The sequence below is a fragment of the Sarcophilus harrisii genome, chromosome 2, assembly GCF_902635505.1.
Source record: "Sarcophilus harrisii chromosome 2, mSarHar1.11, whole genome shotgun sequence".
NCBI classification, from domain to species: Eukaryota; Metazoa; Chordata; class Mammalia; order Dasyuromorphia; family Dasyuridae; genus Sarcophilus; species Sarcophilus harrisii.
This window is the reverse complement of record NC_045427.1, coordinates 638,597,697-638,741,875: the sequence shown is the minus strand read 5'-3', so window position 1 is coordinate 638,741,875 and position 144,179 is coordinate 638,597,697. Positions and strand designations below refer to the sequence as shown.

General features: G+C 36.1%; 1 long non-coding RNA gene across 2 annotated transcripts; it reads left to right on the top strand.

Moving 5' to 3' along the window:
- The first annotated feature begins 53,476 nt into the window (after window positions 1–53,476).
- Window positions 53,477–139,394, top strand: LOC116421988. 2 transcript variants are annotated; one of them, XR_004232593.1, is made up of 4 exons: window positions 53,477–53,697; window positions 61,204–61,272; window positions 133,166–133,251; window positions 138,980–139,394. It is a non-coding gene; the product is annotated as an uncharacterized LOC116421988 (long non-coding RNA). The 2 variants fall into 2 exon arrangements; XR_004232594.1 differs by lacking the exon at window positions 61,204–61,272.
- The last annotated feature ends 4,785 nt before the right edge of the window (window positions 139,395–144,179 follow it).

Below are 144,179 nucleotides of genomic sequence, written 5' to 3'. Positions count from 1 at the left end.
ACTGTTTCAGTCTCTGTATCCTCAGCTCCCAGGGCAGGCAATTAATAATAAGTATTTGTTGTTTTGAATAGAAGGTGATATGGTGAGGGTTAAGAATGCTGAGGTGGAGAGAACACAGATCTTGCTCTCAAGAGCCTTATAACCTAAAAGGGAAAGACAATGTATGCTTGCCAAGAAGATATTTTATGGAAAACTCACACAGAGCAAACGCTCACAAGGTGGTCAGAAAAAGCAATACAAGGACACTCTCAAGGTCTCTCTTAAGAACTTTAGAACTGATCTTGTGTTCATTTTGATGTTTGGTGCATGTAACATATATGTTTATAATAAACTATTAATGATAAAAAAAAGAACTTTAGAATTGATTGTATGACATGAGAGACACTAGCCCAGGACTTTCCAGCATGGCGTGTGCCTATCAGAGAAGGTGCTGTGCTCCATGATTAAAGCAGAATTGAATTAGCCCAAAAGAAAAATGGAATGCGCCAAGTTAGAGAATCTACCCCAAATGTCTATAGGGGCTATTTGTGCCCAACCTGTGGCAGAGCATTCCAAGCTTGAATCAGTCTGATCAGCCACAGTCAGATGCATTGTAATTTCACTCTAAGGTAATTTTGGTCCTCTGAGAATGAAGGAGAACCAATGATACAAGGGAGAGTAAAATAGTTTCAAAGGAGAAAATATTCCAAATCTCTCTTAATTCTTATACCTTCCCACTTTTAATTATTTTCTTGGCATCCTGCCTGTAGTTATTTACATATATTGGTTTGTTTGTCTCCTCCATTTGACTGTGAGCTCTTTGAAGGCAGATACTGTCTTTTGTCTTTAAACAAAAAAATCCCTAGTGCTCAGCACAGTCATAGTAGGAGTTTAATGAATGCTTATTGACTAAGGGGAGGCTGTAACAAAATGTAAGTAGAAATTGAGGAGGGAGAGATTGCTTTTTTCATGCCAGAGTCAGAATTAAAGGGAGAAAAGGATGCCAAGGAAATTTTAATTAATTTTTCAAAAGATATCCATTCATTCTTCTACCCATCCAATTACCCATCTATTGATCTATTTATCCAAGAATCCAAATATTTGTTGATTGATTTTTATGGAGTGTAGAAAGTAGTATGTTAAAGGAGATGGTGTATTTCACTGAAAATCAGATAATTCGGGTACAAATTTCTGCCTTTGATTCTTATGTGATATTTAAAATGTCATGTGATACTTGTAAGCTGTAGTACAAAGATATTGGACTATATGACCTCAAAGATAATGTCTAGCTTTTTATATAACATGATCTGTGATTATTGCTTTAGCTTCCTTTTGTGTTTAAGGGGAATAGTAGCAGTTGTTCTATAAGACAAAGATTCATTGCATGGAAAATATTCATATATATTTATACCATTAAAATAAATATAATATAATATAAAATATAAACATACTTATATTTTTAAAATAACTTTTAGAGTTTCAAGTAAACAGCGACAAGATAAGTGAATTTATGAAAGACATTGTGGCAGATATAAAAGTCAAAAAGTCATGATCCCTGCCCACAAGGGCTTTAGAATGTAGTCTGCAAAGCAAGACAAGCATCTGATAAATTGAATCCCGTACAGAAACAAAAGCCATGAGAGTTTTAGGCATCAGACATTGGGGATTCAGTCAGGCAAGGGTCTGGATGTCTAACTCCCAAGAACTGGCACAAAAGACAGTTGCAGAACAACTGTAGCAGACAATCAATGTTTCCTACTTGAAAAAAACAAAACCTAAAAACCTATTCCCCGGAACAGATCTTTATTTAGGTGGACACATTTTCCTGCTATTGGAGAGCTGTAACTAGTATCTTCAGAGTTCCAATACAAAATGTAAGTGCTGCGTTACAGGCAGTGTATTCTGGGGAAAAGTTCTAGTTTTCTAGGCAAAGTACCTGGATTTAAAGCCCAGCAAGCATATGGCATCATGGGGATTACTTTATCTGACTTTGCTCCAGTTTTCCTACCTGTAAATTAGAGTTATTGGCCCAAATCTCCTCCAGAGCTCCCTTCTTGCTCCAGATCTATAATTCTGGCTCTATCACTTATTATCTTAACAATTTCAGCTCTTTCAGCCTCAGTTTTCTCCTTAGCATAATAAGGGATTTAAACTAAATGAGGATCCTTTCTAGTTTTAAAACTTTGGAAGAAGGATCAATGAAATAGATATTTGTTAAATGTCTACTATGTCATCAGCTCTGTGCTAGGCACTGGATATAGGAAGGAAAAAGTGAGGCAGTTCCTGCCCGCCCCCCGAAAAAATAAATTCTATTAAAGGGATATAACAGAACCCATAAAAGTAACAATAGAATAGATATAAAATAACTATGAGAGGGAACAAGTACCTAGAGAAATGAGGCAAGATCTTTGAGGGAAATGGTGCTTGGGTTAATTCTTAGGATTAAATTTGGATATCTGAGAAATCATTAAGTCCAGTGGTTCTCAAACTTCTGTTCTCAGTATCTTCATACTATTTAAAATTATTGAGGATCTATCCAAATAGTTTTGGTTATATTGGGTCATATTTATGGATATTTAGCATATTAGAAATTAAAAACTTATTTTGAATTTGTAGACCCTTTGATAGGGTTTCAAAAACTTCCACACTTTGAGAACAACTGATCTAGTCACCAAATTTTATAAATGAGGAACTTGAGCACAGAACTGGCCATGATTACATAGCTAGGAAGTTTGTCAGAGGTATGATTTGAATTCAGGTTTCTCTTGGCTCCAAGTGCATTACTCCACCAAATACATTTGGATAGAGGCTGCACTTTGTTGAATAAAGTATTAGGTTAGAACCATTACAATAGCCAGTTCTCTACAGTCTGGGAAAGTTCTCAACTCTGTTCCTTACAACTTTGAGAGTCTGTTATTCAGAATAATAATATTCTATTATTATTTGGAGTCACAATACAGGATTTCAAAACTCAGAGTTTTTGCTTACTATTTGTGTGGCCTTGGAGAAATCATTTCTCGTATAGCTAGGGAGGGTAGGTATTATACTAGAAAACATACTGGAACTAGTCAGAACTATGAGTTCATACACTTGCCTCTGTACAAGCTAGCTACATGACATTTAAGGCATTTAAGTCCTCTTAACCTCAATTTCCGCAGCAATAAAATGGAGAAGATAATAATTTGCACCTAATAGCAATGATGGGAGAATGTGTACTATATAATAAATAATAAAGTATTATATGAATTATCATTATCACCATTCTACAGTCTGGCTGTCAATTTTCGCCATCTTCAAATGTAGTTATGGGACTAAATAATTGCTCAGCTTCCCTCTCTAAAGTTACGACCATAAGGAAATAGTTTGGATAGGACCTAGAGTCCATGAAAGAGAGACCACTGTCTAATTAGTTTGAAGAAAGAACCATGAAGGCCTTGAATGTCATGACCAGCAGATTGTACTTTATTTGTTAGGTAAAGAACCTCTGTAGCTTTTTAAATCAAAGATTAGAATAATGAGTTGCATATTTAAATTAGTTGGGCAGTAGAGTGAAGAATTATTGGAGAAATGATAGACTGGAGGCAGGAAGACCCATTAGGGATCTATTGGAGTAACTAGTATAAATGAAATAAGAGACTCAACAAGAGTACCTGAAGTTAGAATTGAAAGGAGAAAATGAATGCCATAGATATGGAAGATATAGACTCAAAAGTCACCGACAATTGATGGATTATGATTGGGAAAGAGAAGGGTCAAACATGATTTTCAATTATGAGCCTCAAAAATGTTTTGTGTCCTGAGTATAATCAGTCATTTATCATCTTTCTCCTTTCCCCTACTTTCCCCATAATATCAAGCTGTAAAAGTATATATTATAGATCACCTGGTCAATATAGGAAATGGACGAATTCATGATACTTGATCAAAGACAGATTATAGTGGAAATGGGGAACTTCAATTATATGTATTCAATTATCTGTTGGATGATTCATTCCGCTAAAAGCAGAGCATTTCACAAGTTCTCCGATTCAATTCCACATTTAAGTGTCCACTAGGGACAGTTATTGACAGTTTCATCTTCCTTCTAATAGCAGAAGAGACAAAGAGATTTGTTACTTTGGACCTAATTTTGCTCAAAAGAGAGAAGAGAAAAGCACCTTGTGAAAAAAGGCAATAGAGGAGGAATAGCATCAGTTCGAATTTTTGTAGGCTTTTAGCCTGATTTACATTCATTTTTCTTTCACTGGTAAAGCATTACAGCTGTGGTGACACCATATTAAAGAGCAAGAGTTTGAATTATGGGAAGGTTATATAGCATCTGTATCCAGTAATTCTGGGGAGTGCATCAATTGCTCACTCGAAAGCTGCTAGTAGGAAGCAGAGAAAAGAGAAAAAGTTGGTACCTATAGATTCTCTTGAGCTGAATTGACTATTTTAAAAGGAGAAAGGAAGAGAGAACAGATGGAGAACTTTTTTTTAAATAGTAAAGCAGTATCTTTGGGGGTTTATTTGTTCCCAGGTGGCTTCTCTTGTATGTTCATATTTGTGTTTTCCTAGGCAAGTGGTGTTTGCTAAATTTGCAGCACAGATTTGTCCAGATCTTGGGAACAGAAGTAGAAATGAGGGAATTTCACATTGATGAATTTGTGCCACAAGACTAGGAATATCCATGTTGCTGGACATACTTTCTGAGCCTACCTTTTCTGCAGAGATCAAACTATCCTGTCTTTTAAAAATGTTTTTTTTTAATGGCTGTCTAAATAGATCTTTTGTTACTCCTTAAATGGTCCAAATCAGTAGTTTATTGTTAGAAATGTTTGATGTTTTGTTACTGTAGAAGCATGAGAATCTGAGAAAATGGCTTCCTAACTGGAAACAGAAAGCCATTATTTATTTTAGCTATTTCTCATGACATGGAAGATGAACTTCCTTCAGGTGCTTAGCCGGTGGTGCCCAAGCATAACAGAGAAAGATGTAGAAATTAAAAAGGAAACTAATTCCTTTCCATTGCTTTGTCACAGCAAGCTAGAGGAAAGCTTTATTAACATTACTCAAGTTAATATATATACACACATTTTTCTTTCCTCAAGATCTATTACGGTAGTGGGTAGAATTGCTTATGGTGAGATTGAAGAAACAGGAAAAAAAATGGTCCAGGTTATTGTCCCTGCAAATGATATTCATGGAAGTCTTACTCAAAGCAGAAAGATTAACAATCAGTTTCCTCTGCTTCTACCATGAAGCTGCAGTTGATGAAATTAGAGCAGAGGATGAAAACATTTGCTGACTTTATTTTATGGTGTAGTCATTCCTCATTGTTCTGGGCTCTTTCAATATTGTGTGTTATTTCAGGTCATTTAGTTCATCTCAGTGCCATAACTGAGCCCATTTTACCAAAAAATGATGTTACCTAAGCTTTTTTTTTTTTTTAATAAAAGATTTTTTTATGGCAACTATGCATTTTGTTAGGGAAACTTCCTGTTTTCCCCTCCAGTGGTCCACTCTGGGCACTAGAGCATTTACACTCTCAGAGTAATTTTGCCAGTGGGACATAGTGGGAAGCCTGATGACTTTGACCTTAGAGAAACTAAATCTTTGGACTTCATTTTGATATTTTTGTCCTCTTGAGCAAGTCATTCAATGTCTTTCTCACTTTTCTCACTTCTAGAAGGAATGGAGTAGACAAAATGGTCCCCCAAATCCCTTCCATTTCATGATCTCAATTCTGTGTTTTTCCTCCAAGAAGTACTTCAGTCCTTATCCTTTCACTAGAAACTATTAAGGAGACTAAAGTCCCCAAATATGTAAATAACCAGCTCTTTCCAAATCAAGTATACAAAACCAAATCAAATAAAATCCCAGTCTCTGACACCAAGGAGCTTTTATATGTGTGTGTATGCATATGCACACGTGTATACATATTTAAAACTATATACACAATAAGGAAAAAACAAAATAGAAAAAGAAAAAGGAAATTAAAACAAAACAAACATTGTCATTTGCCCAGCAGAACACCAGAGATAATTCAAAATATATGATAATAAATTTCCATTTTAAGAAACCATATATAAAAATAGATGATGTATTCATAACTGTCTATTTTTTCTTTTATTGAGAAAGACTTCCCTGTTTAATAAAAACTGTTCAGACTGGAGAATAGTTTGGCTACAAAGGGGAGAGGTTAGACCAAATCTTAACAATATATACCTACAACAAGTGACTTGCCCTTGGATGTTGATTTTCTTTGGATGCAATGATCATCTCTATGTATGTGATTTTGAAATTTCTATATGCAGCCTCCATCTCTCTCCCAAGCCGTGGTCTTAAATCACGAGTTTACAGAATGTCTTACAGAATATCCCCATCTGGATGTTTTGTATATGTCTCAAACTCGAAAGAACCAACTGTTTCCTCCCAGGTACTAATATCTCCTTCCTAGATTCCCTATTTCTGTGCAGGACACCACTCTTCTCTTCACCAAGGTTTGCAGCCTGGTATCACTCAGAATTCCTGCCCTTTCTTTGCCTCCTCCATCCCCACTTACTTTTCAGGTCTTTCCACTTCAGTTTCCACAGTGTTTTACTTTACATATCTCATATCACATAGATCGTACCTTCCATACCTTTTGCAGAGATTATTTCTATATTTTCTGTATTGGCATCTTTGCTTAAAATTGTTCCCGGTTTCCTACCCATTTTCTGCCACCAATATGATATTCCCAAAGGGTAGGACTTAACGTTGATTTGACATGGAGTGGGAATAAAGAAGAGGGAATGTAAGTAATGACACCAGGATTTCAGGACAAGGTGTCTGGGAGGATGATGGTACTGTAAGTAGAAATAAGGAAGCTGGGAAGGATATAATTGAGGAGAAATTGGTAAACTCCATTTTAGATACACTGTGTTTGATGTGTAGATATCCTCAGAGCAACCAGAGGTGAAGAATGGATAGGACCATAGTTTTAGGGCTAGAAGAGACTTTAGTGTCATATTGACTAGATCTAGATATTAGATATTTAGCTTCAGTCTAATGTCCTCATTTTGTAGATGAGTAAACTGAGGCCCAGAGATAGTAAAGACTTCATCAAGCTTATACAAATATCAAGTGGAAGAAATATATCTACTATATTAGGCTACTTTTATAATCCAAATAGAAGTCATATTTAAACCCATGAAAGGGTTCAAAGGAAGAAGTACAGAAGGATAGACTCTAAAAAAGGTTGACATTTGGGGAAAGAAGGAAGATGACTTTGAAAAAGTCAGATATACAAGAGGAAAATCAGAAGAGAGAACTAGTCAAGAGGAGTTGGTCTTGAATGCATCAGAAAAACCAGATAGGATAGGGAATGAGAAAGGACTTTGACATTTATCCATGGTCATCAGCAACTGAAAAGACAGTTTCCATGGAGGAGGGAAAGTGTCTTGGTAGAGTATTTTGATCTTGAACAGATATTTATATTTCTGAGCAATGATGTGTATCCGGAGTTTAAGAGATGTTGGAGAAAAAGCTGAGATGAATTTAGGAAAATGTGTGGCTCTCTCATTGACCCTACATTGCTTCCAAATCAAAAGTACATTTTTTTTCAGCATCAGCATTTGGTGGGTAATACTAAAATGTCTACCTAGTATGAAACATCATGGGCTCTGAATAACCAAAACTGTGTGTAACCCAAAGGGCAACAGAGAGTCACAGTGTGGGTGTGGGATTTAAGTAACATATAGTCAGCAAAGGCAAGATTTGGATTCTCTGAGGGACAGCTGCCAGGCAGGTTGGGCCACACTATCTTTCAGTTTGCTAATTAAGAGAAGGCAAAAATGCTAAGTCATAATGGACTTTTTACATTTTCCACCCACTGTGAAAAGTCTATATTTCCACTCCTTATGCTGCCAGCACCAACTTCTTTTAATTCTCCCCGTATAGGAATATTGCCAGGTTGCCCTCTGAAGAATGATCCTGAGGTCAGCTTTTTATCTTGAAGAAAGGGAGACTGTCTTTTCATTAAACTAATGAGAAAATGTAACTACCATTTCCTCATTATGGTTGCCATCCCATACGGCTATGCCATTCAGATAGGCAGCCACAGAACAAGTTCTTCCTTGGACCTAGCTGACTTAAAAGATAAAATTTTATTTTAACCATCAAAATAGATGAAGAATCTCAAACTATTATTGTATGTGTGTATGTGTGCATACGGAATAGACAATGGTATAGCATTGTGATATCTGTAGCTATTGGTGAATAACATACACTTTGAAAATGCCAGCTGCTGTTATTATTATTATCATCATTATTACTATGCCACTTTTTGAAAATTATTTATTTCAACTAACAAGCATTTATTTCCTTCCTTTTACTTCCCCATTTTTCCTCAACTTGGGGACACAAAGAAAAAAATCTGCATTAAAAATATGAGTAGTCCAAGAAAAGAAATTTTGATGTTGGCTACGTCTAAAATATATCTTATTGTGCTCCCAAAGTTCATCCCGTTTCTGAAGGATGTCAGTACTATGCTTCATTTTTGGTCCCCTATATTATGCTTAATCATCGTGTTAATTAGAGTTCTTATGCTTTTCAAAGTTTGTTTTTACATTGTTGTTATACATATCAACTTTCATTGGAGCAAAGAGGGAATGGAGGTTGACAAACTTGGGTTCAAATCCTGACTTCCTTTTCCTTCCCCCATAACCTAGGAAAAATCACTTCTACTCTCTGAGACTCAGTCTCATTACTCATAATATGTGAGAACCTCAACTTGAAAAATTCTCAGATCACTTCCAACTCTCAATCTTGTGCCCTCTTGTACCAGCCATAGAATGAGGATTTATTTTTGGCCTTATAATTTTTTCTGGGTGAGGGACTCTCTTTGAGGCGCTATATGCAACCTTTTCCATTGTCATATGTTTTTCTGTTGATACCTATGCAGAGGAAAGAAAATTGCCCCACTGTGTCCTGGGGAATGGGTCTGTTCCTAGGTAGGGACTGTTGCTTTGGCAGCCTAGAACTTTTTTAACATCATGAAGTTTCAGAGCTGGGGGAGGCCCCAGAGACCATTTTGTCTAACTGCTTCATTTCTTAGGCATAGAAAGGCTAAGTAATTTTTCTGAGGCCATTTAGCTAGTGAGGAGGGCCAAGGGGAGAATCCAGGTCTGAAAATTTTTAGCTCCGTATTTTTTTCACTGGACTTCATTGCATCTTCAACACATTTCCTTTCCATTATGCTTAAGACCCATTTAATGGCTTACAAGAACCTGACCATCTCTGATGTTAGAATGTATTAGTAATGATATAAGAACAATAATAATTACAATTAATAAGGTTTGTTGTTTAGTCATTTTAGTCATGTTTGATTTTTTGTGATTCCATTGGGGTAAAATATACTGTTGTGGTCACCATTTGCTTCTCTGGCTTATTTTTAAAGATGAGGAAACTGAGGCAAATAGAGCTAAGTGATTTACTGAATTTTACAACTAGTAAATTTCTGAGACCAGATTGAAACTTAGGCCTTTCTGATTTCAGTCCTGGTGTTCTATCTATTTTGCCACCTCATTGCCCCTAATTATTAAGATAATATAATGGATATCTATGGGTTTGGAGTAAGAAAAACCTGGTTTCAAACCTTGTCTTAGATTACTATCAAAGTGAACCTGTACAATTTACTTTACCTCCTTTAGCCTCAGTTTCCTCATCTATGAAATGATGATGATAATAGCATTTATCTTAAAGTGTTATTGTGATGATCAAATGAGTTAAGGTGCTATGCCAACCATAAAGCACTTAAAAAAATACTAGCTATTAAATTGTCCCTTTTTGGTAGTCCTTCTGCCCTTCCTCCCTACAATGGAATGGGCATGTTGGAGTGCAGGACTGATCATCTTTCCTTGGTTATGGATAGGACCTTGCAGTGAATTTGGAAACAGAGGACAATGTTCAACTTCCTTTGGAATCCGTCATGTATTCTTAAAGAATACCTTGAACTGAGCCCTAAGAGACATGTAACATGGGTATATTTAAATAGAGATGAACGGGAATACTCTACCCTGTCTCTGTGGAGATTGGGGTTCCTTTATGTGGAGGATAGCAGAATATCTATAACTAGATGATCACTCTTTCATGATGATCATCTTTCTTCTACATGGCATTAGAAATATATCTTTCCATATGTGTGTCTATATTGTACACACATGTATATGTTGCATGTTGGAAATTTTTAGTCTAAAGATAAATCTTTTTGGTGCCTTAGGATAAAAACTTAATTTTTCTGTTCATTTTGAAGATGGGGGAATTAGTTCCATTCCAGACTAGTATAGTAACAATGTACTTAATGTCAAATCATTCAGTCTTCCTTCTACGAAATGCTTAATTCATAAGCATATTTATATTGATCAATTTTATTTTTGGAGGTCATTGATGAACCAGGGAATGTCTTGAGGTAGATGACCAGGATGTTGAAGGGTCTCAAGTCTGTTCCCGTGCAGATAAGTTAAAGGGACTGGGGATGTTTTTGTTTTCTGGTTCTGTATTGGGAGCCAAGGAGATATTGGATGTGAATTTCTGTCTCCAAAAGGGGCTCAGCAATGAAACTGAACCTTGTCCATGAGGAATCAAAAGCAAAAAGACTATGAGTAATCAGGATCTATGAGATATCTCTTTAAGCTTGAACTTACTTCTCATAGTTTTTGTATTTACTTGTGAGAGAAAATGTCATAGATTTGGGAGGGATGTTTTGTAGCAATTATTCTTACTCTAGCATCTTGATAAATAACCCTTTCTAGCGGTTGGTACAGTGCCTGGTACATAGAAGGCACTTAATGAGTATTTCTTGATTGATAGATAAAGCTACTTAAGGTTTGCTGTTTACAGGATTATCAAATGTTAATATTGGGGGAAGAGTGGTGGGCCTTAGCCAATCACATTTGAGAATTACGCTAAATTCTTCAAGGGTACTTACAAAGCTCTGAAGAGGAGATGTAGCATTGGTTTTAGACTCAAAACTCATCTGTGAGAGCAGGACTTGGAGTAAGGATCCTCACAGTTTATATGGTCTATACTGCTTACAAACATGTCCACTTCCCTTTCATCCTTTAAAAAAATCCCTTGACCTACCTTTAATCTGTTGTCCTATAGTTTTCCCCCCTTTCACAGTCAAATTCTTTCAAAATATATATAAACTCTGACTCTAAATATTTCAAACTAAAATTAAATTATGGCACAGTGAAGGAGGGGAATTGAAGAAGAACAAATTATGATCTGATTAAACTTCTAAACAATGGAAATTTCTCCATGTGCCTCAGGATTCAGTGATCCCCCCATTACTTCTGTTTAGTCATTCTTCATCCTATCTGACTCTTTGTGATCCCAATTGGGGTTTTATTGTCCATAGTTTGTCCATTTCCTTCTCCACCTCTTTCACAGATAAGGAAACTGAGATAAACTGAGTGAAGCGACTTGCCCAGGATCACACAGGTGTCTGAGGCCAGATTTAATGTCAGTTCTTCCTGACAGTCCAGGCCTGGAACTTTAATCACTGGGTCACTTACTTGCTTATCCCTTTCATTACTACTTCATTACTTTTTTTATGTAGAGGCTCTTGGATGACCCCTTATTATAGGGGAGATTTCATTAAAAAGTCTTAGGTCTCTTCATCCTTAAAGATTCTATGATTCTGAGGGACCCTCACTGAGCTTTTTGTCAGACAGATATGACACCATTGAGTCTACTCAGCCTCAATACACCAAAAGCCATGGCATAGGAACCTATTGGCCAAGGAAGAATGATTCTCATGCAACAACCCTTTTGAAATCATCAGAGGTGAAGAGATCAGTTGGATCATAAACTGCATAAATGTTGGGACCAAGTAAATAGCCCCATCTGAATCCTACATGACTAATTTTGAATAGACTTCTAAATGAGAGTTTATCATGCAATACTCCTGGAGTTTTATAGTACTCATATATATGATTGCAATTAAGAGATTGTTTGCAATGGTGAAAAGAATGCTGGCTCTGAAGTCAGAGAATCTGTTTTCAGGTTCTGCCTCTGACCCTTACAACTTGTGTGACTTTTGTCAAGTCACTTAACCTTTCCTCAATTTATCTGTAAAATCAAAGGCATTGGACCAGATGCGATTAGAATTCTTTTCCATGTATAGATCAATGATTTTGTGAACCCAATAGCCATAACTCATGCTTCCCAAATAACATGTTGATAGGGATCCATAAACACTTAGGTGAACTTGATGTGAGTTTCATTAAACCCTTCACTTCAAATCTTTTCAGTGGATTAGTAACTGGGACATGGTGCTTTCTCATTTTAATGGTTGGCTAAGAAATTGTGACACCCTTGAAAGCCACCTTTCATTCTACCCTCTGGCACTATATTCAGGCTGATGAGAAGGAAAGAAAGTAATAACACTTAGGAACTGTGCCCAGCCACTGTGGACTCAAACACATAAAAGAGACATTTACTTTTACAAAATGCAGATTAAGCCAAGTCCTTCCATAGCCTATAATGTGCTCTGAGAACCAATCTTTGCATTTCGGTTCAAGGCCTTGAACACCAGTGAATCTCATTCCCAGCAGCTAGAGTAGATGTCAAGAAAAGCCAGAGATTGATGCTTTAAAGTTTGACCTAGTGTAGAGACAGCACCAGAGAATAAACCTTTACTGCTAGAAACTCTGCGATGGATTGTACGCATTAAAAAGATCTTAAAATGATTAAACTGAAAAAAAAAATGCAACATCTGTACAAGGACTTCAGTGACAGGGTGATTTTTTTCCTCCTTTTCCTCTGTACTGTCTGTGGGTCATAAAGACACTTTAAATGGACACTTTAATTGGACATTAGTAAGGAAGGAAATAGTTCAAGGTTCTGTCTCATTTCAGATTCATGACCAAGGCTGAAACCCCAGAACTCAGGAGGAGATGATGTTTGATACAGTTGTTAACCTCTGGACAAGCCCTGATAGAGAGAGCTGCTCCTTCATTCATGCTACCCCCAGGGACTTGCTAAATTCTTTCAAAAGGAAGGAAGGAGTGTCCCAGGAATTATTGTGTTCTATGAGAGCTGAATCTCTCTGCTGGATTCAGCTAGGTTCACCACACACTGAGCCCGTGGGATATGGCTTTGAAATATTGGTTAGCATGTATTTGCTCTGCAAGCAAATATTCCAAAAATGGACTGTGCTGCTTCAAGAGCCATCCAATTGAAGACTTCATTGGAAGTCTTCAAGTACAGGATGATTAATTACTTAGCAAATATGGTATAGGCTTTCTTTAATACAGGAATATTAACTCTGTGTGTGTATTAGACACCCTTGGCAGTCTGACGAAACTTATGGGTCTTTTCTCCAAAAATGCTATTTTAATTATCATTTCAAACTCACAGAAGAAAATACACCAGAATTACAAAGGAAATGATATTAAGATAAAGTTATCCAACAGTTAGTTTTTGGATGACAAAATGAAAGCCATCTATACTCTTATGAAAAAATACACTAAATCACTATTGATTAGAGAAATGCAAATTAAAACAACACTGAGGTACCACCTCACACCTCTCAGATTGGCTAAGATGACAGGAAAAGATAATGCTAAATGTTGGACGGGATGTGGAAAAATTGGGACACTAATGCATTGTTGGTGGAGTTGTGAAATGATCCAACCATTCTGGAGAACAATCTGGAACTATGCCTAAAGGACTATAAAACTGTTATCCTTTGACCCAGCAGTGCCATTATTGAGTCTGTAGCCCAAGGAAATCATAAGGGAGGGAAAGGGACCCACATGCACAAAAATGTTTGTAGCAGCTCTTTTTGTGGTAACAAAGAGCCCATCAACTGGGGAGTGGCTGAATAAGTTGTAGTATGTGAAGATAACACAATATTATTCTATAAAAATGATGAACAGGCTGATTTTAGAAAGAACTGGAAAGATTTACATGAACTGAGGCTGAGTGAAACAAGCAGAACTAGGAATACATTGTACATAATAACAGCATGAATGTTTGATGATCGACTATGAAGGACTTGGTTCTTCTCCGTGGTTCAGTGATTCAAAGCTATCCCAATAGACTTTGGACAGAAAATGTCATCTGCAGCTGGAGAAAGAACTATAGAGATTGAGTATAAATCAACATATGCTATATTCACTTCTTTTTTTCTCTCCCATGGTTTTTCCCTTTTGTTCTGATTTTTCTCTCCCAACATGATTCATAAAACAATGTGAATTAACAAGAAATAATTTTTAAAAAGATATAGTTATTAATTTAAAAAAATTCCAGGTAAGGACTCTGATTAAGGTAATCTAGATAAGGGTTTTCAAATTTGTGGCTTATAAAACACTCAATTGCCCCAACCAGATTAAAATGTAACGAGGAAATGTTTAATAAAATAAATAAAAATACAAAATGAAAAAGGTAATGTTAAATTGGGGTTTTCTAAGGTAATGTGACTCATGGAGATTCATTTTTATTTAAATTTGACACCACTAGTCTAGATGACCTTTGGGGTTCCTTCGAAATCTCAAATTCTGAAATGCTGGGAGCAAGCTGTCTGCTCTTTGATCAATTGTGTTATATGAAAGGCACAAGAATGTCACTGTAAATGAAAAATGCCTGAAAAGTCATTCTTGAGAACCTACTCTGTGCCAAGATTAAAAAAAAAAAAAAAGGCCATTGGGACAAATCTGCAGACTGTCTGGTACTTTGCAGATCTCATGACTTCAGATAAAAATAAAGGCTGAGGTAGGCATGCCAGCATTTCAGAGAACAACAATGATAATTATCACAGCTGCCATTTTATAGTCCTCTTAGGCTTGCAGAGCTTTTGCACATATTGATTCTCATTTGATTCCTCTTCCTATTTTATAGATAAGATAATCAGTAGATTGGAAATTATGTCAGAAGCAGGATTTGCATTCAGGTCTTTGCTCCATTTCAAGTTCATCTTGATCAGAGATTTCTCTCTGGAGCACACCTGAGAGGTCATCTAGTGCCCCTCCCTTCATTTTTTTCAGAATAAGAAACTGAGTCTCAGAGCAGTTAAGTGGCTTGCCTAAGATAATATAATACATAGTAGAACTAGGACTAGAACCCTCTACCTCCTGTGACTTTCCAAAGTACCACACTGTTCATAACAAACTCCTCAGTTCCATTAACCACAGGACATTATTTCTTTCTGTTAGAGAAAAGACAGACAAAGCAGCATCTTCATTTAGAATGTACACATGCTTCTGAATGTATTTTGTATCACGACTTAAAAGTCTTTGAAAGTGGAACATTCTCCCTTGGAAAGTCTCAGAAAAAAAATGTAGTAAGTTTTATTATTTACAAAGAAATTCTGCCTTCTGGGGAAAAGAGCAATGAATACCACTGGTGAGTTAATTTTTTCATTGTATGACCAAAAGAAAAGTATTGAAATAAAAAATACCTAGTTCAAACACCAAGAGAGCTTGAAAAGAATCCAGCAGAAATGATTAGAATTTAAATAAGTTATTCTCAGTCATCTTGCAGAGACTGAAACCTAAGAGATTTTAAAAGACCCCATTAGGGGCATGTATGATTAGAAAAGGCAGTAGACTGAGTATGTCAGCAGGAATAGATACTAGACCAGAGATAGATAAATGATCACTATATTTGTTCTTTTGTGATGTTTTAATTAAATTTTAAAAAATTGCAAGCATCGATTTTTCTCTGCCTCACATTTCACTTCTTCCTAATGAAAAAAGAAAGAAAAACAAAATCCTTGGAACAAATATACATGATTATTCAAAACAAACCCCACATTGGCCAAGTCCAAAAATATATGGTCCGTTCTTCCAAATCTCAGATTTGTATTATCTGATTCAGGCTGTCAGGAGGTGAATAGTGTGCTTCCTCATCGGCCCTTTGGAGTCATGTTGGTTCTACAAGTATACATACACAAGGAATTCTCCAAAAATAGAGAAGCCAGTCAAGCAGTGCTATGTTTGTAGGGCCTAATTCAATTCAAGCCAATCAATGTTTAATATGTGGCAAGCACTATATCAAATGTGAGGACACAGAAAGAGAACAACACAAGAGAAAATAGTCTTGGCTCAGAAGGAGCTTACATTTTAGTGTAATTTAACATTGAAATTAAAACTATAGGATAGAACTTTAAAATTAAAAACAAAACATAAAAAAAACACCCTTTCACTGAAGTTCTTCATCACATTACCTCAGCCATTGCCACCATATCTACTATTCCATCTCTTGCCTTTGGGCTTTTGCACCAGCTGTTCTGATGCCTGGAATGCTTTCCTCCCTCACTTCCACCTTATGAAATTTGTTGGCTCCTGTCAAGGTTCTATCTCTCTCATGAAACCTTTTTCTGCTCTCCCTTCTTCCCTCACTAGTTGGTGATCTTTATTCAAATTACTTTGAATGTATTTCTTCTTTACTTGTGTATGTGTCATTTCTCCTCAATAGAATTTGTTTCTTTAGTCCAGAATAATCTGTTGCTATTGTTTTGTAGCCCAGTCAGGTCTCTGCTCCTCTCTTGGCCCTATTCCTGGCTCCCAGACTGAAAATTCCATGTTTCTCCTCGAAAATTCTCACTTTTTAATATCTAATTATTCCTGTGGTCTTCTCAAACTGAGATTTCTCTCTAAAAACCTGGTCCTCTTCTCCCACTAATGAGGGATATGGAAAAATACAATTCAGGAATGTAGGAAAGAAAGAGAAGAAAGAAAGAAGATAAGAAGTAAGAAGGAAAAAAAGGGAGAAACTGAGGGAAGGAGAAAAGAAAGGAAGGAGGGAGGGAATGAAAGAAAAAATGGAGAAGGAATGAAGCTGAAAAGAAAGGGGAGAAAGTTGGAAGCCTCCATTTTGTGGAGGGGCCCAGGCTGACCTTCATTTCCCCTTCCTCTCCTGTTCTTGATTTTTGGACTTCAGAATCCTGTCCCACATTTGGTACTGGTAGGGACTGTCTCTTTCTGCTTCTATTTATATCCCTAGTGCTTAGCACAGTGTCTGACAAATTAAGTGCTTAATAATTTCGTTTCCTTCTCTCATTTCCTTTCTCTCTTCCTTCCTTCCTTCCTTCCTTCCTTCCTTCCTTCCTTCCTTCCTTCCTTCCTTCCTTCCTTCCTTCCTTCCTTCCTTCCTTCCTTCATTTTTCCTTCATTTTTCCTTCCTTCCTTCCTTTCTCCTTTCCTCCCTTCTTTCCTTCCCTCCTTCCCTGCTTCCTTTTCCCCTCCCTCTCTTTGTAGTTACTTAAGAGCTGAGGTCAAAATATACAACTTCAAAATAAATCACTTTTCTTAGGGCTAAAGATTTGCTTTCCTATAAAATAGACTTAAACCTACTTAGACAAAATAAAAAGTGAAATTCTCTCTGACTTTAAATGAACTTAGGAGCTTTCAGTGGATGTCATTCCTCCCTGAATATGGGGCTGGCCCACCATAATTGCTCGATCCAGTCAAAAAGGAAGTAGTGAGTTCCATTATAGATGATATCCATAATAAAACTGATGCATGACTTGACTTCAGTTTTGGACTATTCCATTAGAGGACAGGGCAGTATTTTAAATCTAGGATGGAACCTACTTGAAAAATCATAATGTCTTCTCTTGAATTTCTACTGAGTTAGACTGTTTTCTGACATGTTTGGAAGGCATCTCTTCCAAACATTGTAATGCTACTTTGGCTTGGGTCCCAACCTTTGATTTCACTGGCATGCCCAATGCCTGGTTTGGAAGTCCTTGTTATTAAATATTTGAATATCTTCTGCAATTTGTAGTCATAAAAAGTTGCACTGAAGCTGTTGGTCACACAGCTAGGATGCATCTGAGATGATATTTGAACATGTTTTTGTGACTGCAAGGTTACTCTTTATCTACTATACTTTTCAAAATTCTGTTGGCTCTTGAATTTGGTTAGGCATAAAGTCATATCTGAATCACTAATTGTATTAATTTTTTTCTTGTTTTGTTTTCTTGTTTTCTTTGTTTCAGATGATTTTGAATCACATTCAAATAAAATGAGTTTCTTTTGAAAAATGCATTGAATCTTTGCCATTGTCCCAATCCCTCCTCTTGAGAGGGTATTGATCCTGATGATATTAATATCAGAATTTCATCATAATTTCCATCAAACTATCAGCAGGTTACAGAGGTGGGAAAGTGATAAATTTCCTAGGACTACAAATATAGAGATACAAAAGTAACTAGTCTAGCCATCTCACGGATAAAGAAACAGGCTTGGGGAAGTTAAATGACATGTTCAAAGTTGTAGGCAGGACCGAAGACCAAGGCCTCTGACAATATCGTTTTACGATTTATGAAATATGTATATTTCAGGAATAAAATAAAGGAACCAACCTGAGTCTGGGTTTGTCTATTAAATTTCCCTAAAAAATTTGTGTGGGCCTATCAGATTGGCTAAGATGACAGGAAAAGAATGATGAATGCTGGAGGGGATGTCGGAAAACTGGGATGTGGGAAAACACTAATACATTGTTGGTAGAATTGTGAATGAATCCAACTACTCTGGAAAACAATTTGGAACTATGCCCAAAGAGTTATCAAACTGTGTATACCCTTTGACCCAGCAGTGTTTCTATTGGGCTTATATCCCAAAGAGATCTTAAAAAAGGGAAAGGGACCCACATGTGCAAAAATGTTTGTGGCAGCCCTTTTAGTAGTGGCAAGGAACTGGAAACTGAGTGGATGCTTATCAAGTGGAGAATGGATGAATAAATTATGATATATGAATGTTATGAAATATTATTGTTTTGTAAGAAATAATCACCAACATGATTTCAGAGAAGCCTGGAAAAACTCACATGAACTGATGCTAAGTGAAATGAACAAAACCAGGAAATCATTGTACATGGCAACGAGAAGATTATATGATAATCAATTCTGATGGACATGATTCTTTCCAACAATGAGATGATTCAGGCCAGTTCTAAAGGTCTTGTGATGAAGAGATCCACCGGCACCCATAGAGAGGACTGTAGGAACTGAGTGTGGCTCACAACAAAGCATTTTCACTCTTTTTATTATTGTTTGCATTTTATTTTCTTTCTCATTTTTTTCCTGTTTGATTTTCCTTGTGCAACAAGATAATTTATAACTATGTATGCATACATTGGATTTAGCATATATTTCTACCATGTTTAACATATATTGGATTACTTGACATCTAGGGGAAGAGCTGGGGGAGAGAGGGAAAATTGGAACACAAAGTTTTTCAATTGTTAATGTTGACAAATTATCTACGCTTGTTTTGAAAATAAAAAACTTTAATTAAAAAAAGAATGGAGAATTCAGTCATTTTCCAGTCATTTTTGTATATTCAAATTAGTTACATTAGATACTTCCCTTCCCCTTCCTGTTCCCTGACCAGATAGCAGCTAGAACTAATAACCAATTGGGTTGACCTGTGGAAGAGGGCAGCCCTCAATAAACAGAACCAATGGGTACATAAATATGGTGGCAAAGCTCAGCTTTCTCAGGCATGTAATTGGAACCATGCTGATCAGCACCTAGAGAGTTGAGTTCACTGACTTCCATCTTCTCAATATATAAATTTGGAGAATCAGGGAGTGAGTAGAGTTCTGGGTTTGGAGTCAGGAAGCTCTGATTTTAAATCCTGCCTCCTATACTCATTAGCTAGGTGACTCTAGTCAAGTCATGTTATGCCTGTTGACCTTTGTTTTTTTTTCTGTATAAAATGAAGATAATAATAATATCTACCTTTCAGGTTTTGTGAAGATTAAATATCAAATAAGATACGATGTGTGAAGTGTTTAAAAATATACAGCTGGCTCCATTTAAAGAAATGTTTCCTTGCTCTTTAAAATGTTAGATTATTTTTTTTTCTGTAGCTGGATGCCTTCAGAAACTTTTGATTAAATGCTTTCATCCTAAGGTCCATAGACAACTGGCCAACATGTCATTTTGCATTGAGGCTCAGAACCAAGGTCACGTGTAGTAGTAGTGACCCATTTTTCATATTCTTGGTGATACTGGAGGAAGATAAAGGCAGAAGTGTGGCTCTCCTGCGATCTCTCCAGTCATGGAAGTCTGACCTTGGAAGTAAAGAGAATGAGCTTGAGGCAGCTGTATTTTCCTTTTCCAGAGATTTTCTGATCTATGGAGCCAGCCTGAGAAGTCAGTAGGCTTAGCAGTCCCAAATTTCATATAATTTATAACTGAGAAAAAAAAGAAAAGCCAATTAGTGCACTATATATAGACTGACCCTCACATTTGTACTGCCAGAAGAGCTGTTGCCCTGAAGTACAAGGAGACCTTTAATTCTGCAAACAGGTCTCTCCTTGACAATGGAGTCTTTTCAAGGTAATTGATTTGACAAAATAGCAACAAATTAGCCCCTTAGCTTTTTTTTAATTCAATATTTCTACAAATGACAAAGATATGTGCCCTGTTGCTGTAATGGTTTAACATATTAAGCGGGCTGCCAGAATTGAAACCTGGAAGACAATGGATTGTAAAAGAATGACATTAAATTTATGCAATTAATTTAAGTGCTAATGAAGGCCATTTGGGTTTGCTTCCAGACTTTGAGAATTGCCATGGCCTGGTGAATGGCACCTTTTTCTTTGGGAATCACTGATGCAGAGTCTAGGGTGAAGAAGAGACTTTCCATCTTTGTGGCCATGTTCCAGAGAGTTTCCCTGAAATAGGCTGCTCTTGGATAATTATTTCAAGTTTTGCATCACTAAGTGAACACCAAGGTCAATTTTCTCCTATCTCCTTGGCCAGATTGTGCTCACTGTCATTGCCCCCTTTCTTTAATCTTTCCTCTTTCTGACTGTCTCTCTTTCTCTCTCACAAGTTCCCTCTATCTTTTTCTGACTCTATCTCTCTAGATCTGTCTCTGCATTGGGAGCTGGGAGGACAGGTTGATGGGAGAGCATTCCCTGATGTCTTTTTGAGAGGGAGACAGCCAAATTGGGACACTGTGATGTTCTTTGTTTCTCTCTCGTAATTCTTTCTCTGTTAACAATAAAAATATCTGTCTCCTTCAATACTAAAAAGCTACACAAATAAATGCTCTCTCTCTTTTGACATTATCATCACCTTCAGCTATTGTCCTGTCTCTCCTTCTTTCCATAGTTAAACTCTTAGCCAAAGATGTCTATACTTTGTGTTCATTTTGTTTCACTTACTTTTTCATTCATTACTCCACCCTTTGCATTCATGGTTCTCATTTCATCACTGTCCACAGTTATCAGTGATTTTTTTAAATTTTCTAACTGAAAAGATTTTTCTTGACCTTTCTGCAGCAGTTGATGTTGTTGTCCATCCTCTGCTCTTAGATTCTCTCTTAGATCTTGATTTTTGCGATACTGATTTCTCTTGATTCTTCTGTCCATTCAGACCATACAGTTTCCTTTGTTGACTCATCATTCATATTTCTTCCTTTAACTGTGACTGTGCTCTCAAGCTTTGTCCTGGCCTCTCCTCTCCTCCTTTCCATTTCTTCTTTAGGTAGCTTCATCACTATACATGAGTTAGTTAATAATCACTATACATTCACAGATGATTTTTAGACACACCCCTACCTGCCTCTAGCCCATGTCTCTTGAACTCTAGTTTCACATAATTTAATTGCGTTTTTTTGGTATTTCCCATGAGACATCCCAGAGGCACCTCAGACTCAACAAGTCCCAAACAGAGGTCACCATATTCCTTCCAAAACTTCACTCTTATAATCAAGGGTAATACCACCTATTCAGTCATAAAAGCTTCATACTTTATGGTTATCATTAAATCTTCAGTCTCCCTTATCCCAAGACACAATTAATTGCTAAGTCTCATTTATTTTACCTCCATGACATTTGTTGAATTAATTTTTTTCTTTTCATCTCACACTACTACTGTCCTTTTGCAGATCTCTGGCATCAACTATTGTATTGATCCCCTAACTGGTTTCTCTGTCTCATTTCTCTTTACTTTTAGTTCATCCTCCTCTCCGTTGTCAAAGTGATTTTTTCCCTAAAGTTTTTCCTCTACCCAGTAAAATCCACTGGTTCTTTGTTACCTCCAGGGTTAGATATAAATTCGCCTATCAGTTTAAGTTCTTAACAATCTGACTCCAATTTACCTTTCTAGCCTCATTATGGCTCTAGAGTGCATGTGTATAAAGTGTTCATATATGTAACATCTGTGTATACCTATAATTAATTATCTTTGACAATTTAAATGACTTTCTTGTTTTTCTTAATATGGGCATCCCATTTTCTGATTCCCTGACTTTGCTCCATCTCTAGAATATACTCCTCTGAAAAAAAATAGACATCTATTAAGCACCCACTATATGCCATGCAATGTACTAAGTAATTTACAAATATTATCTCAGCAATTTGGAACTATGCTCAAAGGCTATAAAACTGTGCATACCCTTTTATCTGGCAGTCTCACTACTGGATCTGTAGCCTAAAGAGATCAGAAAAGATGGAAAAGGACACGCATGTGCAAAAATGTTTGTAACTGGAAATTGAGTGGATGCCCATCAATTGGAGAATGGCTGAATAAGTTATGGTATGTGAATGTAATGGAATATTATTGTTCTATAAGAAATGGTCAGCAGGATCATTTCAGAAAAGCCTGTAAGACTGGCTGAATAAAGTGAGCAGAACCAAAAGAACATTGTACATAGTAACAACAAGATTAAGTGATGATTAGCTGTGATGGACTTGGCTTTTCTCAACAATGCAGTGATTCAAGACAATTCCAATAAATTTGGGATGGAAAATGCCATTGGCCTCCAGAGAGAAAACTGTGGAGATTGGATGTGGATCAAAGCATGATATTTTTACCTTTTGTTTCCCCTTTCTCTATTTTTTCTTCTTATGGCTTTTTCCCTTTTGGTATATATTTGGGTCCAATATGAGAAGTGTAGAAATGTGTTTAAAAGAATCATACATATTTAACCTATATCAGGTTGTTTCCTATCCGGAGTGGGGGATAAAATTGGGAGGGAAAATTATGGAACACAAAGTCTTATAAAAGTGAATGTTGAAACAATCTTTACATATATTTAGAAAAAAATATTGAAAAAAATAAAAAAAGTGTTTTCTTATTTGATCTTCACTACATTCTTGAAATGCTATCATTATCCCCTTTTACAATTAAAGTACACAATATTTCAATAAGGACATGAAAGTAAAACTCTAATGGCAAAATTTATTTCATGTAATTTCGAAATGTTTGAAGAGCTGTTATAGAAGAGATTAGACCTGTTTTCCTGCAGCCTGAAGGAGAGAACCAAAAGAAATTGGTAGAATTTGAATATATTCTATTTATGCTAAATGTATAAGCATGTTATCCTCCAAGGCAGAATATAAGCTCTATAAGGGCAGAGATTATTTCTCTTTTGTCTTTGTATTTTCAGAACTTGGTACAATGTCCAGCACATAATTGGTGCATATATATATATATATATATATATATATATATATATATATATAGCTTGACAGGAAGTTACAAAGAACACATATAGACGTGATATAAGGAAAACCAACTAACCGGAGCCATCCCAAAGTGCAATGGGCTGTTTTGGCAGGTGGTATAAGGAAGCTGCACAAGCTTTTCAGGCAGAGGTTATACAGGCTAGTTAAAGGATTTTTGACCTGGTCCTGATTGAACAAGGCGGCTCCTGAAGTTCCTCCTGTTTCTGAGTTTCTGTGGTGCTCCAAATCAAAGTAAGGTTCCTGGTTTTCCTCATTTTTCTAGTGTTAAGCAGGGGGTCCCACACAAGCAACTGACTTCTCTATTGTCCCCTTTGATTTACAGGCATTGCTAATAAATTCCATGGAGATAATTATTCCACTACAGCTGTGTGAAGTCCTAATTTATGGCAATTACATGCTATTAGTCATTATGTACTTATTTCTTTGTGGTTTAGATTTTAACATTTGAAAAGGACAGTTATTACACAAAGTCAGGTTGCATTATGATAAACATATAAGGATCTGCAATAAATAGCATCTCTCAATTTTCTTCTTATAATGGTGTGATAGAGGCAAGTCACTAGTCAAATTGCCCACAATTTGGATTGACAGACTTTGTGTTATTCTGGCAAAAACATGGAATGAATTGGAAGTGAATCCTGCAGAACTTGGAGATTAATTTTATGTATTTCATTTTTAAATTACTGCTGATAAATATTTCTGTTCTTGCCTGTTTCAGACTGTGATCCTATGGATTGTCTTTCTGTTTTCATTTCAGCAGATAATTGCATGCCTGGGGATATTGTTCTTTTTATAGAGAGAAATTTCTTATATCAGATTTTAGGGCTTTCTGGAATTAACTCTTGGCTTTCTGTCTATGTGTCACGGGTGATCATTTCCTAATTTATGGTGGGTTTCAGAATGTCATGGAGTGCTCTCCACCCTATTTTTCTCACCTCCCTCCCCTACACTCACTTTCTCCAAATATCACTTTATATAAGCTTTCAAAAAAGTCACGGGTACTCTGAAATGAAAAATGCCCATGCTTTTCTACTAGAACTTATTGAGTTTCTATTAAGTGGAATGCTAATCTTTTAGGACATTAAAAATTAACTTTTATTTAAAAATATTTATATATGTATGTATGTATGTAAAGTATTTATCTATCTATGTACTTATAGAATTTATATGTAGGTAAACTAAAATGGAACCATTACCATCAAGTCTTATCTAATTAAGTTTCCAGAGATAAAGTGATTTGAACCACCAGAGGAGGGGAAAAGTATTAAGCTAGAATTTTACTAATTGGTGGAATGGGGACAAATGCAATTGATTGACTCTAAGCCCATGAAAACAATTCCAACAACTTCTCAAAGATGTTCCTTTTTATCCTACTGTGGATCTTACTTATTTGTAGCACTTAGCATCTGGTAGCATTTAATAAATGCTTATTGTCTATTTGAATGCATATTAGCTGCTCATGTTTTATATTGCTATTTTGTATTTTATAGGATATTTTTAGATATTCCTTTTTGAATCAGTTGCTAGTATTACTGTTTAAGATGACAATGCTAAGATAATTATAAATAGGTATACATATATTATATGCAACATATACTTTAACATATTCAACATGTATTGATCTACCTGCTATCTAGGGGAGGGGGCAGGGAGAAGGAAGGGAAAAGTTGGAAAAAAATGTTTTGCAAGGGTCAATGGTGAAAAATTACCCATGCATATGTCTTGTAAATAAAAAGCTACAAAAAAGATGACAATGCTATATTACATTGTATAACAATATGATAGAAAGAAATTTAATGAGATATAACTTAAAATATAGTATAATGTAACATCATGTATCATCATGTAATATATTATGTTGCTATAACAACATAATATACCCCCTGAGGAAAGGGAACAAGCATTTATTAAGCACCTATAATATACCAGCATTATGCTAATATTTCATCCCAACAAAATACATATAAACACATGTTACCAGCAGGATCTGAGGCTATATGGATGGTCTAGCAGTCAATAAATACAGAAATCTATTTTTTTCTTTCATTATTCAATACCTAAAGATTATTAGAAAGAAAACAAAAGAGGATCTTTTTAATGGAGTATTTGATAACATAGAAGACTTCAATGAACTATCTTAGAAGCAGTGCTTTAGACTTAGCAGACAAGGGCTAGCATCTTGCTTCTGGATGGATTTGTTTGTAACCAGGTGATATGTACTTAGCCTTTGTTTTTCCCATTCATAAAACAGGTTCATATTTTTCCTCTCTGTATTCCAGGATGATTAAGGGAAAAAAATTGAGAATCTTAAAGTAAGATAGAAATTCATTGCTGTTGTTGTTTCTAATTCTTTTCACCTTTTCATTTTCAAGGACTCGTTTGACTCCTGAAGTGCTTCTTGGGCTCTGACCTAAATCTCCATGGAGTCTCTGGTCTTCATGTTTCCACTGCATATAGGAATCCAGAAAGCAGGGAAGATGGAAGATGGTGAGATCTGGGGGCCACAGTATCCCTCCTGAAGGATCAAAATCCATTGTAAGTAAATGATCCATAACTGGCTTTTGCTAGTTATTGTTAATGATGATGATAATTTGGATGCTGAAAGAAGTTTAATGATAAATATCCAAAAAAAGGTTCTTTTCCACTACCCATGATTCCTCTCAACTTAACTTCAATCTAATATCCCTGGGCATCATTTTCTTTATAAAAAAAGACAAAAAACAAAGAAGGTTGGGATTGATGCTCTCTAAGATTCATTTCACTTTTATATATTTCTAACTTTCTTTTTGAAACTTAAATCTGATTTTATTTATATAAAAGTTTTATAAAATAATTTTTCATATTGTTCCTGGGTTTTTTGGAAGGTATACTCTAGGTATTTCATAATGTCAAGAGTTATTTTTTGAAAAAAATTTCCATAGCATTTTGTTTTTCCAAATACATGTAAAGATAGCTTTCAAATTCATTGATCCAAGACAAGTCCAACAGACTTGGGATGGAAAATTCTACCTGCATCTAGAGAGAGAATTGTAGATGGAGATTAAATGCAGATTGAAGCATATTATTTTCATCCTTTAAAAAAAATGGTTTTTTTGCTTGTGTTTTTTTCCCATCCTTTAATTTTCTTTAAAATAAAGACACAACTGTCATTATTAGAGTGAGCATGAGATGGCAGGGATAATTTTTTTTGTTTCTTCTCTCAGGTCAAGGCAAGGGCATACTAGACCATTAGCTCATAGGATGCCAGATATAGAGCTGCAAGAGACCTCAGACACCATCTACTCCAACCCTATAATTTTATAGATGAGGAAACCAATGCTCTCATAGCCGACAAGACTTGCTAAAAGGTCACACAGTGCTCTTTCTGCTGTCCCACAATGATGATGACCAAACTCTTTTAAAATGAACAGAGTGGATGGTTACTTTTCCTTTCTGTCAAATTTATGAATGATAGACATGAACCAGAAATAAAGGTACAGCTGCATATTTGATATATTCAAAGAAGCTGTGTATGTATTGGAGGGTGGGTATGTATGAATGCAACTTGTTATAGTACAAATGTCATTGATCTGCTCATTTTATTATTTGATTTTAGAGTATACGTAGTCAATAAACAGAAGCCTTGACCATGTCTATATAAAGCTATGATATGTGACTGAAATTTGAAAAATAATCATATAGAAATGAATAGAACATCTTTTCTCTGTGGTAACAATCCAGTTATTTGAAAGGAATCACATTTTGGTGTGGCAAAACAGCTGGTTGGTGGGTAAAATTAATGACCTTTCATATAGAGATTTTGGCTTTGTGTTGACATGTCATTTCTATTTGGTTTCTATTTGACTACATTATTTCACAGAATATCAGAGTTGGAGGAATCTCAAAGTAATCCAAGTTAACTTGCACAAGGCTCTTCTCTACAATACATCCAATAAGTGGTCATCCAGGGTCTGCTTGAAGACCTTCTTCCAAGTCATTCCATTCTACTTTTGATGGTTCTAATGATTACAAAGTATTTCTTATCTTAAACCAAAATATACTTCTCTGAAAGTCCATTTCTCTTAACTTTGCCCTTTGGGTGAAACAAAGTAAATCTAAATATTTGCCTATGAGAACAGCCATTTAAATCCTGGAATATGGCAATTGTATCATTACTAAGTCTTTCACCCCCCGCCCCAGGTTAAACCATCCTATGTTCCTTGATTCCATTTGCCAGAATCTTTAGTTTCTTTAATATCCTTGACCCCTTCTCTTCGTTAGCTTATCTTTCTCTCTAGCATTTATCAATATGTTTTTAAAATGTTTTTGTCCAGGAATGATCACAAGAGTCTACAGGTGGCCTGATCATACAGATACATTGGGCTTACTGCCTCCCTGGTCTTGGCTGCTCTGCCTCTTATTTGATCATGAAATGAATGTAAATATAGAGAAATGGGAGAGAATCTTTGGAGACACTGCCAAGGGAGGGAAAACAATTCTAGAAATCAAACTTGTGAATTTGGTGGGGGGAGTTATGCTTCCTCATATTTCAACAATGTAACAATGAGACTGAATGCTCCCTGTTGATAATGGCTAATTATTTTAATAAGAGTTTCTAAATTTTAATTTCTTTAACTGAAACAACTTTTATAATCTGAAAATGACCTTGACTTGAAAATGATCAGTTGAAGTCACTCTCTTCTCTCTGCCAATCTTTATCATAATATCCCAGATATAAAGCTACAAGGGAGGTAAGAAGTCACCTAGTCAAACCCCCTCATTTTACAGAAGAGAAAACTGAATTTCAGGGACACCAAATGATTTGACTAAGGTCATAAAGGTAGAAAATGTCAGAGGTAGAATTCAAAGTCAAATCCTCTGATTTTTTTTGAAGTATCACATAGTTCCTGATCCTTTAATTACAACCTCAATTGGATAAGCTGTGAATGAACGTGTAGTAGGTGCCAGACACTGTCAGGTGCTAGAAATAGATTAATAAAAGGAAAAGCAATACAGGCTCATGGAAGAGCTTACAATCTATTAGGGAGATGTGATATGTATGAATGCAGAAGTGTATTGATTATCCCACTCCACTTAAAAGTAATTACCTTTATCTGAGGAGAATACTTCTTAATGGAAAGAACCAATCATTGATAGGTATGAGAATGACTAAGACACTTTCCTAAATGGGACAGGAAGTCTGATATGACTCAGATTTGGCCAACTGGATCTTGTACAAAACTAGGGAGCTGGTTGAGAACCCACGCAATTCTAGTTTCTGGATACAGAGAAAAGAGAGAGACCAACGAAGAAGGAATTTCTTGTGGGGGGAGGTTGAAGAATCTCTTGGTGGAAGTCTCCTACTCCTAGTTGCACCCTAAGAACTTCAGGAAGTTGGAGGATTTTGGACTTCTTATCTTTCCACTATCTTTCCATCTTCTATTTCTTCTAGAAGCATCCCTGGGACATCTGAGGACAGTTTCTATATTGAAAGTCAAAGGAAGATTGGATTCAGATTCAGTGTTCTACAAAGTTTGTGGCAGAAAAAGTTCTACCAGACATAAGTGAGACATCTTGAAGGCTCAAATAAAAGGAATTCCAGGGGTTGGGATATACCCTTTTGCCATAGTTGCTTTTTATGTCTGAGTTCACTTTCTTCTAGCATTTGAATTCACATTTATGAAAGGATGTTGGGGGAGGGAACTTTTCTATCAATAGTTGTTTTTATATTGTCAGCCCTTCCCCCCCAAAAGCCACTCCAAGCCAAATTCTTTCTAAAAACTAATTGTCTGACTAAGTAACTGATATAATTGATAATCATGATGAGAAACATCTCAGTGGGGACTTCTGAAGGATATAGTGTTAGAAAACCTTTACTCCCTCAGACTTACCCCTAGAACCCCAAGGAGATGAGATAGCTATGATCTGGGAAGGGAAGGCACTGTACGCAACCTTTAACAACTATTTGGAGTTCCAGCTCAGCTGAAGTGGGAATAAGGATATTCTCACAAGGCTATGGGTTATATGTACACTGATAAGTAAACATCAAATAACTTGAAAAGAGTTTTAATAACTAGGAGAATCAGGAAAAGATCCTTATTGACTGTGGGACTTACAATAAGACTTGAAGGAAAATAAAGACCTGAAGGTGGGAAATGAGTGCCAAATTTGTAGAACTTGGATGAATTGTAAAATGCATGGAGAGGAATAATATGGAAGAAAGCTGGAAGAGTAGGCTTCAGCCAGATGTCAGGATCCAAAAGGTAGAAATTTTATGGGTAAAGTTAGCCTTGGAAACTTTGAATAATGAAATTCTTAAATTACAAAGATAAGTAGTTATTTTAAAGAGATAAAAGTGGAAGTTGTCTGAAATCACCAGTATGGATGCATAGAAGACTCACAAATCTCCCTACTTTATCTATCTATCTGTCTATCTATCTATCTATCTGCATGTCTATCTACCTGTCTATCCAACTATCTATTTATCACATCCATTCATCTATCTATCTACCTACCTACCTACCTACCTATATATATGTCTATCTACTTGTCTATCCAACTGTCTATTCATCTATCTACCTGTCTATAATCTATCCATCTATCTATGTATGTGTTTATCATTTTCTTAAAGGATAAAAGCAAGGGAATAGAAGATGGATATAAAATACCCAATGTGGTGTTTTAAAAAAAAACGTCAGGAGGGAAAAAACATAGAAGAAACTACACAGGAAGGTAAGAATAATAAAAGAGATTAAATCAAATCAGATCAACCAGAAGTTGGTAAGTACTTATTATATTCTAGGCCTTGGTCTCTAAATTAGATGCATTCAGATCTAGCTAGATGGCTGGACCCCCAATCACTAATGATTTGTCAAATTGGAAGGTGATCTTTAGTAGAGTGCCTCAGGACTCTTCTTGAGTCTCTTCTTTAATGTTTTACCTTTGACTTGGATAAAAATTTAGAGAAAGCCTTTCTAAGATGCCACAGAATTGCAAAGAAAGACTAAACAGAAAATGAAAATCATCTTGACAAGATAGAACACTTAGCCATTTCAAACAAGATGAAGTTTAGTAGAGATAAATATAAAGTCTTGTGCTGAGATTAAAAAAAAATCACCATAAGAAATATGAGTTAGGAGAGACACAGTTGGCTAGCTGGGTGATGAAAAAATGAGATTAGAATGTCCTGCTATCTCATTATCTATAAGCTAACAGTAAAAAGAACAGCAAATAGAATTCAAAATTAAATAGTAATTTAATATAGGGTTGAACTACACAGAGAGGAGCTCAGCAATGTCTGGCACATTTCTTGTTCATTATTTATTTGTATCTGACTTTTTGTGACCCCATGTGCTTTTCATCCATAGGTTTTCTTAGAGAAAGTGGTTCTTTAGGAGTTGTTTATTATTTCGTTTTCCAGTGTGCCCCCATCCTACAGATGAACTCAGGCAAACTGGTGCTAAATGAAGCAGTGTTTGAAGCCATATTTGAACTCAAATCTTTTTGACTCCAGACCTAATGCTCTATCTACTGCATTGCCTAGCTATCTCCGACTTGGCACATAGTAGGTGCTTAATAAGTGTTTATTGTTCCAGGAATAATGAGATGAGAGGTGATAGTCTGCTCTGGTCTGATTGTATGAGTCCTATCATGGTCAGTTCCAGGGATTGCAGATGAAGAAGAACATTGAGAAGTTAGAGAGATTACAGAGGAGGGTAGCCAGGATGATGAAGGCTCTCAAGTTAATATCATATGATAACTGATTGCAGGAAAAAAAGAAGAGATAGGAGTAGAATTTAGCTGCCTTTTGGCACCTGAGGTGTTTAAAAGTATTAGGCTTACTCTGCTTGACCCCAAAGGACAGAATAAGGAATAAGGGGTGAAAGTTGAAAACAAAACATTTATACTTGATGCACGGGGGGAAATGTGCCCTAATTACTAGAGCTTTTAAAATAGGAAATGGTCTGCCTCTGGAGACAGTAGGTTTTCCCTTATTGGGGCTAGATGATTATTGGACAGGTGTGTGTGTGTGTGTATGTGTGTGTGTGTGTGTGTGTGTGTGTGTGTGTGTATTTGTGTTGAGCTGAACTAAATAAATAGCTACTGAGTTTCTTGTTCACTCAAATTCAGTAGTTAGGTGATTGTAAAGAATTTTGTATTTTGTTCAAAGGTAATAGTGAATCACTTAAGTTTCTTAGGTAGACAGTGACATGGAATACTGGAGATGGTTTAATGAGATGGAAGATCAATTAAAAGGCTATTGCAATATTTCAGGTGAGACAAAATCATGACCTTGTGAAGATGGCAGTATTGCAAGTGAGAGAAAGGGAGGTAAAAGGCATCATAGTTATTGACAAGAATTGGCAACTCATTAGGAAAACATATGTAGAACTAATTCTATATGGGATCATCTTCAATTGCCATATTTAAGATTTTAAAATGCTTTACTCGTATTTAAATGTACAGATTTATTATGCATGTTGAAAATAAATGCTACATTTATAATGTTACTAAGGTTAATGGATTGCTTTAATTTCTCCTTTGCAAGGCTGTCACTTCAAAGTCATTTAGAATAACCACAAAGAAATCTGTAAATATTTCCAGGATATAAGTTTCCAAATTCTTTATGAAAGTCCTCTGCTGATTCCTTTTTATGACCAAGAGGGAATCATGAAAGAAAAGTCTTAACCAGCTGTTCTGTCACCTGAATTGGGAGAGCAAATACTCCAAGACATAACTGAGCAAAATCAGTTTAAAGGTTCAGAAAATACTCAGGGAGAAACTGTGCACCTTGTGATATATGACTGGTGGGTAGAACAAGGGACTCTCACTTCTGTTGGGGCAGAGATTGGACAATAATGCTTCTTGGGAAGGAAGAACAGAAATATATTAATTCATCGAAGAGCATTCAGGTTCAGAATATTCCTCATGCTCCATCAAAGAACTCTTGAGACCCCCTGGTAGCTTGAAAAGAGTTTTGAATTTGCAGTTATCTTTGGAACAGAGTTTGAACCCTGGCTCTTCCATTTTCTAACTATTTGACTTTGGGCAAAACCTGTATGACACAATTTCTTCCTCTGTTGAAATATGAGGGTGGGACCACGGGAACTCTGAGAAAAAATTCAGCTTGACTTCTAAGCTCTATATGGGAACTGTCAGTGTTAAAGGGGAATGTCTATAACCAGGGAGAAAATATTATGTCTCAAATATGAACTCACTGGGCAAACATATCTCTTTTACGATGAAATATCTTCAATGTTTTATCTTTTAATCTTATTAGATTGCCCAGGCTTCTTCTGGTCACATTGGCTACAGTTCATAAACTACCATTGGTCCTGATAGCCTCTTGATATTGGGACTGGGGATTAAGACTAAGGCTGGTTCCTTAATGTGTAGATTTATTAAGAACCAAACAATGGGTTATTTAAAATTTTCATGGCTCTTTTTGACCTTTGGAATGATTGAGGCCTTGAAATCTTAGTCCTCTTCCTTGTGGAACCATTTCAATGAGACGTGTCTTATCCTTAGAATAACCTTGCTAAATATTTGTTGAGTAGAAATGAATTTTGGCAGTATGTAATTCAAGCTCATACTGTGCAATAAAGAAATTCCAGTGTTTCTTTGCTACTTACTCGATCCCTCACAATTTAATTAAATTCAATTGCAAAGGGATTTATTAAGGAGAAAAAGAGAAAAAAAAATTCCTGTTATAAATATATTTAGATTCTACTGGGGAGAACAAAACTAGATAACAATAATTATATACAATGTAATGTACATAGCATAAATATGTTACAGTAAATATATAGAGTAAATATTTACAAACTTAAGCATAAAATGTATACAAAGTAAATATAAAGGAATTTTGTAGGGTATTCACAACTGAGAGAATCATAAAAGGTCAGTTACAATATATGGACTGAGTCTTTGGGGAAAGCTAGTGGTACTAAGAGGCGGAGGTAAGGGAGGACAATGCAGGAATGGGGGACATCTTGTGGAGAGTCATGGAAGTAGAAGATAGAATGTTGGGTTTCCCTGTTCTTCAGTTTATTCATTTGTGATGTGAGGGTAATAAGACTTTTGAATTAATGGAGATACTGTGAAGATAAATGGGGGGGTGATATCTTTTCAAGTGGTGTAATATAGAATAGAGCAGTATTTTTATTCGTAAAGTACATTGTTTGCAGATAGACAGTAGAATCTAATGTTAAACTGCATGTTCTGGAGAGCAGCCTTTACTTTATCTCTTGAAATGACAAAGGGATACCCAAGGCTGCCATCTCATCTGGTTCATAATCTAAACAATAATCCCCTCCATCACTTGCTACTTCTGAGAAATTCCAGCAATTGTAGTGTATCACCTCCCAGGGAAGTCCATTCTACTTTTGGAGATCTCCCATTGTGATATAGAGTGCTAGTTGTTATAATTATTATGTTGCTAGAAGTTTTTCTCATATCAATCTTGAATCTCTTTCTCTATGGTTTTGACCCACTACTCCTACTTATGAGCTGTGGGGCCCCAGAAGTATTGATCTCATCTCTCTTTCACATGACTGTCCTCAAATACTTGCAAAAGCAACAGTTTTCAGCCTCTTAAGGTCATTTTTGTTTCCCTTCTAAACGATCCACTTTCTTCAACTGCTCATCATCTGACATGAACTGGAGGCCTTTTTTACCAACTTGGTTGGTTTCTCCTGTTCCCAGTACATCTTATAAATGCCTTTTCTAAATTGCTGCCCCAGACTGAACCCAATAGTCCAGATATGATTTAACCAGGACAGGGTTCAGCAGGCCTACTGCCTTCTTATTATGGGATACTCTGCTTCTATTACTGTCTCTTAGGATCTCATGAGCTTGATACATGATCCACAATTTAATCAGGTTAGTGACTCCCTCAACTAAAATAAAATGATCAAGTTCAAAAACAAAACTGCCTTTTCTATATTTTTTTGTTTGTTCCATAAAAAAAAAAAAAACATTAAAAATTGATGCAATGTACTCACTCCCTACCAGAAAAAGGATGGGTTTAAAATGAAGGACAAGATTTTACCTCTTTGGACATGACCAATGTGGGAATTTACTTTTCTGGTCTATTCATATTTGCATGAGAGTTTTATTTTTATATTTTTGAAATGGTTTAGTGAAGAGAGACAATTAGAGGGTGGATTAACAAATATCTGTAAAGATATATCATCTATCTATCTGTCTAATCTATATAATCTATATAATCTGTTATCTACATAACAGTGTAAGTGGAAAGGAGAAAGCCCATAAGAGAACAATGCATAATTAGTCTTGATCCTGAAAAAGAAGTGAAAAAAGAGAACTTATGAACTCTGCATGCAGATTGAAGCATATTTTTTCAAACTTTATTTTTTTTAACTTGGCATATTGAAATATGTTTTGCATGAGTTCATATGTGTAATTACATTAAATTGCTTACCTTCTCAGAGAGTGGGGAGGAGTAGAAGGGAGGAAAAAATTTTGAAATTCATAATTTTAAAAATTGATAGTTTAATATTTAACATGTATTGGTTAACCTGCCATCTGGGAAAGGGGGTGGAGGGAAGGAGGGGAAAAATTGGAACAAAATTTGGCAATTGTCAATGCTGTACAGTTATATAACATAAATAAAAAGCTATAAAAAAATCTTAAATATAAAAAAGAAATTGATAGTTTCATTTATTAAGTGTAATTGGGAATATTTAACAAAATAATTTTTTTAAGAGTTGAGAAAACGAACCCCTCTTCTCCCCAGAGGGATATAAGACTTAGTTTATAATCAAAGAATTTTGCTTCACATACTTACTAATCGAATAAGTCTAGGTGAGTCACTTTGGTTAAATTGTGAATCCATAACCATATAGCTGAAGTCTTTGAATAAATCTAAAGCAGTATGTTTGCTTGCCTTTGGATATTGAGTACCTAATATGTTTTATTGCCCAAACTCTTATTTTTGAACCAAATTATTTTACTAATTACTGTTTTGTAGTATAGTTTGAGTACTAATGCTGCCATGATGCTTTTCTTATTACTTCCCTACCCCTCACCCCCAGTGAAATTCTTTTAATCAGTTTTTTTAAGGGTAGTAATGATAGCATTTGGAGGCTAAGGATATCTAGATGTTTAATTTTGTCACATACAGGCCATCTCAGTGCCATTCCTAATTTGATAGATTGTGTCTGTGCAGAAAGATCATGCCCATGGAAAAGGAAAATGTTTATTTGGTGAACCAGCTCTCTTTTCTCCCTTTTGCAATAATAAATAGTTTGACTTATACTGTCAGTGTATAAATGAAATCAGCTAAATCATAGACTGGGAGCGGCAAGGTGGTATAGTGGGCCTGGAGTCAGGAAAATCTGAGGTCAAATTTGACCTCAGATACTTCCTAGTTGTATGACATTATACAATTCACTTTGCTCTGTTTGCCTCAATTGCCTCATCTGTAAAATGATCTGGAGAAGGAAATAGTAAATCACTCTAGTGTCTTTGCCAAGAAATTCCCAAATGGGGTTATGAAGGTCCAGGTACAATTAAAATGATTAAATAACAGCAATGGGTCATAGACAAGGGACTAGACTTCAATTTTGCTGCTTTATGGACATTCTGGATGAAGAAATTCCCTCTACCAACAGAAGACAGCCTATTCTTTTTAACTTCTAGGCTCCGAGTGCTGTTTAGATCATTGAGAAATTGAATGTCTTGCCCTGGATCACACATCCAAGTATGTATCTGAATTGGGGCTTGAACCCAGCCCAACTTCTTTGTCACTGTCCTATTCTGCCTTTTACATCACATGATTTATTTAAATCACATATAAATAATGAATAATATTAATAATAATATATCATAAATCATATGATATATCATTAATATAATTCGATATTCAATATATAATATATGCTTTATTTAAAACATATATATTTACAATCATATGAACATAGATTAAAGCTAGGAGGAATCTCCAAAGTCACCTGGTCTTAGAAGAAGAGATATTAAATGTCAACCAGCCTAATCCTATTTTACAGATGAGGGAACTGAGATAGATGGAAGTTAAAAGACTCATTCAAGATCAGACATAGTAAGGGGAGGAGGAAGGATTTGAACTCATCTTCTTTCTGAGTTCAAGTTCAATGATTTATTTTCTATGCAGGCTCAATAACCGCCTTTTCTTTCAGAAAAGGAAACTGAGTCCCAGAGAAAAACTGATCTTAAACATCAAACAAATAGTTACTTAAGCAAAATTTAAACCCAGGTATTCTGAATTCCTAACAAGAGTTTTTCTACTCCATTGCACCATGTTTCTTGTACTTCATTTCTACTGAGCATAGTCACAGGGCCAGTGTATGTTAGAAATGGGACTGCAACCTAGTTTCTTTTGCTTCCTATGCCTACTCTTGCTGTTTTGCATCATGCTGCCTCTCAAACTAGAACAATGCCCAAGAAGAAATACCTGGCAGACCTTTTATTCCATTTTCTCTTTCAGTATTTTTCAAAGACTAATTAATAGGGTATCCTCTCCCTTTAGTCCTGCCAGCTGCTAAAAGAAAGGGCCACCTGCCATTGGCTTCTAACCTCTGTTAAGGGTTGTCCAACTTAATGTCAACTCCTAATAACCACTGGTTGATTCCTAGCCAATTTTCATTGTGGATAAAAGTGAAGTATAAATTAAATCCAGGGGTGGTGGGCAAGGATGGTAAGTCAGCAAAGTGAATGACAGACAGCTAGATTTGTCATGCAAAGGTTCTTTTCTGAGAGAGTCAGATGGTCAAATCTCATTTTTATTGTGCTTAAATGAAATGATGAAATGGATAGTTTTTATGGAGTACCTATTCTGTGTGTAGATAGTATTAAGAATGAACTGTGAACTTCCTGGATTTCAACTGTGGACTCTTCTGGAAGACTATTGTAATCCTTAGGATTACAACAGATTTATGTCAAATCACTAAATACTCTAGAAGTTGTATTTCTTCTTGGGGTCTTTAGAACCTTAGGTTTCCCTGTAAGGCAGCTAGTTTTTCCAGAAAAAACTAATGTCATGTTAATATAATAGTTTACTTATTCTTTCCCTAATAATAATAATGTTAGCAAGTATTTCTATACAATAGTTTACTTAATCTTCCCCCCAAAAATAATAAGAATGTTAGCTAGTGCTTCTATAGCACTTTAAGCTTTACAACATGCTTTACATATATTATCTCAACAATGCTAGATTTATGTTATTACCATTTCCATTTTATGGAGCTACTGAAAATTTTTACTTAGGATGAGAGAGGCACCATGAAATAATATATAAAGAGGAGGGAAGATGTCCCTCCTCTGACATATATTGGCTCTGTGACCCTGAGGTAATCCATCAGTGTTTTAGTACTTTTGACAATGATGAACATGCAAACTTTATAAATAGCCATGATAATAGCTACTCATCTGTCTAGGTGGAAAGAGTTTTTCCCCCAAGGATTTTCATAAGTGAAATTATAAGTCTAGGAAAAAAATGTTGATAAAATCCAGTTAATTGGTTTATTATTAGGATCAAATGAGATTTTATATATATAGTGATTTTCAAATCTTAAAAGACTAAGCAAAAGTGGATCTTGATTTCCTAAAAGATACAATAAAATCCTTCCTTTTGCTTTTAAAAATCTTGATTGCCTAGTGTTTGACAAACCCAAAGACCCTAGCTTTTGGGATAAGAACTCACTACTTCACAAAAAAGTGCTGGGAAAATTGGAAACTAGCATGGAAGAAACTAGGCATTGACTCACACCTAATACCACTTGGATAAGATCAAAATAGGTTCATGTTTTAGACATAAAGAGTGATATTATAAGCAAATGAGAAGAACATAGGATAGTTTACCTCTCAGATCTGTGGAGAAGGAAGGAATTTATGTCTAAAGAATTAGAGATCATTATTGATCACAAAATAGATGATTAGAAGGCAAGCAATAAATTGGGAAAACATTTTTATATTTAAGGGTTCTGATAAAGGACTCTTTTCTAAAATATATAGAGAATTGAGTCCAATTTATAAAAATTCAACCCATTCTTCAATTGATAAATGGTCAAAGAATATGAATAGACAATTTTCAGAAGAATAAATTAAAACCATTTCTAATCATATGAAACCATCTAAATCACTATTGATCAGAGAAATACAAATTAAGAAAACTCTGAGTTACCACTTCTACACCTCTCAGATTAGCTAAAATGACAGGAAAAGATAATGATAAATGTTGGAGGTGATGCGGGAAAACTGGGACACTAATGCATTGTTGGTGAAACTGTGAATGGATCCAGTCATTCTGGAGAACAATTTGGAACTGTGCTCAAAAAGTTATCAAATTGTGCATACCCTTTGATCCAGCCGTGTTTCTACTGGGCCTACATCCCAAAGAGATCTTAAAGGAAGGAAAGGGACCCATATGTGCAAAAATATTCGTGGCAGCCCTTTTCATAGTGGCAAGAAATTAGAAACTGAATGGATGCCCATCAATTGGAGAATGGCTGAATAAGTTATGGTATATGAATGTTATGGAATATTATTGTTCTATAAGAAACAATCAGGGGAATGATTTTAGAGAAACCTGGAGAGACTTACATGAACTGATGCTAAGTGAAATGAACAGAATCAGGAGATCATTGTACATGGCAACAGCAAAATTATAGAACGATCAGTTCTGATGAATATGACTCTTTCCATGAATGAGATGATTGATGCCAGTTCCAATGATCTTGTGACAAAGAGAGCCATCTACACCCAGAGAGAGGACTGTGGGAATTGAATTTGGATCATAACATAATATTCTCACTCTTTTTGTTGGTTGCTTGCATTTTGTTTTCTTATTCATTTTCTTTCCTTTATGATCTGATTTTTCTTGTGCAGCAAGAGAATTGTATAAATATATTTACACATATTGGATTTAACATATGTTTTAACATGTATAACATTTAATGGATTGCTTGCCCTTTAGGGGAGGGGTGGAGAAGGAGGGGAAAATCTGAAACAAAAGGTTATGCAAGGGTCAATGCTGAAAAATGATCAGTGCATATGTTTTGAAAATAAAAAGCTTAAAAAGAAAAAAAAATCTTGATTTCCTGGTTTCTTCCTACCTTTCCAGTCTTTTTATACTTTGCTCAATCCATGTAATGTCCACTGATTTGCATGATGTAAAATTCAACACCACTAGTCTTCATAATGTTGCCACTCACCCTCCCTATTCATGCCTTTTCATTAGTCATTCTCTATTTGGAATTATCTCAATCCTTATATCTTGTCTTTTGCAACTTTCTTCAAGACTCAGTTCGAATTTTACCTTTTAAAAAAACTTTTCTGAAATACCCTATACTCTGTGTCTTCCTTCTAAGACTGACCTCCCATTCATACTATAGTTGTCTTGTATCTATATAGTTCTTTGCATACTGTCTTCCTCATAAAGTTGTGAGTTTTTTGAGGACAAGGATAGTTTTTCTTTTGCCCATCCATGCATCCTTAGCACTTAGTAGAACATCTGGAACACAGTAGGCACTTAATGATGCATGTTTGAAAATGATGTTGCTATAATTTATTGTATTGCATCATTCATTTGACAATTCTAAGCTCATTTGTGACAACTGTTGTATTATTGTATAACACTACTACTTTTTCTTTTGTGTTATTATTTATATCCTTCAAGAGTAGATCTTAGAGTCAGGAAGACCTGGATTCAAATCCTATATTCTGCTTTGTGTCATAGTCAATTTGTCCCATAAGATATTAAGCTAACTAGGGACAGGATTTGTTTCTTATTTCAAATTTGTGTATCCAGAAACTTAACCAGAGAAATAGCTCCATATTTGTCTAATTATACCAAACAGAGGAAGTATATTTAGCTAGTCACCATACACTGACCTGGTTTAGACATCCGACTGAGCTAATCCACTGATATCTTGGTTATTAGCATATTGGTATTTTGTTAATGACTGGATAGCAATGAATACATTATTTTAATATATTACAAAATCATTTAATTTGGACATTCTGATGGAGCTGACCCACTAAGTTTTTTTTATTAACATGATGACAGTAGGTGTCCATGACTGGTTAATAAAAAATTCAGTAACATCTACCAAATTCAGTGATGAGTCATATGTTATGCTGGATGATATCTTTAGCTATCTTGATGGGGATAGAGGTGACTGGAAATACCATCTGTGAAAAACTGGAAGAGACATTTAAATTCTGTCATGTTCTTTCCTCTAACATTTGTCTTTATTTCTCTCTACATTTCACTCTCATTTGGTTCATTTCATACTTACCATTTTTCTGAACTGTATTTACCATCTTTCCTCTGCTTTGATATAGATGCCACTTTTCTGTCTGAGGCCAGATGATAGATGGTATCAGCTCTTTTTCCAAATGCCATCAGGATGAGGAACTCACTGCCATGACCCTGGTTGGGATATGAACACTAGCAAGTGTAGTATTAAACATAACAACAGAAATTCAAGGTATCAATGTTGGTTCCACATCTTTAACATTTGTTGCACCATGGAAATGACCCTGGCATATGTGCACTTGATATGTAACTTTTGAATTACAGAACTCAAAAAAAGAAATTTTTCCTTTTACTTTGATCTTCATGAGAAAGTATATATTTGGGGAAATAATATTTCTGGGGAAATTGGCACAAGGCAAATTAGAGGATCATAAATTGATGACAGAGATTCTTAACCTTTTTTGTGTGTGTCATGGACCCGTTTGACTGTCATTTTGATGAAGCCTGTGAACAGTTTCTTAGAATCATGTTTTTACATATATAAAATATAATGCATAATATTGCAAAAGAAACCAACTGTATTGAGATGGTGATTTTACATATCTATATCTACATCTTTATGTGTATGTGTGCATGTATAATACTAAGGATGAATTGTGAGCTTCCTGAATTTCAATTATGGACTATCCCGGCAGACTATTGTAATCCTAAGGATTACAGATTTATCCTCAAATCACTAAGCTCTCTAGAATTTGTGTTCACAAACAAATTGACAGACACTAAATTAAGAATCTTTTCTCTAACTCTAGATGGGACTCTCAAGAGGTCACCTAGTCTCACACCTTAATATTATGGATACTGAAGTGGAGGCTTTGAAAGATGAAGTTATTTGACCCAAAGTCATTCAATTTGAAGTGTCAGAGATGGGATTTCAATTCAAGTCTTCTCTTTCCAGAGTTAGTACTATATGCTGCTAGATGAAGAATAATTGGGACAAGTTGAGAATGCCTGGAAGAAGTTGGCATTAGGAAACTGAGAAGAGAATGGGTCTAGTTCATGCTTTAATGATTTGTGATCTTTGTCAGTAAGGATACTCCTTCCATTGAATTGGATTATAGTTCTTGTAGTACTTAGCAAATAGATTAAATTGTAAATTTCTGTGGAGTAATATTCCATCACATCATTCCCAGCTATTCAAAGATAAACCTCTGCATAATTATGAAGTTCAGTCCTTTCATGGCAAACCACTGCTAGGCCTATAGTCAAAGTCTTTTAGCTTGGTCCTCAATGCCAGAGGTTTAGATCTACTGGCACAGCCCTTGATAACCAAAAATTACCTCAACAAAATGAAAAGGCTTCAAATATATTTGTAAAAAATACCCAATTGATAATTAATATGAAATAAATTTCTTGGGAATTCTCAAACTTTTGAATTTTTCCTTGGAGCTTTTAATCTGTGATAGGAAAGGGAAAATGGAAGAAATGCAAAGATCACCTTTTCCTTGGGATATTTGGATTTTTCTTAGTCTTAGAGCTATTATTCAATAAAGCTAAGGACCTAATATTTTTCTTTCTCACAGTAATAAAAAGCTCAGGGCTTCTCTAGAGTTGAATTCCAAACAGAAATATATCCTGGAAATTCAATATTAATAAAGCTGATCTCTACATAATGATTTTTGTACCAATTTCACAGAGCAGTAAGAGGTTAAAATGACTTTTAAGACAAGCTTATGAGATAGGTTATCATATGAGATAGCTATGAAATAGTGGGAGTCTATTCCAGGGGATTTTTTGAGGGTAGGGCACTTTCCTTATTTTTTGCATTGCAACAACACATTGCATTGTTGATGTTATAAGCCCTCCTCTCAAGTCAGTAACTGCTTTTTTTTTTTCTCTTAAACATCATAATTAACAATTGCTAGTATTTTACAGTCTATTTGTTCCTTACTATGCTATAGACAATAGTGTCTGTTGACACTAAGCTAGTAATTGGGTGGATTATCCATATATCAGTACCCATCAGCTCAAAGAGAGTAGATGGACAATGAATTACATTCAGGATTAACCAGAACCATGGTTTGGATGGTCTTTGAGAAATTTCTCCATGCTTGTGGTATGAGAAATAAATATGTCTCTCATGTTAAATAACTAACTATTGAATGAGGACCAAAGTTTTTGCCCCTTTTTATTTTCTCATCCAGAAACCAACCTGTGAGGGAAGTCTCTTAGAGAAAGTAAAATTAGATAGTGAAAGAAAATTTAAATTTGGGCTAATGAATATATTTCTGCTTATTGTGTTTGCTCAATCAGGTCTGGGAAAATGTTGGTTATCACCATTATTTAGACAGATGATATGGAAATTGATGTCTAAGATTTTAGTGAACTAAGTCACATACTCTAAGATAGCCAACCTCACATTGTATTAACCAATCAGACTTGTCTAAGCACCTTTTGGGGACACATATTCTTTGAAGAGCATATAAACTGTGAACTCACCACTGTGAAGAGTTTTTGGTTTAAAGAGAGAGGGTCAAATACCATCCTTTATTAATAACATACTGCCCTTATTAATAAAATGATTACATTATCCAGAATTGATGTCTCTCAAATCTTTTTCATCTTCACATTAGTTATCCTGTTCTTCTGCCTGAAACAAAAGCTTATGATTTTTTTTTGCAAAATATTCTTCCAGAGTTACCTATGTCCTAAATTGTGGAATAAAACAATCTCCAAAGGAATAAGGCAATGTACAGATGCATGGGAGTGTCAGTAGGCTGCAACTCATTACTACATGAACATTATGCAAGGGAAATACTGTCAAGTAAGTCAGAAAAATGTTCAATAAGAGAAGATGTGGTATAGCAGTTAGAGCAAGGGAGAACAGATGGACAATTATTGTGCTCTAGTGGTTTTCCCACAATAAGAGTTGAAGAGGAAGAAATGTGGGTGCCCTTTGTGGGGACATGCGGATGGCTCAGAAGGTTCACAATGGACAGGCAAGGTTGGCTAGTGATTTTCATCCCATGTAATAGAGATTATCATGCTTCCATCAAAGGCTGAAGTCTCCAACCTTCAGGTTTGAAACCATACCTTTGAAAGATTAAGCACCAATTTAATTAGTCAATCTAAGGAAGATTACATAAGGAACAATAACAAGAAGATTTAGAATCACCTTTCTTCTAGGATAAACTAATCAGTAAATCCTATTTGCACAAATCTTTGTGAAATTCTATTGTGATCCATTGCAAGCAAACTATTTTAATTATTTGATTATAAACTGTTCAAAACATCTTATTTTATATAAAAAGAATCAATTCAAATATTCTCATTGCAGATGGAATGCTGGATCTGCCTACGGATTCAAAAATCCTGCCACAGAAACTTCCTAGCTGTGTGACCCTTAACCTCTTGGTAATTTAATTAAAAGGGGGATAAGAGCAAAGGGATCTAGTTTCTGGAATTGTTGGGAATATGCAATATTTGTAAAGTACTTGGAAAAACTTAAATGCTATTGATTATTGGTATTGCAAATATTTACACAATGGCATGCAAAGAACTGGAGAAAACAAAGGAGAAGTTCATTATTTTAAAAAGATAAAAATGATGGGAAATGGTATATAGGGGCACTTAGAGTCTGAGTCACGGAACCTGAGTTTCAAACTCAGAACAATTATTATACATATGATCTAGAACAAGTCACTTTCATTTAATCTTTCTGGCCTCAGACGTACTTTATGTAAAATGAAATGGTAGGATCATGTGATCTTTTAAAAAAATATCAAACTAAATACAAAATAAGAAAAAACAAAATAGAAAAAAGAAAGACAGAAAACAAAATGTTGTTATATGCCCAGCAGAACAGTAGTGAGGATTCAAAATACATAACAAGAAATTTCAATCTCAAGGAAACATGTTATGTTTAGAAGAATTGTACATGGTTAACCTATATTTGGTTACTTGCCGTCTAAGAGAGAGGGGAGCTAAGAAGTGAGGGGAAAAAATTTGGAACACAAGAGTTTTCAAGGGTGAATGTTGAAAACTATCTTTGCATTTATGTTGAAAAATAAAAAGCTATTATCAAAAAAGAAAGCAAATATAATTGAAGAAATTATATTCATGAGTGGCCCTCTTTGCTTCCTTGTAGGTGATTCTTTTGTTCTCTGCTGAACACTTTTTATTTTATTCCTTTTTCCCCTTTCATCCTCCCCACCTCTCCCAAGCAATCTTCATTTAAGAAAAGATATATTTTTATACACACACCTATACATACACACATACATTCACATTCACCCACAGACCCACACACATATACATAGACTTACATGCATACATATCCATATATACTACATACCCATATCTATTCAGACACATAAATATCCATGGGCATATATATATGTAGCTAAAATAGTAATGATATAGCCAACATATAATATGGACATGATCTTAAAGGGACATATGGTCCACTGTAAATTAATATTATCTTGTCTCCAGTAGAGCAAGGGAAACATTCTCTTTTTCCTGACTCTCCAAAGTGATTTCCAAATCTTGTTTCTTCTCAAATTCTCTTCACTTCTTATCCATCCTTGCCTCATATTTTATTAAAAAATGAGACAATTTGCCAAGAATTCCTTCTTTTCTCCTTTTCATTTTACATCATCCAAAATTCTTTCTATATTATCTCCTCTTTCACTCTGGTTTCAGATGATGAGGTTTTCTTTCTCCTTGCCAAGGGAAGCCTCTCTGTTTGTGCCCATCTCCTCCTGATTTCCCTTATCCAATTATTCCCTCTGTCAATCCCCATTCCTTCTCTTATTGTCAGTTTCTCCCTATATATTTTCTCTCTACTCTGGTGCCCACAAATGTGCCCATGTGAAACTCATCCTTTTAAAAAATCTCTCACTTGGTTCTACTCTCCTGCTATTATAGTATATTTTTTCCTCCTTTTCATGGTCAAATTTGAAAATGCCATCCATAACCAGTACGTTTACTTCTTCTGCTCGTATTCACTTCCATCCTTCTGCAATCTGATCCCAGGATTTCACTGGAATTATCCCTTTCAAAGTTACTATGGTCTCATGACCACCAAATCCAACAGGATTTTCTTAGTCCTCTTGACTTTTATACAGCATTTGATGCTATTGATCACCTTTTCTTTCTCAAAGGATGTTCTGTCCTCTGTTTTTTATAGTACTGCTTTCTCTTATATCTATTACTCTGTTCTATTGGTTCTATTACTATGCATTGCGACTACTCCTTGACTTAAAGGCTCTCACAGCCTGGTTTTTTCTTATCATTCAATTTCCCTTTGACTGGTTTTTCATCCATATCATGCTGCTTTTTTGCTTTATAATATTTCACTTGTTGATAACATGGGATCCCATGAGTTTAATTATCATCTCTAGGCAAATGAATTTCAGACCTCTATATTCAACCCTAGTGAGTCTCTGATCCATCAAACTGTTGTGTCCTAAAACATTTCAAACTCAACTTGTACAATATAGAACTATCTTTTCACCATAACTATCCCTATTCTGAGATTCCATATTGTTGTCAAGAACCCCACCATCTTTCCAGTTGCCAAGACTCAAAACCTTATCATAATCCATGGTTCCTTGCTCTCATTAACCCTAAATATCAAATTCATTGCCATATCTTGTCATGTCTACATTCATAGCATCACTGATATTTAATCTCCATTCAGACATAAACAATCTAAATTCAGGCCTTTATTGCCTTCACTTGGATTACTCTGATGGTCTTCTAATTGCTCTTCCTTCCATAAGCCTCTTAGCATTCCAACTCATTATCCCCTCAGCTGCCAAAGTTATTTTTATTATGGCTCCAACCATGTTACTCTCATGTTGTATGAGTTTCAGTGACTTTCTTTTACCTTCAGGATCAATTTTTAAAATCTTCTAGCATTTAAAAGCCTTCCCAGTCTGGTTCTTTTTGGGCATTCAAATCTTCTTATGCTTTATTCCCTTCTATGCCTTTTATAATCCAGGCATCCTGGCCCATTCGCAGCTCCTGAAACACAACACTCCATCTTTCATTCCTGTGTTCACCCATGCCTCCAAATGCTCTACTCCCTAGCCTCTGTCTCTTAGTACTCTTGGTTTCTTTTACATGTCATCTCAAATCCTACCTTCTCTAGGAGGTCTTTCCCTGCTCCCCTTGCTGTCAATGCATTTCTCTTTCTGATTTCTTTTCATCTACTCTAGATATCCAGTAGTTGCATATTTTCTCCTCCATTAGAATGCATGCCGCATGATAGCAAGTACTGTTTTTTTTGCCTTTCAATTCCTAAAGCATACAGTAAGTACTTAATAAATGCTTCTTGATTAGAATGGCTATGGATATTAGTCCAGTAAAGGAATTCTAGCCATGATTAGATTAAATAGCATTGAGGTGAAAAGAAGGAGATCATGTGTTCAAATCCTGATTCTGCTACTTACTCTAGTGAGCCATTTAAACTCTGTAATATAGTTGCCTCAACTATAACACAGAAAGATTCAACTGAGTGACCTTCCAGACTTCCAGTTCTGAATCTCTGATCCCAAGCTATAAAGTCCACTGGCTTCAGGGGCTTCTGGGATAAAAAAACAATAAAAAACAAACTCAGCTTGATATTTAAGACCCTTAATATTTTGGCTGTAGTGATGATCAACTGTGATGGACTTAGCTCTTTTTAGCTATGCTGTGATTCAAAGCAGTTCCAGTAGACTTAGGATTTGCATCCAGAGAGAAAACTATGGAGACTGTTTTTCCACCTTTTTTTTTTTGCTTGTTTGTTTTTTTCCTTTTTCATGTTTTTCCCCTTTTGGTCTGATTTGTCTTGCACAACATGATAAATATGGAAATATGTTTAAAAGAATTGCACATATTTAACTGATATCAGATTGCTTGTTGTCTTGGGGAGAGGAGAGGGAAGAGAGAGAGGGAGAAAAATTTGGAACGCTAAATCTTACAAAAATGAATGTTGAAAAACATCTTTATATGTATTTGGAAAAATAAAATGCTATTGAGAAAGAACATATTTTGGTTCCAGACCATTTTTCTGGGCTTGTTTCATAATGTTCCTCTTCAGACACTTCAAATTCCAGCCAAAATGGTTTACCTTTCAGTACCTGAATCCAACATCTTATCACCCTCTACAATGTATGGACTATTGGCTTGTGTCTATATGACAGCATTCTCTCCTCAGCTCTGTCCAATAGAATCATGAGGTTTTAAAACTCAGTTCAGATGCCACCCACGATGGAGAATCTCTCTTAATTCTCCTTGCCATGACTTCTCCCTTCCTCCTCATCTAATTCCTTACTTATATGTCCATTTCAATCTCTTAGTAGCTCTATAAAAGTAGGGCATGTTTTGTTTGAGCCTGTACAGAATCTTGCCCATAGTAGGCACTTCATTACATTTGTTGGATTGGAAGTCCATAATTCTAATTTACGAGTTTTGCTTCCTTAAGTACTAATGAACACCCTGGCTAGTGTATAAAAACATATCTCATTTGTCAAAATGATGACACTGATGGCTCACTGGGCAGATGCCAGCATGAACTTATGAATAATTAAATCTGCTAACTAATATTCCTGTGTCCATTAATAATACAACATGGTTTAGACTAGATCTTTCCTAAGAATTAATTGTTCAGTTAGTAACGTCAAGTAGGGCAGGAATTAGTGAAATTAGTGTCCCAATAAGAGAGGCAATATGGTGAGGGAAGAGAGAGAGCATGATGGAGTTAGATTCAATGAATCCTAGATGGTAGTACCTGAAGAATCTAGCTAGAACAGTCCTCTGAATTTATAGATGAAGGAATTGAGGTTTAGAATAATTAAAAGTCAGCCAAAGTCTTGGATTTGAACACATACCCTTCAGAACCAGAAAGGTTCAAATTATGGCTTTGTTACTTAGTATTAGTTTTAAGTGGCCATTTAGGCAAGTGTGTTGACTTTCCTGGCCTATATCTCTCATTTCTAAGTACAGAGCTGGTACTAGAATTTAGAAGTGTCTTCCAGCTTTAATCTATAGGCAGCTAGGTGGTAGTGAAGAGAATCAGCAAATTGTTGTTCATTCATTTTTCAGTTATGTTGGACTCACTGAAAATTAAAAATACTGGAGTGGCTTACCATTTCCTTCTTCAATTCATTTTATAGATAAGGAAACTGAGGAAAGCAAAGTTAAGTGACATATTTAAAGGTGTCTGAGGTTGGATTTGAACTAAGAAAAATGAATTTTCCTGACTCCAGGCTCAGCATGCTAACCATTGCATTACCCACCCATGTAGAGTCAGGAAGATCTGAATTGAAATCCATTTCAGACATTTATTAGCTATGTGATCCTGGACAAATCTATTAGCTTTTGTCTGCCTCAGTTTCCTCAACTGTAAAATGGGGATGGTGATAGAACTCATCTCCTAAGATTATTGTGAGGATTTCATACTATAACTGTAAATCACTTAGCACAGTACCTGCCACAAGATACTAATTAAAAGCTAATTTGCTTATTTCCTGTCTTATTAGAACAAGAGCTTGAACTGGCTGCCTTACAAGAAGGGCTCAAATCATTGAGGAATCCTGTGGTTTGTAGTCTTCAGAGGCCAGGAAAAGATTGAGTCATTATTGACACTGGGGAGGCAGATGGGCTTACCAACTCAGCAGGGACATTTTAAGTCACTGTGGTAGTCAAAGAGGGATCAGACACAATCCTGAGAGACCTGCATCCTGAAACAGCAATGATTGGAGAAAATCTTGAATTGGGTGAGTGTTGAGTGGCTAGAACCACCCTGTTCATTGAAACTCTCTTTTTGAGAGGTGATAAAAGTTCCCTGAGAAGTCAGGCCTTTTGCACAATATTTCTTCTCTCTCTTTCCAGATAGTGAATAGATAGATAAATAGAGAGAGAGAGAGAGAGAGAGAGAGAGAGAGAGAGAGAGCGCTCATATATTAATTTCTTAATATGTGCTAGGTACTGTGCTAAGTTCTAGGGAACTTAGAAAGCAAAGAAGACAATCTTTATCCTTAAGAAGCATATATTTTAAAGAGAGGAAGACAGCAATTAAAAAGAAACTGGAGAGAGAAAGGGGAGAGAGAAAAAAACAGATGATATAGTAAAGAGAAGGATGAGGAATCAGGAAAGAATTCAGATATGGGTGAAATGAAGCACTTTTGGGCCTTTCTTAAAATGGCAGTTCTAGGTAGAAGGTGGAGCAGTAATCAGAAGAAGAAGGCTTCAGGGCAATGTGGCAATCTTTAAATGAGGAGAAGGAGAGTGAGTTCAAGTGTGATGGAGTGGACAGATGTTCAAACCCAAATTTCTCTGTTTCTCTGGAGTTGTATATTTCCTATTTTCATAGTACTTTAAAGTCAGCTTTCTTTAAAAATAATTGCCATATATTCAAAGCTTTACTTCCTTCCCACCAGATGTCTTGATTATAAAGGTACCTTTAATTGCATACAGAGTGATAATTTGAGGGTGTTTGAATATAGAGTTTAAATTGATGGACAATTAGCATTTATTAAGTGCCTACTATGTGCCAGAGGAAGTGTTGGGATTCAAAGAAAGGCAAAAAATAGACTCTGATCAGCTCTTAGTGATCTGACCTGAATCCTGATCTAATGCTCTAAGTTATGATGATTTTATTACTAAAATATAGTTTTAAAAATTTCTAAAATTTGAGAGAAAAGATCCAGGTGGATCCAGGCCACAGCCCATAGGCTAAAACAATGATGAGCTCACTGTTGGCTATGGCCAAGTTGCTTTAAATCCTAGTGGCTTAGGCAAGGATCACCAGACACTGGCAGCTTGGTAGCTGTGAATAGAATGCTGGGCCTTGAGTTGGGAAGATCTGAATTCCAATGCATCCTCAGATACTAGCTGTGTAACCCTGCTCAAATCATTTAATTTGTTTGCCTTAGCTATCTCAACTGTAAAATAGAGGGAACAGCATCTATAACCCGGGGTTGTTGTTAGGATCAAATGAGATAAATTTTGTGAAGTGTTCAGCACAGGGCCTGGCACCTAAGAAGTACTATCCTTCCCTTTCAGCCTTCCCCAAGGTATGAGATGTGAATGTATCTTACCTTACCTTAAGGCCTTACCTCAAAGACTTTTTGCATGACACTCTTCTCATTGGTGAAGACTGATTATTCAAGATGCCATACTAGCATTCTAGGTCAAGTTGGTGAGACCTAAAGAGATTCTAATCTTTGGATTTTTTGGTTAGAAAAGTCATGCCTTTTCAGACTTTCTCTTGGAGGGAGAAAGATTGGGAAGAAACCAGTGTGTAGAAGAGCCTGCTCTTTCATCATTACTATTCCCAGGGAATGTCCCCTTGAGTGAAATCTGAAACTCTCTTGTTTAAACTCCCAATGGAAGAGCATATGTATTCAATATGTTCTGGTACATATTCTGCCATACATATTTTTTCTGATTTCGGTTTTGCTACCAACTTGGATAAATGATTTTATTTGCTGTTTCCTATGTGTACTTTTGTGGAAAAGGCATCTGGTAGAAAGAGAGTTAAGTCTTGGATATGTAGCTGAAGGTACTCTTTCCCCATTAGGAGATAGCACTCAGGAATACAGCTTGAGCCTAAAATTTATTTCTCTGAGATTTATAAGATTTACTGGAGAAGATATAAATTCTAACCCAGTACATCTTCTTTCTGAGGAGAGCAGAGCTCCCAGCCTCTCCTTTTCATTTATTAAGTATCTACAATATGAAGAGCATGGTATTAAGAATATAGAAGGAAAGAGGTCACAGAACCTTTTATGACTGAGTTTACATTCTAAAGGAGCAGAAGTTTCATTTGTATAAATAATTATGACATTAGTGATCAAGTAATGTAGACAAACAGGAGATCAAAGGAAAAATCTGAGAAATGGGAGGGAGAGATCCCCACTGACGTGATTTAGGAGAAATAAATGAAGGGTTCTAGGAGAAAATGTCACTCTTTGGCTTTGAATGATTTTATCAGATCAGAATTGAAGATGGAATGGGAAGGAGTCTATTTTGGATATATGGCAAGGTAACAATTAGCATTAATAGAGTGACAAGATTTGCAAAGTATTTTATTAATATCATCTCATTTTATCTCTACAATAATCCTGGGAGACAGGTGCCCTTAATGTCTCAATTTTATTTATAGTGAAACCGAGACACAAAGAGGTTAAGTGACTTGCTTAACTAAAGTCACACAGGGAGGAAGTATCTCAGGTAGGATTTGAACTCAATTCTTCTGAGTCCATTGTACCATCTGAGTCCATCATAAAAAGGAACGGAGAAGAAGAAAACAGTAATGGAAAGGGGGGTGTAAAGTAGCTGAGTTTCTATTGGATGAATAATGAAAAAAGGAGTAGAGTAATACTGGGAAGGTAGATTAAGGTTAAAATAGTCAGGACCATCAATATCACTATTGGTACTTTATACCTTATTTAATAGATACTGTGGAGCTAGAGAAGGCTTTGAGTAGAGGAATGATTGATTGATTGATGTAAGGTGAGCAATGCAGGAAGATTACTCAGATAGGTATGTGACGAATGAGCTGGAGGCCATTTTACAACTGGAAAAGAAGAAACAGCAAAGTTGGAGGCAAGAGAATCAGTGAAGGGGCTGCTCCAAGCTGGAAGGTGTTGCAAAGTTGGAAGTTGACAAATGGTTAAAATGAAGGGGCCTAAAGTGAAGGGTACAATCTTGGTAAGTAAAAGAGGTGGAATAGATTGAAAGTGAGGGACAAGGAAGTTACAAAAGATGAGCCTAAGGGAAAGTATTCCTAGAAGTGTAGGAACAAAAAGGAGGAGGGCCATGTTTTTGGATAAGGGAGACTTTGCTATGTGGGAAAAATCAGTGGGAGTGTTAAACAGAAAGCTGAAAACAGAACTAAAAATGTAGGGAAAGATTGGAGACTAAATTTGCATTCGAGAGTCTTTGGCATAGAGATGATGACTGAAACTGAGGGAATGGAAGTTACTTCCAAGGTAGATAGTATATTATATATAAAGAGAAGAAAATTGAAGAAGAAGAAAAAGATGAAGAAAAAGGAAGAAGGAGAATGAAGTGGAGAAGGAGAAGATGATGAAGAAGAAGACAATAAGAAGAAGATGAAGATGAAGAAGAAGGAAGATGAAGGAGAAGGAAGAGGAGGAGGAGGAGAAGATGAAGAAGAAGAAGGAAGGATGAAGGAGAAGAAGAAGAAGCAGAAGATGAAGAAGGAAGAAGAAAGAAGGAAGAAGGAAGAAGGAAACAAACATTCATCAAGTTACCTACCCTGTACCAGGTTTGATCCTAAACACTTTACAAAGGATTAGGAGTCAACAAAAAAGAGGAGTGGTCAGAAAGGTAGAAGGAGAATCATGAAGTTTGTGTCACAGAACTTATGAAGAAGCCCAATTCATTATAATCTCCTTGAAGGCAGAGATTTTTGCCCTTTTAAAAAAAAAAGGCATATACATTAGCATATACATTATATATTAGTTATATATTAGGTGTTTAATAAATATTTATTGATTGATTCAAGACCTTATTAAGAAGGTTAGATTTGTCAATAACACTGATACTTTAGAGAAGTCGGGGTGAGGGAGAAAAGAATGGAATAAAGGTACTGGATCTTCCAATAATTAGATTAAATGTATGGTCTAAATTCCGAAGCAATTTAATTGCAGAGTAGTCATGAAAATCCAGGTGCCATGACAAGTGTTGACATCCCTTTCCCCAACATGTCATGTCACAATGGGCATAACATGTCAGACAACACCCACCCCATCACTTGTCTCATGACAAATCCATTTCCCAAAGGAGATCAAGCATCCTGTTTTTAAGGAAGGGAGAGCAACGACAATATGGTCATTCCAATTTGATCTGTCTTTCATTCTCTCAATTTGGTTCATAATAGGCAAAAAGGCACCTTCAAAAAATGCCTCTTTCATTTATAACTGAAGCCAACTGTGAACAGCACGAGTAGTTGGGGTCATTTGGATTATCCTAGGAAACATCTGTGCACGTTTTTCCAGGACTAGGCTGTGAGTCTTACATTTGGGCTAATTTGTTGCTATACCATCTGCTTAAGAACTATCATTCCAGGTGGCTGCCTTCTCAGCAGGCCCGCCTTCCCTTTTGTCAAACCTGAGTATTGGCACTATTTTTTAAAAAGTCAAGTGTGTGTGTGTGTGTGTGTGTGTGTGTGTTTGTATGTGTGTGTGTTATTTAAAGAAAGAACTGTGATTGTTCATAAAAATCAAGGCTCATAATTTTCATTAAGCTCATGTGGAGCCTGTCACAAAGGTGGGATGGGCAGAAGGTGGGGAAGGAAGGCAAGGATTGAGAGCAAATGAAATTGGCAGGCTCTGCTCTAATTGCTACCTCTAAGTGTGTTTATTCTGAAAGCCTTCAATTGTATTAGAAATCCGAATATTAACAGATCTCATGTCTCATTCAGCTGCTTTGTTTCATATATTGAGAAAACCATAATTCTGTAGAGGGGGGATGGTGGAAATAAGGTTGTAAATTGTTGGACAAAGGGGATTATTAACAGGGGGTTTTAACTTGGGGTCCAAAAACACCCAAGCATTCATCTAAATTTCAGAAGGTTCGTGAACTTGGATGGAAAAAAAGACATCTTTATTTTACTATTTTGATGATTTAAAAACATGATCTGAGAAAGAATCTATAGGCTTTAACAAACTGCTGAAGAGAACATGATACAAATTAAGGTTAAGACTCCCCACTGTATATTCTTCTGGGGTGGAGTGGTGGTGATACAGCGGAATTACAAATTGAATTCAACAAGTCTTTATTAAGCATCCAAAACCAAGCAGACTTGCATATAGCCTTTTGAGATTTACACAGCTCTTGATTTCATTTGATCCTTGTACGCCCCTGTGAGGCAGGCACTGTAATTATCCTTATTTTATAGATGACAGAACTGAGACAGAGAGGGTGAATTACTTGAATATCTGAGATAGGATTTGAATTCAAGTATTCTGGACTCCCAAGGCCAGCAGATATATCCACTATACTACCCGGCTGTCTTACTGTGTCTTATAAATCCTATGCATTTGTCACTCAGGGTGTGAAGCTACAAAGACAACAATGAAATAATGCCATCCTTCAGGAGCTTGAAGGCTACTGAAAGGATTTGATATTTCCATAATAGGTATAGTAAAAGGAAAAAAAGTTCAGTAGGCAAGAAGGAGTGCTTTCATGTACATAAAATGTCACCTGAGATTAATTTCATATTTTAGGATCCTCCATGGTAAAAGCTTGGGGTGGTTCCTCATGACCAGTAATATCCTCTTTTATTCAGTAGGTCAGTGGTATACAGTTGTCCTTTTTACATTACGGAGGTTTGAGGTATAGAACTGACAAGATCTGGAAAATCTACACAATTATTTTTTGTTTGTACCAGAGAAGGTTTGAATTATGTTATTAAAAGACAAAATTGTTGATATTATACAATCTCTATAGATATTTTATGCATTTCTGAGTTTCTAAACTTGTGTCATCTTCTGGCCTTCATGTGTGATTTGTGGCTTCATCAAACCTTCCCTCCCCCCCTCCCCTGCCAAATTCCTGCTTAATTCCTTATGCCTACCTGTGATGTGTCAAAATTTCAATGGTGAAAGTCTTGATGTGGAAGGGAGAACTGTAGTATTTGGATCATTCCTTTGTAATTGTAACACCAGGGAAACTGAGGTGAGTATAGAGTGTTTTAATTTTTAAAGTGGAGAGTTTAATAAGCTAGCTTACTGATGGGACTATGGTCCAAAGCATTGGGTCCAGAGTAATTGGGACACAGGGCTCATATGGGATTGTAACTAGCAAAGCAAGCAGGTGATAACAGAAGCAAAAACAAAGCAATTAGGCAGTTTCCTTATCATCAGGCAGCTGTTATACAAGAAAAATATGTTTCTCACAAACAATGATGGGAATGGGTTTGGAAGGTATACAATGGTGAGAATGGGCTTAGGATGTATATAATGGTGGGAATGAAAGCAATAATAGAATGCCTACAAAGATGGGAATAGGGTTAGTATGTATACAATGATGGGAATGGGTTTAAGGAGACTTTCTAGGGTCAATAATTACAGAGAACAATGACTGGTCTTATTTTAGAAAACACCTTGCAGGTGTCATGAACCAACCAGCAGAAAACAAGAATGGGAAGGGGCCTTCATGTACATGTCATTTTGATCTATAGCATGAAGAAATCCAGTTTGGGTTCTCATGAGAAACCAACAGGGGTCTTTTTAGTTTCAACACAATGTCAAAAACTTCAAGGACCTACATCTATACAACAGTAATTGTACTGTTATTAAGCTGTGAGAAAAGTGGAAGCTTCTTGAACACAGCTTTTGCACTTTTAGTACTTTTTTTCTTGTATTCTGGTATTTAATTTGGTACCAGATCCATAGGAGCCACTCAATTAAAAACTTCCTGTAATTGAATGATCATTTCAGGTAGCATTGTTATCTGAGTTGGGAAGATGGGTTAAAATTCTGCCCTTGACACATGCTAGTCCTGTAATCCTGGTCAAATCACTTGACCGCTCAATGCTCTAAGTAGTTGTCTATGGAAACTGAGGCAAACAGGATTAAATGTATCATCCGAGATAACACAGCTAGTGAGTGTCGGAGGCTGTATTGAATTCATGGAGATGTCTCATTGACTCTAAACTCTATGGCACCATCTAAATGCCACAAGACAAGCATTCACATGGTAGTTAGAAGAAGTCATACATGGTCATTCTCAAGATCTCTCTTAAGAACTTAGGAATTGATTTCATGACATGGGAGACCTTGACAAAAGACCACCTAGCATGGTGTACCCACATCAAACAAGGTGTGATGCTATATGAACAAAGAAGAATTGCAGTAGCTCAAAAGAAACAAGGAGGAGCACATTGAGAGAATCTCCCCCAAATGCTCACAAGGATTATTTGTGACTGACCTTAGATAGAGCCTTTTGAGCTCATTTTGTTTTGGACAATCACAGTTGACACACTATACCTTGACTCTAACATAATGATATTATTTTGATCCTCTTTGAGAATGAAGGACAACCGCCACTCAGATTTTCTATGATAATAAATTTCTGAGAAGGTACCACCCTTTGTATAGTACATTTTCAATACCAACAGAACTACAATTATGGTTTTTAAAACAATTCAATGATGTTTTAAAATGATTTTCTATATTATCAAACATAATGCATATATGTAGAAAAATAACACTACATGTATGCAGTTAGCCTTACCCTTCTTCCCTGCTTCCCTTGCCACCAAGGATTTGATGCCAGTAGGTTGGGAACCTGAGAACTAAAGGATAAAAGCACTCCATGATTTTGAAAGGGCTACTTGTCCTAATTTTCAGAATTAGAAATATCTTTAATCTTTCAGAGCTGATCATTGAATGAGACCTTTTAAAGAGAACCAATAGGAAGTTGGGATTTTAGTTACTAGGCCAGTTGGATTAAAGTTATGAAAAGGAGACAAGAGGGCTTTTTTTTTTTCCTTCCACCATAGATGCCTGGAAGAAACAAACTATTTTTGATGTTGCTCACACAGAGAAGGCTTAGAGCTAAGGTGGTTGCTTCATCCTCTGAAGGTCACTTTCTAATAACCTGGTGCTTGGGAAGCAATTCTGTTCTAATTGGGGATTTCATATGGCAATTATTCTGTCCTTAAATCTATGCTGCTGCTGTAAATTTAAAGTAAACCTCCTGAAGGCCTCCTACTTTTTAATTTTTATTATTATTTTTTAAAAAATGAATTGTTTTAGGGGAGTTTAACACTGGTCAAGGTGCAGAGGATATTATGATGTAAAGAAGAGTTAAGTTCCAAGAGGAGAAATGTGATCAACTCCTAGAAGAATGAGGAAATGTACTGAAAAAAAAAATAGAAATTATCCATGACTCTAGACTATTGGGTGTGCTGGATTTTATGAGTATATTTTAGTACAGTAGCTGAAAAATAATGGGCACTTAATAAATTCTACTTGACTGAATCTAGAAAAGAACAAAGAAATCCAGCATTTTGTCCCAAGACAGTGTGTGCATGTGTATGTTTCTGTGTATTTGACTTCAAAGGAGACACACACAAATAATTTCTAGAGTTAAATATTTATAGATGGGCACATAGGGAGGTGCACGCACACAAACAATATCAAGAAAGTGATTTAGAGGTAGGAGATCTAGAAAGCTGGGAATCCAACTAAAAGAAACATAACCCAACATAAAAAAGATAGTCATTGATTTTAAGTGGCATATAATCTATAACAGGACAATGAAATAGAAAATAAAGCTGAATGGTTAGAGCACCAGCCCTGAAGTCAGGAATACCTGAGTTCAAATCTGATCTCAGACACACTTCCTATCTGTGTGATCCTAAGCAAGCCACTTAACCCCAATTGCCTCAGAAAAAAAAAAAAAAAAGAAAGAAAAGAAAAGAAAAAAAACTGAAAAGTGAAGGTTGGGATTAAGAAGAAGGCACCCAATATGGACACATGGAGATAATCTGGTGTACAAGCTTTTAAGAACTGAAGAGATGGCTGACTTGGGAGCCCTCTTTAAATTTTTGTTCATCTTTTAGTTTTGAAGAGGACCAATGGCATTTTGGGTGATATTCTGATTCCAGAGTGAATTGAATTTGTCAGACAAGATTGTGCAAAATTATCTACTTCACTCTCTCTTCCTGAGTCATAGTTCAATGGCAAGACAAAAGTTAAGACAATTTGTGATAGCAGTGGGTGACCTTGGCATCTTCAGCCATCTTCATGGCCATTGGATCAAATTTGTTCTCTTATACCATGCCGCAGAAAGTCTTCACATGCATAGGGATAGACATCTCCCTAACTCACCAGTGGGTTTGAGGACTATCAGTTACTCTTAACTTTGTTTACACTGTCTGCCCAGATGGGTATGTTTTACCAGGGTATGGCTGCTGCTAATGTTACAGCTTCTTGGAGTTATTGGTGAGAGTTGAGTGCCAGCTGGACCCCAAAAGTGGATGAGCAGCCTGACCTTTTTACAGTTTTGGGAAGAGTTCTTTGTCCTGCCCTCTAATCAGAGTTGTGTTTCATCCCGAGGAGTGATTCCAAAGCTACCGCAATCTCGCAAAATTCTGGAGTTTTTCAGGGGTCATGGGAGAGCCCAGTTCAAGATGTGCAAACAGGTGAAAAATGAAGAGAGGTAAATAGACAGAAAGGCACACAAACACACAATCTTAGTCTTCTTAGGGAGAAGTGATGAGAGCCTGAACTAGGGTGGGGGCAGGAGAGGCAATAAAGGAGATGTTTGGAAATGGAATTGACAAGATTTGATAACTGATTAGATAGGGAATGGGATGAGGGAGAATGAAATGGGAATAAGACTTTGATGGGCTGAGTCTCTGAATAGATTTTGAAACAGATTGGGGATACTTATCCTAAAGTACTATAGTAAGTGCAATACTTAAGGTTACTTTAAAGTACTTAGTTTAAGTACAGCATTTCCATTAGATGTGAATTTCTTCACAAAAATTCTGCCTTAGAATCAAGACTCTGGCAGAGAGCCAACAGTAGAAGAGGATTTTAGTTATGTAAGTTCAGGTTAGTGACAGGGGGATGCTACTGATGACAAGTGAACAGTACTTTGGGACATACTGAAGATTCTCGTGGGTGTGTGAGATTAGGCAAGAAAGGGAAGTTGTCATTTTATTATTCCTGTTTCTGCAACATCTCTCCCATTAGTACCCTTCTCTCTACTCACACAGTTGCTACTGTGATTCTGTCATGCCCTCTTTCTGGGACTGTTCCCTTCTCATTTTTCTCTGTTTCTCAAATTTTTCCCCTTCCATCCTTCACTGCAAACAAGTTATTTTCTTAAAAGCACAAGTCTGATTATGTATATAGCTATACACACGTATATATGTGTATCTATGCATATACACATATATACATATATTTATATACATATACATATATACACATACACATATATACAAGAACTTAATAGTTCTTGCCATTTGGACTCACCTATCTTCTAGTCTTCTTACATATTACTATCTTCTGCAAATTCTATATATGATCATCTATCCCTACTGATCTGCCACTGTTTCTCATCCATGACTCTCCCTTTCATATATTTGGGCTTTGATGTGCTGATGTGATGCAGTGATGGACCACTAGCTAGCTGTAGTCCATGTCTAGAATGTTTTATCTTTTTTAACTCTGCTTCCTAGAAACCCTGTCTTCCTTTATGTCTCAGAGCAGATGTCTCCTCCTGTAAGAGTCTTTTGTTGGACCTCCTAGCTGTTAGTGGTTCCCATTTAACGTTACCTTACATTCTTTTCTATGGTGTACATTGTCTATATCTATTTACATAAATGTTGTCTCCTTCATTAGAATATAAATTTCTTGAGGGCAAGGACTGCTGTCTTTTTCTCTGTATTCCCAATACTTGGAACTGTGCATAGAACACAGTAAATTCTGAACAGATGTTTCTGGATTGATTGACATCTGAGTTAAATGAGCAATATAAAATTTTCATTCTAATAAAATGTAAGCTCTCTGAAAGTACCTAAGGTTTCCACTTCTGACTTTGTATTCCTAGACTCTACTATAAGGCCTGACACATTCATTGTTCAATTGTGCCAGATTATTCTTCATGATCCCACATGCTGTGTTCTTGGCAAATATACAGAGGTGTTTTGCCATTTTTTTCTTTGTTGGATTAAGGAAAACAGAAATTAAATTTCTTGCCCATGATTTCCCTGTGTCTGTTTCAGATTGGGTTTGAACTCAGATCTTCCTAATTCTGGGCTCAGCAACTTAACTGCCTCTGTATGACACCTAATAAATGCAAATAAATGCCTGCTGCTCCTGTTGATTTCCATAGAAAAGAAATGAAATTCTTGAAAACTTTCTTTTGAAATAATAATTTGAAATAATTTTTTCTAATTACACACATACACACACACACACACATATTTAACAATTTGAATTCCAAATTCTTTCCTTCCCTCTTTCTTCTCCCCCCTTCCCTAAGATAACAAGTGATCTCATATAGACTATACAAGTGCAATCATGTAAAATATATTTCCATATTAGTGATGTTGTGAAGGAAAACAGTTTCCTCCCCTCTCCCCCCAAAAAATCCATGAAAAAATAGAGAAAAATATTATGCTTCAATACTTATTCATACTTAATCAGTTATTTCTCTGGAGAAGGATAGTATTTTCCCTGATGTATCCTTTAGAACTGTCTTGAACAGAGTACCTGTCATTCACAACTGATTATTGTAAAATATTGCTGTTATTCTGTACACTGTTTTCCTGATTCTGTTGTTTTCACTTTGCCTCAGTTCATGTAAGTCTTTCCAGGTTTTTTCTGAAAGCATCCTGCTCTTCATTTCTTAGAACATGGTAATAGTCCATCACAATCACATGCCATGACTTGTTTAGTCATTGTCAAAGTGATGGGTATTCCATCACAAAAGATATAAATATTTTGTATAATTAGGTCCTTTTCTCTTTTTTCATCTCTTTGGTATAGGAAAACTTGTGGAATGGATGCTTGCTGAACATTCATAGGTTCCAGCATAGTTTTATCAAGAAAAAAAAGGTAATGCTAGACTAACTGCATTTTCTTTCACAATAGGGCTATTCAGCTGGTCAAGAAGAATGCCATAGATGTTATTTATTTAGATTTTAGCAATATAGTTGATAAAATAACTCATTATTTTTGTAGAGAATTGGGAGAGGTGTGGACTGGCTGAAAATACAATTAGCTAAAGTCAGAGCTAGTTAAATGACTATGGCTCAATGTCATAGGAGCCTAATATCATAGTTGTAGAACTAAATGGGAACTGAAACTATCTTTTTCATGATATAGAGGAGGAAACTGAGGCTGAGAAATGTTCAGTGACTTTCTTAGGGTCACATTAAGTAGTGTTAGGTAGTGGGAGTTTAGTCAAGAACCTCTGAATAGAGTCAGTGGTCATTCTATCTCTGTGGCAATGTCAGTGGGGCAGAAAGTTACCAGGTGCATTTCCTAAGAATTTCTGTTTAGCATTGTAATAGAATTTAAAAAATCAATGAACAGGATAATGACATCAGTAACATATTTATCAAAGTTGTTAATCACAAAAGCTGGGTTGATGATAGGGTCAGGTTCCCAAAAGTGATTGACAAACTAGGGAGTTGGACTGAACCAAATAAAATGAAATCTAATATAAATAAATATAGATCATATACTTAGGTACAAAAAAATTCAGCTTCAAAAGTGTAAGAGGAGAGAGGCATGATTAGTGACAGCTGTTTTCCAAAAGATATGATGAGATTTAATGAACTACAAGCTTAATATGAGTCAGTAGGATGATATGGAGATGGAATGCTTTGAGGGGTATGGTTCCAAAAAATAAAAAAGTTGCTATTTTCATGAGTGGTTAGGTGGTGCAGTGAATAGATTACTGACTTGGAATCAGGAAGACTCCTCATCTTGAGTTCAAATTTGACTTCAGATACCTATTAGGACAAATAAGCTGGAGAAGAAATGGCAGATCATTCAGTATCTTTGCCCAGAAAATTCCTCCAAAACTGTCACAAAGCATTTGAAATGACTCATCAATAGTTTCACTGTACTGTGATCTATCTGTACCCCAAACTTTCCAGTCACCCAGAGTTACAACCTTAGTGTCATCCCTAATTTCTCACTCTTACTTACCAAGCTGCTAAATCCTGTCATTTCTACCTTCATGGCACCAATCTAGTTCAGGACCTTATATATTTTCCCTTGAACTAGTGTAATGGCCTTCTTGCAGGCCTCTTTATGTAAAGTCCCTCCTCTCTCCAATCCATTTTCCACTCAGCTACCAAAGTGATTTTTCTAAATGGGAGGTCTAATCATGTCAGACACATTCTCAATGAGCTACACTGGCTCCCTAATACCACCAGGATCAAATATAAATACCCTAGCATTCAAAGCTCTTGGTAAACTTTCATTTTTAACCTGTCCAGTATGCCTTCTTTCCTTTCCCTCACCTTTCTGTGATCTGGCTATATTAACCTATTGTCAGTTTTTTAATTAGGGCTACTCTTCTTGATATTAACAGTCTTCCATATTTGGTATATTTTGCTCCCTCACTTTGATGTCTTAGTTAGCTGACTCAGATCCTGCCTTTTTGCTATTGGAGGCCTTTCCTGGAATCCTCTGCTGCTAATGCATTTTCTTCTTGGAACACCTTCCATCTACTCACTCGATATATCTTATATCTATCTAATTATTTACATGGAACCTCCCCAGTTAGCATATGAGTTCCTTAAGATCAGGGACTATTTTTTTTTTTTTTTTTTTGTCTATCATCATCTACCCAGAGCTTAGCACAATAAGGATTTGTGGGTTGACTTAACTGCTGCGCCATCCCCATACCATGCCACTTATTCTTTAGCCATCATTGTCATATATTTCCCATCAGATCTTAGACTTGGATCCTAGTTCAGTGAGTACTGATTGACAAACCAGGCCCTCATATCACTTTCTGGCCACCTTTCCAGTGTGCCTCTATGAACCATATCATATCCATATCCAGCTCCTGGGTAACTGGGAATATGGAATTGATCTCAACAGCAATAAGGATTATATACTTGTATACCCAGTATTTCACAGTGTCAGGAAACATAATAGGTGTTTAATAAATGATTTATCTCTTTATTAACACCAAGAATCTAGAAATAGCAATGATGGTTTTGATAATCAATTCGCTTGCAAAAGAAATCTCCCTTTGAGATCTGCAGCTATGATTTTTCAATAACATGTATTTGAATCATTTTACTTTTTTCTTCCATTTCCAGTATTTATAGTGTTTAGTACTGTCACTTTACAAATGCTCTTTCTTCTATTCAGCTACTCTGAGTGAGTCTAGTTCTCCTTTTTTGTAGGTCCATAAGTGAAGACAAAACAAGTACTTGTGTTGGGTATTACTTTTCAGGTATGGATTGGGTTAACTGGCCTCTGAGATCCTTTCCAAATCATATTCCATGATTCATTATTTTTCCTATTTGGACCTTCTTTCCATACACTTCTGTGTTATTTGTAGAAAGGACCCAGAATTTCAATTATACCACTGCTTACAGCCACTGTCCCAAAGCAATACTGAGCAAAGTTTAGAGACTGTATAAATAAATGTCTGCTGTCCTGGTGGATTGTGTTTTATAAGAGATTATTTGATGAAAATTAACATAAAAGGAACTTTGCATTAACTTAGCATAAGTGCTCTGTTGGAGATGTTCTTTTGTATGTAAATTTGACATATTATCTTAATGGGCTTTGGGGAAGTCACTTGTGTAAATAAACAGGTGTATAGATTGTATTAACATTGTCTAAGATAACCTTTCTTTTGTATTTTCTTCCAGGAGACACTGGCTAATGCTGTTAGCTAAGGATGATGGCTAATGTGGTGAGCTAAGTATGGGGCTTAAATAAGGATACTGTTGAAGCTGACTGCAAGTATCTTAGCCATCATTAATTCTGAAGGGTGTATCCAGACAATTGAAACAAAAGTTGCTAGGTGGTACAATGGAGAGCATGTAGAGTCTAGTATCGGGAAGATTGGAGTTTAAATCCAACCTTGGATATTTACTAGTTGTGTGATTCTGGGAAAATCCCTTAATCTCTGTTTCAATTGCAAAATGATGCTAATAATAGCATTTCCCTTGTTGTGAGGATCAAATAAGGTAATAATTATAAAGCATTCAGCATAATACTTGGTAAGTAGTAGCTTAAATGTTAGCTAAATATTATTAGACTTAATTAGTTTTTATTGATAGTATCGGCAATCATACTGTAATGTCAAAGAAACTGAGGCAAGATAGAGATTAGAGAGTTTTAATATTTTATTTATTGGAGAGCTTGGATTAATTGGCTGAATTTTACTCATGTCTCAAAGTGTCCAGCATCGATTGTGAGATTCTGGGGATTCTTATAGGACTTTAGTGATAAGGGAATCAAAGGCAGAAGGGGAGAGTACTGGTGAGTGGGAACTTTCAGGAATGGACAGTAAATTTGGTTCCGATAGGTTGGGGGCAAAGAAGGACCATAAATCCTGATAAATTGGGAGAATCTAGGAGCCAGGATGTCTGAAATATGCCTACCTATCTCTAAATAAACCATCTACATTTTATGGCTTTATGGAATGCTAATGGTCAGGGCTCCCAGCCCTAATTTATATCAATTCTAATGGTCAGGAAGAGGGATTGCAACCAGGGGGGCTGAGGCAGAACAATTCGGGGAACTGAAGTATAACAATTCAGGGAAACTGAGACATAACAATATTATTATCAACTTGAATGATGTATCATTGTAGACTAATACTAAAATCTGAATATCTAACAATATTTTAATGTTTTTAATTCTTTACAACAATTCTTTTGGGTAGAAAAGACAAAAAAAAATTACCCCAAACCAAGCAGCTTTCTGAAGGCCAATTTTCAAGTAAGTGGCAGAGCCAAAATGTGAACTCAGGATCCCTAATACTAGATTCAGTGACCACACAGCTAAGGCCCATTATCTTTTTTCTCCTCCCTCAAATCAAGAGGCAAAAATTTTATTAATTCACTAACAGCAGGTTAAATCCACAAATCCACAGGACTTTCCCAGCTAGTAAATATCCAAGATTGGATTTAAACTCCAATCTTCCTGATTCCAGACCCTATATGCTCTCCATTGCATCACCTAGCAATTTTTGTTTCTTTTATCTCGAGATACCCTTTTGAACTAAGACCCCTAATATACATCTGTCACCTTCAACCATATCCTTACTTACTTAATCCTCATCCTTAACATTAGCCATCATCATTAGCTAATAATATTAGCCAGTACCTTCTTGAAGAAAATACCCCAGAAAGGTTATCTTAGACATTGTTAATACAATCTATTCGATTGTTTATTTACACAAGTGACTTCCCCAAAACCCATTAAGATATTATCTCAAATTTACATACAAAAGAATACCTCCAACTAAGCATTTATTGCAAAGGTCCTTTTATGTTAATTTTCATCTTTTAGCATAGAAAGGGGCTTTAGCAAATAATGAGGAGGAAGACAAGTTTCCTAGCAATAAGGGGAAAAGGGTGGGAAATGCCATTAAGGTGTGGTAAGTGAGGGATTGTGCCATTGACTGGCCTGCTAACTCTAAAAAGGAGTTAGGGTTCTAATAGATACTAGCTATTGTAACCCTTAGCAAGTAGGCTAACTACTTTTTGGAGGATGGGAATTATGCCATTGACTGGTGATCTAACCCTAAAAGGGATTTAGCACCCTAAGAAGAGTTAATGAGCTAGTGAAGAACAGGTAGGTTCTTTTAGCTTTCAAGGCAATTGATAAAGGCCAAAGGAATCACTAATAGAATAGTCACAGCAGAATCAGAATAATACTCTTTTGTTGTTGGAAGTGGACACATAGGCCATCTAGCCCAAACCATACCTAAAAAAAGAATCTATTTTCTGACACTTGGTCATCCCAGCTTTACCCAAAGACAAGTTGCTCAGTCCTCTTCTGAAGTTTCTTTTACTTTCATTCATTGTTTCACATTCTTGAACAACAAAAAGTAAGTCTAATTATTTTCCATAGATGCCTTTCAAATACTTGACAACTTTCATGGTCGCCTCTTCCCTCACCCAATAAACACTTCTCTCCCAAGGAATCTCTTCTCCAGCATTAACATCTCCAATTCCTTCAGCTCATTGAGGATTATGAATTTAAGGTCCTTTGACATCCTACTTGTCCTGATCTTATACTATCCTACTTATCAATGTCCTTCCTAAAAGTGCTGCTCAGAAATTATTTTGGTACCAGTAAGTGCTTAATAAATGCTTTTTGGTTGATAGATGATACTTTAGACAATTGCATATCCTTGTAATATGCTTCATATGAAGCATATAGAATGGAGATGGCATTTTAGGAAATAAAATTTTAGTAGAAAACCAATCATCTTTACTGAACTTTTGGTGAGTAATGTAGAAATTGTAATGAATATGTCATTGTCCTCTGTGATTAAGTGAATGAGTTAGAGCTTGTGCTTTAGATGTGCCATGATGCCAGCTAATGGACTGGAGTAGCTAATTTCCTAAGTGTCAGTAAAAGCCTTATCGATGGGTTGGACAAGATGGCCTAGAAAGGATCTGCCAGTGCTAAAAGAGTATGTTTTTGTGATTTGTGGTAACTCAAAGGAGTTAATGCACTTCTGGAAAGGAAGATTGTGGGTAACCGATCCCATTCTGTTCCACATTTCTAACATATATCTGTTTTTAAACATTCTATTTTTTAAAACTGTTTTGAAAAAAATAAAAAGATACTAGACCTTTCAAGAAACAAAGAAAGGGACCAAATCATATGATATAGGAACTATATTCTTTGTGAGGAACAGGATCATAATTAATGAGATGAATGAAAACCCCAAGAGAAGTTCCCAGGTAATTTACAATCAATTTATTAATTAGGTTTGTTGGCTATCAATAAATAGATGGTCAGTGGTTTCTCTCGGGTAATCAAAGACACCGAGGGAGACCTGAAATGCTTTAAATCCCTTTGGAAAGGGAATTTCTGTGACAAGTGAAACTCAGACATTTAATGAAGAGGCAAGCTAAAAGTCTTCTCTTCCCCCTGTGGAGAAAATAGCTTGATCATGAGATTCAACAACCTTAAAATATCTGGACAAGGGGAGGCCATCTCCATTTGGACCTCTCTAGCTAGTTTGCTGCTTTATGAGTTGAGTTGCCCCTAACTCTAAAGGAGGAGATCAAGGATAGGGAGGTTCTTCCTTTAGGCAAAGGCTCACCCAGATTGATTTCAGTTGATAGATTTAAACAGAAACTAGGTCTCCCAGCTGAATGGGATCTTGCCCAACTAAACATGTATCTTGAGGGCTATAACAACTTTACTCAGTCATGCCCTTCTGAGCCTGACTGATCTTTTTTTAGAAGTTGGACCTTGAGAGAAGGGAAAACGATGGATTAAATATGAATAATCAATCATTAACATGAATTTAATATTAATTTCTTTTTAATTTAGCATAGGCTTGAATAAGTGTTGATTCAGGGCAGTGACATACAGGGGGCTGTGCTTGCTCTTTATGGAGAAAAAAAGCATTTCTTGAGACTGTTTTTGGTGCTCTGTACTCAATTGAATGTTCCCTTATTGGACAGTATTGTCATCTAAGATGCTGAAAAATTGTACCGATCATGACTAAAGAGAGTGAAGACATTCAGCTGTGCCCTTTCTAGGGTCACATATCCTCTGCATCCATGGTATTGAACTCAAATGGAAATGAATCCTTGTGGGCTCACACTTAGTTAGAAAACCATGAATTAGCATAAAAACATATTATATTTTTGTTTATCTGATTCAAGTCATACTGGAAATTTTGTGGGATACTGAGAGTAATGAGTTTGACACTTCTGCCCTAGGGCATGTCCATTTCTTTCCTTGAATCCATAGGTACTTTTTCCACTCCACCCCTATGCCTTCTCATAATAACTGTAAGCAAATCAAGGCTACCATTACCTACTGAAATAGTAAAGCCACCATGTTTGTGACCCCAAATTCCATCTTTGGTCCTTACTCTTCCATATGTATTGTCTCTCCCGTGGTAATTTAATGCGATATAATGTGACATAACATAATGTATTATAATTGAGAAGGTATTTGTATCCTCTGGGTTTAATACAGTTCTTGGCACCTAGCATACGCTTAGCAAATGCTTCATTTTATTACTTCCAGTTATACTTCTAGCAGGAAACAACTCAAGGGTTCCTCCTTTGAGGTCAGTCTTCCTTACCTCTAAATTCAACCTCCAGTATTTTGTAAGATGAAATACTAGCTTCTCTTAGTGGTGGGAACTATAACTTCTCTCTTCTCCAGTAAAGCTGAACCCAAAGTTGGATGTGTTTCTTTTTAATTTTCTGGACACTCTCTACTTTTCCTCACTCTCCCTTCCTTACCAACCAGCCATATGTTTATTGACTGACTCAACTGTTTTGTCCCAAGTGCAAAAATTCCTAATTATAACTTGGATAAAGGAGAGTTTTGAAGGGCTAGGTTAGATGACACAATAATGAGAGAAGTTTAAAACTTGCATCTCTTTGATGAGTAAATTAACTATCCCTATAAACATTTGCCAAGCTGGTGCTCCTTTATTGTAGGTCATGGATTAGGGTGGTGATGACTGAGAGAAGTACAGACTTACAGAGTATTCTGGGAAAGTGAATGAAGTAATCACAAGAGAAGTAAAAGTAAGTTTGAGGTTCTGCATAAGCCTATAGAGACTCAGTGACAAGTTTGATTCTATCAGCTACTGATTAAGTTTGTGGTAAAAATGTTTATTTGGTACTTTTTGCCTTAGCTGTACCCACATGTGAATTATACATGAGATGAAGCTTAATTTTGGGTTAGAGTTAGGTAGGCCCTTAAATCTATACAATCCATTTTTGCAAAGGTTAATGTTGAAGAATTATCCATGCACATGTTTTGAAAAAAAAAAAAAAACTTTAATAAAAAAAAAAAGAAGAAATCTATACAATCCAAACCTTGGATTTTAGGTGAGAATACTGAGATCTGGAGATATAAATAAACTTGCCCAAGCTTACAAATTTAAGAAATGGCAAAGCCAAGATTCAAATCCTGATTCCCTGATGCCAAAACACTCGTTGTTTGCACTGGGCCACTCATGCAAAACTTTCTAAACAAAGTAACAGCACCAGATGTAAAACTAAAACAATAACTCCAAATAGACTAGATAATGCTATTTGTGCCAGAAGTCAGCCTTACCCTGGGGCTGCATTTCTCTACACAGGTACCACTATTTACCTTTTGGCAGCTGTGGGAAACCAGGCACTTTGTACCTAAGGGGAAATTAATTTCAGGTGGGCTGCCTCCATATCATCTCTTTTTAATGTAATGGAAACTTTTATTTTACTCTTTTTTTTCCCCACTTGCAGGATCAGATCTAGTGTGAAATTAGCATATGGTTATGATGGCTTTGCCCTTCAGATAGATCAGGACAATGACCTGGTCTCAACTCAGCTCAGCTTAATTTGGACTCAACACAACAGTGCAATCAAACTCAATTCAGTCATCTGCTCTTTATAAAACCTTAGTCTAGTCAGGGAGGCTACAAAAATTGGGCATAACATAGGCCTTGTCTTCATAGAGCTTACTCTCAGATGAGAGGGAAAGCCATGGGCCCAAAGCACTGATCTGCTACATCCCGAGTTAATCCATTTCAATGGAGCAGACCCAATCACATTTTAACTTCAATAAAAGTTATTTCACAGAGTCTAGAAGTAAGATTTGGGCGGGACCCAGGCAGCCATCTTGTCCCATCCATCCATGAAATAAATCTTCATTGTAACATACCTGTCAAGGGAGTCATCCAGATACTTACATCAAACTTGAACTTGTCTTTCTCCAACTTCATTTTGCTACCAATTCAGCTGCTAAGCAGAAAGGTGAATTCCTCTTCCAAATGATAGTCTTTCATGTATTTGAACTCACCTATCAGATTTCTCCTAAATTTTCTTTTCTCCAAGTTCTTCTAATAATAACTCACATTTACATGGTGCCCTGAGGTTTTCAAAGTGCTTTTACAAATCTTACAAAATTTAGCTGAGTAGTTGCTCACTATAACCCTTTGAGTCAAGTGCCATTATTTCTATTTTACAGATAATAATAATTTCATAAAGAACTAACATGAATATAGTGATTTGTGGAAGACTTGCACTTGTTATGTATTATTTCATCACAATAACCTATAAGGCAGGCATTATTGCTATGGAATTGAGCTCAGAGAGGTTATAGGATGAGCCTATACTACCAAGTAGTGGAGGCAGGATTTGAACTCTGGTCCTTGTGATCTTATTCTTCCCGTTCTTAAATGCTCTAGCCTTGGCTCTCCATACTAATTAGCCTTATGACAAGATCTAGAATCCCTTTGCCATTGTTGCTGCTATCCATTTGGCTGCCTTGTCTTGTTGAATGTCCTTCCTGAATGATGTCTCCTCACATCCAAAAAAAAAAAAAAAAAAAAAGATGCTCCAGACTCCATGGTCTGACTAAGGAAGAATATAGCAGAGCACTCTCTTCCATAGTCCTGGGCACCCAGCCTCTCCTAACATGACCTGAGATTGCTTTAATGTTCATGACTGCCATATCAACCTAGTGACACAGAAGCAGCCGGTTTCAGATTCTGTGCTGAAAAAGAAAATTTCTGTTCGGAACCATTTCCAGATTTGGCAAATAGCAAAGAAAATGTCCTATTCAAAGCAAATACTGCCTCAACTTTATCAGCTGATGACTATAGAGGGGGGAATTTCTATATAGTTAATTTCTAAGCATAGCTCACCAAGGATATTTTTTGGTATTTTCAGAGGTCACTCATTGACAGACCTATTACATAGCAAGTAATTTCATTCAGTTTGGAAATTGTCCTTTGTAATTACATTATCCTTCACAATCCCTCTGACTTGAATGTAAATAAGCAAGGAATTCCAGAGTTTTAATCCCTCTCATATTTCAGCTGAATCTGGATATAAAAATTAGAGCAAGGTGTTTTCTGGAGATACATAAAAACCCAGTCTGCTGCTACCCAGTGAAAGCTTCATCAAATCACACATTCCTAACTTTTGAACTAAAGGATATGTCTTCTTCCTTTTTGAAATTATTTATTTATTTAATTTATTGTTTATTTTTTAATTTTAATTTTAATTTTTTTAAGGATATGTCTTCTTGAAAACAAAACCAAAAAACCCTCACAGTCAGTTTATGTTATCACTTAAATGGCATGGATTTTGGTGAGATTCTGTTTAAGTGTGACTAGGGAAAATGCACCCCGCCTTATGCACACTTTCTGGTCTAGAGAAGAGAGAGAGGGAGAGGGAGAGGAAGAAGGAGAAGGAGCAGAGGGGAAAGGAGGGAAGGGAGAGATTGAGAGAGAAAGAGGGAGAGATTGAGAGATTGAGATTAATTTCCTTTCAGTGAATCCTGGAAATCTTGTAGACATCTCAGATTTATTGATTTGAGATTATTTCAAGTTAGGACCCTTTCCATCTATTTAGCTGTAATCTTCACTTCACATCTTGGAATTCACCAGTAAACCAGAAACTATCCTGCCATCTTGTCATGTGTCTTATCCTGCTCCTCCTCACTTCTCCCCATCCTTATCTTAAACACATACTTTCTACCTCTTGCTCTGGAATAAGTCATTATTGTTTAATCAATGTTAGTTATTTTTATAAAAGTCATGATGGTTGACTGCCTTAGGGATGTACTTATAATTACCTTAATTCCAATCCAAACTCCTTTTCATGGCTACCACTCCTTACTCCCTAGCACATGTGTACTGTTTCCCCTTTATTATAAAATAAATTCCTTATATTTGTGATGATTTCTTTTTTTTTTAAATGAAATTATTTGTTCAATTGAGGGAGGATAGAATAGAGAGAAATATTAAAAAATAAATACTAAATACTAAACATAGTGAATACCAAATAAATACTAAATTTTAATATTTATACTAAATATTAAATACTAAAAATACTAAACACTAAAAAAAGAAAGTTAGAAAAATGTACAAAGCCCTATGAAAAATATGTAAAAATTTATAACAATTAGAAAAAAAATAATAAAATGAAACTTGGGAAAACTAATAAAATCAAGAATAAATAGCACTGACATAGTATTTGCTTATTCCAGGCACTGTGTTAAACACTTTACAAACATCTTGTTTTATCCTCACTACAACCTTGGAAGGTTATTATCCCCTGAGGGACATATATAAAATGACTTGTCCAGGGTCACAGAAGCTCAAATGTGTCTGAATTCACATCTTCTTGACTCTTGAGTCTAAAATTCTGTTTGATGAGCCATTTAGCTGCTTCCCTTCACTTAGTTTTGCTTCCCCCTCCTCATTTCTAATGTGTGGTTTTTGGACTCCATGTTATGTATAATGTTCTCTTCTCTCAAATGCAGCCAGGAGTTAATGTCAGTCCTTTATTGTCTCTTCCAAAATAGCCCGGTTAGCTTTCTTAGAGGCCTATCTCTCTCCTTGGTTCCAAGAGCTCTTGCCGCTTGTCTTTTGCCTCTTCCAGCTTCAGCCTCCAGCTCTCTCTGAATCCAGCACAAAGGTGGAATATGGAATGAATCTGACTCCACCTCTGAGAGTGGGCTTGTGGGTTAGTGGGCTTATCCTTCCTGACTTATGAATCTCCTGGACTCCTCTCTGAATTGTGAATCTTGTAGAACTCCAATGAGTACTAAATGTATTAGTGAGTTAGAGAACTGTTATGTACCATGCTAAATTAGATAACTGGCTTAGTTAGCACCTTGTAAGAATTCTAACAGTTATGATCCTTATCCTATCTCTCTCCCTATTTCTACCAGTGGAATCTAAGTTTCTTGAAACTGTTTAGCTCCCTTTGAATTCCTAGGACTTAGTACAGCTGATGTTTAATAAATACATGCTGGATTCTAATCCAATCTATTGGACTTGATCTCTAGAGTTCCTTTCAGCTGTAAATTACATAATTTTAATGATTGCCTGATTTTTCCACCTTTTGGTTTAGAATTAACGATTTCATCAGGGTAAGGTGCTCCGAGGAAGAACAACCCCAAAAAACCTCCCTCTACTACTAATGTACTTTTTTCTCTGCCTGCTCATCTAGCGTCTTTGATCATTCGCTGGAACACAGAGAAGTTAAATGTTTTGTTTTGGATCATACAATGTGAAACAGAGGCAGGTTGTGAAGCTAGATTGTCCTGCCTTGGAGTTGACTTTCTATCCACCATTCCACGCTGCCTCCTTATGATTTGATCATTTTTTACTAATCACTGAATAGGTAGCCTATCTACTTATTGGCCAATTTATCAGATCTGACTTGGCAAAAATCTTCATGAATTTCATGAATATTTCAAGGGTTTGCTGAGCAAAAGCTCTCAACAGCAACTATCTAATATCTGACAAAAACGCCAGGATTCTTGTGGCAGCTTATCCGGGGGTTACTGTCCAATGTCTGACATTTGGGGAGACCTCAGGAGTTTTCTCATTTTCCAGACCAGTGGAGCTAAGGTGATATATTGGAAGTGGGAGAGAGAAGGTAATATATATGGTAGACAGTTAAAAAGTAAAAAAAAAATTCTCTTTGAACAAACTTATTGAGTGAGGTCAAAATGCTAAAAAAGTGAGGTGCCTAGCCCCCAGGTTTAAGGTCATGAATCAGTTGTGAGGGTTAAGAACTGGTGGACTCTACCTATATGTCAACTGTTATCTCCACAGTAACAACTGTACCAGTGATGAGATCCTCTGTATTTTAAGGCAGGAATTGTGTCCAGTCTTTATCCCAATATTCTGTTACCAAGGCTATACTTCATAGGGCTTTTAATGGATTCAAATCAATTCAATGGACAAGTGTTGGTAATAAATATTCATTTTTATAGCTTATTCTGAACTTGGAGAAAATGGAATTGGAATTTCACCTCTGACATTGGCTTCTGTAAGCCTCCTGTAAACCTCAGTTTCTTCATCTATAAAAAGGAAATCATGATCTTGGCAGTACTTATCTGACAGTATTTTTCTGATAGGAGCAAGTGACAATGTCTACAAAGTATAATTCCTTTTTTCTCACTGAAAGTCAGGGAAGTTGTCAGAAGAACCAATGTCTCTGTTCTGTCCATCTTTTCAGATATGTTTCTCTTTCCATTCCTGCCACATTCTCTTCCTCAGCACAGCATTACAGAAGCTTAGAGTTGGGAGAGGCATATTCACATTCCATGAATCTAAACTAATGCAGATTTCAAAGAAAACTTCAGGATCTCTGACAAATATTTATCATTTGAGACTTTGGAGAAAAGAACAGTTTCGGAAACTGAATGGATGTCCATCAGTTGGAGAATGGCTGAATAAATTGTGGTATATGAATATTATGGAATATTACTGTTCTGTAAGAAATGACCAACAGGATGATTTCAGAAAGGCCTGGAGAGACTTACACGAACTGATGCTGAGTGAAATGAGCAGGACCAGGAGATCATTATATACTTCAACAACAATACTATATGATGACCAGTTCTGATGGACCAGGCCATCCTCAGCAACGAGATCAACCAAATCATTTCCAATGGAGCAGTAATGAACTGAACCAGCTATGCCCAGAAAAAGAACTCTGGGAGATGACTAAAAACCATTACATTGAATTCCCAATCCCTATATTTATGCCCACCTGCATTTTTGATTTCCTTCACAAGTTAATTGTACAATATTTCAGAGTCTGATTCTTTTTGTACAGCAAAATAACGTTTTGGTCATGTATACTTATTGTGTATCTAATTTATATTTTAATATATTTAACATCTACTGGTCATCCTGCCATCTAGGGGAGGGGGTGGAGGGGTAAGAGGTGAAAAATTGGAACAAGAGGTTTGGCAATTGTTAATGCTGTAAAGTACCCATGCATATATCCTGTAAATAAAAAGCTATTAAATAAAAAAAAAAAAAGAACAGAGGACAAACAATAACAAAAAAAAAAGAGAGAAAAGAACAATTTCAGTTGAATGATGAAGTCAGAAGCTGGAATAGCAGAGAGTTTAGAACTGAGAGGAGAGAGTGAAGGTACTCACTTGTGGTGGTTTGCTCCATTTTGGAACAGTTGTGTTGGGAAGATTTTCCTTCTAATAAACCTCAATCTGCCTCTCAACTTCAACCCATTGGTCCTAGGTTTGCCTTCTGGGGCCAAGTTGAAGAAAGACTTCATTTGTTTGTTCATGAAACATTCCTTCCTTTCCTTTCCTTCCTTCCTTCCTTCCTTTCTTTCTTTCTTTCTTTTTCTTTCTTCCTTTCTTCCTTTCTTTCTTTCTTCCTTTCTTCCTTTCTTTCTTTCTTTCTTCCTTCCTTCCTTCCTTCCTTCCTTCCTTCCTTCCTTCCTTCCTTCCTTCCTTCCTTCCTTTCTTTCTTTCTTTCTTTCTTTCTTTCTTTCTTTCTTCCTTCCTTCCTTCCTTCCTTCCTTCCTTCCTTCCTTCCTTCCTTCCTTCCTTCCTTCCTTCCTTTCTTCCTTTCTTCCTTTCTTCCTTCCTTTCTTTCTTTCCTGAGGCAATTGGGCTTAAGTGGCTTGCCCAGGGTCACACAGCTAGGAAGTGTTAAGTGTCTGAGAACACATTTGAAGTCAGGTCCTCTTGACTTCATGGCTGGTCCTCTGCCAGGGTTTCACCACCTAGCTGCCCTTCATGAAATGTTTCCTAAGTGTTTATTGTATGAGTAATACTGTGCTATCTTCAGTGAATGTGAAGGAGAGGATCCATTCTCCCCACTGCCATTTAATAATATGACTTAGATTTATGATCTGTCTCCTGAGATTATTTTTTATTTATTTTGTTTTTATTTATTTTGTATTATTTGTTTGTATTGTATTATATTGTATTTGTTTTATTTATTTTGTATAAGGTGATACCTTATATTTCTCTTCTCCTTCTAGATTAAACTCTGAGAAATTTGTCTCTGTGAGTACCTTCACATTCTCCTCTCAGTTCTAAACTCTCTGCTGTTCAACTTCTGACTTCATCATTCAATTGGAACTGTTCTCTTTTCCAAAGTCTCAAATGAACTCTACCTTGCCAAATTTTATGGCCTTTCTCAATCCTCCTACCCTTCTTGATGTCGCTGAAGTTTTCAACACTATATATTTATCTGCTTTTTAGCTGTTTGGAACAATCTTTTCTCCTAACCACCATCTGCCTGCCCCTTCTTAGGCTTCTTTTTTGCATCTTTATCCATGTCATGACCACTAACCATGGATATTTTCTAAGCCTATTCTCCTTCTATGGTATTTCATTTGGTAACCTTATGGCTCCCAGAGGTTCAGTGATCTTCTCTAAGTAGATTATAAATACAGAGGCACACGTGCACACACACATGCACACACACACACACACACACACACACAAGAACATATACAGTCCTATCTCCTCTTCTGAATTCTAGGATTGCTTCATTAATTGTCATTTGGACATCTCAAACTGGATTTCCTGTAGACATCTCAAACTCAACACCACCCCCAGCCCCCAAACCTTTCAATCTTCTAAAATTTCCTTTTACTTTTCAGAGCCCCACTGTCCAACCTTGCAAGCTTGGTGCTATTAACTCCACTCTTGCATTCAGTCCACATCTACTTCCAAGTCATTTTTTCTACTTTTACAACACTCCTCACATGTCTCCACTCACATCTTCATCATCCTGATACCACATTTCATCACTTTGTGCCTGTACAATAGTAATAAACTTGCACTTCTCTCTGCTTTAAATCTTTCTCCTGCATTCAGCTGTCAAAGTGATTTTCCTTAAGTACAGGTTTGGCTGTTTCATTTCCATTAACTCCCTATTATGTTCAGGTTCAAATAAAAAAATCTTGGTTGTCATTTAAAATTTTCCATAACTTGAGCCCTTCCTACTTTTCCATTTTTCTTGCACTTTATTTCATCTTGCAATCCCATGATTCAACAATATTGGCCTTCTTGCTATTTGTCATAAATGACACTCCAATTTCTGTGTTCCTGTATGTTTCACTGACTTTCTTCCATGTTTGAAATTTTTTCCCATCTTCATTTCTGCCTTCCTAGTCACTCTCCAAGCTAAAACGTTTCCTTCCCTCCACCCCACCATTTTCTGTCTGAGATTGCCTCCAATTTATCCTATAGTTGACTTGGATGTACATAGTGATTTTTATGCTATCTTTACCTTTAGAATGTATTCTCCTTGAGGGCAGGTACCATGTTTTTTTTTTTTTTTTTTTTTTGGTAAGCCAGCTCCTAGATATAATAAATGTTTCTTGATTGATTGGGTGAGAATTGAGACAGTTCCATACTTGTGTTTGCCAGGATCTAGAACAGGTCCTGGCACATAACAGGACTTAACACAAGCTCATTGATGAGTGAATTAATTGAAGTGCCAGGGAATGATGCTTTAGAAGGCTGAGCTCTTGACCTAATAAAGGTTTGCCAGTGATCAGAAAAATGACTTGGAGTTGACATAGGTTTTGTTTCAGAGGCACAATGAATGGCCCCAGATGGCACTGGATAAATGGAATCCAATTTAGAAAATATTTAGGGATGAGAGCTGCCTGAATAACCCTGCCTTGGAAACAGTAGGAACAAACAGCTGCCAAAACTCAAGTCCAGTGGGTTGATTTTTTGAAGATCTATCCCTGATAATAATTTAGTGAGTTGAATTCCCAAAGTCACTATTTGATGTCATTAAAACTGTGCCACTAAAAGTGCTACTAAAAGTAGTGCCACTGTGGTACTGAATTCATACCTCATGATTTAATGAATATTTTTTGAAAGGGAAAATCAGGAAAATGTTCAGTCCTGTCTGGTTAGATGATTCGTTGATACTGAAATCACAGAAGATGAGATGTGGATTTTATTGTATTGATTTCACTCTCACTTCCCTTTTTCTTTTACTGGGCTCCTTTTGGATCTAAATCATTATCTTTTCCTCTCTTCGATGTCTTGCCTTCTATTTTTTTTCCCCCAGATCATTTCCTCATCTTCCTTTCTATAGTCTTCTCCTCTTTCTCCTTATTCTTTTTCCTTTCAAATCTTTTTTCTTCCCCTGAGGCAATTGGGGTTAATGACTTGCTCAGGGTCACACAACTAGGAAGTGGTAAGTGTCTGAGATCCAACTCAATTTTTCTTGATTTCAGGGCTGGTGCTCTATCCACTATGCTACTTAGCTGCCCCTTCCCTTTCAAATCTAAATAAGTATAATGAAACCTCTGGTATTATCAAATATAACATAAGCACAATGTCCTAACTGTAAAATTTAATCATGGTAATTACTTTATGTTCTTGGGACCAGTGTTAATGATCTGCAAATCAATTCAATTAAACTCATTTGCCATATATTAATCACCTTCTATATGCCAATCATTATGCTAGGGCTTGGGAATATGGAGAGAAAAACTTCTGCTATCAAGGGGCCTACTTTCTAGTGACAAGACTCTTGATAACCCTTTACAGTAGATAAAGAACAATAAATAAAGGCCTCTTTTTTTTTTTTTTTTTTTTTTTTTTTTCTTTTCTTTCCTACTTCCAACTCCACATACTATGGTGGAAGGAACTCTGAATATGGAGCTAATGGATATTGTTTCAAATACTAACTTTGCTATTTACTATCTAGATAAGTCAGTTCACATGTTAAAGCTTCCATTTCTTTATCTGTAAAGTAAGAAGTTGATGACATATTAAGTGCTTTTTAACTGTAAATTCATGGTACTAATGTAATCTTTGTGGGTTTGGTCCATAAGCCCAAATGAACTAAAATGGAGCCAGTCATGTGGGAAACTTCAGGGACCTACATCTGGAAGACAAGACAAGTGGCATATGGATGGACATTTTGAAATGACTAGGAATAGATTCTTTCCTTTGGCTTTAAGTCAGAACTGTCTGTTTTCAAAACTAAATGACGGGGGCGGTCTCTCTTTCCTGGGCATCCAAGAATGAAAGATGCATTAACTTACAGAAGGTAACAACATGCAGTAATCTGGGAAAGGGTCTGCTGAGGGTCACTCCTCTGACGGTTAGACCATGTGACCCTGAGAATATGTATATTTCATTTATCCTATTCAGTCCTGGGTACTGGGAATGGAGTTACCATCCTGGAAACTCAGGCCATGGGGATTTTAGAGTTGGGGATTCTAGGAACAAGCTAGGTTTTTAGATATCAGTGTGTTGTGGATAAGGAAGGATTTTGTACTTGGAATTTGGTGGAATTAAAGCTATGTAATATTGTGAAATAATCCTCCCTATTGCCTTTATTCCAGAGATGGAGATGGTTTAAGGAGAGGTTTACACCCCTGAGGTGTTGGAGTAAATGTTTGCTTGTTATACTTTTGAAATAAATATTCCTTTGAAAAAGTTAATCTTATTGTTATGTGGTTAAATGAGCTGGGGTGCTTGGAGCCCCTAAAATAGGGGGGAAATAATCAGTGAGGGATCTAAGCAATGGAAAATAAAAGAGAATTTTTCCCTCAATCCCTTAGGGGCATGAAAAATCCTGAATGAATTGTGAAATGTAACATACTTGGTACTCTTACAGGGAGGTCGGAAAAACTTTTGTTACCCTAGGTCTAGCTGGTTGATATAGTCTCTTTTAATTCTCAAAATCAATGAGCCATGATCTTTATCAAGTATCCAAATCCATCTGTCACATTGATCTTTAAAGTAGAAGAGGAGATAGAGGTTCTGAGGACTAGATAAGCTTTTCTCAGAGTTAAGGAGAGCAAATTTAAGACTAAATGGAGGATCTTTCCCTGAATTGCTACCAGTAGGTAGCAGTAGAAGAGATAGCTTCTTCAAAGCTATTAGCTGACTCTCCTGATCTCTGAATCTGAAATGGACATAAATAAAAAAAAGTCTTCATCTTGCCCCATTTTTGGAAATATCAGACATTTCAGGGCATGTAATTATTGAGGAACAAGGCACAGAGAGGTTCTTGGACATCCTCTACAAAAGCTCACATTTAGTGAAACTGATTACATCTGCTTTCCAGCTTGACATATTATGTTTCTCTGACCCCAAACAACCACACTCAGCACTTCTTTCTTTTTATCCCCCAGTAATCAGCATTTTATTCTTCTTAATGTGCCCCACCTGGGGCCTGGTTACTTCTATACCAAAACCCTTGTAGATTTAGAGCAATATTTGGGGAATTTTATTTTATCATTTTGTTATGGAAAGCAGAGTGAATTTGTTAAATAGTTCGAGTAAATTTTGTCTCTTATATATTTTTATTAGAATCACTGTTTATGGCTTTTTGCATCAAAAGATTGAAAACTAATGAAAGTATTTATTTCTTCTGTTCCATTTATCTCTCCTGTTATTTCCTTCTTTCTAGAAGTGTTTTATTGCCTGTCTCCATCTCAGGGGAGTTCAAATCATTCTCTTTCTTCTTTTCTACTTCTGAAATTTTGCTTGTGTGCACGACTGGTTTCCCAAACCAGTACTCCAATGTGGGGATGATTGTAATGATGTAGATAGGAACCCCTTCGTGTCTACCCATCCTGCTTGCCTTTTGTTCATCTCTTGAGAGCTCACACAGAGGCTCCACTTAACATGCTAGGGGGCCTTCCTTGATTCTTTTGACATTACATGATTTCCAGTGAAGTCTGTCACTTATCCTTCATTTTTGGAACATGATTAGCTCATCTTTATTTTTAATTCTGGTCACACTTTTCTATTCACATTTCTTTGGAATGATTATGGCTTTCAAAAATACACAAAGCAAGAATGAACTCTCTTCTTTAGGTTATTCCACTTCTCTTTGCCTCTCTTGTCATTTTTCTACTCATCCAGTAAATTAACCTACCTTCACAACAAAAGAAAAACATAGCCCATGTTCCAAATTCTTTTTCATTTTAGCTAACTCTGTCCATTTACAAATATGTTTGGATTGCTGTATTTCTTCTAGAAAATATTTATTCCAAGTCCACTATCCTTAGAAGTTGGGTAGGTTCTAGGAACTTGTTTCTACTCTAATGGAAAAATAATTGTAACTTAATGGTTTTTTAAATCTTGGCTCAATGAAGACAAATGAATGTCCTGACTGGTAATTAAGAGTGCTGCCTTTAATGTAAAGAAAGGCAAAGATAGTTTTGCTTGATTATACTTACTTGCTGTATTTCTTTTCTTAAAATGGGGGTGTTAAGTTAAGGGAAAGGAGGAGAAATGAGAAGAGAGGAGACAAGAAGGAAGAAAAGGAGAAAAGAGAAGAGAGAAAAGAGGAAAAGAAAGGAAGGAAATGAGAGGACAGGACAGGAGAAAGTTGTATTGCCCAACTGAAGATTATTTCCACTTGGGTCCCAGTCGGGCACTTAGTGTTGATGATAAAAAGAAAATGAAGATAACACTGAATTATCTTTAAAAAATGAATAAGAGAGAAGAGAGGGAAAGAGCATACATAGGTAAACAGGATAGCTTTGAAAGTAAAATTCTGACTTTATTTATACTCAGAAGATATTATGTACACAAGAGTCACCTTTTTCCTTCTAATCTGAATATATAAATTTGACTTGATGTTCACTAAATTCAGAATAAAAATGACTTTAACAAATGAAGATCAATCTAAATAGAGAAATATTCAATACACATGACTGTCCTTGTGCTGTGTTAAAAATAAAAATGGAAATACCATCAAAATTAATTCACAGATTTGGGGCTATCCCAATCAAATTAGGAAAGTGATACTTTAGAGAGGTAGGCAAAACAATAACAATTCATTTGAAGGAAGAAAATATCTAAAATTGTAAGAAAAAAAGTGGGGAAAAGGCTCCAGGAACATACTCCCAGATTTAAAAAAATATTATAAAGAAATAATTATACATATATGGATGTCAATTAGGGTTAAATGACTTATCCAGAGTCACACATCTAGTAAGTATCTAAGGCCTAATTTGAACTCAAGTCCTCCTGATTCCAGGACCTATACTCCATTCCGTGTGCCACCTAGATGCCCCTTAAAGCATTTTAAAACTCTTCGGCATTTATTTTAAAAAGGAGACTTGCTTGTTGACTTGAATCAAATTATTGGACTCAATTTCCTAGAGTTTGATAGTTAAAATATGTTACCTACGGGAAAGAAAGCATATTATTTGCCAAGAATTGCTGGGTCCAGAAAAAGAAGATTAGACCAAAATATTTCAATTGATAAAAATGGATACAAACTCTGAGTTTTAAAAAACATGTCACAAAAATCAGAAGAGAAGTAGATGCTACGTTTTTCAAAGTTACATGTAAGAGATGAATGAATTCTTAACCAAACAAGCAATAGAGACAGTTACAAAAGATGAAAGAGATGTCCTTTCAATTACATGAAATTAAAAAGCTTTTGAACAAACAAAATTAATGCAACTATGGCAAGAAGGGAAGTCGTCAACTGAGAAACATCCTCGTAGCAAATATTTCTGCCAAAGGCCTTCTATCCAATATAACTTGATCAGGGCTCTGAAATTTTTTCACTTGTGACTCCTTTTTGCCTGAGAAATTTTATGTGACCCTGGGTATGTGAAATAGGCATAAAAATTAACATTAACTTATTATAAATAATAATTTCATAACTACTATATGCAGTTAGAGATCCCATATGGATTTATGACTCACAGTTTAAGAGGCTGGGACAATAGACAATGGAAATATAGATCAAAACCTTTCCCCACTCAATGAAGGAATAAAAGAACTGTATGACTAGGGGAAATTTTTTTTTGACACTAATGGTAAGAGAAATACAAATAAAAACAACTGAGAAGTTTTACCTTACTCCTGGCAAATAGAAAAAAGATGACAAAGATGAGAATAATTGGTGTTGAAGGGCAAGAGAATCGTGGAAGAATTAGAACATCAATTTTTATGCTAGGGTTTTCAATTGGTCTTCTTTCTGGAAAGCACTATGAAATTACAAAAAGAGAACCACTAAAATCAGCATATTTTTAGACCCAGAGATTCCCCTTTTAAGAATATGTCTTAAAGAAATCAGTGGTAAAATGAAATATTTTATATACACCAAGATATTTATAATAGCATTTAAGTTAGCAACAATTGTAAACAATAGATGCCAGTGACTAGGGAATGACTAACAGATTGTGTCACATATACATAATGGGATATTATTGTACCATGAGAAATGAAGAAGAATATGAATGTTGAGAAAAATAGAAGCCATAGGAACTGATACAAAGAAAGATAAAATCATGAATGTGAATAGAAAGAACAACAGAACGATTAAAACTAAAAGTTTTGAAATTATAATGGCCAAGCTGGGGTCCAAAAGAGAAATTTAAGTTGGTATTTCCCACTGCTTTTCTGAAGAGCTGCTAATCCATAAGTGTAGAATATTGCACATATCATCAGACTTAACAGGTTTGTTGGTTACTTCTAACCAACATTCCACACCCCCCTTTATTTTTCTTTATTATAAGGGATGACTCTCTGGGAAGGGATGGAGTAAGCAATGCAATGGGAACTGAGGTGTTGTAAAACAAAAGATACCAGTAAAAATTTATTTTGTAAAATGAATGTTGCTTTTATGCTCTTTGAGTCCCATGCTCATCATTTTACTGACAACACACTAAGGCAGTTTGTGGTAAGAAGTGTGCATGCTGCCCAGTTAACCTAGCCAGAGAATCCTGAACAGACGGCTCCAGTCATTATTGCCCATATGGTGAAACACAAATGAGTGAGCTGGGGGTCTCCCTCTCTGTCACAGAGTCACTTAATCCTGTTTGAAGAGTTTAAGAGATAGAACTAAAGAACACTATTAGAATTTTAAGAGGATTTCCATTGTAGCTCTTTGCAGATCCCTTGTTAAAAGCCTCCTTCAAATGTCCCATAACCAGGAGCACCAAGCACATGTTCTACACTTCTGTTCCTCAAGCTGCTTACTATTTCCCCCTTCTTTTTAAATAATGATTGCATTTTAATAGAACAGAGAGAGATTTAAAAATCCTGTGGCCATTTCAACTTATGCGTCTCACAGAAGGGTTCTGAAAATACCATTATCATTTATTTGGTCTCCCTGAGAATAATGGATGATATTCTTGGAACTTTCTACCCTCTCATAAAAATGGCAGCTAAAGTCAGGCTTGGAAATTAGTGCTCAGTTGAAATTTCTAGAACTACCCTCTGTTCCAAATTGGGATTCCTTATCTAGGAAGAAATTCAAGTCAACAAGCAGTTATTAAGTACCTTCTTCAGGAGCTTGGTGCACAGTGGATACAGTGTTGAGCCTGAAATCAGGAAGACATCTTCCTGAGTTCAAATCCAACTTCATATGTATGTTTGGGGCAAATCACTTAACCCTTGTTTGCCTTAGTTTTCTCATTTATAAAATGAGCCAGGAAGAAAATGACAAACTAATCCAGCATTTTTGCCAAGAAAACTCCAAATGGGGTAATGGAATGTTAGAAATGACTGAAGAACAACAACATGTTATTCCCTGTGCCATTGCTACAGATATAAAAAAAGGCCAAAACAGTCCCTACATTCAAAGAGCTCACACTCTAATTTAAACATTTTATTTTGCCTTGTTTATAGATTATAGATCTGAAATACACATATAATTGGGCACGAGTAGCCAGGGCTAGTAGGTGCATTACTAGGATTTTATTTTCTTATTTTAATAGTATTTTTTTTTCATTTACATGTAAAGATAATTTTCAACATTTATTTTTGATAAGATTTTGACTTCCATTTTTTCCCTTCCTTCTTCCCTTCCCTGCCCTTTCCCCAACATGACAAGCAATCTGATATAGACTTTATGTATATTGTTAGAATTTTAGAAAATATGTCTGAAAAGGTGTCTGATTTCATACTCATTTGTTCAGTGATTTCATCTATAGATTCATACAAGATCATAGACTGAGATCTGGAAAGAATCGTAAAGGGCATCTAATTTAATCCTTTTATTTTACAGATAGTGAATCCAAGGTCCAGAGAAACTCAGTGAGCAGTCTTAGGTCACACATGTAGTAATTGGCAGAGCCTGGAGTTGAACTGAGATTTCTTGACACAAGCTCCAAAGTCCTTTGCACTACAACATGCTACCTTTCATCACACACCTCATCATTTTTCTTATCCTAGGATTCTGTCAGTAACCTAGGAATTGATCTAGAAACAGTTGGGCTGGATGGATCATTCGGTAGATTTAACATGGTCCAAAATTCAGGCTTTTAAAACTGAGGTTCATAACCTTATATGGTGTCTTGTAATTGAATGTGAGGGACATAAAATTATGATTTATTATCAATAAATGTTAGGTGTATATGTCTATTTTATATTACTTGGGATCCTAAAATTTTTTCAGGCAAAAAGGAGTCACAAGTAAAAAAAAGTTTAAGAAGGCTTAGTCTAAAGGAAAGTATGCTAGATTTAGAATCAGGAGACCTGAGTTGGAATCATGGATCTGTCAATTATTATTATATTATTGTATAAGCTGGACCCAATCACCTCTCTGCAGGTCAGTTTCCTCTTCTATAAAGTATATAGGTTGTACAAGCCCATCTTGAAGCTATGTTCCAGTTCTAACATTCTATCAATCTATCAACAGATTTAGTAGGTCTCAGATGGCCCTACTCCTTTCTTTTAAATTCTAGATCCTTGGAAGCTTCAAGGAATATGATGACCTTATATGTTAATGTCTATTGATCTTACATTGGATTTACAGACATTATATTTAATTCACCATAGTCTAGGTACTTTCTTGAATCATCTTCCCAAGTGTGTAACAACTGGTCTTGTTCTCAGTTGGATTTTTTGGTAATTAGTACTTTCTTTTTAAAAGTTAGAACTTTCTTATTTTCTCTCTCTACTTCAATTCTTTTTTTTCTTTTTTTAACTAGGAAATCTATCATGCCAAAACAAAAATCCAGCTTTCTTTTTTCCACTACTGTTCCCAGTTACCTCCCATGGTTAACATTGTGTGTTTGCTCTTTTTTGTTACTGCCTTCCTGGTAATTGAATGTCATTATCTCTGTGATTTGCAAGGGGAAAAAAAAGATTTACAAACCTAGAAGGCCATCATTTTGGATAAAATTCAGACCACCCATTGTCTGGCAGAGAAAGAAAAGTCAGCCTCATTTGGAAACCTGGCTATATATTTTTTAATTTGAGAAAATGAAAGGCAATTTGAGACTAGCAGGTTTGGTTCCCAGATTTAAACATATTTCGCTTCTGGAGATTAGAATCACAGAAGGTTAGTGGGGAAAAGATACCCCAAAGATCTATTCATATAGGGTCATCAATTTCTGGGTAGAAGGGAACTTAGATCCATTCCAGTACAAATCTCTCATTTTATAGATTAGGCAATTCGTAGTTTCATGCGATTTGCTCAAGATCACACAGGTAGGAAGTAGTGAAGTTGGGTTTTGAACACAAATCAAATTAAGGGCTCATAACTCTGGACCATGTTGTTTTCTGTAAAATAGAAAAAAAAAGTAGTGGTAGGCAAAGAATATTCTCTTTTATTATTTCCCATTACTTCATTGCTTTTAAACATATTTTTCATCTTTATTATTACCTCCAGACTCTAGAGCTCTCCCTATTCTTCCAGGCCATCACCAACACTTTGAACTCACCTCCCTCCTCTCAGAGTCTTCCCCTCTGCAATTTATTATACTACCAACTATTTTCTACAATCTATACTTGAATTTTTAGCTCAATTGTTTAATTTTCAGTCATATTTTTCCAAATCCCAATCCTGAGTTATCCCTACAGTCTTCCTTATTCTTGTCTACTCATGTTCATCACTGATAGAGAAAGACACGCAAGCTTGACTTCTAGGTTCATTATAGATTGACATTATCTCTTCACACCAAAACCTGTATTGATAATACAGAAATTCTTTTATTCTTGCCTGGATGTCTAATTCCAAAATTTCTATCTCCTCCAGCCTTCTATATGACATCCCCTTCACTTTCTTCTTCTTTTGCTCTAATATCCTATGAAGAGATGGTTTGGCTCTTTTCCAGAAAAGAGCTTTACCTATCTGTTCCTAACTGTCCATTTTGTTATTCCCTCTCTTCCTCATCTTCAGTGTCTGGTTTTCCCCCAGTACCAATACACATGCCTATTTCCCAAGCATCTTTAAAAACTACAAAACAAATGAACAAAAATCTCCATTTGATCCTTTCATTCCTTCTGAAGCCAGAACCGTCATCTAAGAAAGGCTCATCTCTCCTTATTTCTGCCATTTCCTTCTTCTCCATCATTTCTGAAAATTTTGCAAACTGGCTTCTGACACTACTGCTTGACTTAGATTCCTCCCCTTCGGATTCTGGATGAGTGCCCTTCCAACCTCCAGGTCCTCAACTTCGGAATTACGAAGGGGTTGAATTCAATAGCTTCTAGGGTCTATTTCAACTCTTCGTCTATTATCCCATGATTTCCCATATTCATCAACTCAAATACTTTATATTTTAGAGACTGGATTACTTGTGTTCCTAGAACTCAACATTTATCTCTATCCAGTCACTAAGATTGTCTCCCTGCTTGGAAGGCACTCACTGTTCACCTCTGTTTCTTACAATCTTTATCATCCTTAAAACTCAGCTCAGGAACTACCTGCTTCATATTCTTTGATTGCTCCAGCTGCTATTATTTTCCTCCAGCTTCAAATTACCTTGCACTTTCTACTCTGGGTGGAAGTTGTATCTCTCTGCAGAATGTATTTACCTCCAGCAGGTAACATGGTGTCTTGCACACAATGCACATTTAATAAATTCTATTTGATCTGAATTTAATAACATTTTATATAGTATTTTATATAGAATCAATACAGCATTTTACAAAGTGCAATAAGCTCTGCAAAGTTCTTTACAAAGATGATCTCACTGGATCCTCACAACAACTCTGGGAAGGAGGTGATTTTACTATCCCCATTTTACAGATGAGGATTCTGATATGTAGAGGAGTGTAGTTACAAAGCTCCTTGATGTCTGAGAGAGAATTTGAATTCAGGTCTCCAGAGGTGAAGCCCAATACTCTATCTATTGAATTGAATTATTTGAATGTGTCAATTATCTGCTCAGATGAGGGCTGACTTTCTCCTGCTGAACACGGGAATATGGGATGACATTCCTTTATTTGACCAGTGTCTGCTGTCCTTCTTTCTCCTGCCTTTTTTAAAACCAATCAGTCTCTCTCCTTCCAGCTCATATCCATTCTGGGGTCCAGCACATAGTTTATTGTTTCTAATTAGTTAAACCTTGCTATAGTCAGTAATGAAGAATTGCTTGAGTACCCTTGGTGCTGGATTTATTTTGGAACGGACCATAAGGCAGATAGCAGAGCAAGGCAGAAGCAGATGAGTAGTGCCCTTTGCTGGGAGAACTCGGAGCTAGCCAGTGATGAAGCCAGAATCTTGGTAGAAGGTTACTTCTCTATTAACCTCTATCTGAAACCTCTGAATTGGGGCATCATCTAACATCACTGACTTTTTCTGTATGCCCACTGATCAAATTTTCTTCATCTGAGTTTGCTCCTTCAGGGCTCTGATGTTTCTTTTAATTTAGTCAAATTAAATCTCTCTGCTGAAATCTACTGTGAAATTAAAACTTTTAACTTCAGCCCCAGATTCAAGGGTCACCCTTGGAAAGCATCTTCAGGGGCTTAAATGACCAACGTCCTCCTTAGCTTTGGCTTTACTCTGTGAGGTTCGGCTGATGAAAAAAGGGGCGAAAATCCATCCATTGGAGAAGTAGGCACCTACATCTGGAAAGTGAAAAGGACTCACAGGTGTTTCTAATTCCGACTGAAAAGTAATTTCACCCTTGCACACCTGTCTTTTATTGTAGTAACTAGCAGTGACTGCTCTTGGGGAAAATACTGGTGTGGGGATAACAGGAGGAGAGGGATAAACTCATCTGGGGTATTACCCCCAGAGGGAAAAGCATGCTCTGGGATGCTTTTCTTAATATTTTAAAGGGAGGAAGAATCCGTGGATTGGGGCTGACTCCATAAAAATTAGGGGAAAAACTTTCTGGATAAAGTGAGATTATACACACATATGTATAGATGTGTACATATGCGTGTATGTATAGATGTGTACATATGCGTGTATGTATACATATGTGCATATAAAGATAGATGTGCAGATATGTCTGGGTATGGCCTGGAATCAGGAAGAACTGAATACAAATCTGACCTCAGACACTTACTAGCTATGAGATCCTGATCAAGTCTCCTAACCTCTGTTTACCGAAGTACCTCAAATGTAAAATGGGGAAAATAATAGATCATTGGGTTATCAAGAGGATCAATTGAAGTAATATGTGTAAAACCCTTAACACAGTGCCTGGCACTGTATAAACTGCCTATTCCCTCCTCTTCTCTTCTGGCCAATGTAATTTGAAGTTGTTACCCTGGCCCAGTGTAAAGCCACCATTGCTTTTCCTTAGCGCCAGTCTTGTTTCTTAAGTAACAGTAAATAGCTACAAATATTTTTGAATTAATTTGATCAGGGTTATCTATAGAATAGCATTGCGAGGATGGACTGGATTTTTTTTTCTTGTTCTTTAATAATGTCCGTTTTATGGATAGAAGGGCCAGAGTGACATAACTTTGAGAGTGAACCTGGAATATTAACAAATGAACAGATGAGACCACGCTGTTCCTTCCTCTTGCTAAAGCTGGAAGGCTTCTGTATAATTAATTTGCCCTTGGCAAATTCCCATGAACTCAGATGAGGGTTTCTCTGTTTCTTTGGATGTCAAGATCATTGATCTGTAGAATATGAGTGGGGTGTTAGCTCATTACATCTGCTCCAATGCTCTTGGCCAATCTCTTCTCTGTGTGCAAAGTTAACCTTACCTCTCTCCTCCAGGAGTTTAGGGGGCTTAAAGATCTGGTCTGGTAGGATTATGCAGAAAATGGACTTAGAGCATTTCAGACATCAGAGGTCATTTAGTCCCATTCACATCTGAACAAGAGTCTCCTTTTCCAAATCCCTGCAAAATAGCCCTCCAGCCTCTGCCTAAAGCCTCCAGTGAGGAAACATCTGCTGTACCCAGAGGCAGTCCATAGGCCACTCACTATTGGGATTCTTGCTTCTGTTCAACAAAATCAGTATTTTTATAGTTTCCACCTGGTTCCCCTACTTCTACCTTCTGGACCCAAGTAGGCAAATTTAATACCTCTTTGTGACCACCTAATGAATACTAGGAGACTACTATCATGTCCCTCTTAAGTCTTCTATTGTAAATTAACTTCCAGAATTACTTTGTGTTGCTCATGCGAGATGAATTATAAACACCCCTGCTTTGCACTGGGCATTCTCTACTTTACCAAAGATCATGAAACCTGAGACTTAGTCCAGCCCTGAGGCTGTGGTCTATTCAAGGCTCAATGCCAAATCCCTTGCTATGAATATAACTATTAATGAAATTTAAACTGGCATTAGCTTTTTTGGGGGGAGTGGGTTTAGCAGGGTTATAAAGGAAGATTAAATAATATAATGGATGTGGAAATACTATTTTAAATTATAAACAGTATTCAAATTAAGACATCATGATAATTATTCCTCTGATCTACCAGTCTAGTAAGGCTTCCCAGAAGAGGAAATCAGGTTGGTTTAGTGTTGATTTGTTGATCTCATGTTGGTGGTCCTCTACATTCTTTTCTAAATGTTTTCAAACTATCTATTTGATAATCTGTTCTAGTATTTTTTTCTAGGAATTGACATCAAGATTATTAACAAATAGCTCCTAAGATCTTCTCCTTATATTTTGATGAAAATTAGCATATTATTATTTTTTAATTACAGCTTTTTAATTTATAAAACATATACATGAGTAATTTTTCAACATTGACCCTTGTGAAATCTTCTGTTCCAAATAACCCCCCTTCCTAGAGGCAGGTAGTCCACTACATGTTAAATATGTTAAAGTCATATTATTTGTTTATTACCAAGCCCATATTTATCAATGATATGTATCTGAGATCTCATCTGCTAATTCTGGAAATAGTTTTCTTTTTTTCTTTTTATTACAGCTTTTTATTTTTCAAAAGATATGCATAGATAATTTTGCAATATTAGCCTTGCAAAAACCTTGTGTTCCACATTTCCACCCCCTTCTCCCACCCTCTCCCCTAGAAGGCCAATAGTTCAATATATGTTAAACATAGTAGAAATATATGTTAAATCCAATATGTCCAATATAGTTATATAATTATTTTGCTGTACAAGAAAAATCAAATCAAACCAGAAAAGAAAATGATGAAGAAAATAAAATACAAGCAAACAGTAACAAAAAAGAGTGAGAATGCTATGTTGTGAACCACATTCAGTCCCCACAGTCCTCTCTCTGGGTGTAGATGGCTCTCCTGATAGCAAAACCATTGGAACTGGTCTGAATCATCTCATTGTTGAAGAGAACCATCTCCATCCGTATTGATTGTCATAAATATTGCTGTTTTCATGTACAGTGTTCTCCTGGTTCTGCTAATTTCACTTAGCAACAGTTCATGCAAGTCTCTCCGGGTCTCTCTGAAATTGTCCTGTTGGTCGTTTCTTATGGAAGAATAACATTCCATAGCATTCATATACATAACTTATTCAGCCATTCTCCAACTGATGGACATCCATTCAGTTTCCAGTTTTTTGCCACTATGAAAAGGGCTGCCACAAACATTTTTGCACATGTACATCTTTTCACCTCCTTTAAGATCTCTTTAGGATATAAGCCCAATAAGAAACATTGGTGGGTCAAAGGGTATTGAGATAGTTTTCTACTATTTCATAATGCATTATGCAAACAATATATTGGCTCGGTTGTATAACATATTGGTGATCTCAATTGTGGGCATCCCACTAGGAAAGGAAGATAGAACTCTGGCAGGCTAAGAGATACAGGAAGAAGTTCATATGTAATAAACCAAAAGCCAAATTATTCAAAGATGGATATACCAGAAGTCTTCAGTCAGAAAAGGAAAGGTTTCATGTCCATCTTTAAGTGCATTAGGCAACAACGGTTCTAGAGGACTCATGATGATCTATGAGACTGACTTCCTGACACAGAAGTCATGTATTCACCATGCAAAATAACATATCATCTATCCTCACCAAAAGCTAAAGAGGAATAATGGGAGATTTTGTTTTTTGTTCGATGAAGTATATTTATTACAATATATTTGTATTCCTTTCTCTCTTAAGTGGGAGGGGAAGAGGAAGAGAGAAAATTAATGCTTGCTAATTGAGAATGAAAAAGAATGAAATTGGATTTCAGACTCCAGACTATTAATTGAAATATTGGTTTCACTGAAAGAGAAAAAAAGAAGAAGAAATGAAAGGAAGGAACAAAAAGAAAAGAAGAAAGGAAGGAAAAAAATTATCAAAGAATGCAGCAAAATATAATTGTATTTAAATTCTTTCATACAAACTGTCTCCCACAAACTATCTCCCAGAACATTTCTAACTGAATTCCTGTAAATAATACATTTACAGAGCTAACAAATGTCAGATAGAGGGACAAATGAAGAATGATGAGAAGAAAAGGAAAAAGATGCTTTCCCTGAGAACTAGGCTGGGAAAATGAAGAATCTATGAAGGAATCAAAAAAGGACCAAATTTTAGGTACTCCTGTGGGGATGGTTCTTTCTTAAAAGCTGTGAAAAGCTGATACTCACAGAGAAGGGGAGGGGATGAGTGCATGAGAAGTAAAAAAGTCAAGAAAAGCAAAGCTGTTTGAGAGACGAGGCTCAGGAGACAGAGAGGAAATAAATTCCTGAAGGATTCTGAAAATTGGAAAGTGCCTTTTGGAGTATCCACTTGGAATGATCAGGTTAACAAATGCAATCAGTTATACCAACTGGAAGGAGGCTCCAATTTATTAGCCATATAAAATACAGCTTTAATCAGTCACACAAAACAACTTTTCTCTTGTACCAGGTAATAAAAAGCTTTATCAGTGTGACACATAGGTAAGCAGCAATATGTGTGAGGTTATAGAATATTTTTTTAAAAACCACCTTTTCAAAATCATTCACTAATTTGACTTATTTTCTCATCTGACTCTCATGGAAATAGGTATTCATAATGTTTTATTTTATTTTATTTTTGATAGGAAGGACATTGTGTCCTTCAGGCAGCTGATTAGTTCAGCAAGAGAGCTCTGTGTCTTTACTTTGGTGGAAATTTACCTAGGAAACTATTTACAGGATAGATAATTCCTGCCACTGTTTTCCCTGCTTTGCCTCAATTTTAATATTGGTACAATACTTTCTGGGCTTTTCTCTGCACAGTAGCAAGGTGAATGGCACAAATAAAGATATGATCCTGGGAAATCAATTTAGAGGGTGCTGAATTTGGGTGGAGTTAGTGGAAGAATTTTCAGTTTTTCACAACAGACACAACAGAACCTATATGCCTTAGTCAGGATAATGAATCAAACTATTAAGTTACCTGAGATTTGACTGAAGCCTGCTATGCCTTAGCTTTGCCCTATTCCTTCCTCCCAATGCATCAGCCACCTCAGTAGATCTTGTAATGGACAGGAAATCATAGAATCAATAGAAATAAAACCTCAAAGGGTCTTTGTTCCAATCTCCTCATTTTACAGATGAGAGAACTGCATTCCCAGGGTCTCTACCTTCTTTCTTTCTCCCCCTCAAATGAGGACATACTTCCTTTGCTTGCTGTTTTCTGAACCTGCCTCTAAAACAGAAATCAAATCCTGGGTTTGCTTGGCAATTGGCTCATTTGAGATAGTTCTTTTGGTAACAATCCATTCTTGTTTCTCTGTGGCATTGGATTATTACTTTGGGGTATTCAGACAAGATAGTTCTTGACAAATAAATGTCACTCACTTGGAGAAACTTGTAATTTCGATTATTGACCTGAAAAGTGCCATCATGAACTGTCAACATGCTATAATATTCAGCCAGGTGCTTCCACTGGTGATGATATTTCAGTGCTGGATTATCTTCATGATGATTCCCAAATGATTCCTCTATGTTAACCAGGCAAGTTGACTCTTTTGAATCTCACTCTAATTCTCAGATTATCCTCAATCTGTTCTTGAATGACTCTGGGAGAAGAGTGAGGCTGTTGACTTGTGCTGCTCTGCCTCAAATAAATCTAATTCATGGACAAGTCAAGACATCAGCCCATGATGCCATTGGTCCTTTTTGAAAAGGAACGGTGAATATCATAATCTGAACTCTCAGATAAGCTACTCAGTGGTTTCTGTTCTTTGTGCATTCTTCCTCCCCTACAATTTATGTCCTTAAGAGCCAGTTATAGACAATTTGTCTTGATCCAGGAAGGCCTCTGTTCATGTCTTACCTCTGACACATATTGACTTTGTCTCCCTTAGGAATTCACTTAAACTATTGATGCTTAGGTAACTCTCTGAGAGTATGAGTTACAAATGAGTTGCTAATATGTATTGGTGGAAAGGGGTTCCACATGGAGAATTCCCTATTGAACAAGTCTGCTCTTTTTTCTCCAAAGTCTGTATCCAAGATCTCTCTCCTCCATGAAACCTTTGCTATGCTTTCCCCTTCAGATGTAATGAACTTTCCCTTTAGATTTTACATAGTACTTGGTTTTATAACTACTTGAGACACTTGTAATTCTTTCTATTATAGATATCCATGGAGGTATTCAATCATAGCCTGTAAATTCCAAGAGGGCAGGGGAAAGGGTTCATCTGAGATTAGCTCTTAGCTTGGTATATAGTACATAAAGTAGATGCTTAATAAATTGGCTTTGAATTTGTGTTATTGAAACTGTTTCCTGCTATTTTCTGCTTTCTTCTGCCCAATAACCCTGCCCTAATAGACCCTTGAACAAAGACATTCATTCTTCTCAGCATTAGGTAGGGCACTTGGTCCAGAAACTAACACCATACAAATTAGTATTCATTTAATCTCTCTTAAGTCTCAGTGGTTTTATTTCCTTAAGTTCTAGGAAGGAGTGCTTCAGACCAGGATACTTTGGGTAGGCTGTGAATTTGTTTTTGTTTTAAATATTGTTTCAATATTGTTGGCTCCCTTTGTAATCTTTTATTTCATACATTTAAAAATATAATTTTGAGTAGGAGTCTGTGGCTTTTATCAGACTTTCAAAGTGATTCCAAAGCCCTATTTGGTTAAGAATCCCTGGACTAGAGGACCTATAAGGGCCCTTTGAGTTCTAAATTAGTTCCTATGAACTCAAGGAAAATACTCATAACCTTCATAAAAGAACTTACAAGGAAAGATACTCCCAAACATGATACTGAGTGTAATAAATATGCCCCAGGTTCATGGCTCTGAGAAATTCTTAAATTTGTTGAACATGTAATTATTGTGCTGCAAAATAATTCCCTTGACATGCCCGTGGGAACAGACTGTCTCAATTCATGATCACCAGCAAAAAGTTCTTTTGCTGGTTTGTCTTTGCCTGCCTGATAATTGGCATCTGGGAAAGATGTGGGTGAGAGAAAGAGATCACAGCTCAGCTGCAGAGACTCATGGCTCAGAGTGTTCTGCCTGCTCCCAGGGTTGGTGAGGGAGTTAGTGAATGCAAACCAACAAGTTTGCTTATTTTTACTTCCTTCTGGACCTACAACTGTGTCTTTGGCTTTACAATCTAGCCTTTACAATTCTATCTACCTTCTTTGTCCATGGAACATCTTGGCTACCCATGTCTCTTCAAACAATTTGCCCTCCAGGACATTTCATCCAATAAAGATAGTCATTGAAAGAGGTTACTGGGAGAATGAATACATCTCTAGATTGTGCTGACAAGGTTGACATAAGCACCAGAGTTCTGCTAGGTGAACCTCTCTGGAAAGGTAATTTGGTGCAGTGGGAAGACACTGGCTCTGAACTTAGATCTGGATTCAAATCTGTTTCTACCACTTAGAACCTGTGTAATTTGTGATCAAGCTACTTAGTCTTCCTGTGCCTCACTTTATCCATCTATAAAATGAAAGAGTTGGACTTGATGATTCCTAAGTTTCTTTCCACATCTATGATTGAAAAGTTACACTGGAAGAATAATTGAAAGGAATGAGGTTTTTTTGGCTGCTCATAAAAATAATTTTCTTTTCAGAGTTCTTCCTCTAAATAAAAACTTCCTCATAATTATGCTTTAACTTCTATTCTATTCCAATCCACTCTCTATAAAACTGTCAAGGAGATTTTCTTAAAACCCATATATGACCATGTCATCTGCTTTCTCAATAAACTCCAGCAGCACCCTATTACTTCAGGAGCAAATATAAACATCCACTTTCTAGAAGCTTTTTTACCTTTCCTCTGCTGATTACTTCCAATTTGTCATGTGTACAACTTTTTTTCTGTGTAGCTGTTGTGATGTGTACTTCTTGAGAGTTGTATCTTTAGCCCTCAGCAGAGTATATAGTAGGAATTCAGATGTTTATAGGCTGACTATGTTTGGAAGTCACAAAAAAGAATGTCTACAGGACTATAAATAGAAAAGAATCACCACAACACAACAGAAATTGAATGGACTAAATTATAATGACCACTCTTAGTTCCAAAGAAGAGATATGAATAGATACTTTCCCTCATTTCTTTGCCAAGTTGCATGTGAAACACTGCATATGATGTGGGATATTTTTATCATGTTTTGCTCAACTATTTCTTTTTATTTTTTCTTTAACATTTGTTGTTGATGATGATGGTAATGATATTGTAAGGGATGGTTCTGTAGAGAGAAAAGGGTGAGGGATTCATTGGGATATATATCATCTAAAATAACTATTAAATCAAATTTATTTGTTAAAAAAAGCCATTCTCTCTAATTCACATAACCTATAAGTAGTCCTATAGTCTTTGCTTTCAGGTCTCTGGTCAATAGAAACAAATAGAAACACACTGTCTTCTAAGAGACAGATTTTTCTGTTGAATTTCTTCTTGGGTGTTTGCCATTTTATTATTGGATTCCCAGTGAACGGCACTGTGCTTCTTACATGGTAGGTGCATAATAATTGCTTTGGGAATAAATGAATAATTAGGTTGCTTTTCATGGAACTCAATCATTTTGTCACTTTCCTCTGTTGCTCCTCCTTTTGGCCTTTGGGACCAAATAGTAAAATTTAAGTTTTCTTTTATGAAACAACAGCTCAAATATTTGAAGTCAGCTGGAACCTGCTCTACCCTCCTCACAGGCTCAAGTCCAGTCTTTGCTTCACCAGGTTCAATGTACCTAGTGCCTCCAACAGCTTTTCACATGGAATGGTTGCCAATTCCCTTGCCATTCTGGTTATCCTTTCAGCAGATACTGCAGCTCATTACTGTTCATCTTAAATGTGTCTTCCAGAATTGAACCCAAACTCTAAATGTGAAAGAAAACTATTATTCAGGCATGAATTATCCTTCTTTAGAGCCAAGACAGACTGGGAAAAGGATTTTCTTTCATATGATGGAAAAGAAAATATTTTTAGTTCTATACTTATTTTGTTGGCCATAAAATAAACATTTTCTTCTTCTTTTCCCCCCTTTCATTCATCTTCCCCTCCTCCTCTTCCTCCATCATAATCATCATCATCTTTATCATCACTACCACAATGACCACCATGACCATCACCACAACCACCATCACCACCATTGTTTTGCAGAATACTATGACTAAATTTAAGAATCTCTTTTGAATGTGTGAGATATGATCTAAGAAAACAAAGATTGTATAAAACTCATGAATTCATAAACTCAATAGATAAGGAGGGGAATTTTTTTTTCATTTCAGAAGGATTCCTTGGCTAATAAAAGAATTCATATTCTATGAAAGGGTTTCTTTCAATGGAAACTCCCACTGAGTGTTTAAAATAGGGCTTAAAATCATTCAAAATGGCTTAGGAACTTCTGAGTTACATGTCTTTGCAAAAAGTCAGCTATGTTCACATTTACTTCTCAGGTTGGGGGAGGAGGGTCATTTTGCTGAGGAAAACTTTGCAAGGACCATTTAAATCCTAATCCACTTTGACTGAAATTAGTTAACAAATCACAGGATCCCAGATCTCAAATTGGAGGGGGCTTGTGGGGTCCCTTAGCTCAACTCCCATATTTTGTAGTTAAGGGGATGATAATTTTTGAGATATTTAGTGACTTGCCCATGGTCACATAGATTCTAAAGTTCAGAGATAAGATTTTAATTCAAGTCTTCTAGTTCTGGAGTTGTTCTTGTGATACTTCCAGGCTAGATGATGATAATTTAAAGATTTCTTGGGGGGGGACATTAAAGATCATCTCGTCCCACCCCTTCATACTTGTAAAGGAGGAAGCAGAACCTTGAAATGATTAAGTGAATTGCCACAGATCAGTTATTAAATAGCAGATATGATAATTGAACACATATCTCTAAACCTGTTATCTGCAGGATAAATCACTGGATTTAGAGCTGAAGGACTTTGGAGATCATTTGGTCCAATCATGTTAGAATAGATTTTTGAGATCATCAAGACTCTCAATTTTTTATGTAAAGTAACAGGCTCAGAGAGTGTAAAGAATCTCCATGTCTTGCACAGTTCTCACAGTCAAGATTTAGATCTTTTGAATCCAAATTCAGAGCTCTTTTCCCTGCAATACACTGCTTTATCTTTCAGTTGTAATTCTTATGCTGTTGATTGTGACCAATACATCTATAGAAACACTTTAAGAAATAAAGTCCTTGGAAGCTGTCCCACAGCTGTATTTCAGATTCAACCTGACCTGAAAGTGGGATGCTGAAAATGCCCTCAAAAACTTACTCACTCTGTGGTACTGCAATTCTAGTTCCAAGATTATGTACTTTTCAGCAAGGGAGGTAAATAGAAAAGGAACATTCAACATGCTAAAGTGGCTGCTTAGGTTTAAAATTCAATTAATCAGAAGGAATCTAAATACATTCATGTCTCATAAAAAAATTGGGACTTTCTGTAAAAGGCAAATGAGGAATGTGTGATTTGGAAAGAAATGTGAGGGGCTGTGAGAGATTATGTAACAACCACATCACTCGCCCGTTCTTAATGAGTATAACTACGAATCTTCTGAAAGGAAATATCTGTCCAATTATTTTACTGAATGCTAAGGAACTTGTTGGAGTAATTGAGAGCTCATTTGGGTAGAGGGAAAAAAAGTCCATTTTCCATAAGAAGAAAAACAGAATAAGTTAGCAAGTGCCCCTTCCATATTATAATAAGAATATGTTGCCATGTTTTGGGGACACATTGTTTCACAAAATTAGTCTCAGGTTTCCATATTTTATGAGAAGATGATTTCATTAGCCACGGAATGTCTATTTTTGTTATGGCTAAGGGGAGTGAGAGAACTTCAAATCATAACTGAAATACTCCATTGATGCAGTTGCTTAGCAACACACTTTTATATAAGCAGACTAATCATTTTGCCTAAAACTTGATTTCTTTAAACTTTTTTTTATTTGCTTTCAGCAGATCATCCAGCTAACTGTGAAAAAGCATTTTGAAAGCACTTTGTAAACCTGAAATCCCTATAGAAATGGGAGTTTATTTAGCATCATTATTATTTCCAGCTTTAAAAATGAATTGAAATGTGAGGGTTGGGATGTATGATTTATGGTCACTGCAAAAATCTAGGTCTCTCTGTACTAATCAGTACTTCTTTTTTGGCTGAGTTTGAATTGATGGAGGCAGATTGAATTGGATGCAGCAGTACAAACTAGTCACCTGTTCTGATCCCAGAAGGACCTTTTGGATTCAAAGGAAGGACCTATATTCAGATCTTACATTTGATGCTAATTACCTATGTAATCTTGGGTAAACCCCTCCCTGACCCCAGTGAGACCATCAATGAAAAGAACATCTTGTATCAGCTTTTTTGGGGGGTTCTACATATAGCTATTAGGATTTACCAACACTACAATTAGTCAATTCTTTCAGAATTATAAAATAAATATCAGAATTGCAAGGGATTTTAGTGTTCTCCTAATCTAAATCAGACTCAAAACGGAATCTGAACCATAATCAACAAATAAACATTCATTGATTTAACAATAGATAGCAGTGTATGTTAAGATTACAAAGACAAAAATGAAACTCTAAAGAGCTTACATTTTGTTAGAGATCCGAGAAATAGATATTAAAATATGGATAAAACACATACAAACTAAAACCTACATAATTTTGAGGGGGACACCATCTGATCTGGAAGGTGAGGGATTATGCAAGGTTTCATAGATCTTCCACATGACAACCTTTCAGGTCTTGGAATGAGCTATAGTGCCACCTTCAGCCTTCTTTGTTCTGAGCTGAACATTACCAATTCCTTTAACATATCCTTATATGGCAGCATGGGGTCAAAGACCATTCATGTCCTGGCCATCCTTATCAGAATGTTAGCCATCATATCAGTGTCCTGCCTAAAATGTGACCAGAGCTGAGCACAATACTCCAAATCTGTGACAGAGGACAGCAGCACTGTAACTTTCCTTTTCCTGGAAACTCTGCCTTTCTTAATGGAGCCCATCTGTTATTTCTGTACAGACCTTCTCCCTCTGGTTCCCTCATCCTTGCAGGAAAAGCCTTGGTAGCTCATCTTTGACTCTAAGAATCTCTTGCTTCAAAGGATCATCTCAAGTGCCATCATCTCCATGGCACCTTTGGGGCTCCTTCCATTAACTTTCCTGGGTACCACAGCACAGTTATTGACTCATTTATTGACAACCTAGATGAAGTGTCATTCAGAGACAAGAGGCAATTACAACTTGGTTGTGAGCAGAAACTGATAATGTTTTCCTTCTCATCTAACTCTCTGCATCTCTGTCCTTGTTTCTTTGTTTCCATCTCACTCTTTATTTCTATTTCTGACTGTCTATCTCTCTTTCTCTGTACCTCTCTGTCTCTCTGTCTGTCTCTCTCTCTCTCTCTCTCTCTCTCTCTCTCTCTCTCTCTCTCTCTCTCCTCCCATTTTCATTTCCTTTATGAGGAAGAAAGTATCTAATAACTCTAACCAATGACATTTCTTCCTTGACAATTTACAACTATTGTAACCTGACCAAGTAATTCATTGCTTTCATACCAGCTGTTCTTTCAATGTAGATTGTTTAGAAGGGAAAACACTGAGCTAATGAAAGTTTTGCAGGTTCTATAATTTAAGCAGGGAAACAGAAAAGATGGGTTGGGAGCATGATGCATTCAGACAGACATTTTGGTGTTTGGTCTGTATGTTTACATTTGTCGATATAGTTTGATGGGATTCTGGGCTGCAAGGACATCATCTAGTTTACAAGTTCTTAACCATTTGTGAGTCATGAAGCTCTGAGGCAGTCAGATGAAGCTTATGGATCCTTCTAAGACTAATGTTTTGTTGCCTACATTCATAATTGAAGTTCATGCTAAATTTCAGTTGGAGGTTAGTGATGTTATTTTTTTTTTTTATCCAAATTCACATCTTCTCCGAAATCTACTCTTCAGTTGTATCCCTGACATTAAGAACCTCTGATCTGGACCAACCCTCTAATTTTACAGAGTGAGAAACTGAGGCACAAAGAGATTATATAACTTGCTCAAATATTAAAAAAAACTTGGAAAGACTTTAGAAGTCATTTAATATAATCCCTTCATTTAGTGATGAGGACACTGAGGTACAGATGGGTTTATTTGCAATTTCTGTACAGACCTCTCTCTGCTTCCCTTCCCCTTGAAGAAAAAGTCTTGTTAGCTCATCTTTAACTCTAAAAATCCCTATCTTGCTTCAAAGGATTATCTCCTATGCCATCCCCTCTATAGCACCTCTGTTGATCCTTTCAGTCACTTATTTTTCTTCTCCCCTACTCTCCAAATCCTTTGAATTTAGTTTCTGTGTAACTTCAGTTTCTTGCATATAATACATTCTCTAAGTCTACGGGAAATTAAAAACTCCTTGAGGACATGGAACATTTTGTTTTAGTCTTTGTATCCCCAGGACCTGGCACAGTGCCCTGAAGGTAATAGACAGTAATTGAATGCTTGTTGTTGTTGTTCAGTTGTGTCTGACTCTTTCTGTCCCCATTTGGGACTTTCTCAGCAAAGATACTATAATGATTTGTTATGTTCTTCCCCAGCTCATGTTATAGATGAGGAAACTGAGACAAACAGGCTGAAGTGACTTGCCCAGTATCATATAGCGAGTAAATGTCTGAGGCTGGATTTCAATTCAGGAAGGTGAGTCTTCTGACTTCAGGCTTGGTGCACAGTCAATACATATTTATTAAGCATCTACTAGATGCAAAGTGTTGTCCTAGAAGCTAGGAATAGAAATACAATAATGAGACAATCCTTAGACTCCCAGGATATTAAGATACAAGATTTGGACATGAAAGGGACTTTGGGTCCTCTGTTGTCTAACCTCCCCATTTTTCAGATGAGGAAATTAAGCCTAGGGAGCTGATGTGGCTTGCTAATGTTATATAGATTGTTACAGAGTTGAGACTTCTCTAAAAATTCCTCAGCAAATATATACCAAAAGGCATTATGATTGGTTGTTCAGAGAATGCAAAAAAAAATATTAGGGCTTGTAAAGTGACTTGCTTCTATTTCCTTGCCCTCAGTGATTTAAGTTATCATTTGAGGGCCAAAAGAATGAGGGAACAGAAGATATATTTACATTTTCTATTTCTTCAAAATAATATAAGCTCATTTTGTCTTTGTACCCTCCAACACATCACTTGGTTATGGTATGTAATTAATAAACTCTTTTGGATTGGGTTTTATTAAAAGTATAAAATGTGATCTAGAGACAGTAATAGATCCATTTAGCTGGTGAGCAGATAGGAAAAAAAGGAAGATGTAGGAGACTCTCCAGATTTAAATATGAAAATATCAACAGGGACCATAGGATCATGGTGTCATAGACTCATAGGAAGGAACCTTAGAAGTTATCCAGTCCATCCTCCTCGTTCTTCATATGAGAAACTGAGGTCCAAAGAAGTTAAACTTGCTGAAGGTCATACACATAGTAAGTGGCAAAGCCAAAATTCCAACTCAGATGTTGGGACTTCAAATCCAGGTTTTGTTTTTTTTTCTGTGCTGTGCTGCTCAAGAGAGCTCAATGGACCAAGGGTACAATCCCTGTAATTTAGACCCTCTTCCCATTCTTCCCATCCAAGTACCAAATGCACTGCTTTATCCAGAGCCAGGAATTCAATTTATTTCATGATGGTGATGAATTCCAGATCATACTAATTAAGGAGAAAATCACTTGGATTTAGAGAAAGCTTTATTACACATATATTTTCTATCTGCTAATTTTTTGCCACTAGAAATGAGGACAGAGGCAAAAAATGGCCAATTAACTGTTTTTTGACATTGCATATACATAATGAGAGTTGTGTTTCACTTATACACAACTGGGTACATTTCTCTGACTATTAATAAAGCTTCTTATTTTTGTTATTTGTATAAGGGACATAGAACTCAGAGCTGGAAAGGATTTAAGAGACCTTATGATTCTATTCCTGAATTTTGCAGATGATAATAAGGAAAGATGACATGGGAAGGAAAACATCAAACATGTATCCAAAACCACCTCACACCCCGTTTCCTCTCTCTTATATAAGGCCCTACAGTTCATAAGTAGCAGAACTAGAATTGAACAAAGTTCGGATCCCAGCTTCAATGCTCACATAGATTTAATGTCACTTGATCAGTATCCCTTCTTCTGAGAATTGATGTAGGCAGTAGGATGCCTCGGGGGCACTGGATTTGAAGTCAAGAAGCATTGAGTTAAAATGAATATCTAGTTGACAAATGTAATTTCTATCTGCTTCAGTTTCCTTATCTGTAAAATGGGGATAATAATAGCATCTACCTTACTGGATTGTTGTGAGAATAAAATGAACTAACAAATGTTATAAAAACATGCTGTTAAATAGTAGCTATTGTATTTTTTTGTTCATCTATAAAATGAGAATTATAATAATAGCTGACATTTCTATAATGGTTTAAGGTTTGGAGAATTTCATATTCATTATCTCATTTGATCCTCTTAATAATCCCATGATCTAGATGCAAATATTTACTCCATTTTACAAATGAAGGGGGCATTTACAAATGGTCACCTATATTCACTGTGTATGTCTTGGTTTCCACCTAAATCTTCCTGTTGTCAGGATAGTGCTCTATCCATGTCACCTTACTGCCACCATCTTTGCCACTCTCACAGGGTTGTCTTGAACAGCAAGTACAATGACGTTTGTACAATGTTTTGCAAAACAGAAAGGGCTATAAACACGTCAACTCTGAGAGTTATAACATATGATGGCTGGATCTACTGATTTGCTGAAGGCGGCTTCTGGACCTTCTTTCTAATTTATTACACAAAGCTCAGCACTTTCTTTCCTGACTTTCCTAGAAGGGTTAAGAAAGGCCAATGGAGGACACAGAAAAGGAATAGAAGGTTTGGGACACAAGCTCATTTTTAATTTGAGTTTCCCTGACTTCTCTCTCTTTTATGGGGAAGTATAAGCAAAGGGGGTGATCAGAGAAGGAAAGTCACCCACAATGCTAGTGCCCTTAGAGATATCTGAGAGCACTGTTACACCTTCCTTCACTGATTCTTTTCATATTTATTTCTATATACATATAGTTATATATTTTTATATATCTAAGTACATATGTATATATGTGAATGTATACATATAGATAGATATATACATATGTACATATCCATCCCATTACAATGGAAGGTTTTTGAAAGGAAGAACTATCTCACTTTTTCTCTTTGCATCTCAGTACTTAGTACAATGCTTAGAACATACTAAGCTCTTGATAAATGCTCATTCATTCATTCATTCAGCACCTTTTGTGTGAAGATCATTGACCTGAATGTTTGAGGGAAATACAAAGTTTAGATTGAACAAGGCACCTGCCCTCATAGAATGTATAGTTTTTCTCTTTTCTTTCTTTCTCGAGACAAATCTCCTCTCTACTCACATAGCCACTTCCTAAGTCTAGGTTCTTGAAGCCTTTTACATGAACCATAATAATAGCCCCAATCATAATTACCAGATAGCATTCTTAATAATCAGGTTTGACTGTGTCACTCCTTGCTCAAAACCAAACAAAGCTTCAGTGGCTCCCCATTACCTCTGGAATAAAATTCTAACTCTTCTGTTTGACATTTAAAGCCTTTCATGATCTACCACACTCTTTTCTAGCCTAATATTTGTGTTACCATCACACACACACTTTTGGGTCCAGTCAAGGTGATTTTGCTGCTGTTTTTTATATGTGACATTTCATCTCCTATCTCTGGGGTTTTGGCCAAGCTATCCCTCTTGTCTAGAATTCTCTTTCCCCTTTTCCTCTACTTCTTTTTTTGAAGACAATTGGGATTAAGTGACTTTCCCAGGGTCACACAGCTAGTATGTGTCGAAGAACTCAAGTCCTCATGACCCCAAGGCTATTGCTGTATCCACTGAGCCACTTAGCTGCATCCTCCAACTTTCTTCCACTTTTTAGAACCCCTGGTTTTCAGCAAAACTTAGTTAAAACATTATCTACAAGACCTTTCCCAATACCCCTCCCTTCCAGCTTCTAATAATTATATTTTAATAGTTTATGTCTATTTTGTGCATGCTTTTAATTTTGAATCTATTTATTTAATATGTGCATCTTGTTCTTTATCTACAAAATGTAAGTTTTTCATTTATGTCTTCTGTCATTTATCTTATTCCCAGGCTTCAGTACAATGCTGAGTATACAGTAGAGCTCTAAAAGATGCTTTGTTTCCTTTCTCTTCTCCTGCTCTTTTTCCTTTTAGTTTCCTTCTTTGCCTTCTTCCTTATCTACCCTGACCTACTTGTGACATTAAGGACATTGCAGAGCTCCAGCCTTACCTAAGAAAGGCTTTCAACTTTTAGTTTATTGTTTAAATCTCCCTCTTGTGGATATAAATTAGAACCTGGATGGCCAAATGTGAAAACTTCAAAAAGAGAAATGCTTATACCTTAACCTTTGGATTTTAGTATTAGGAAAGCAACTACAACCATTTAATTTTTGCTTCTTCTATCCTGTTATTAACACAGTTTGTCCTGGTAAAATTGGTTCCAAGAAGAGAAATTCATTTTTAGCTTCTCATTAGTATCCAGATTGCACACTTTGCTGAAAATAGAAGCAGCAGAATGAACTGTATTTGCCACTCCTGGAATTGAGGCATTTCAGACAGATACATCTAGAACACCTTCTTGTAGGTTATCTCCTGAGAAAGTGAGGCCATTTTGAATGGCCTGGCTAAAGATAATAGAACTAATAATGCCACCAGGAAAAAGCAATGGGCAATTCTAGGAATTAGGGGACTGTTTATACACATACTTTCAAGACTAATGGAATATTCTGAATGTGAAACTTTATCTTAAGTGATGGCTTTGGTCCTTGTGAACAAATGAAACCATGTTTGAACATCTATTTGAGGCAAGCCACTATACTAAATGCTGGGATGGGAAAGAAGAGGAAGGAGGTGATTAATACCATAGTCCAATGGGGTAAACAGCATGGAAACAAAGATGAACACACACACACATACACACACACACACACACACACATAATAAATAGGATACAATCAGCAGAGAGAAGGCATTACCATTAAGATGGATTGGAAAATGCTTCTCTTAGAAGGTGGAGTTTCGTTTGGAACTTAAAGAAAGTCAAAGAAGCCAGGAGGTAGAGATGAGGAAGGAGGGCATTTCAGATATTGCGGACAGCTAATGTGAATTCTTCAAGTTGGGAGAAAAAATATCCCGTGAGAGGAAAAACAAGGAGGTCAAGAATCACTAGGTTTTTGTTTCTGTGTCTGAGACTAGAAAGGTGGAAGAAGCCTGGAAAGGTGGGAAGAGGTCATGTTTAAAATATAAGAATTTTTTTTTTATTTGATCCTTGAGATGATGGAGAGTCACTGTATTCTATAGATTGGGTTAGAGCTTAGAAGACTATCAGTTTTGTCAGGGAGCTGAGGTAAGAGTGTTAGGATGGCAAATGACTGTCAAAGCTTCTGGGCTTGGACCCTTGGTCTCTCTTCCTGTCTCTCTTTTGAGTTGCAGATGCCAAGGTATTAGGAGACACTTGTGATTTCTCTTATATTCCTCAATTTTTCCTGGCTTTGGGCAGATTTAATAATTTGGACTTTCATTCTCCTCTTCCAAGTTCCTCTTCTCTCTTGGATCTACTTTGTTTTGGAGTGAATTGATATAATATAGGCTTGGTTTTGTAGCCATTTTATCCATATTTTCAATGTTTCTCTAACTCTCCTAGCAATCAAAAAGTATGAGAATACTCATGTCCCATGGAAATACTACTGGGCTTAGGAATAACTGTTGATGGGTGTCCTTGTCATCTGCTTGTTGGGAATTATTATGTGTCTTATCTGAAGAGTTCTCATTGCTGAATATTTGATGTTTCTTATATTGTAATTATTTTTGATAGATTAAAGAGTAGCTACTGATTTAATGCTTCTTTTTCTAATAGTTTTTATATTTCTTGGTGCCCATTAAAATTCTCTGTCTCTCTGTTTCTCTCTCTCTCTCTCCTCTCTCTCTCTCTCTCTCTCTCTCTCTCTCTCTCTCTCTCTCTCTCTTTCTCTCTTTCTCTTTCTCTCTCTCTCTTTCTCTCTTTCTCTTTCTCTCTCTCTCTTCTTTTCTACCTCTGTCAATCTCTCTCCCTATATTCCCTTGCTCTTTTTCTATTTTCTTTTTTTTGTCTCTATCTCTCTGTATCTCTGTCTGTCTGTCCCTCTCCTCCATCATCTGGTGGAATTCATCTCTATAGACATCTTATGACCAAAGGGTAACATGTCCTTACCAGAACTTAGACTACTACAGAATTAAATCTAGAGCAAGCTTCAGTAATTGGTAGAAAGGAATTTTCCTCTCCTTGAACAGATATGATAATTGTGTTTTTTACTATGTCTTTGAATATAACTGAAAAAAAAAATCTCTAGCCCTTTTCTTACTACTTTTATGTAGTTACTGTATCTGTGTCTATATTTGGTGACTGGTAACCTAGACTTGGAGTTCATTGCTTCTTTGTTAAAATGGCATATTTATAATACCCTCATAGCTTCATAGGACTTAGAACTCCAGAGGACATTGGAGGCTGTCTAATCTTACCCCCTTGTGTAAGACATGAAGAAAGTAAACCCCACAGCTGTTTCATGACTTACTTAATGGGACATAGTATGGAACAGGAGTGCTGGTCTTCTCACTCTCAATTCAGTGCTTTTTCTACTATTGGCAGACGACTCATCATTATTTCCTGGAGTTATAAATGTGTAGAAGCTGGCTTTTAATTTGTAAAAGATGCCCTGAAAAATAGAATGATGTCTGGTACAGTGTCATGGCAAATCTGTCACTCATGTGGCAATGATGATAAGTTATTTCTGAAGGTTAATTTCATGAATGTTTAAACAGGACCAGAAAAGAAAGTAGGTATGTCATGGGGTGAGAGAGAGATAGTTGATGAATAATAGCTCATGGGTCCCAGAATCATTCACACAATGTCAAGGGAAAAAGAGAAAGGTCTTTGTTCATTGTGGAGAGTTAGGAGAGGACATGGATGAGTCTCCAGAACTTTTACAATGGATCAGTAACAAATAGTCCCTCTTTTGAATACATACTCACTTCAGTAAAATCCTAGATCTATCCAAATAGATCTTTTCCCAGGTTAAGTATATTCTCCCAGAGAGTTGTAACAAGTTGTAACAACTGCCTCTCAGGGCAGTGTGGTTTTGGGAGTACCCTAAGGGATTTTGGGAGGAAGAGGTTCTCTTCTCTGCTATTACCTGTTAAGTTTCATTTAACTGTTTAACATCAATTCCCTTTTTATAAAAATACACTTACTTTGCAGATGTAACATCACATTTCCCCAAATATCCCAGGTGTTATATGGACTTGATTGTACCAAGGTCAATCTAAAGGCAGCATGCCTACCAGATGAATCGTGATTTCAGATTATACTGTCCTAAGTCAAAAAGTTATTCCCAAATATCATTTCTTTCTTTTGAGGACAGCAATGCTGCACGACTGTAAAACCCAATCAAGATTCTGACTCTCAACTTGTTGTGGCTCATCCTTCCATTTTTTGGGGAAACTTTCAAGGTTGGAAGACACCTCTCCTCCCACAACCCTTTACCAAGAAGTAAAAGAATAAGTAAAAGGACTCAGGATCATGATTCATTTCTCAGGATCTTATGACCTCAGAAGGGTAAAAGGCCTAATGGTCTTTCCTTTTGCTACCTTTGTTCTCACAATATTAGGAGCAAAGAGTCACTGATTTTCCCAAGAGCAAATGAGTCAAACTAGAAAGTAGATGATATTGGCACAGCTATTTGAATTTACTGTAGCCAATCAATGAGACTCTTCTTTACTATATGGTCTGCTACCTGGAACCAGTCACTGATATGTTTGCATGCTCCACAGCATTTCCAGTCATCACTATTTCTGGAAGCAGATATCCTAGTTTTCCTGTGTGAGGAAGTTGTATCAGTCATATAAGCTGATGGGATCTACACATGAGCTGACCTCTATTACAGGAGCCAAATCCCAAATAATGGAAGACCCAACAAAAGTCTAAAGATGTTTATCACTAATTGTTTAGAAAAATCAAGATGAATAACTTTAATTCAGAAATCTTGGTGGTTATTGTTGAAATGTTTTGAAACATATTATCCACAGAGGGGGAAAATGTTCATTTTTGTGGATAGATTTAAAACTCATTTAGTGATGTCTATTTTAATTATTCATATATAATGTATTTTTAAACATTTTTTAAATGGGAGAAGTAAATACTGTATCATATCTAAGTCTTTTCAAGGGTTAGGTTATTGAAGATATATCACTTTATTTTTCTTTAGATGAATGGCTACGTTGGTAGTGAATTGAATCACAAAATAGAGAATAAAAATCAACTCTTCCCACTTCTTATTTGCATATGAAGAAACTAAGGTCTCCAGAGGTTAACTGACTTTGGGAAAATGTACCTTCAGTTCTAAGCTACTGACTTACAAATCAACTTTTGGAGCCCAGCTCATTTGGTCTGTTCTGGGGACTGACTATAACTATATTTTAGGGGTAGATGCTTTTTTGTCTTTTACACATTTGGCTCCTATGGCCAGTTTTCTTTTCTTAATAGTCTGTGTTATTGGGGGAAAGGCATGAAAACTGAAGTTAGTGCAAAAGGTGACGATAGAGCTGGTAATGCTTGAGAAAAATGCATTTGCTGAAGCCATAAAAGCTGTGCCTGGCTGGCTTCATGAGGTCAGGAATAATTCAGTGCTGTTTGGTCAGTTTAAAATTCATAGATTAAAGGGGTGTATTGCCTTCATGGTGCATATAAATCCCTGGGAACTCAGTTCTAAATCTCACTCTTTAAAATAACACTATTATGTTTGGTAGTTTGTATTTTTTTAAAAAGGTAGTCCATCATATCACTGACAAATGACTTTTTTTCTTTATTCTCCTGAAATTGATTTCCAAGTGTACTCCCATTTAGGACACAATTGCTCTAAAGAGAGAACTATTAAAGTGAACACACTTATAGGATTATGAGCTTGGACCATAAATTGTTTTGTTTTCCATCCATCTTTGAAGCACCTCTTTACCTTTCAAAAAATGGAAAAAATGTGTTGGTTAATGAGCATTCATTCATTCTCTCAACAACCCTTTATTCAATTGGAAATTATGGTGGTAGGTACAGGGAAAGTTAGGATGTGTTGATAAAACAACTTTTGTTCTTGTGAGTTTGCTGTCTTGTGGGGGATAAAATTACAGAACACATAAATTTGAAGGTATCTCAGAGCACATGTGATGTGATATCATCTCAAAGTACTGTGAACTGATCAGACCACATCTAGAATGTTGAGTCCAGTTTTGAGTTCTACATATTAGGAAGAATATTATCAAGCTAGATGGAACAGTCAGAGAAAGGTTATAAGCATCACAAGATCACCAGGTCAATTTATCTAGAGAAACTGGGGATATTTAGTCTGGGTAAGAGAAGGCATGAAGCAGAGTATGACATCTGAAAGTCTTTCCCATGGAAAAGTAATCACATGTGTTTTATTTGGCTCCCAATAAGAGAATAATGATGCATGGAAATTACTTTGCTACCTTTTTACCTGTCCTTATACTATTTCCTATTCTTGGAAGATTCTTTCTTCATTATTTTTGCTTGTTGAGAGATTTTTAGTCCAAGTCAAATTCCAGTTATCCCCAAAAGCCTTCCATGGATTATTAAATGGCTCAATATTAGAGTGATGGGACTTAAGTTAGAAACATCTGAGTTCAAATTTGGTCTCACTTACCATCTACTGGAAAAAATCCTTAACTCATGTTTGTTTAAGTGTCTTCATCTATAAAATGGAGAAAATAACAACATCTACTTCCCAGGGTTGTTATGAGGATCAAATGTGATAATAATTGTAAGTACTTAGCATAGTTGCTGGCACTCAGTAACTGTTATATAGATGTAGGATACAATAATGACTATCACTACTATTGTAGATCCTTGAACAGTCAGTAAAACCCTTCCCACTATAAGTCTCAGAGAACTTTATTTCATAAGTCTCTGATATGCGCTATCATGGAAAGAGCAAGAGATTCTAATTCTGATTATTTTGCTTACCATCTGTGTGACTTTGGCAAATTTTTTCCTTTTCCTGAATCTTTGTATTTCTCTTTTGAAAAAAAAAAAGATGGAGTAGGACTAATTAATTACTGATGTCATTTCTACATCTAAGCTCTGCATGTAAATATCTGAGGCCATGCATATTATTGTTGGTTCTCTCTTGGAAAATCTCTTCTCCCCCCCCCCCACTCTCCAGCAAATATTGGATCACTTGCTATTCTTCTTATGTTTTACCTGTTGTTCTCGTAGTATCAGATTTGGCACTTTAAGACTTTTCCCCTCTTTTCCTGTATTAGCTTAAAATTCTCTTGAGTAGGTGACTATGTATGAAATAGAGAAATGGATTTTAAAAAAAAAATAGAGTTGCAGAGGAGCCTAGAAACAGCCTCATTCAATAAATCCTTGATCTTCCTACCAAGTGGAGAGATGTGTCAGCCAAGGGCAGCATGGTTTAAAATATATGTTTGTTTTTTTTTAAATGGAGGATAAAAGTAGAAGATTAGGAACAATATTGTGTTGTAAAATGAATGGGAAATGGAAAAGCAAAAAATAAGTTTATAGAAAGCTGGGAGACTCAGTTAAGATCATGTGTTCCTAGAGGATTGACAAAACTGGAAAGAGGATAGCAAACCATTGAAAGGTAGAAAAGATCTGCCAAAACTTTTCAAACAACTTCTTTTTTTCCTTCATTGATACCAGAGCCACTATATTTGGACTTTGACATTGCCGTTGCCAATTTGTTATGCAAGGAAGTAGAACTAGGAATAATGAAGACTAAGTTAAGAATTGCTGAACTGCATCAGACATATATTGAGGAGGGTTTATGATTATGTAAGCAATATAATTTTGAGGGCTTTGAGATATTATTACTCAAAATATCTGAAAGAAGTAAGGTTATATCTCTTAAGAAGAAACTGCAAAGCCTAATACTAATGAAAAAAGTATAGCCTTTGTCCTCACAAGTTTAATATCTTAATAGAATAGAAAACAAATATATGAAATTGATGATAGGGAAATACCATATCTGGGGAGTCAACTGGGACAGTAAACTGATCCATAGGGGAGTCAACTGACCTATCCTATTTTGGAATAATTATAGTTTGCTGATCTTGATTTCATTTCTTTTCTTGAAGAAAAAGGCAAAAATGCTTTTTTTTTTTTTTTTTTTTTTTTTGAGGAGGAGGAAGAGTTTCTCTCTTTCAATTCAGGGTAGAGGGGATGAAAAAGGAAAACAATAGTATCAGGAGAGTAAATAGTAAGGTAGCTATGGCTAGGTTAGATAGATGCATGTGATATGATGCATGGTCATGTGGTCAACTGGGGCCACATCAATAGAGTAAACTAATTATATTTATGCCTACAAACTTACCAGTCAAGACAGCATAGTTCTACATCAGAAATCATTGTACAGATCTTAGTGGATTCCCTCCTCTTTGGACATATTTTTTCCCCCAAAAGGTCTGATTTGGAGGTAAAAGTAAAAGTTTAAGTGAAGAGAAGGACATCAATGTCAAGTCAGATGACACAAGGATCAGGATAAATTAGATGTAATCAAAGGAAGTTTTGTTGACTCTAAAAACAATAATTAGATTCTGAAGACTACAATGTTTTCCAACAAACAACATATTGATTATAAATATATTAATATCCTATATGATTCCTTGTGAGATGGTTTTGTTTGGTATTCCTCAGATCATTATTTCTAAGCAAGAAATAAAACAAAATATGCTATCTCACTGAAAACAGTTTGGATAATGGGGGAGGAAGGATACTGAAGAGATATGTCAGTTGGCTTCAAGCTTTTCAATGAATTAGCAAGTTAGGTCATGTACTATAAGTGTGAGGTTAAAGTGAAGAGCGGAGAACATTTGAAACAGTTTCTCTGGAAAATGAGATAGGGAGTTAATAAAGGCACAATAGAGGGACTTTCAGTGGCAGCCAGGGTTATATAACATCAATTTGTAGTGTGTAAAGTCAGAAGTTTTGTTGTTTTCTTCCCTGATGGATGTATCCACAGCTCAAAAGTAGGAGTTGAGAAATCAATGAAGGGGGTTAGCCAGGGATAGGAATTTGTAGGTCGATAATAGAGGCAAGTCAGGGTAGGGCAAGACATTTTGGGTCAGTGACTAGCAATATATCAACATAGCTAACTAAAAGCCCAAGGTTGGGAAGTGACTGAGATGATGGAAATGAGTCAAGGAATCTGTTTTTTATTATAGCTTCTTATTTACAAGTTATATACATGGGTAATTTTACAGCATTGACAATTGTGAAGTCTTTTGTAAGGAATCTGTTTTTAATGAGAAAATTCAATTGAAAACTCTACCTACTTCAGTGCTCACCTTGGTATCTTTGCGAATCATCTAGGAGAAATGGATCATGGATGAATACCTATTCTAGACAGAGCAAGATTTGCCATAGAGATCACAGATCAGCAGATGGACTGTTAGGAATACTGTTCTGGGTCCTGAAAATGGGAAAGAGGTACAAACTGGGATGTTCCAGCTCTCCAGGAAGGAAAAGAGAGTATGGCTAAGAAAGAGCCTTTAGAGAAGTGATTGAAATCCTCATCTACATCTTCTTGACTGTTCATATCACATGTCATGGCTATGTTCCTTCTTACTAGTTTCTAGGTAATCTCAACTCTAATTTCCTGAAAATTGAAATAGCATCCTACTTTCTCAGAGCAGTGGACAGGATGTCAATCTTCTAAATTTAAAGTCAGCTTTGAATTGAGGATGTTCTACTCTGATTATGAATGAAAAGATACTTCCTCAATTCAGCCAATCAAGATGCTAATCCTGGGGCCCAATTTCCTGGTTGAAGTAGACTGAAAAAAGGGGTCTCTCTATGTCCTTACCCATTAAAAAGCTTCACAAGAATTCTCAACATGTTTTTGTGCTATGTGTCCCTTTGGCAGTCTGATGCATGGACCCCTTCTTAACATAACATTTTTAAATAGTCAAAGGAAATACTACATTTTAGTTACAGATCAGTTAAAATAAAGATAAAATAAAGAGGTAGTTCTTTATATATTCACATACTGCTATAGCCATTCTCAATATTGTTTTCCTCTGTATCAAATCGTCTTTCTAAATATTTTTGTTATGCGTATGTAATTTATTATAGCATAATAATATTCCATTACATTTAAGCCCCACAATTAATCCATTCTCCAACTGATAGGTATCTACTTTGTAGTACATATATGCTAGTATGTACATAAGGAGATTTAAGCTCTCTGATTCTACCTTTCTCTTTTTCTCTGTCTTACAAAAATATTTTCGTAAGCCACTAACATTTGGGAGAATCAGAGAAGCTTTAGCTGAATATCGCAGTATCCTAGGGCTTTTATGGGGATGATGGTGGTGAGAAACAAGTGCATTCTCGGAAAGTACAATAACCTGGATAAGAATAGGGAGGGATTAATTTTATGAAATTCAAGAGAGAAAAGTACAAAGAATGATGGTGTAAGAGGAATGATCTCAAGATAGTGGTGAAGAGCAACAAACATATATATACATGATGCTGTTTCTATGAGTTTGTGAATGTTGGAAAAGTTTCTCAGGGAAAGAGATTCTAAGACTGAAGCACTCTCGATTTGGAGTCAAGTTTGAGATGTGATGAGAAGATGGAAGGAAAATTGGTTGAACTATTTAAGATGTGATTTTTGGACAAAAGAACTCAAAGAAGAATGGTTTGGGTGATGGGTGAACCAGACTAGGGGGAGATAGGACTGAAGAGAATAGACACACAAGTCCTGGGAGAGGTAACTGATCTTTCATGGAAGTTGACTAGATGAAATTTCTAAGGTGAACACTATGGTTTAGTATTATCACCAATCATCAAACAGTGATTATGAATCATAGAAGCATACATTTAGAACTAAAAGGGGCCCCAGCTACTGTCTTGTCCAATTTTACACATGATGAAATTAAAACTGTGAAAGGCTGTGATTTGCCCCAAGTTACCAAGATGATAAGTGACAGACTCAGGATTCAAGTCAAGGAGCAGTGATAATATATTGAATATGTTTCCTCTGAGACTGAGGTTTCTTGGGATTCTTTGACTCAATCGCACTGTTGTGATTCAGTTCAATAATTTCACTGTTGTGATTCAGTTCAATAATATTTGACTCTTTCTGATCCTGTGGACCAGGAGATTTTCTTGGTAAAGATTCTGGACTGGTTTGCCATTTCTTTTTCCAGGATAATAAGTCAAATAAAGAGTAAGGCAGTTGCTCAGGCTGACCCACTAGTAAGTGTCTGAGGCCAGATCTGATCTCTTCCTCACTCCAGGACCAGCACTCTGTCCATTGCCCCTTAGGCCAATGCTAAGCGATTTGTCCAGGGTCACATAGCTAGTAAGTGTCTGAAGCTGGAATTGAATCAGGTCTTCCTGATTGTGGGTCCAATATCTATCCACTCCACCATCTCTCTCTCCCAATTAGCTCTTTTTATTTACTATCATTTGGTCTAAATTCACACTTCTCCACAAAAAGATTAAAAAAACCCCAGCTCATTTTGCCTTTGTTTGGACAATTTTGGTCAATATTTCCCATGGGATGTCGGAATTTGATACACTGCCTAACTTGCAAGGTAAAGAAAAAGCCATAAACCACAGCAAAGCATATTAAAAACAAATACAGAAACACATCGGTGATTTTCAGTCTGCTAGTCTATTCTGAAGGAAAAGGCAGACCTTTCTTTCTGCAAGACCTCTTTGTCTTATAACAATTATTCATAAGCAGCTATGAGACACTGGAAGAATAACGAATATGTTTCAGTGGAAATATACTCATTTCTATTCTGTTTTGCCAGCTCCCATGGGAATCTTGAATTGCTTTTTTAGTTTCAAAACACAGTCTCTGAATTGCAAGAAGGAAAAAAAAATACAGAGAGAGTCAATAACTAAGAGCTTACTTTTAGCTATCTAGATCAACTCTTAAAACTGTTTGAAAAACCTAAGAAAATGAATATAGAAATAGGTGAAAATTGAAATCACTATTATTTGTGGGCAGCAACTGAAAACTTGCAAATCCTGGGATGTATAACTTTTCTTGGACGAATGGAACATGAAACTAAGAGGAAGGTGCCAGGCAACTGGAATTTCATTTTAAAGCTTTAGATTAAATCTCCAGCTTGTCACATTTTTTTCCTTTTTCTTCCTCTTTCCAAACGACCCTACTTTCAATGTTTGAAGGGGTGATTGGCACAGAGTTTATGTAGGCCTCTTCTGGAAGAACCTGACTTTAAGAGGCAGCTTAGTCCAATGGGTGGGAGTCAATAAAATCTGAGATCAAATTTCTCCTCTTGCACTTTTCAGTTTTCCATTTCATCATGTGTCAGATGGAATTAATTAAGCCTCTATCTCTTTTTCTATGAGTTTATGTAGAGAGGAAACAATGGGTTGAGGGATGATTTTTTTTACATTAAAAGCATTATGTAAAAGTCACTTGTCATTCTTGAGTAACAGCCACATAACAATTGAAGACAATGTGGCTAAGCTATAAAAGAACAAAGCTTGACCCGAGAAAAAGTAGAAGCTGCTTTCTGTACTCCTTTACAGAGGTGGTTTTATGTGCAGGAGTTATGGAATGGTTCCCTGTAAGTTTAGAATAATGCACACATTATCAGATTCTTTGGATATATTGATCAAATGTGCTGTCTTTTTTCAAAATTCTTTACTATATAGAACAGTACTCTGGGAGAGAGAAGAGGGAAATCCAAGTGAGATAAAAATCGAAATATTTCAATTAAAATCTTTTGTATTTTTCCTAGTCAGTTTCTTGACACTGTCTACCATGAAGCTACAAACTTTTTGGTAGTTCCAATTCTTATCGAATGTTAGGGCCTGTAGAGTGCTTTCCATGTATTATTGATGAAAAGCATCTCAACAATTGTGTAAGGTAGGTGCTCTTCTTATTCACATTGTATGGAAGAGGAAACTGAGGCACAGAGAAATTAAGTAACTTACTTGGGATTGCACAGCTAGAAATTATTAGAGGAGGAATTTGAACTTAGTTCTATCTGACTCTGAATCCAATTGTTAATCCTCTATCATATACTGGTTCATTGATAATTGATGACTGTGGAAGCTTTGAACATAGCATCTTTGTCAAACTGATTCTTTCATCTGAAAAGATGGTATGAGGTACGGTAAATATGATAGTTATTCATTTCCAGCCACTGGAAGAATATGAATTATAAGTAGAATTAATGGCCATGCATTTTATATTGCTTTTAATATAATTTATGGTCAGATAGTCAACACTAAAATACATTAAATTTATTAAAAATAAAGGAATGAAGTAATCCTTGTCTGTAAGGAGATCTACTTAGCCTTCTACCTGGGAAATCTCTTAACATGCTAGTTCTTGGCTGATAGATACAGAAAGCTCTCATTTCCTTTACTGCCATCATCTCAATGGAAACAGTCCCTGTAAAGCAATGACGTACTCACCTAGAACTTTCTAGGTGGACAATTTGTTGGTGAATAATCTGAACCTTTTAGACACAAGTGTACTTCCCCCCCCCCCCTTCAGGAGTCATGCATTGCATAAGCAAATTGATTAGCTTTAAACTTTCTCTTCTTGTACTTTGTGTTCCCAAACTGTTCTGTTCCCTGCTCCTCATATAGGACATTCCATCACCTGTTTCTATACTTTTGCAGATATAATCCCCAAAGACTGGATTGCTTTCCTTCCTCAGCTCTAGCAAGAAATCCTTTTGTTCCTTTAAATGTGCCATTACCCTGTTCCCTCTGCTGATTACTATAGCTCCTCTTTGAAATAGCTTCATATTACAATGTAGATAGGTTTTTCTTTATATTCTATCCCTTTAGGAAATGATAAGTTCCTTAAAAACTAAATTGGTTTCATTTTCATTTTTGTATTCCCAGTGCAAGTAGTTGATTAATAAAGGTTTTTGTAAGTTGAATTAAATTGGAATTCCTTTCAAGCACTAAGGAAAATGGGAAAGGAATATGTTTTGGATTGGAAGTAGTTTTTCCATAGAGTGGGGGATATAGGACCACCCCCTCTTAAATCACAAATAGTTATCCTTTCTGCCATAATAACACTGTATATGGAGTGATACTAGATCGAGGAATAGTATTAAAGGGGCAAAAAAAGTTAAAAATGGACCCCTTACATCTTAGTAGTACTTTGAAATTTCTAGACCACCTTCCTTAATTCTGTGATGTAATCAGTGCAAATATTATTATCCCTGGGCTTCAGAGAAAGAAAAGGATGGGCCTAAGGTCCCATACTTTGCAAACATAAGGTAGAGCAAGGAGTTAGGTTAGGTCTTTAGTTTAGCTCCCTACTGTGGTATGGACCCTAAAGGCACATACAATGTAGAAACAAGGGTTTGTGAATTATAAGGTGATGCAAATTAATAGTGGTAAGCAGACATTTTGATAAGGTTTGATTTTAGAGCCTCAGTGGTCAATATAGATGCTCTTCTACAGACATTAGGATGGCTCAGAATGCCTGACTTAAACTCCAGCTCAAACTATGTTGAACTGATTTCCCCATTTTCCCTTAATCATTTGTCAGTTGAGTGCTGATTTTCATATCATACACATGTTTTTCATTGTTCTCTTTTGGTTTGTCTTCAATTCTGAGACATGAGAAGATGGTGTTACTCTAAGGAAATTTATGAAACTTTCAATTCTTAAAGAGCACACTTCAGTGAATTTTAGAGATATTTCAGAGATTATTGATGTGGGGAAGACAAGAATTTTAAATATCATTGCACTGAAGCCCAGAGTTAAAAACAATTCTGAGAAGTGATCAATTGTTACAAAATAGGGTGAGAGACCTTTAGTAACTAAGCAAAAGATCTTACCAGACAGAGAAATAGGAAGAGAGGAAATTAAGTAAAGAATGAGGGCAGAAACTGGTAGAAGGGAAAGCAGATCGGGGAGAAGCAAAACAGTGGTAAGAGACGAAAGGGTGAAAGGAGAGATAGGATAAACAAGAAGAATAGGCTAGCGGGAAGTAAATAGGATAAATTCTTCCATTAAATGGAAACACTTAGGGTAATGGCTCATAACCCAGACTGATACAATATATTGTTTATAAGAAACACATTTGAAACAAAGAGACACACACAGAGTAAAGATAAGGGACTGACAAAGAATCTATTATGCTTCAGCTGACATAAAAAAAAAAAAATCGATCTCAATTAAAGCAAAAGCAAAACTAGACCTAATTTTAAAAAGGAAGGAAACTATATTTTGCTAAAAGATACCATAGAAAATAATGTAGCATCAATACTAAGTATATATGTATCAAGTGGTATAGTACCAAAGTCTTAAAAGAAAAGTTAAGTGAGTTATAGGAAGAAATAGATAGCAAAACTATGTTAGTGGGAGATCTCAACTGAACCTTCTTAAAACTGGATAAATCTAAGCAAAAAATAAAGAAGAAAATAAGGAAGTGAATAGGATATTAGACACCATACACAAATTAGAAGAGCAAGGTTTACCTGTCAGATCTAAGGGAAGGGGGGAAATTCTTGACCAAACAGGAAATAAAGAGAATTACAAAAAGCAAAATAGATTATTTTGATTACATTAAATAAAAAAAAAAACTTTTGTACAAATAAAATCAAGCAACCAAGATTAGAAGGAAAGTAGAAAGCTGGAATACAATCTTAACAGTGTCTCTGATAAAGGCTTCATTTTTCAAATATATAGGGAACTGAGTCAAATTTTTAAGAATACATGTTATTCTCCAACTGACAAATGGTTAAGGGATATGAATAGGAAGTTTTCAAATGAAAAAAAAACCAAAGCTATCTATAGCTGTATATCTATATAGCTATCTATATGAAGTGCTCTAAATCACTTTTGATTAGAGAAATGCAAATTAAAACAACTTTGGGATACTAAAGAGCAGTTATTATTACCAAAAAGAAAGTGATTAAGTGTTGGAGAGGATGTGGGAAAATTGGAACACTAGTGCACTATTAGTGGAGTTGTGAAATGAGTCACCCATTCTGGAGAGCAATTTGGAACTATGCTCAAAAAGCAATCAAATTGTATATACCCTTTGACCCAATAATATCATTAGTAGGTCTGTATCTCAAAAAACGATCATTAAAAAGGGGGAAAAGGCTTACATGTGTAAAAATATTTAGAGAAGCCCTTTTCATAGTTGCAAAATATTAGAAACTGAAAGTATACATATCAATTAAAAAATGGCTGAACAAACATGGAACATGAATGTAATGGAATATATTGTGCATTAAGAAACAATGAACAGGCAGATTCCAGGAAAAAAATTTTGAAAGACTTCTACAAACTGATGCAAAGTGAAATGACCAGAACCAGGAAAGTGTTGCATACTGTAACAGCAACATTGCAGAATGATGAACTATGTCTGATTCAATTCTTTTCAGCAACAGAACTATTTAAAGCAAGTGCAAAGAACTCATGAATAAAAATGCTATCCATGATCAGATAAATAACATATATTATGAATATAGATCAAAGAATATCCTCATTTGCTTTATTCTTTCTTGTGCTTTTCCCTTTTGATTTGTTTTTTTTTCTTTCACAACTGTGATTAATACAGAATACATTTTACATAGTAATTCACATCTGAATTATATCAAAATGCCTACCATCTTTGGAAGACAAAGGGAAGGAAAGAAGGGAGGGAGAAAAATTTGTAACTAAGAATTCATAAAAATGAATGCTAAAAGTTTTCTTGACATGTAACTGGGGGAAAATAAAAATCTATTGAAAAAAAGAAACTAAGCTAAAGTTTTCCAAGGCACATAGCAGCTAGAAATGTTATCATTGATTCTTCTATATGTAGTGTAAATTAAATTTCTCGAAGGTGGGAAGAATAGAGTAAGGATAAAGAAAAATGTAGATGTCAACTGAAACAATGAAGAAAAAACACATATTCAGGGCATGACAATACAAAGCTGAAATACTAAAAATTAAGAAAAGGTAATTTTTTCTGGTAAAATTTCCTCTTTTCATAAGTGGTTATCTTCAAACTGTCCAATGAAGTTTGAATGAATCTATAAGACATGGACAGGCAAGTTTGTAAAAATAAAAAATATCCATACCACGTTCTTAATTTTTTTTTACTCCACTGAGCTTGAAAGTCTTGTCTCCATTAAGCACTGAAGAACTATGACAAAATATATTGCTATACTGAAAAAAAGAATTATCCTGGAATAACAGACATTATGCCATATGTCATAAAAGGCAAAGACACTTATTCAAGAGAAGGAATAAGCAGGCTTCAATGGCCTAGAAATTTATTTGATTTATACCACATTGAAAATTTATGATTTATAGTTGATAAGACATAGAAAAATGTGTTAGTCATCAAAAGTATTCTATTGTTGAATATAATAAAAGTATGGTTTCATGATGAAAAATAAAGGATATATGTCAAAATCTTGCATCATTATAGCTTTTTTATTGGGGGGGGAGGGACTCATAGCATTGCCATTCACTTTTGGATCTATTTCCCATATTTATTCTCAACTGGTTCATAAGTTAGGAGATTGTTTCCAGAATGGACTTCCAAAGACTGACTATAGTCAATATCATTGCGTATTTATTGAATTCATGGAACTAGGAGGCAGTGTGAGGTAATGGGAAAAGTACCAAGATATTTGAAAATAGATAAACCAGTTGGTCATTATCATGTTGATTCATTTGGATAAAATCACTGTTATATATGAAAAGAATGCACTAAATCAGGAGCTGAGTTCTAAACTTGACTTAATAACTTCTCATCTATATGGCCTTGCCATATAGTAAATCATTCATTCTCTCTGGGCTTCAAAGTCTTTATCTTTGGAGGGGAGAACGCTCAAAAGGACTTTCCTAACTCTAAGACTAGAATGTTAAATACTTATTGAATATTTACTATTTGTTAAATGTTAAACTGGGAGACACAAAATGTGAATAAGACAGATGTTGCTCTCAAGATACTTACAAGCTAATTAGAGAAACAAGCCTGTATCTGTGAAAGCATAGGAACTAATACAAGACATCATTAAATCCTTTAATGTATGATCAGGGTCACATTTCCTATAAGGATTCAGCAGAGAAAAAAAATCAGTTAGGGAAAGATTAAACTATAACCTCTGACTCATATATCATTTCACTAGCTATCAACCCTTTATCGTTTACATTCCCAAATACCAAAAAGGTGGGCTAAACCAGAAGAGTAAAACTCATGGTAAAACTCCTTACTAAGGCCCAAATGAATGAAAATGTAATTAGGAGATTTTTAAGACAAAATAACTAAAAAGACAGAAAAATAAAAATAATGTTAATTTGTTTTTTTTTCTTAGTCAATAGGGATCCATTTTGCTCTGAGTTTGACATCATTGGTCTACATCACAAAGCTTCCTGTCGAACTCCCACTTGCTGTATACCAGGTCCATCACAGGCTAATTGGATGCCCTGTGATTGGGTTAATTCTCTGTAATTTTTGAAAATACCTCATTCATCTTGGGGACATAAAATCCCATCTATTCTAAAATCTAGGATAACTCCTGGACTCAGTAGAGTTATTTTGTCAGATTATCCTGTTTTCTCATGAACAGACATACACATGCACACATGTGTACACACACAGTGATTATCATTTTGTATATTAGTAAAATATACCTCCAATTCTACTGCTCTTTAAAGTTTTCAAAATGTCTTCATATTTATTATCACATATGTTTTGAAAGCTTTTGAGTTGGAAAAGAGCCTTTGAAATTTGAGTCTAGAGGTACCTAATCTCTCTCTCTCTCTCTCTCTCTCTCTCTCTCTCTCTCTGTGGGTGGGTGGGTAGGTGTGTTTCTTATACTCCTTTGGCAATCTAGTGAAGCCCACAAATCCTTTCCACAATAATTTCTCTTAATGCATGACATAAAATAGGTAGGATTACAGAAGAATAATTATATTTAAATACACTTAGCCAAATATTAAAAAAAAAATTCCATGGGCACTAATTTAGGAATTCTTGATCTTCTTGAATACCCTTTGAAATGAGAAAAAGTAACTTTTTCTAAGTCATAAAGGAAATAATAGAGAACAAGCCCTCTCTTCTGTTCTAGACAGAAATCCTAATAAAAAGAAAAATGAATTTAAAATCTAAGGATTCACACTTAGCCTCTGACATTTACTACTTGTAGGACCTTAGGTAAGCCCCTTAACATTCCTTGGCTTAAGGTTCCTCATCTGGAAAATTAGGGGTGTGTGTGTGGAGTAGATGACCTCTGAGATATCTCTTTTTCAGCTTTACATCTATATGTGTTTAAGGCACATATAGTAGCTGTATCACTGAGGCAGAATAGCTTTTGAGAGCCTAGGACAGAAATCAACCCTTAGTGAGATATTAGGAAATTACAGTGGAGTTTGCAAGTATCAATTTCCCTGAAATGCATTCCCTGTGGAGGGTTTCCCATTAGGTATTTATTGAACATCATTAAATACAAATTGATTATTCATACCTTTGAGGATTAATGGCTATAAATCCACTATATGACCAAAATGTTTTCTTTACTCAAGCAATAAATAGTTTTAGGGTGCTTTATCATGGTCAACCCAGCTGTTGCTCTAAAATAGGTTGGCCAAATGTTCTGAAATGCAAACACAGAATTCTTGAAGTCATTAAGACAGGTATGACATAGTGGCTAGTGAAGTTAAGTCAATAAGCATTTATTAAGTGCCATATACTGTTCTCTAAGTTCTGTGGGTAACAAAGACCAAAACACTTCTTACTTTCAAGGAGTTCCCATCACAATGGTGGAGACAACATATTTATAACCAAGATATATAGAAAATATATGGGAGACAGTTCAGAGAGGAAGGCTTTAAGATCTGAGAAGAATGGCTAAGGTCTCTTTGAATAGCTGAGTTTTAAAGTCAGGGAAATTAAGAAATAGACTGATGGAACCAAGCATTCTCATGGTACCAAGGCCCAGAGATAGGCTAAATGGTGGAGTTAACTTTAGAAAGATGACTCCCATTCTGCCTGACACTTATTAGCTGTGATAGCTGGGTAAACCATTTTAGCTCTCTGAGGATCACTTTTCTAGTCTGTATAATGAGGATGCTACTATAGTTTGTGCCCTTTTCAGGTGGTTGGGACTCTCCAGTGAGATAATGCCTGCAAGGTATTCTAGAGATCGCAGGGGAGAGCCATCTACAGCGGGGATGGAATGCAGAAGACCAGAATTCAAATCCTGTCCAATAAATCTATCTGTGTAACTTGCAGAGAGACATTTAACTTCTTTGGGCTTCAGTTTCATAATCTATAAAAAGAAGTTTGACTCTACTACTTTTTACCCTCAATAGTATTTTCCCAATTATATGTGAAGGTAGTTTTCAACATTCGTTTTTGTAAGATTTTGTGTTCCCAATTTTTCTCTTTTCCTTCCTGCCCACCCTCCTCCTCAAGATAGCAAGCAATCTGATCTTGGTTAAATATGTACACTCCTTTTAAACAGATTTCCATATTTGTCATGTTGTGCAAGAAAAATCAGATCAAAAGAGAAAAACAATATGAGAAAGAAAAAGCAAACAAAGAAAAAGGTGAAAATACTACGGTTTGATCCACATTCAGTCTTTGAAGTTCTCTCTCTAGATGTGGTTGGCATTTTCCATCCCAAGTCTGTTGGAATTATCTTGAATCATCACATTGCTGAGAAGAGTCAAGTCTACCACAGTTGATCATCATATAATCTTGTTGTTACTGTGGAATTGAGAGTTTAGGGGAGGTTTCCTGTTGAAAATCTATACCTATGATTTCATCCATGTGGGGAACAATCTCCTTTTCAGATGCTGTCCTCCCTTCACCTTGTATATGACAGTCTCAGAAGATTGCCTAGAATATGGAGAAGTCATGGAACTTGCTCATGGTCATGTAGCTAGTATGTATCAGAAACAGGACTCTTCTAAGTAATTCTTATTCCAAGTCTTACCTCTAACCACTATACCTTGGTGGCTCTCCAGTTGTAATGCCCTCATTAATTTGGGAGACCAAGATTATTTATCTGATTTTACCATTGCCTCCTTGCCTAGCCTTTTTTCTAATCACCCTGGGTCTTGATATTCTCAAAGGAAAAATGAACATATCAGACCAGATAATCATCAAGGCGCCTTTCATCTCTAAATAGTCTTATTTTCTTCTTCCATAACTATTTTCAACTTTTCTACTTGAACACCGGATGGGAGAAAAATTTCATCTTCAGTGGCATTTATTTTAGAATTTTGAAATACCTAGAGGAACACAAAAGATAACTATTTTTTATTCAGCTCATGTGCCCAAACCAAAGTGCATAAAGATGTGGTGATATTTTAACATTATTTTCTTCAGACTGATCAGTAATTACTCATATACACTACATGGTCTCATGGTGAAATTGTATAACCAAATTGAAAGGAAATGCACTTACTGTTCCAATTCCATCCCCAAAGGTGATGGTGGGTGGACAGGCAAGAGGGTGGGTGGAGGAAATCATGAATTAGATTGTTTGATTGGCCCATTAGTATGCAGGCTAAACATCTTTTGAGAGAGAAGCAAGATCTTCCTGAATAAGATTCTCATGTCAATGATAAAATACTCATTAAGTGCCTGAAGTATACTGAGTGGGGGATCCAGCTTTAACATCCAATTCAAGATATTTTAATCATCTTGTATATTCAGAGAACAAAGAATGGACTTTGCTGCTATCAAACCCACTCTCCTTTCATTTTGTTCCTCTTTTTTCCTGCTCCTGATTTGTTCTTCCTTTTTGTCATGGAAGTCATTTAAAAGGTGAAAGGATCATTGGATCATAGATTTAGACCTGGGAAGAAGGCAATCTGGAGGTTAAAGGTAAAATACTGTTAAATATAATGGAGCCCAATTGGTGTTTTTTTTTTGTTTGTTTGTTTGTTTGTTTTTTTTGCCTCATGTCTAAACAGTTTGTTGGACCCTTGTGTATTTTACTATTCAAAGTTCTTGGCTTTGAGACATGAAGGTAATAATGTGGGGGTGGGAAGGAGTGAGGAGAGAGGTACCCTTTGGAGAGAGAGTGATAAGTCTTCCTGACCTTTGAATAACATTTTCAGTTGTGCTCCCTTCAGTGTCTTCTCTGTCCAAAGTGTTCTATACAAAACCAACATTCATATTTTGAAAGCACAACCTGCTGTCTCAACAGACTTCAATGAGTCTCTCTACTTGTTGAATAAAATTCAAATTCCTCTGTCTTCATGGCTCTCCATGATGTGGCCTGTAGGTGATTTTCCTCTTTTATGTTTCGTTGTAGGTTATTGTCCTGTTTTATGTTTCATTGTTCTCTTCCAGGATGGACAATGTGGTACAGTGAAAAGAGAGAAAAGGCTGGGTCCTGGCTTTGAATGCTGGTTCTGACACAATCAAATTGTGTAATCTCTCTACACTTCAGTTCCTCATTGGTACAATGAGAGGTTTGGATGACTCTAAAGTCTCCTTTAGTTATAAATCTTTAATCCTCTGCTCTAAACATCCCATGCTATTATTCATTGTTCCTCTAATGGAAGACAGCATTTTTTGCCTTCTTTACTTTTGCCGACTCCCTCCACTTGTACAAGATCAAAGTGTCTAATTTCCTGATCTTTCTACAAAGCCTAGTTCAAAGGCTAAGGCTGCTGGTCTTTGGATCCTCAATTCTACTTCTATCTACACTCCCATACAATTGAAATAATCTCTCAGTAATTTCATGGGTAGCATGCTTTTTTTGGGAGTTGGGAGGTTTGACTCTATTATCAGGGATTCGATAGTTATGTCACCTTGCAGAGTCCCTTCACCTTTTGGAGACTCAGTTTCTTCATCTGTAAAATAGCAGGGTTGTTGTAAGGATAATATTTGGAAACGGTCTAGCAAATATTAAGGGGCTATAGAAATATGAATGGAAAGAATATAAAAACAGCATCATCATAACTAGCAAAATTTGTGGCTTTGTTATTTACAAAGGACTTTCCTTATATTATCTCATGTGATCCTCACAATAACCCTCTTGTGGGCTAGAATCCTCCTCATACTCTCATAACTCTAGTCTGGACTAGAGTGAGTGAGGAAGTTGGAGTCAGGACATGGGGCAGCTTAGCTTAATTTTGTCCCCAGAAAGATTGTTCTGGGAGTCAGCTGTGGACCATTTGTGCAGAGGGGAACATGCTTGTCAGCTCCTGGGACCCCAGGGGACTGTGTTGCTTACTGCTTTTAAATTGCAGGTAGCTGCTCTCTGCTTTTACATTCCTGAACTGCTTTTTAACTGCCTTCAGAACTGTTTTTATTAGGGCAATTCAAATCTATTTTTATAAAATGGCTTTTTATCCCTTTTCCTGTTACTAATTTGTTCTTCCCTCTTGTTACTTGTTAGAATTCTCAAGTTCTTAGCATCTTTGCACCAGATTGTGGGAAAACCCTGTGAGACAGCTATTATTACCTCTATTTTATAGACTAGGGAACTGAGTTCAAAGAAATTAAATGATAGCTACTAAAAGAGGCAGGTTTCAAACTCAAGTATTCTTGATATCTAATCTAACATTCTACTCCATGTGTCATTTACCTGTCAATGTATTCAAGTGGTATAGCAGGAACACGTCTGCAGGACATCATTATAGGTATGGGAGCACATAAGTAATGTGAGCTTTCACTAATAAGGATGTCACTCTTAGAGATGAGAAAAGCAATGTTCAGTAGGGAATGGAGAATGAAATGGAACATCATGGGAGGAAAGTGCCCTCAGTGAAAGTAAAGTATCGGTCAGTAAACATTTTTTTAAGCACGTACTATGTCCCAAGCACTGTCTTAAGTGTTGGAGAGACAAAGAAAGAAAAGAACTGTTCCTGTCCTCAGGGTCCTTGCAATCTTTTGAGAGAATACAACATGCAAAAGTCCAGATGAGGCAGGCAGATGAGAAATGGAGAAATAGTTGATCTGGCGTGATCTGGAAATGAAAGTCCTGCAAAGAGCTTTCCCCTATCCACCACTCAATTAGAGGAAGGGAGAGGTTACAGGGGTAGAAGGTCCTGAGGAGATATGAGATCCAGGGATTAACTGATCTTGCAGGGGGCACTGACAAGGTGAGAGGTTCAATGCAGGAGTAACTTGAAAGATAAAGGGTTTCTTGGGGCATGTTGGGGAAGTCCAGAGGAGGGCTGCATTCATTCATTCATCTGTCTATTCATAATACACAATAAACATTAGCAAATACCTACCTGGGAGAAGAGTGTTATGGTTGGGTTCTAGGGGTGTATTATCTATAGTTTTGATAAAACATTTTACCTATCCTCATGGGAGCTTACCGTTTACTAGAGGATCAGTCATCCAGTTAACACTGAAGTATGATAACATATAATAAGTACCATAGAAAGAAAGTATAAAACAAGGTGTTATGTGAAGTTCAAGGGAAGAGGTTGATGGGACTAAGGGCACTGAAGGCTAGATTGAGATCAAAAGCACCGGAATGCCTTTCAGCCATGAGGAATAAGAAAATTGGACTGCTATGATTTACCAACAGGTGCCAACTTTTAAGGAGGCTGCCCTTGGTTCTTGCCCTGGTTGGATGAGCAACCTTTGGCCTCAAAAGGACCTATAATACCCAAGAGTTGTGACAGTAAGTTAATAGGAAGGTAACTTTCTCAGGATAGTGACTCCACCTTCTTTAGTCTGAGAACTTTTTCGAATATGATATGGTAAATAGTGGTATATTCTTTTGGGTCCATACCCTTTATGAGTGAATGTCCTTTATACACACATGCACACAAATAGAAACACACACATATGCATATGTATTTGCACATATATAAACATGCATCTAAAACATTATTCAGATGGCCGACATATAGATCTCTCTCCAGACTGAATCTTTAAATTTGACTTTGTCTAAAATCAGTGATTACTAGCCCTACTTTTTTCCCCAGTGAATTCTATTCTGGATCCTTTGTTTTAGTGTTTATGTTTGTCTCTTATTTTTTATCTTTACAAACTCTTCTACTTTAATTCAAGTCCTCAACTTGCCTTGCTGATACTTAACCTCCCCCTCTACATGGATTCCTCCCTTATCTTCTTCTTCAACTCTTCCCCTCATTCTTTAGCCCATCCCCATTAGTCTATACATGTTATCCCACTCCCTTTAATCAAAACATGCTTTTATGCCTCACCTTATCCTATGTTACCCTTTCCTTCTCTCTTTATTCTTTCCTATTAATTTACACACCTTGTTCCACTATCATAAATCTATACACTGTGAATGTCCTTTAAACAGCATATGTCATTTAAAGCCCTTCAGGAGCCATGTTTTTTCAGGATCCTTCATGGTCATTATTTTTTTTTATAGCACAACACTGTTATATTACATCTATACACCATGATTTGTTTAGTTATTCCTTAATTGAAAAGTACCATTTTTTCCCAACTATTTTCTGCAATTAAAAAAAAAACCTGTTGCTATAAATGATGTTGTATGTAAGCATCATTTCCATTTTGCATTGACCTTAGTGGAATATGTACTTAGTAGTAGTTTTGCTGGGTCAAAGAGTAAGAACATTTTAGTGGCTTTGAAAACACAGTTCATAACCGCTTTCAGAATGGCTGGACCAATTCATAGCTTAACCAAAAGTGTTTTAGTGTTTGTTTTCACAAAACCTCTTAATGTAGATATTCTTAACCTGAGACCATGGAGTAATGAGGTCCCTGGATAGATTTCAAAGAGTCTGTTAAACTGGATAGGAAAAAAATAAATCTGTATTTTCACTAACCTTTTTGTTCCATATGTTTTATTTCATGCATAGAAAAACAATTTTCTAAGAAAAGTTCTGTAGGTCTAGATAGACTTCCAAAGAGATTTGTGATTCAAAACAAGTTTTGCGACTTTTCTCCAGAGTTCTGTTGTCAATTTCTTATAACATGATCTACCCTGAGTCAATCTTATCATACTCTATAAGCTAATTCAGCACCAAATAAACTAAATGAAGAATAATTTGATTATGAAAAATAAACAGAATCAGGCAATATGGAGTAATGAATAGAATACTTAGGAAGACTTGGGTTGAATCCTATTTCAGATACTTATTAGTGGTATGATTTCATCAAGTCTCAGCCTCTCTAGACCTCAGTTTCTCTCATCTGCCAAATGAAGGCATCAAATTCCATAGCTTCTGAGTTCTGTTTCAGCTATGAATCCATAATGTCATGAACTCAGTTCATGGAGAAACAGATAAATAATTGGAATCCCTGAGCTTCCCAGTTTTGGAAACTGACCATAGACCAATGATGACTTTCCCATAATGCATAAAACTTTTGAAACTCAGTCTAAAATATCCTGTTGATCTCTACCTACCATTTGGGTAGAACCCTCTCCTGTATATCAGCCATAGTTTTTCTGAGAAAACAACCAGAGATATCTACTTAATGTACCTTATGCTCAACTTTAAAATCCCATTATTCACTTCTGACGGCTTTCATCCATCACCATGTAATGATAAATCTCTAACAAACCCTGTATCTGCTCTCTCAACACTCACATTTCCCTATTCTCAATATATTTCCTAGGGAAATAACAATTAATCTTTAGCTGAGTGTTACCTTGCTCCTATCAAAACAGGTCCATGAATCCCACATTCCTACATGTGATCAGCTCTAGGCATCCTTTGCTCTGTCTTGATCTCAACAGCCCATCAGCACATTCCCTCATCTCAGTTCCTTCCTTTGTCCCTTTCTGCTTTTGCTAAGGCTTTGCTTGGCACTCATACTTTGAGATGACTCTTATTGACCTGGTAGCATTATTTTCTCTGATCTACTTATCATTTGATGAAAGTCTCTTTGCTGTGATTCCATTTTCTTAAGTGCCATCGCTGAATGAATTAGCTCAAATTAAGAATTTAAACCTCTCAAACACTATGGAAATTATGAGCCACTCATTTTAGTGATTTATAAGCAATCATCTTAGCAAAGGATCTCCCTTCAGAGAGCTGCCTGCTGTTTCAGCCAGGAGTTAGCTAATAATGTAAGATTGTCATCATTCTGGAGTTTGTTTTTTGTTTTTGTTTTTTTTTTCTTATTTAGTTGTTAAAGGAGGATTATTAGTTTCATAGAGATTAGTCTAGGAAGTGGCTTGCAACAAGTAAATATATTGAGTAGTTTTGTAGTTTGAAGAAAAAAAAATCATCCTTGATGTAGATAGAGCAGTTAGCTGCCAACATAGTATAATTTCAGGGTCATTAGTATTAGGAGGTAACAAGTATAACACACACGATCATACCTAATCTCTATTTCCTGAAGGCCATCTAGGTTAAATTTCACTCCTTTCCACCTAGGCTTCTCTGGCATTCTTAACGAAGTGGGCTGGGATTGGGGTGGGATAGGGAAGAGTGTTTGTAGGCTCTTTGTAAAAGGCTTTAGCCACCATCAATGGTGTTTCTCCAGTAGGGGTGTGTGTGAATTCCCTGTACTCCACTTCCATTTAGCCACTAAGAGTCAACTTAGCTTTTATACAGAAATATTTACTTGAGAAGATATAATCACAAATACATAAACTTACTGATTCCAGCATGTGGGACATGTAACCCTCAATCTCCCCCATATCACCTCCATCTCTGGGGAGAATAAAGGGATTGTCTTTGTTGCTTAGCTTAGTTTCTCTAGAACAGAATTCTTAAATTTTTCCCATTCATGGCCCCTTTTAACCTGAGAAATTTTTATGTCACCCTGAGGTATAGGGGTACATAAAGTAGGTAGACAAACCAAACAGTTGCTGATAATAAATCATAATTTCATAACACCCACATTCAATTGTGAGACCACATATAGGAAGCTGGGCTTTAGAATAAGCCTTGTTTCAAGTCCAAAATCTCCCCTCTGGTTTAAGTTCTTCTGAAAAAATGAACCTAAAAGTGTTTGTTGCTGATTTATACTGTTTTTTATTCTCATTTTCATTTACTAGAGGTGATTCTCATGGAACGGGAGAATTCAAGCTATGATAAACTATAGCTAGGACTGCAGGTGAGATGATAAAGCCTATGGAAGTATTGAGAAATTGGTGTGCTTTTCAGAGGTAAAGCAAAAGAGAAGGAGTAGGAGAAGAAAACTCCTCTTCTTATTGGCTCAATTCATGGAATCCTTATTGAGGATGAGCTGGGATCTTTACCCTCTGGATGAAGTAGACTAGAAGGACTAGAAAACAGGAGAAAAAATAGCAGGAAAAAAGAACAAATGGCTTTTTATCAGTTGATCTTCAGAATCATCACAAGACAGTTCAAATGGAAGCAATTCAGTTTCCTGGCATGGTGCTAGAATACTATCCTGATTTCACAGACCTATAACACTGAAGTATCCACAATGATTTTCTCCTTTCCAACACTTTCTTTCAGAGCCTCCCAAATCCTGAGCAAGCTCTAGCAATGCACGAGGCAACCTCCTTATCAATGTGGACATCCCTGGAACTTATACTGCCAAAGTAAGTGAATTTAGCCACAGCATTCAAAACTTTTCCACCACTTTTTCTGAGGCCATTGCTTCACCTGTCAGGCAGGCAATCTTAGTTAATCTGTCAAAAAGCTTTTTTGTTAGTTTACATTATAATGTTGGGAAGACAACACAAAAACAACTTATTATGTACAAAATATTTGCAAACTAGACTGAAAGTATTGGCTATTGGGGAAGGATAAGAGAACTAGCAAAGATTTCCAATGGAAGGAGGGTGGGATCTATTATGTCATGAAAACTCTTTTGCTCCACTTAGAATGTCCCAAGTTATAGCTCTCCCAAGTAGCTCCTTTAAAATAACTGTCAAATACAACTTTCCTTGCTCTGACATTGCAAGTGAGAGGATGGGTATTCTCAGAATCACATTTGTTTTTCAGTGTATGTTAATCACAAAGTCCTAGACAAAATTAATTCCCAATTTTTGATTCCCACGCTGTTAATTAGATGAAGGTTTGTGAGGTGAAAGTTCCTGAGGCCTAGGAATGCTTGTTTTATTTCATAAATTAATAACAAAATAAAATAAAATTATCACAGACAACCCTGTAGTGATCTTAACTGACTCAAGTTTTGTTTCATTAGCCCCCATTTCCTGAAAGCTGTGTAGGTTAGATTTCGACCCTTCTTCCTAGGATTCTCTGGAACTCTTAGGGGAATTGGGAAGTTTCTAGGCTCTTTGCAAATGGCTTTTACCCCCACCAATGGATATTTCTTCATTTGTGAATATGAGAATCTCTAGTATTCTAGTTCCTTTTAGCCACTAACAGTCACATTAGCTTTTACACAGAAATAATCACAAATATATAACCTTACTCCTTCCATCAGGTACAAGCAAGACTATTGGTATATCCTCAGACATGTGTATCCATTTACTATTTGAAGATATGGACCCCATCTCCTTTTATTCTAATACCATGGTGATAAGAATCAATTTGAAGCCACCCAAAAGGCAAGGCTTTGTTGCTTGAACCACAGCTTCCTTACTGCCTAATCTGAATGTGTTTTGAATAGTGTCTTGTTCCCCTGGCCTATTCTGGTGCCTGATATTTCTATAATCAAGCATTTCTTTGAGCTAGACATGAAAGGTCTTGGGTAAAAGGCAAATGTATTTTCTGGGAGAGATAGCATTTTAATCTGTCATTCACTTTTTTCTTTTTTTTTTTTTTTATAGATATCCTTCTTTTGATCATTTTTTAAATTAAAGCTTTTTATTTACAAAACATATGAATGGATAATTTTCCAACATTTATCCTTGCAAAACCTTGTGTTCCAAATTTTCCCCTCCTTCCCCCCACCTCTTCCCCTACATGGCAAATAATCCAATATATATTAGATATGTTAAAATATATGTTAAATCCAATATAAATATACACATTTATATAGTTATCTTGCTGCACAAGAAAAATCAGATCAAGAAGAAAAAAAAACTGAGAAAGAAAACAAAATGCAAGGAAACAACAACAGAGGGAAAATGGCATGTTGTGATCCACACTCATTTCCCATAGTCTTCTCTCTGGATGTAGATAGTTCTCTTCATCACAGGATTATTAGAATTGATGTGAATTATCTCATTGTTGGAAAGAGCCACGCCCATCAGAATTGATCATTTTATAATCTTGTTGTTGCCATGTACAATGATCTCCTGATTCTGCTCATTTCACTTAGCATCAATTCTTTCAACTTTCCTCAGGCCTCTTTAAAATTATCATGCTGATTGTTTCTTATAAAACAATAATATTCCATAACATTCATATGTCATAACTTATTCAGCCATTTTCCAACTGATGGGCATCCATTCAGATTCTATCATTAGTTAATGAGAATTTTATTAGGTAAAGTTTAGTGGCCTAGTAGCTACTGATGAAATTGAAAATGGGGCTGACAAGGTAATTTTTTATTATACAGGAGAGTTTAGGAAAGATTTTGAACAGGGATCTTGACTAGGGGAGCCCGGAAACTTTCTCTCTTTCTCTCTGATTTTGGGGGGAACACTAAGCTCTCCCCTGAGAGACCCACCCCAGGGAATTAACTTAAAGTGATTTCATTCTGTTATCTTGATGGGACTAGTTGAGTCCAAGACCACTCCTCCAAGCTGGAGATGAGATTTCTATCCAGCTCTATTGAGTTGGAGATGAGCCTAGAGACACTCATTCAATTCCAACATTCTCTATTCTGATTCCAGCTCAAACTGCTTCCAGCCCCCACCAACAGCTGCCCCCAGCTTCTAGCCAAGGTTTCAATTATAAAAGGGGGCAGCTGGGCTCAATCCTTTCTAGTTGAAGACCTCAAAGCAGGAGTCCGGCCAAACCAAGGGACTTCTCTTGGCATAGCTACCTGCGAGGACCTCTCTGCCTGCTGAAACACATTCTCTTTCAGTGTTACTCCCTCTTTATCACTCTCACCTATTTTCCTAACAAGACCTCATTCACCTCTCTGTCAGGATTTCTCTGCTAGAAACCTCTGTTAGAGGATTTCTCTGCTAGATCTTTAATGATAAACTTATTTTCCCAGTTTACCTTCTGGGTTCATAACTTCATTTATGAAGGACCTGTGCATCCCGAAAGGGGTTCCCACAACTACCTGCTCTGCACTGAACCTCATCAATCATGCTGCAGAGGCAGCTAGGGTGGTGCTATTGAAAGAACACTGGGCCTAGATTCATGAAGATCTGAGTTCAAATATGACCTCAGACACTTATCAGCTATGTGAGCAAGTCACTTAACCTCTATCTGCCTCCATTTCCTCATAATTTAGTCATTTTCAGTCATGTCTGACTCTCCCTGACCCCATTTAGGGTTTTTCTGGCAAAGACACTGGAGTAGTTTACTGTTTTCTCCTTTAGTTCTCCAGCTCTGACACCTTTCCCAATTGTACCATAAGGATAAGAATAGTACCTATCTCCCAACATTATTGCCAGGGTAAAATGATCTAATATTTGTTAAGTATTTAGCTAAGTATTTGGTCTATGGTAGGTACAATATAAATGCAAACTATTATAGAATGATGCCTCTGGAATGCTAGTAGCAGGACACTGCAAATTCTAAAATGTAAGCTTCTTGGGTTCAGGAATTGTTTCTTATTTTCTTTATAGCCTTAGGGTGTAACGATACACATTTGATTGCATAATTAAATGCATTTTAATTGAATTTTGTGACTTCTAGTCTTGTCAAGCAACGCATTCAGTCTGAATTTATTCAGTCTGAAGAAAAGGTCATAGGGGAGAAATACCCAGAAGAGGCTGGCCTGAGGTGTAGTCAGATCCAAGTCTTAACTTTTCCTTGAGTTAGATGGACACCATAGACAAATTTTTGACTATGTTACCATTCTACCTCTCCCCCTGACTCTAAGGGCAGGTTTTTTAAAGCTGACCTGAAGCAATAACTTTTCTTTCCTTTCTCATGGATCATTGTTAGCAAATATCTCCATCTGAAGGTTTGACTCTTGCTGATCAAGTTCTTGAAAAACTGAATGGTCTCCATGGGAATTTGTAACTCATCATTCTGTCTTAATGAAATTCAGAGCCTTGCAAGATTGTCTCATACTTGGGCATCTCTCAATTTTATATACTGTTGTTTCTTCCAAGCATCTCAAATAGCTCCTTTAAATTCAGTTTACTCTCATGATTAACTATAAAAGAGAGTTACAGGAAATAGAGTGGACAAATAATGGAGAAATTATATGGAAAAGAAGATTTATTTTTCTTCTCAAAGCTGAATTGAAATTGTTGGATTTATTTGAGCATATAGACAATAATCAAGAAGGCAAAAAGAAGAACCACAAATCTCATAATCCCAGAAAAGAGATGATAAACACAAAAATTACCAATTATTGAAAGGAAGAATATAAAAAAAAATATGGATTCCTTCCACACCTTGGGGCTCTCCAGTTCTTCTTAAACATTTAGATTGGATTCCTACTTGGATGATTATTCTAGTTGTAAGGGATTCACCAGGTCCACACTCCTAAAACCCCATTGGTGTGGTTACTTTTTCTGTAGGTAGTGACAGCTCAAAGGAAAGAGGGAATGAAAGAAGGAAAGAAAAAAAAGAAGGAAGTGAACATTTACTAAGCACCAACTGTATGCTGGATGTCATGCTAAGTACTTTATAAATATTATCTCTTTTAATACTTAAAACAATCCTGATACATTTATTGAAGTAGCATAATAAAAACAGTATCAGCAAAACTCACACATGAACTTGGGATTTCCACAGAAGTGTCAGTGGGGATAATGTGGGAGGGGGGAACTGTTTTCTTTATTGAAGCTGTGTTCCCTTTAAGACTATCACTCTGAAACTGTTCCCTTTACTGAAGCTGTGTTCCCTTTAAGATTATGACTCTGAAACTGTAGTTCCTTTTGATCTGTGATCCATTTTGGAGTCTCAGTCCTTTCTGGGGAAGGGAATATTCTCCCAGATAAGTTATCTTTTGGGATTGCCAGATCCTTTGATTCAATTAGAAATCCTGGTCAAAAAGCACCCTTTTGAAGTGTTATTAATTCCAATAGGAGATCCGGGCTGGAAACTGATAAGCATCAAGGGTGGGAGCCTTGGCTTCTTGAAGTCTCAAGATTCTTTTTACAGGGCAGTTTTCTGGACTCACTCCTTGCAGAAGGCCTAAAGTAGCGTGCTCAGCTGCTAGGATCCCCTGCCTGCTGAGAAGGCATTCTCTTCTCAGTGCCAGACTCCATTTCCCTAGTAGGATTTTGCCAGGATAGAAGTCAGTCTCTTAGCAAACTGGTTTCTTTCCAACAATAAACTTTAATCTTTGTCAATTAATAATTTGGGATAATTATTAATTCCAATTAAAATCCAATTAAAGTGAATTCTTTCACTTTGAACCTGAAGGCTGACCAGAGGGAATTTTAACAATTCTCTTATTGCCACTAACCTAATCACCACTGGGAATCAAGGGGATATAAACCTCAACAAAAAGAGAAAAACACATAGAGTTCACCAGGAGGAGTGGAAGCACATACATAGGAAATAGATTGACTAAGGTTAGTGTGAAGGGTGGATGTTGCAGGGCTCCTTATTACTTCCTGCTATTAGTACTGAACTTGGCCTGAAATTATCTGCTGGATACCATTTCATTGCATCCTTATATTCCCTAAAATTTCTATCTTCTGAAAGTGCTGAAACACATTACCCAGGACATTTTATTGTAGCATGCATTTTTTTTTCTTTAAAAGAATTCATACTCATGCCTTGGAAATCAGGAACCTTAGTTATAAAGTCTCCAGCCTCCTGAGCAACAGGGTCTTGTCCCCAGGCTTTGGATATTTTTCAGTTGAACAACTCACTTGCACTCAAAAGCTGGTCTCTGCTCTTTTGGACTGACATTTGGTCTTACTGTAAGATACTTTTGCCAGAAGTGTTGGTAGGTGGGTGGATAGAAGAAGGATGGAGGAAATACTAGCTAAACTACACATAATGATAATAATAATAATAAATAGCTAATATTTATACAGTACTTGCTATGTGCCAGATACTGTGCTAAGCACTTTACAATTCTTATCTCACAACACAAGAGGTGAGGAACAAATCCTCAAGAACTGATTTCTTTCTATTTAGCTGACCCTTCTGACTTTCTTCTTAGAGTGAAGTCTTGCTTTTTAAGAAAGCTAACAGGGATGTGGCTAATCTATCCACCATTTACTTGAGTCAGTTTTGTCTAATGACTTTTCATTTTCATTCCATCAGATTGATTGAGAGACTTCTTCAAGATTGATATATAACCTTTACATCTATTAAAATAATCAGGCATAAGCAATAAGGAGAGGAACAGATTCTCAAAGTATTATTTATACCTCATGTAGAAGAAAACAAATCAAACGTCCAAACATAGGGACAGAAAGCTGTTAACTGTAGAATGCTGTCAGACAACCAAGAGAACAAACCAAAAAGTGAAGGACAGTTGATATCAGATGGGGAATTGATAGAGTACAGCAAAGGTCACCAGAAATGTGGCTATATAAAGGAGAGAAGATGGCATTTTATCAAAGAGATGTTCAAAGGGCACAAGAAAAAAAAAAAACAAAATGGAAAATCAAAAGGTACAGAAAAAAAGTTGGAAGAAAACAAGAGTGTAACAATCCAGTGACATGAACAAAAAAAAGCCATTCTATGACAGAAGAGGGACTGAGGACTAACATAGAATGGAAGTAATCTTTTTGAACAATGAGGTTTAGCATTTATAAAGAGAGAGAAGCAGTATGTGCAGTGAAAAGTGTGACTTTGTAATTAAAATACAAAGACTGAAATATGCTATCTGTGTGCCTTTGGGCAAATTACTTCATTTCTCTGAGTTTCCATTATTTCTTTATAAGATGAGAAAGTTGGACTAGATCACAGAATTTGATTTGGAAGGAACCTGTGGGGTCATCTGGTCCAAACCATACAATGCAGTATTCCCCATGATAATAAACCTGACAAATGGTCATCTTCTTTGGAAGCAGTGTTTACCATTCTTCAAGTTGGTCCATTTCATTTTTAAGTAATCTTCTGTTAGGATCACCTCAGAGCTCTTTGAATTCTGAACTTGCACATGGTGAGTTAATTGTATAATGAATTGTATAAAGAGAATCACATCCTTTGTATAGTTGGATGGTTTATAATAATAATAATAATAATAATAATTATTATTATTATTATTATTCTACTTAGCTTAAGAGGGCCTGGGTTCAAATTCTTGCTTTGCAACTTAAAATCTATGTGAATGCGGACAAACTACTTCATTTCTCTTCATATCCATTGTCTTTGTGATCTTATAATATTGTTATCATTCCAAGAAATGCAGAAATTCTTTGAAGATCATTTGGAGTTTTTAAAACAGTGTGCAAAAATATTAGAGACACAAAAAGAAGCCATGCAGATTCTAAAGCTGTGTGATACCATAGTAACACACTGAGATTGGAGATGCTATACTAGAAACATTGGATTGAACTGCATCAGATTTGGAGATATGGAACCATTTGGTTAATTTGATTAAGGGAGATACAGGGGAAGAAGGAACTGAATTCCTAGACTCAGGTCATTTGTAGAATCCTGCAAGTTGGCCTGGGTGAACTGTCTAGTGTAAAAAAGTCAGACTTGAACCATAATTGCATTGAAACATTATCTTAGTAGAATTTGTGAACTTTACCAAATTTCCAATTGTCCCCCATTTGGGGGATAACAGCCTCCAAATCAAGGTAGGGAGTATTTGCAAACTCTCCCCCCCCCCACAAAAAAAAGGCCAAGTTTTGAGGATTATTCTTTTCTTACGCTCTTCCCCTGCAGTACTTAATTAATAACTCACATATTGGCCTCCTCTTTGACAGGATATGACATAAGAAAGATGAAATAGATTCTTGTTAAGTCTGGCAGTCTATAATATAACATACTTTAAGTTTTGGATTCCATCTTGTGTTGGGTCAAGACTCATGCTTGGCCATGGTCAAATCTGAGTCAAGTCAACAACTATTTATTAACTGCTTACACCGTGCTTACTGTGGAGAATAAAATATAGGTAGAAAGAAATATATTCTATGGCTGAAGACAAAGCAACAAAAAGAATTTGAAAAGGTGGAGTTATTTGACTAGAGGCATAATAAAGAAAGTCTAGAGTACTTCCTAAGGAAGAATAAAATTGTGGCTATCTTGGATGCCCTCCTTAAAATGCAGGGTCTGTGAAGAGCTGTGTAATCAGAGGGAGAAGCTACAGGGACAGAATGCATTTCCAATATATGAATTCCAAGATTGGAATGAGTTTCCATGATGAAATTGTTTCTTGGTGTGGTAGAGAAAGCAGGAGTGCCCATGGTTTGTCAAGAAGTGATTGCTATTATTTAGCAGTCCCAAAAACTATAAGTTAATATTTTTATATGGAAACACTGAGAGTATAACAATATTTATATTATTGCTGTTAAATTAAGTTTTTCTGTCAATACTCATTTGTGCATTTTTGTATGTTTTAAGCAAATCTTTTAAAAAAGGAAATAAATAGGTTTCCTCTATCAAAAAAAGTGACCTTTGGAGTGATAAATTGCAAATATGTTCTTATAGCATTGGTTGCTTAGGCACATGCCCATTTTCCTCTAGATGCTATATTTTTTTGTATTCTATATTTTATAGTATCTGTGTTGTATAGTTAGCTAGATATTGTGTCTATATTTAGATTCTGCATTCTATTGTATCTTACATAGATACACATATCTCATAAATTTATAACCTAACAAGCTATTGATACTATTGCATTCATTTATCACTCCACTTGGCTCAGAAAGGAATGACTATACAAGACACAGATGTATAATAGAATTAGCATAAGATTATGTCATTCAGGGCTAAAGGTACCTAAAAGACTGGTCCCTCAGCAAATCAGCAGGTGATTGGAATTAGATATACTCATTCCTTGCACCATGCTAAATGTCACAAAATGTTAAAAGGAATTATATACAATAAATGAAGAGAAACATGCTTCAGTGACCTGAGACTTCACCTAATTCAAACTTCATTAAAAATGTATGGGATGCAATCAAGAATTGGAAAAGGCATCTTAATGGATCAGTGGACAGAGAGTTTAGCCTGAAGTCAGGAAGATCTGAGTTCAAATACAGTTTCATACTTACTGGGCAACACTTATCCTATTTTGCCTCAGTTTTTTCAACTGGAAAATGACTTGGAAGGAAATGGCAAACCACGACCTCCCCTAAAAGGGTCACAAAAAGTCAGAATGATTGAAATCAACCACTACCATCACCAAGACTGGGAAAAATAAACTCTTGATTGAGAATATGCTTAATATCAATATAATAAAAATATAATTTCATGGGAGATAGTGATCCAACTTATGAATATGGAACCCAAGGAGATCAACAATGGATACAATTCGAATATATGTAAAATGTGATTGCAGCAAAAGCAAATATTTCATCTTAAAAGTCTCTTAAAGATAAAAAAAGCTTAAGGTTTACTGTAAAACTCAATAAATTGAATTATTTGACTTTGTCTCAATTAATTTGCACAACACTGCAATAACATAATGAGAGCAGAAATGAAAGTTAAGATCTGTTCATTATTAGTCAGGTCTAGTGATTTCCCCCCCACTCCTATCCAGTAGAACCACAGTACTTGGTTAAAACATAGAATGAATAGCAATCTCTCTTTAGATTTCTTGACTCACTAAAACTTAGTATTTCACAGCAAATGACAATAAATTATTGGATGTCACAAAAGGATTCACCCCAATGGAAATGACAATTTAGAAGGAGCAGAGAGAAGAGGATTTTGATGTACTATTTGCTCTATTGAATTTCCCCCCCTTTTTTGGTACAGATCTGTGATTTCATCAATACAACAAACTTTCAAGGGAAGAATTCCATTTATTGAAACAGACTAATAATACTTATGTGACATAGTTATGGAGCATTACTTCAAGCACTGAGGGATTAAATTCTTTGCCACATGGACATAATATAACTAATGTATATCAGATGGATGACTTGGTATTATTGACTCCAAAGCACTCTCTTTCATGATGTCATGCTTCATAGGTTCATAGATTCTAGAATTAGATAGGAACTAATTATGTAGTTCGAAGTCCTTACTTTACATATGAAGAAACTGAGGCTGAGAAAGGTAGAGTGATTTGCTCAGTGTCATACAAGTAAGTATCAGAACTAGGATATAAATCTTCCTCCAGATGCAGAGAGTTCTTTCCACAATGCCAATTTGGAGTCAAACATAGCATGCTGATGGAGCTGGATTGGTTTCTGGGTAGATAAGAACATTCTAACTTTGCCTGAGGGGTCTCAAGTGATAATGTTAATCCCTGCAGCTGCTTCAGTTGGAAGAGGCTTCAGGATTTGATAATCACAAAATATTTCAGATGAAAAAAATCCACCATTTGAGATACAAAAACAATTTAGTGTTAGTGACACATCATCTAATGACTTTGCTAACAAATCTGCAAGATGTAAATGAAAGGTTATGTCTTCTGACTTCAGAAAGCTTGCTATTTATAGAGCATTTATTGATGTCTGAAGCACATTTAAATATAAATTGCAATACTTAATGCCTAGTTTTATAACATGTCATTCACAACCCATTAAGTATTTTATTGCATGGATTGTATAAGAAACAGATTTATAGCCCTCAATTATAGCATTAATAAGGGATGATGGAATCTCACTGAAGATGTATTTCCTTTCACTTTTTACAGAACTTTATTACTACATCATGTGAATTAGGCGTTTGATGTTCCCTTGTAAGAGATCAGGATACCACAGCTATGATGTAGCTAGAGTGTCAGAAAAAAACAAAACAAAACAAAACAAAACAAAAACCCTTAATAATCTCATTGATGATTATTGTGTTTATACCAATGTAGCAAAGGATTGGTTGTTTGCTTTATGTTGGGTTTACTCAGGAAGCTATTGTAGTATCAAAGACTTTTTTTAAAAATCATCTTTGAAAATGATCAGACATGTTTATTTGTGAACATGGGATAAAATAACTTTTCTTTTTTCATAAATGGAAATAGTCAATTAAAAGAACTCTGAGGTTAGAAAATATGATAAAATGTGAAAATAGGAAAGGAGGAGCATTTGATAAGCTCAAAGCATGACAAAACTCTTCTTAACCTAGTGATCCAAATCATCAACATGGAACCAATGGAGTTCAACAATGGATATAAAGAACTTATAGATATCAATATATTGATAGCAATTTTTTTTAAGAATAAGAAGCAGAAAACAATGTAAGTATACAGTGATTGGGTAATGGCTGAAAAAATGGTGGGGTATAAACATAATGGAATATTATTGCTCTGTAGGAAAAAATGAAAAGGAAGAATTTACAGAAACATGAGAAGCCTTGGAAGAAGTGATACAGATAAAAGAAAGCAAAATGGGGAAAACAA